Genomic DNA, 144,179 nt, shown 5'->3' on the forward strand with positions numbered 1-144,179 from the left:
AATGATATTATGGTAGTAAGGACTCCTTTTGCCTCTTATAACTCCTCTACCTCATGTGTACAGTAACAGTTAATCTCTTATGTATTTCAACACTAAATATTAATTCTTTTGAATGAGTCTAATTATGCAAAGGAGTTATAACATTTATGAATTTATGTACCTCTTATTGTTCATTCGTGTCTGCTCAAGGAATGCTTTTTCGAAATTCATAATTTTATTTACAAGATTTTTTTAAACTAAAGGGTGGTAATGATCATAGTAGAGTGTAGCATTAGTAGAACTTATAAATTGTCATTAAATATTTTGGCTTTATGTTTGAATAGAATTTAATTAGTGGATATTCATCAAATGATCATGATAGTACCCTCTCCCCTCTTCTTTCCTCTTATTTAATTTTGAGTTAGATTCTGAAGATAAATGGATTGTTCAGGTGAGATTATATCAAAGCTTATTATACTCATTCATTTTTTATTTAAATAAATTGTTAATAGGAAGAAGGAGATCAGATGACTACTCTATTCGATATTATCGACATGAGTACTGTCTGATCTCAAGGCGGGATTAGAAATATTATCATGTGCATTTGATATCAGATGATTACTTTGGCATCATCTGATTTCATTGGAGTCCCCGCATTGGGGTTTGTGGTTGGTTTTGAAGTGTTTGATATTGTTTTTCTTTTACTTTATTAGGCTATCCAGCGGCTGGTCTGGACTAATTAATATTATTTATCATTTTATGATTGCCATAGATTGTATATTCTTTTTATTGAAAATTCTTCTTTGCTTAGCACTTGATTTATTTTTATAAGAATAGAGTGGAATTTGCGATTATCTGGTAGCATTTTCTTCTCTCTTTGACAGACTAACACAGTCTTATAGATTGCGGTTAATTTTCTTTAGATACTAGAATCTCCTTTTCTTGTAGGGCAATGAAGGCGTTAGCCCAAGCCCATCATTAGGGGACTCACTCAGTCCAAGTAGCACTCCTCTCATTTATTTAAAGATTTGTCCAAGTCTTTATGGTGTATATCCCCTAGAAATTAGAAATCCATTCATTGCAAGGGCAATGAAAGAGTTCTCTAGAGCCCTCTCAGGGAGACAGGCTATGTCTCAGACAGAGAAAGTTGTATCCTTTAGAGACAAGCTTTGTCTCATTAGTGAGTCTATCCTTAGGAGACATGCCATGTCTCGTCAGCACCTCTCTTGGAGCTCATCTTTTTGTTTAGGAGTCTCACCCAATCTCATTTTTCTTCCTAAACCTCCTCTTTGTGCGTCTTTTGGTTTTGGGAGAACACCTTGCTCGGCTTGGCATCATACCCCGACCCTTATGGGTATTGGGTTGCACATTTGTTGCACCCTAGGGCTAGGTAGCTGTCCGGCCCGGCTATGTGTTTTACCTTTGCCAAATATGCATAAGGTCTCTCTTTCCTTGTTAGCATTTTTCTCTATCCTACCTATGTGTCTAAGAGACTTACCCAGTCTCATTCTCTTACTAAACCTCCTCTTTGTGCATCATTTGGTTTTGGGAGAACATCCTACTCGGCTTGGCAACATACCCCTTACCCTTATGGGTATTGGGTTGCACATTTGTTGCACCCTAGGGCTAGGTAGCTGTCCGGCCCGGCTGGGTGTTTTACCTTTGCCAAATATGCACAAGGTCTATTTTTCCTTATTACTTGTGAGCTTTATCTTAGTTTGATAGTCTACTAGCATAGGAATCCGTCCTTAGTCTAGAGAGTCAGTCCTCTTGTTCAAGAATCAAATTCTATCATCATAGGGGTTAGGATTCTATCCTACCTTTCGTCAAATCATGTGTTCTTCTATCCGCTCTTGCAAGGTATAGGATGCTGTCCAACCCTTGCAGAGTCGTGTTTCTGTCTTTTTCCCCCGCAAAGCATAGGATGCTGTCCAACCTTTGCGGGATTTCAGGAGTCTGTCCTTCCCTTATGATGATAGGATTCAGTCCTCTCGTGTCAAAAACATCAAAAACATCTAAAAAACCAAAAATCTCAAAAATTTTGAGTCATTAGGAGAGTAGTTAGGAATTCTGTTCCGAACTACGTTGGCTTGATCCTCTTCCACGAGGTACGTAGTGCAGCTTGGGATCCACATCCCAGGTCCAGCCAAACCTTTAAAAATAAACATTTCGAACCTTCAAAAATACAAAACTTCTTCAAAACCTTTTCAAAAAGATCTTCCCATAGAGTTAGGAGTCCGTCCTAGTTTGTTTGGGGTGTTTTAGAGTTAGGAGTCTGTCCTGATTTGTATTGATATGGTGCGTCCTGTCGTGTGAGTGTCCCTAGAGTTAGGAGGCCTCAAGTCGATCGATTAGACATTTAGTCGAACCGATGGCTAGACTAGGAAGCATATAGTTAGCCCATGGTTTTCCTTAGATTGCACAGCCTAGTTACACATAGGATGTAGGACCCACCTGCATTAGCTTAAGGCTAATCAACTTACATTAGTTAGGGCATATAGAGAGTCCTGAAAATTACAATTCACTTGAATCTAAGCAATCATAAAAAAAAGCTTTAAAAATCAGTTGAGTCTAATGGATCGAGTCTAGGATAGCGGTTCTAGATGGTTAGGCATAGTAGTTTGGAATAGGGCATCGAACTACGTTGACTCCGATTCTTCCCGAGGCCGGGATACGTAGAGCAGCTGGGATGGACGGCCATCTTGGTCCGAGTCAGGTCGCATTAGAGTTAGGACTCATTTTGTCCAGTCAGGTATAGAGATGATTTGTGTTGTATGTTTTTGCTGTGTCTTCTTACTTTCATGTACAGATCCTATACATTTAGCTGTGACATGCATGTGTTTGCACACCAGAACTTAGACACCCATTAGGCATGTCACTTATAACCTAGTTTTGCTTAGGTGACACATCTTTCATTTATTTTGTGTATGTGTTTAATTTTCATCTCTGAGACATGCATGATTAGGTAGACGTCTTCTCAGAGATATATGTTCCCATTTCATATGACTTTCGCTCAAAACTCTTCAAAATCAATAACAAATGGCATAAGAGACCAGGTGTTTACACTTGGGCGGATGAGGTGCTCTTTAGACCTTCCGAATTCGTAACCAGGCACGAACCTTCTTTTATATCTCTGGTTATCCGTTGCAACAGAGCATAGTATGGGATCCTTGGCCCACTTCCTTGGATGGCGACTCTTCTTTGTTTAAGGTACGCCTCGAATCTGGGCTAGTCCCCGAATCGAGAGGTATCTCACCTTTGTATCGCCACTCATGCTGTGAGAGGCACTTTCTTTCGAGAGTTCCTTGGTAGAGCTCTCCATTCACGTGGATGATCCTGAGACTGACTCGCGTGGGGCCACCACGTCCCCGCCGGCTCTCTCGGATCGTGGTCCACACTTACTAGGAAAGTTCAAGACATCCAGTCTCAAGACCAGGGTGGTTTCAACCCAAGTGGTCTTACACTGTTTCTCAAAATCCGTCTCCCTGCTAATTTTCAAATGCCAGATTTTGACAAATATGACGGTGTGGGTTATCCGATCACGCACTTGCAAATGTTCACTATCATGTGCCAGCCTCAAGGTCTATCCGCTGAACAAATGGCTCAATTGTTCCCGGTTTCTCTAACCAAGGTTGCTAGAAGGTGGTTCATGGTCCTAGACAAAACTCGTTATAGGACATGGAAGGATATCGGTGAACAGTTCATCAGGCAATTCAAATATGATGATGGGACGGAAATCACTAGAAAGGATTTAGAGAGAACCAAGCAAGATTCGAGGGAATCTTTTCTAATTTTCGTGAAAAGATGGAGGAGGCTAGCAGCCCAGATAATGGAGCGCCCTTCTGAGGAAGAACAGGTCCAGATAATCATGAAAATATTCCCCCCCCAACTCCAGTATCACATGTCACTACAATATTATCCAGACTTCAAATACTTCATTGTGGCAGGCACCTGGATAGAGGAGGCTATGGCTCAAGGTGTATTCAACCGTAGCAACCCAAACCCCAGAGATTTCAAAAAGTCCCCTCCAGCCCAGGTCAGTAGTATTTCCCGTTCCAATGCTCAGTCCTCTAAGTCCCAGGAACCTCTGGTGATGGACTATGCCCAACCCGCGGCCGTACCTCGGCAACTAACCCAGGTAGAATTTACCCCTCTTCCTATTCCATCTTCAGAAGTACTTAAGCAGTGTCTTGCCTCAGGTCGCATAACCCTACCTGCCATCCGGCCTCCCCCCCAATCCTCTACCTGCAAATTGGCGAGCTGACCAACACTGTGAGTATCACAGGGGTCCTGGTCATCTTACTGACAACTGCATTGCCTTGAAATTTAGAATCCAGAAACTCATTGATGAGAAAGTCATTGCATTCCAGCCAAGACCCAATGTTACCCAAAACCCGCTATCTGGTCATGCTAATCCTCCTGCTGCCGTTAATGCCATAACCATAGGAGATTCTGAGTTTGACCCTCTCACCCTTATATGTGCCTTAGAACCCATTTCTGAACCCCAAATCATCTTCTGTGATGAGTCATACCTAAGAGAGTCGATACCTCCCTTGGTGATCACCTATGAGCCACGAGTCCCTCAAGTTATTACTTATGATGAGCCGGAATTGGATGAAGTCAAACATGTTACAAGGGATGGAAGAATTTTCAAACCTGCTGAATTGAGAGTCGAAAATCCAGGGGCATTGGCTCGAGGAGAGGAGCCGCAATATGTGAAAGACCCAGATGATGAAGTTGTGCAACAGTTGAAGAAAACTCAGGCCCTTATATCTGTTTGGGGATTGTTGATAGCATCAAAGAAACACAGAGAAGCTGTGTTAAAAGAATTGAATACAACGCAGGTTTCCTCAGAGATATCTCCAGAGCAACTGGCTGAAGTTGTTGCTCTAACCCAGGCCGCCAGAGTCATTAGTTTCTCAGATCAGGAGCTGCTTCCTCAAGGTCGGAATCATGCTAGAGCTCTTCATGTCACTATTGTCTGTGAAGGCAAGAAAGTACCATCTATGTTGGTAGATAACGGATCCGCGTTGAATGTATGTCCATTGAGAACTGCCATTACCTTGGGTTTCGGTCCCATTGATTTCGCCGAATCAACCCTTGGAATCCTCGTATATGACAACACCCGCAGAAATGTGGTCGGGGTCCTTAACACCAAGATTGTTGTAGGCGGTCAAGAATTTGAGGTTGAGTTTCAAGTTATTGATATCAAGGCCTCATTTAATATGCTTCTGGGACGTCCCTGGTTGCATAAGGAAGGTGCTGTTGCTTCAACCCTTCATCAAAAATTGAAGTTCATCAAAGATGGGAAGTTGTTCACTGTCAGAGGTGACGAAGAGCTAGAAATAGGACAGATAACAGGAGAAACTCTGATCCTTCCAGTTGTAGAAGCAGAAGATTATAACTTGAATGGTTTCGCGTTCGACGTTGCTGCTATTTCCTATGAAGAGGCCTCTTGGGAGGAGTTGTGTTTACCTTTTGCTATCAGTCCTGTGGTTGCCAAAATAATGAGAAAAATGAATTACTTTCCTGGTATGAATTTGGGCCGTGATCCAAGCAAGGCATCTCACTGGCGCCCAATCAAAGCAATCCATGGAATTTTCGATCTTGGATATGTACCTACTGAGGAGGAGGCAGAAGCCATGGAAGAATTGTTGAAATTGAAGGAAGAAATCCGCACACCGGAAGGGTACTCCCAATGGCTCCATATTCCTTATCGATGAATGGTCACTTTATCAAAGAAGGCGAGACTTCTCCATACTATGGGTTCTTCGAACCATGGTATGACTCGGTGACAGAAATCATGATACTTGGTTTTGAAATATTTAGTGGCCTTGCTCTCCCAGAAACAGAACCGCCGGTATGTTATGTTGAGAAAACTGTTGAGGACTGGTTAGTCTACCTTGAGCCAGATGTGTTGGGGTCCTTGTTTGAAGAAGATGTGCCTGATGTTGCTTGGCAAGAGTTGCCAGTTTTAGACTATTCTGAAGAGCAAGAAGAAACAGACTGTGAAGATGTGCTAGTAGCAGTTATTCAGAGCGATGATACCTTTACTGAACCTCAGAGTCAGATTGCACCTGCAACAGAAAATCTTTCAAACTGGAGTTTTGATGTTTTTCCTGCTTATTTCATTGCTAAGTCGAGTCCAGTCAAGTCGGTTAAATCCGTGCCAGTGCTTAGTCCAAGCGAGTCATTTTCTGATTTTATTTATAATGTGAATCCTGAGCTTGTTCAGGATGAGTCCAATGATAATGATGTAATTTCTTTCCAGTCAATGAAATCTGATTCTCAGTATGTCTCTGTGTTTGCTTCTGACTTTAATAATGATAACACTCCCTCCTCAGACGAGGAAGAAGGGATCGACGAAACTCCCCTTGAATTGCAGCATATGCTCAAAAAAGAGGAGGAGCGCCGAGCCCAGCCTCTTAAAGATGAAATCGAAATTATAAACATCGGAACAGAAGATTTAATACAGGAAATACGAATTGGAAATACTCTATCTCCTGAAGAGCGTGATGAATTAATAAACCTACTTAAGGAATATAAAGAAGTTTTTGCCTGGTCCTACAAAGATATGCCCGGGGTTGAGTGAAGACATTGTTCAGCACAAGCTACCTTTGTTACCAGGAATTAAGCCTAAAAAGCAGAAGCTAAGGAGAATGAAGCCCGAATGGGTCTTGAAAGTAGAGGAAGAAGTTACTAAGCAGTTGAATGCTGGATTTCTGCAAGTAGTAGAATATTCAGAGTGGCTCGCAAATATAGTACCTGTACCAAAGAAAGATGGAAAGGTGAGAATGTGTGTAGATTTCAGGGATTTGAATAAGGCAAGTCCAAAAGATGATTTCCCCCTACCGCATATCGATATCTTGGTAGACAATACGGCCGGGCATTAATTACTATCTTTCATGGATGGTTTCTCGGGCTACAATCAAATTAAGATGTTACCCGAGGACATGGCTAAGACCTCGTTCATTACACAATGGGGGACCTATTGCTATCGGGTAATGCCATTTGGTCTCAAGAATGCCGGTGCGACATACCAAAGAGCAGCTACAGCCCTACTCCATGACATGATACATAGAGAAGTCGAAGTTTATGTCGATCATATGATTGTAAAAGCCAAAGAAAGGAGAGATCATATCCTGAACCTTAAGAAGTTCTTTGAAAGAATACTCAAATACCAGCTTCGCCTGAATCCTAGCAAGTGTGTATTCGGCGTTACCTCTGGTAAGTTACTAGGATTCATGGTGAGCCAAAGGGGCATAGAGGTAGATCCTCAGAAGATTAAGGCTATCTAGGAGATGCCGCCGCCTAAAACTAAGAAGGAAATTCGAGGATTCCTAGGAAGGATACAGTTCCTAAGATGATTCATCGCTCATCTGACGTCAACCTGCGAACCTATCTTTAAGCTCTTAAAGAAAAATACTTCCAAAGAATGGACAGAGGAATGTCAGCAGGCTTTTGAGAAGATAAAGCAAAGTTTGGCTGAACCACTGATAGTAGCACCAGTAATACCGGGACATCCATTGCTGCTTTACTTGTCAGTAACAGAAACAACCATGGGTTGTATGTTAGCACAGCAAGATCCAGAAACCAAGCATAAAAAGGCTGTATATTATCTTAGCAAGAAGATGTTGGAATATGAACAGAAGTACACTGTCCTAGAAAAAACCTGCTTAGCCTTGGTTTGGGCTACTCAGAGACTTAGAAATTACCTCTTATCACATAAGGTCCTGCTTTTGTCAAGAATGGATCATTTGAAGTATCTCTTTGAAAAACCAGCCCTGACAGGCAGGACTGCCAGATGGTTATTATTGTTGTCTGAGTTCGACATCACCCATGTAACCCAAAAATCAGTAAAGGGCCGAGCCATTGCTGAGCAATTGGCGGAAGCACCCCGAGAAGAAAATCAGCCTTTCAAGCCGATGTTCCCAGATGAAGAGATCATGATGATAGAAGATGAATATCCAGAAACTGGTTGGACCCTCTATTTTGATGGAGCAGCAAACCAAACAGGGCAAGGAGTAGGGGCATTGCTGGTGTCACCTCGAAATGAGCATGTTCCCCTTGCCGTTAAGTTGCAATCTAATTGCACCAACAATATGGCAGAGTATGAAGCATGCATTGTTGGGCTTGAGGCCGCATTGGCCTTAGGTATAGAGAATCTTGACGTATATGGAGATTCGAAGCTAATCATTTGCCAAACTCAAGGAGAGTGGAGAACCAAAGAAGAAAAGCTACAGCCATATCATGAATACTTGGATGTTCTTGCTCGACAATTTCGGTGCATCACTTTCAGTTATTTACCAAGGTTGAAAAATAGATTCGCCGATGCCTTAGCGACATTAGCTTCTATGATTGACATACCTCACAATATGAAGATGAGGCCTATCACGGTTCAGGAGCAATGGGCTCCTGCATATGTTGATGCTATAGAAATAACTGCAAGATGTCCCGATGGTAAGCCATGGTATACGGACATAAAGAACTACATCTCAGGCCAGGGGCATCCCAATGAGGCGTCGAATAAAGAAATAAGGACTTTGCAAAGATTGGCAGCTAATTTTGTCATTTGTGGAGGGGAGTTGTATCGACGGTCTTTCGACGAAATTCAACTCTTATGTGTCACTGAAGATCAGGCAGAAGAAATTCTCGCAGATATTCATGAAGGGGTGTGTGGGCCTCATATGAATGAGAAGATGTTGGCAAGGAAGATCCTACGTCTGGGGTACTATTGGCCAACATTGGAAGCAGATTGTCACACATTTGTGAAGAAATGCTATAAATGTCAGATACATGCGAATCTCATCCATGTACCACCCACCGAATTGCATTCTCTTACCTCTCCTTGGCCGTTTTCGATATGGGGAATTGACATCATTGGCAAGATTTCTCCTAGGTCGTCTAATGGTCACGAGTACATACTCGTTGCAATTGACTACTTCACTAAGTGGGTTGAGGCCGCTTCTTACGCAAAGCTTACATCCGCATCAGATGCTAAATTTATACGCACCAATATCATATGCAGATATGGAATTTCCCATGAACTTATCTCAGATAACGGATCTCATTTCAAGAAAGAAGTAATCACTCTTTGCCAAGAGTTCAAGATTAAGCATCATAAATCCTCACCTTATCGGCCGCAGACAAATGGAGCGGTAGAAGCTGCAAACAAAAATGTCAAGACTATCATTAGCAAAATGTCAGAAACTTATAAGGATTGGTCGAATAAGTTACCGTACGCCTTGTGGGCTTACAGAACATCAATTAGAGCTTCAACTGGAGCAACCCCTTACTCTCTTGTTTACGGGATGGAAGCAGTGCTACCTGTTGAGATCCGTGTACCTTCGCTTCGAGTATTGACTGAGGTTAAGTTGCCAGAAAATGAATGGGCAGATGCCAGATATAAAGAGTTGAACATGCTAGATGAGAAGAGGTTAAAAGTGCTTTACCATGTGCAGGGTTACCAGCGCAGAATAGCCCGGGCTTTTAATGAAAAGGTTAAGGTCAGAGATTTAGAAGAAGGCAATCTTGTTCTGAAAGAGAATCGAGCACCAGTGTTTGACCCAAGGGGCAAGTTCAAACCAAATTGGTCAGGACCATACATTGTGGACCAAATCTTACCCGGAAAGGCCGTCAAGCTCCGTAATTTAAATGGAGAAATATTACCGGAACCAACAAATCTTGATCAACTCAAGAGGTTCTATGCTTGAACACCGGAAGGCCGTCTTTTGGCCGAATAAATCCCAAATTCATAACCCAAAATTTAAAAAATATATAACCTTTTGCAAACCCTTTTGAGCCTAAATAAAATTTTCCTTCAAAACCCAATATACTAGGGGTATCCGCCCTGAACTACGCATGACCTGATCCCTACACCGGGGTACGTAGGCAGCTCGGTCAAACCGAGTTCGGTTGTTTCGAAAGAAGAAAATCAATTATTCAAAAAAGAAGTTAAAAAAAAGACGAAAAAAAATCCATGCAAAAAGAAAAGAAAAATTGAAATACCTTCGAACTAGGGGCATTCGCCCTGAACTACGCATGACCTGATTCCTACACTGGGATACGTAGGCAACCTGTTCACAGGTTCGGTCGAAATTCTTGCAAAACCTTAAGCCATTCTTTGAAAAGCCCTACCTCACCTATAAAGTCCTTTTGGTGTTCAAGTAAAAAAAAAGAGAAGAAAAAATGAAAAAGAGAAAAGAAAAAAAAAGAAATGGAGCTTGAAGTTCCGCTAGATTGAAAACCTGAAAAAGCGATCTAGGCAAAAGTTAGGATCATTCCCCTGCTAAGTTGAAAACCTGAAAGGGCGGCTTAGGCAAAAGTTAAGGGGGTGGCCTGCTGAGTCAAAAACCTGAAAAGGCGATTCAGGCAAAAGTTAAGGCCGAGCGGTTCGCCAAGTTGAAAATCCGAAAAGGGGAACTTGGTCGTGGTAAGATTGGGTTCTTCCCAGAAGAATTACAGCAATCTCTGAAATCACAGTAGGTCAGGCAAAAATAACAACGATTCCTGAAACTAGGGGCATTATTTTTTAGCAATCGGAAAGTTGATAGAAAGATATATGAAGTATCACTGTCTTAAAAATGAGTGAAGATGTTTATCAATGAAGAAACATTCTTTAAAAGAAGCCAGCCTAACCCAAATGAAAATACTGATAAGTCAGAAGCATCACGAGATCACTTGAGTAATCTTTCTTATTTTGTTTTTTTTATTATTACAAATGTCTGTGGTTCTATTTTTAGAAAAAAATTTACGAATTCTATTTTAAGAATTGTTGTAGGGTGCAATCACTCTGAAGACAGGTTCATTAACAGGTTCTGAGAAATTTGGAAAATGTGAGACTGTCATGAATGGGAAAAAATCTTTGAAGAATGATCTCTGGTCAATGAATAGAAGAAGGTTAGAATGCCTCAAACTGGGGCAGGTTGCTAATGAAGTGGCATATCATATTCAAGCCCTGAAAGTCCTTTGCTGCATGGTGTTATTAAATCCTTTGCTTCCAAAATTGCTAATTGGAGATTTCGATTTCCTTTTTCTAATAATCTCTGTCAAAACTCAAATTATCATATCTCTCTGAATCCATTTGAAAATGATATTTTCTCTTTGAACATCATACGGATATGATGTCTCATTTCCTTGGAATTCGTATAAATACGATATTCCATTGTCTCTGAGTTATCTTTGAGCATCATATGAATATGGTGTCTCATTTTCCTTGAAATCCGTATAAATACGCTATTTGAAAATGGTCTCCGCTCTTTGAACATCATACAACTGTGATGTCTCATTTTCTTGGAATCCGTAAAAATACGGTATTTCATGTTATCCGAGTCCATTCAAAAATGGTCTCTTAATTCTCCTTGAACATCATACAAATGTGATGTCTCATTTCGTATAGATACGGTATTTCATTCTCTCTAAATCATTCAAAAATGGTCTCTCTATTGCTTTTCGAACATCATACGAATATGATGTCTCGTTTCCTTGGAATTCGTATAAATACGATATTCCATTATCTCTTGTTCTCTTTGAGCATCATATAAATGTGATGTCTCATTTCCTTGAGCTCCGTATGAATATGGTATTTCACTCTCTTCGAGTCCATACAACTATGGTCTTTTATTCTCTTTGAGCATCGTATAAATGAGATGTCTCATTTCCGTAGAATTCGTATAAATACGTTGATTCATTCTCTCCAGGTCCATCCGAAAATGGTCTCTTACTCTCTTGAGAGTCGTATAAATACAGTATCTCATCCTTTTTCTGAGTCTATTAAAAAATGGTCTCTTATTCCTCTTTGGGATCCATACAAATATGGTTGCTCATTTTTTTGGGAAACTGTACAAAGACGGTGTCTCATTCTGATATCTCATTCCTTGAGGGCCCGTACAACTACGGTGTCTCATTCTTATTGAGTCCATACAGATACGATCTCTTAGCCCTTCGAACCAGTACAAATACGAGGTCTCATTCTTTTTGAATCCATTCGAAATGATATCTCGTGTCCTTTGAATCCATATAAATATATCTGAGCCCATTCAAAAATGATGCTTCGTTTTCTTTAAAGATCTTTCGAAAGTCATCTGTTATTCTCTCTAAGACCATTTGAAAATGACATCTCATTTCCTCTGAAACCGTTCCAAAAACGGTATTCCTTTCCCTACGAATATCCGGTTGAAAATGGTATCCCATTCCTTCATTGCCCGTTCGAAAACGGCGCCGTATCATAATCATCTTTTGTTCTGGATTGCAAGATTTTTGCACCCAGAGTAAATATGATTCTCCGTGATTCTAAATTGCCATCTCATGGTGTTTAGAATAAAAGATTTTTGATATATGTTCAAATTCTAGGATTTCATCTAGGGTCTTGCATTATGTTAGGTTGCATTTTGTCTAGAGAGTCCTTTGTTGGCAAAACGCTGCGCAAAATGGTGTTGTCACTTTTGCTTTAGTATTCAACGAATACGTCATCTCTACCAAAGAGGGGCATCTGTAGACACCCCAATTTTGCTCCGCTTTAATCAACAAAGAAGTTAGCGTTTTGCTATCGGTTTTTCAGTACTTTCCTTTCCGCGTCCGTCTCTTACATTTTTAAATCTTTTCGGTCATTCCCGTCATGCTTCGTGTTGTCTTGCTAAGTGTTGAGAGGGGTTATTAGCAAGAATCAAAATAAGAGAGAATTTGGACCCACTGGGTGGCCGCGCATTGAACATTTCGGTTAGATTTGGATCAAGCAAGTGTGAACTGCGTTGTTTTCATAACAGGCATAGTGTATTTCGGCCAATGGACATTGCAGCCCGGTTTGGATCATCCCATGGAAATAATTTTGGCGCACAAACCATTTAGGGCGAATCCTAACAAATGGACAGTTCAGACCATTCTATGGAAGTGATTTGGGGCGCGCAATCTATTTGGCCCGTGACCCATAAATTGGACGGTTGAGATCATCCAATGGAGGGGATTTGAATGCAAGTAGTGCAATGCAAGAGAGAATTTGGACCCGTTTGGTGGGCCCGCATTGAACATTTGTTTAGATTTGGATCAAACAGGGGGCCTGCATATTATTTTAATGAAAAATGAGTTTTGAACCTACTTCGATCTAATGCATAAAGATGCCCATCAAGAGAACGGTCAAGATCTCAGAAAAGTCATTTTAACAACCAATTTTTGTTGCGACCATCAAGTTGAGCTATTCAGATAACCCTTGGAAATGGTTTTGAGGCACAACTTTATAAATTAATGGTTTGGATCATCCTATGGGGGTGATATTTGGAAGATACAAGCTGTCCATGCCGTGGCCTGTCAAAGTGAACGGTTTAGATCATTCTATTGTAAATTATTGTGGGGGGACAGGCAATTGGATTTTTGCTTGTTAATCGGAGAATTCAGATCATTATATTTTGGAAATGATGAATTAAAAGCAGAGGATTTTGAGTCGATTTGGTGGGGCCTACTGAGGTTTAAGAAGATCAAATTTTAAAAGTAGTAGTGGTTCGGTCAATGTTAGTAGCCCATCGTTTGGACGGTTTTGATCAACCTAATATAATTTTGGACCCATGTTTAAAAAGAAAATCATACGGCTATTTCAAATGGGGGATTCTGCCAATTACAAATGTTACCCATTAGATGGAGGGTTCAAATCAACCTAAGGAAATGGTTTGGAGTGAACAACCATTCATTTGATGGCTCATCAAACTAGACCGTTTGGATCATCCTATGAGGATGGTTTGGATCATTCCAAATGGGTTCCATCCCAAATTCAGCCACCATGTGTGGGCCCTGCTTATTGTGCAACCTTCCATCCCAAATTCGGCCACCATGTGTGGGCCTTATTTGAGAATATTCCCGATGAAGAGCTAACTGTTTGGGATTAGGTTTCCCAAATAAAATTCTATCTTTAGAAGGAGGTAATGCTAGAATTGAAAGGGACACATTAGGAATTCTAAAAAAAAAAAAGACTAGTACAGTTGTGCCTTCTATAAGCCGGCAATTTTGAGATTGTTCTATTGTGGGAATTGCGCATGAAACAGGCAACTCCTTGACTGGTATTTGGCAAGCGAATTTGGCTCTCTCTATTCTTGGGGGGAAGCAGCTAGCGGTTTTCTTGGGAGGCAATTCTCTCTATGATCTCATTCGGAAACCTTTTATACGGGGCAGCTTTAATCAAAACAAGAGGTCCAAAAAGAAGAAAAAGAAACAAGCTCTGGTCTCTGTTGGCTGTAGGAAAAAGCTCTGATTCTGGTTTTTTTTTTTTTCACTCAGTTCTCTCCCATTCTCATCTACGCTCAATAGCTCTTTCCATCTCTCCCTCTCCATCTCACCCTCAACTTCTCACTATCTCAAGATCTCACTCCCATTCTCACCCACGCTCAACAGAGCATCTATATTTCCATCTCCATCTCACTTTCACCCACTCCAAACAGCCATCTCATCTCTCTCATCCTCTCTCAACAACCCCTCTCGATTTCACCCACTCCAAATAGCCCCTCTCTCTCTCACTCTCAACCTCTCTGTCTTTCTCACTCTCAACCTGTCTATCTCTCTCACTCTTTCTATATCCCTCTCTATCTCTCTCAATCTCTCTATCTCTATCATTCTTTCAAATCTCTCATCCTCAATAGCCATCTCCACCTCTCCCTCTCTCAAACAGCCATCTCTACCTTTCCCTCTCCATCTCTCGAAACAGGGCATCGAGATTTCCATTTTTAAAGTGAAAAAAAATAATAAACCAAAAAAAAACAGAGTGCCGTATCTCTGTCTCTCTCGTCTCTCGTTTTATATAAAAAAAGGACAGCAGCTCCTTTCAATCTATCTATCTCTCTCATCTCTCAAGTTATCCCTTCAATCTCTCCATCCTCTCTCCCACTCATCATCTCTCCCACTCTGTTTCCATCTCTCTGTCAATCTCTCACTCATCCTCTCTCCCACTCTGTTTTTCTCCCATTCTCTATTACTCTCACTCCCTCTATTATCCCTCTCATCTATCTCTCCCTATCTCACTCTCCCTATCCACAGTGAGAAGAAAAAAAAAAAACAAACAAAGAAAGAAAGAGTAGAAAGGGTATCGGATCGAGCGTCGGCGGGATTTTTCAGATTCTTCGGCTCTTGGATTCGGCGAGGATTTCAATCAAAGGTAGGTGCACTATTCTCAGATTTTTCCAGAATTGTTCTATATTTTTTTAATATTTTTTTGCATGGTTTTAACATTTAATTGTATTTAAGTCAATATTATATGTGTGTGCTAAAAATCGTATTTTACATGAGTGTTTCAAGTCCGATCCGTCTCAAAATTTAATACGCTGATCTATTTGAATAGACTAAAAGAACTGTCGGATCGGATCAGACATTGGACCAAAGGATTTCGAAAATTTGAGTGAAGAATGGAATTTCATTTAAAATAATGACTGAGAAATTAAAAAAAATAGCTATCTCAGGATGATTTATTTTTTGGAATATTAATTTTTTTTTATGTTCATCATATCAGAACAAGGTTAAAGGACATTTTCCGAAGTTGTAATTTTCTCAAAAAGCATGTTTTAAAAATAGAAAACTCTTCAAAAACATCTGTTTGAAGAAGAAAAATGGAAAATATACTAAATAGGTTCCAAAATTAATGAAATTTCGTGGAAGCATAATATGATGCTGGTACATTCTACCATGATTTTTTAAGGAGTTTTGGATTTTATTTGGTATATTATTTGATGCTTTCTTTGAAAACAACCAGATTTTGTGAGATTTTTTACTGACATCAAATCACAATTAAAATTCTCAAAATTTTTACAGTAGTCTTATATTCCATATTTCATGCTGCTATAAAATTTTCAATTGATTTGGAATTTCTTTCTTAGGGGATGTAGTGTAAATTAATAATCTGGTCTGACAATTCAAAAATCCGAAATTGATAGTAAATAGTATCTAAAATTCGTGAAACTCTCACAGGATACTATGTTTACTTATATCTTACTACTGTAGAAATTTCAATGAATTTGGATTTCTATTTCTAATGGTTCTGTGTTATTTTAACAATCTGGTTGTATTGTTATTAAATCAAGAATTAATAAGAGCTTAATATAAAAATCTGTAAATTTTTTCTAGTTAGCTACATTCCTTCATATCGTGTTGCTGTAAAAATTTCAATTTATTTAGATTTTTTTTGCAATGAGTTCACTTGTAAAATCACTCAGGCGGTCTGAAATTGATAAAATCCATTAAAAATTGAAATTAATCAAAAATCATTATGAAAATTTCTAAAGAACCTTAAATTTCTGTCACATGTTCACTCCTTAATCCATTGAAATAGAAATCTTAGGAGCCTTAGATTTTCCTTGTAAAATAGCCATTGCATCCATAATCGTATCCGAGTTGCAATCGATCCTTGACAATTCAAGTATTTAAGTTATAGCATGTTATTGGCTCCGAGGTTTACTGTCCACGGAAATCCTTAGAGATATGCCAGGCAATAAGGTGCTATAACTTAAGTATTAAATTGCACAAGGAAAGAGCGCACGATTCCCTTCCGTGGATGCTATTCGATGCCGAAATTTGTGAACCATAGAACCTTTGGTATTCCTTAAATGTTCAGAAATCGAAAATCCTTGAAATCTGAAATTTATTTACTTCAAGAGCTTGAATCGATTTACCTCATGTCCTTCGGAACCGTTGGATTACGGTTTCCGACATAAGAACCATTAGAGCCTTATTTAGGAACACTTACGTCATGTCGTGTCCTAGGTTTTAGGGAGTCCTAGAGTTAGGAGTCCAGCCTCATCACGGGCGTTTGCTATGTATAGCAACCGTGTCATAGGTCTAGTTACACTAGTCACCCAATATTTCCCTAGGACAAGCCTAGTTACCTAGGATGTAGGTTAACCTGCATTAGTCTAAGGGACAACTTGCACTTAGATAGGATCATATAGCATCTTAGATGGAGTCCTAGGATAATAAAATCTTCAACTTTAATTAAATAACTTCTCTTAAAATTGTTGAAACAGTCAATCCAGTCTAGATCGGTGTCTTAGTTGAGTTAGGCATAAGTAGCTTAGCTTAGGTGCACCGAACTACGTCGACTCTGATCCCAGTGAGGCTTGGGTACGTAGGCAGCTTGGATGCTTGATGGCCTACCAATCACGAGTCGGCTCCACAAGAAATTGTGGGGTTTTGTATATTAATTTTTTTGTAAATTCTTAATTAAATCACTTAGGACTTTCCATGAAATTAGAATTTTAGGAGAACTTTCACTTAGATTGAATCTAGATGAATTAATAAATCAAGATACACATTTAGGATTCACATTGAAATTAGATCATAGGATGCATGTCACATAGTTCGCACATTAACAAAGAGTTGAATGAGCCATTTAAAATAAATTTAAAAGAGTAACTTTTGGAATTGAAGACCGATTATCGGGCAGGAATGGTGCATGTGGTGGATAACTCCCCATACCTTCCATTCTTGTAACCAGGTAACGAGTCTAGATTTCTGGTTAATTATGGGTCCTAGATCCCACATCTAGGTGGCAACTCTGTCAGTCTCTTTTGTGTGGAATTCGGATTGCCTTAGTGATCCCAAGTTCACATAAAAGATGAATTAAAATCAATAATAAAGAGCACACGCCAATCGCGTGGGCACGAGAGACCAAGAGAGATCGTGGCGGCTCGCGCCCCACCCCTCTCGCGGGATCGGGTCCCACAATGTCTAGTGCTTATAATCTCTTATAAACTTTAAAAATGTGATATGTCAATGAAAAGTAGAAGATAGGCCTAGTATCCAATAGATAATCCCTATTTATACCTAATACGCCTTTCTTAGATGACGAAACCCTACTTGAAATTGCAATTTGTTTCAGTTATAGTTTTTATAATCCCCTATTGGCTTGACTTATTTGATATGACTTTGATAAATGGAATAAAGACCTAGTATCCAATATATAACCCCTATTTATACTTAATAACCCTTGGTTAGAGCTGCCTCTCCTTCTTGAAACTGTGATTGTTATATATGTCTAGTACTTATAATCTCTTATAGACTTTAAAATTTTGATATATCATTGATAAATAGAAGATAGGTCTATTATCCAATAGATAATCCCTATTTATACCGAATGCCCCTTTCTTAGATGACGAAATCCTACTTGAAATTGGAATTTCTTTTATTTATTGTTTTTATAGATAATTCCTATTGGCTTAACATAGTTGATATGACTTTGATAAATGAACTAAAGATTTAGTATCCAATATATAACCCCTATTTATACCTAGTAACCCTTGCTTAGATTTCCAAATTTTACTTGAAATTGTAATGTTTTACATATGTGTTTCAAAACTCCCTTATACATTATTCATACTTGCTATCTCAATGATATATACCAGATAGACCATGTATCTAATAGATAACCCATCTCTGTATTTCATAACTCCTTGGTTACAGCTGCTAATCTGTTTGCAATTGTGATATTTGTAATGTATAGTCTTTATAATTTCTTTTAGACTTGAAATTGTAGGTGGCAATCCTTCTTGAATGTGTGATCTTTACACATGAATGAAATTGTGTTCATTTGGTCTCATTGCAGGTATTCGTAAATGCCTGAATTTCTTTTACACTATGATGGAATTTGAAGGATGAAGTTTCTTGGGAATATGTCGGAAGGAGGAAGTCGTTGATTTTGGTGAGTCGTCGGATTAGCTTCCTAGATTTTGAAGATCTTATCCGCAAAACAATCGGGACTATAGGTAGGGAGGTGTTACTATCAATAAAATGTCGATACGTTGTTGATCCGTACATAACTACTTTAGTTTATGTTGGTAATGATGATATCCTTCAGTCTCTGATGAAGATTTTTGACAAAGATGCAATCAATTCTGTGATGCTATACATAACCCAAAGTAGAAGTGCCGAGGGTATTAATTCAATGAATACGTCTATGCTTCCCTTGAACAATGTTTGTATGCCCCCGTCTATGCTTCCCCCGAACAATGTGTGTAGTTTTGAACCCTCCCATGATGCAGCAGTACCTTCTGTTTCGATTCCACCTCGAAGGGATAGAGAACATCGAAATGTCAAACGCACATACTTTGAAGTGGATTTGCGAAAAGACTTTGAAGATGAATTTCTTAGTGTTACAGGAGGTGATTCAGCCCAACGTAATGACAATTAATGGTATTGTACTTCTTCAGGAATGTTTCAAGGCCTCTTAAACAAAGGATTTAACGATGATCCGTGTACGAACCACGTGGAGTTTGCTAAGGACCATGCGGGGGAATATTTCGATGATAGACAAAATGAAGCAGTTCCAAACCATGTGGAGTTTGTTGAGCACCATAAGAGGAATATTTCGATGATAGACAGAATGAGGCAGTTCTGAACCATGTGGAGTTTGTTGCGGACCATGCAGGAGAATATTTTGATGATACACAAAATGAGGCACTTCCAGTCCCGAAAGCAGACGTCAATGATGAGTTTCAAGATGATTTTTCTGTGAGGGATGGTCCGGTCGGATGTGATATTGAACAAGGCAAAGATGATGATGATCATGATGACGATGATCACGGCGACGACGACGATTATGATCTGGAAGAAGAAGATGATGATGATGCCGATGCCGAGGGCGTTGATGATAATCATCATGATGATGGTCAGAATGATGATGATGAGTTTCAAGATGAACCTATCGCAGTAGGTTCTCCTTGCTCTAGTCGGCTAATGGGAGCGGACGACATGTATGTTGGGGCCCATGATGGAGATAGAGATGTCGATAATGTTCAATTTGATCAGTTAAAAGTTGGGACAATCTTTCCGAATATTAAGCAGCTCAAGAAGGCGGTTCGAGAGTATGCAATCTGGCAAAGATTTATGTTCGTGAGAGTAAATTCCACCCTTAGGAAGTATGGCGTTCGATGTAAAGTACACGATTGCATATGGCGTATAACGGGCAACAATCATTTGAGTTATGTGGTAGTTAAGACTTTTGTACCCGACCATACGTGTACATCGACGATAAGTAGCAATCACCCTCATGCTACATCTGCTTGGGTCGCAAGGGAATGCCTACACTTATTCGCTCGTCTTGAAGACACGGCGACAAGGGTCATAATAAAATATACAAGATGCACTGGGGTGTGACTATAAGCTATCGGAAAGCGTATCACGCGATGAATATCATTAATGAAATTAAGTGCGGGAACGTAGAGGACTCTTACTTCATATTGCCTACACTCTCGGTTGAGCTGAAGAGAACAAATCCCGACAGCTTTATTCGTGTGTTTCGAGCGAGAGATTTGCGTCCAAAGGAAGACGATACGTTCCTTCGCATGTTTTGGACATTTGGCCCCTGTATACGTTCCTTCAATCAAACTCTCAGACGTCTAGTTTTGGTTGATGAACTCATCTGTGTGGAAAGTATCATGGAGTCTTATTGATTGCATGTGGGGTCGATGGCAACAATGTATTATTTCCCTTAGCATTTGCAATTGTCGAGAATGAAAACGAAGATAGTTGGAGCTGGTTTCTGATTTTGTTTAGGCAAAAAGTAATGCCTTCGGAGTCATACTTAATCACCATATGCTCTGATCGCCAGAAGGGGTTGATGCAGGCGGTATCTGCAGTCTTACCACAAGCTCATCATAGTTACTGCATGTGTCACCTCTCCGCCAATTTTTACTCCGAGTTCAAAGATGTCCTACTTAAGAGGTTATTTTGGAGAGCTACCTAGACTCTGTGAGAGAGTGTTTTTAATGATACCATAAAAAATATTAAGGCAAGGAATGAAAATGCTCACAAGTGGATAAGCGCAATTCGAAAGGAAAGCTGAGCTAGCTTATGTTTTAAGGGCGATAGATATGATGTTCTTACAACCAACAGATCAGAGTGTTTCAACGCAGTCTTGAAGAATGCAAAGAAATTGCCGATTGCATCATTGGTAGAGCACATTAGATGGAAGACTTCTGACTTCTTTCAGAAACATCGGGTATATGGTGATGAGTGGCAGACAGAGTCAACCAATTATGGAGAAAAACGTATCAGACTCGCATAGGAAGAAAGCCTGCAGTACGTGGCATATCGAGCTGGTTTACATGTTTTTGAAGTACGGTCTGTTGAAACTCAAGATTCTGTAAACTTGCAGCTTCAAACGTGTAGTTTTCGTGTGTTCCAAACGATCGGATTACAGTGCGATCATGGCATGGCAGCGATTGCCATTACAAAAGAAGAAAATCTGTATTCGTACAGTAAGCATTGGTTCGTAGTGGACCGATATCGGCAGACGTATGATGAGGTGCTGTACTCCACATTAGATCGCACCCAATGGCAGGCCCCTCCCGAACCTTTGATGCAAGTATTACCGCCACGTCCAGGACGACCACCTGGAAGGCTGCAAACGTGAAGAACGGATCGCGAATTGCAGAGTGGATTACATTACAAGTGCACCAAATGTGGACAGCTTGGTCACAACAAAAGAACTTGTAAGAAACTCCTACCGTAGCGCAGCTTGCTGACGAGAGTGCTATTGGGGCTTCTGCACCTATATTCAATAGGCCGGGTGTATCTTGTCAAGCTCCGTTCTTTTTGTAGGGGCTTGATGTAATCATTTCTTTTGTGGGTGAATTGAATATTTGTATACTCATTTTTTTTGTAATCATGTGGATGAATTGAATATATGTGTAGTCATTTTTTGATGTAATCATGTGGATGAATTGTGTCCATTTTTTGTAGGGACTTGATGTAATCTGGTTTTGTAGGGGCTTGATGTAATCATGTGGATGAATGGAATATAGTGTAGTCACTTTTTGATGTAATCATGTGGATGAATTGTGTCCATTTTTTAGATCCCTGCATTTGATGTGCAAATTCTCATCTTTAATTTACTAATGAAACAGAAGAAAGGATTCAAGATCTGTGCATCACCTTCAAATCTGTTTATGTACAACAACTCAAGTGCATGGGCAAAATCCCAATCAATTAATAACAACGGACAATATAAGAGAAGGATTCAAGATTCGTGCATTTCAAACCTGTTTCAAACCTGGATATGTAACAAAAACACAATTCAAGATCCATAGATCAATGTTTACAAAGACTCAATCCTTTACAAAAAAAATGTTTCCAACAACTCAAAACACAAGGTATACAACAACTCAACCTACAACATCTTTCTTCACAGGATCATCTTTGGTAACTTTACACTCTCCAAACTCCCCCTTAGAAATCTTTCACAAAGAGCCTGACGCATTTGGGGGATGTCTGCCTGGCCAAAATCCCAAGGGGCACCGTGATAAAGATGGTTGATGAATTGTAGAACAAACAATCCACAGTCAAACTTGTATAATAAATCATGGAAAAAGCAGTGAGACAATTATACAACTTTACAACAAGCTTTCTATTCTGACTAACCCATTATTTTGCTGTGGACAGTCACTCCTCTGTTCATATGAAAACTCATCTATATTCATACTACGAACCTTGAAATACTGCTTTATGCAGTCTCTTTGAAAAAGAAATTAAGTTGTGATACAGTGTTATAGAAATAAATTAGGGTGTCAATCAAACAGTGTTATACAAAAGGTGTTATCAAACGGTGTTATACAAAAGGTGTCTTACTTATGGTTGGTGCTGCCAGTTCCTCAAATTTCTTGCCTGTTTCTGAATTGAACTCGACAAAGGCTTTTTTTACCATGCCAACCCCGAGAAGAACCCAGTGCATGTTCTGACATAACGGGAATAAGATAATATCCAACTGGGTAAGATCTTCATACCCAAGAGCATCGGCCAACACCTTCTTCCCGTCCGCCCAGACCTCGAGCTTTCTTTTTATATCCATCCGCTCACGGCCAACCGTTAGATACCCATGAACAACCGTGTATGCAGATATTAAGTTGAAAAGAAATGAATAGTAATAAATAAAGGTATTATGTAACATACATATGTAGAGAAACCCTCCTACATGGAGTGACGAACCGACAATTGCAATTCGACTCTGACTGATTGAATGGTAGTTTGAGAGAATGGCCTTCGCTCATATGTTTACTATCTGTTCAAAAAAAGGATTCGAATTGAATTCAAAACTGCTATTGGTGCTAATGCGAACCAAATTCGAAGAGAGGAGTGCAATGTAACTTACACAGGTTGAGAGGTACCCTCTAAGGCTCCACAGTTCATACAAGTCCTCCGCCATTACCCTAGTGCCATCGTCGCAGGTAATGACTTCTAAGCTGCATAATCATAGAGCCGTTAAAATTGCAACACACTCGCATTACCGTGAGAAATAAATCTATGTGATACAACCTCGCATTTATGTACTTTTTATCATATGCTAGCAGCTTCACAATAGGTGGGCTTCACCTGCTCGTTCTATGTCCCTTCTTCTACTTAGGGGCTCCCTTCCTCCCCTTGGGGGGTCTCTTCTTCCCCTTTGACACTTCCTTCTCCTACTCAACGATTTGAGGTTCCACGTCGAAGGGTAATTGTTTGAACCTGCTGATTGCCGTGGGCCTTCCCCGTTTCACTTCTTTTTCAATACTACCCATAAGAGGAGCTTCGCCCCGCTTCCTCTTTAAAGGATGTCAGCAATGTTAATAAGAAATAGTGTGCTCTCAACCTCTAGAGGACTGTAATTAGTGGTGAAAGCCACTGTTTCCAAGACATGTCCAACCTCTAGAGGACTGTCTGTAATGGTGAGAGCCAATGCACCAACTGTCTCCTCATCCAATGCACCAATGGTCTCTCCTCTCTCTCCCGCAATGACAACAGGTCTCATATCTCCTTCCATTACTTCTCCACCCTCCTCCAACACACCTTGAACCTCCTTCCCCGCTACATCAACTCCCTCATTCTCCAATACACCAAATCCAACCTCCTCCAACACATCAACTCTCTCCTCATCCAATGCACCAACTCTCTCCTCCCCTCACTCCACATCAAACACATTCTCTCCCAAAGAAATTTTCCCTCCCTCCCTCTCTTTTAGGAAAGCTTCCTTCACTTTTCTAAATTCTTCAATCTCCTTCCTAAAGGAAGCCTTCTCTTCTTCAAAATCTTCCCTCTCTTTTCTCACCTCCTCCTCCTTCTTTTCTATTTCTTCCCTCTCCTTTCCTAATTCCTCCCTCTCCTTACTTATCTCCTCTCTCTCCTTTTCTATTTCCTCCCTCGCCTTCCTTATCTCCTCCCTCTCCTTTTTTAGCTCATCTCTCCTTTTCTATTTCCTCCTCTCTCTCATCAGGATCGTTAAAGTCACTCCCACCAAACGGCTCATCTTCTCTCATTTTCTGCTCTCTCGGGTGGGTTGGCTAATGCAGGGGTCGCATGGGGACACGTCAGTGATAGAAGCCCCACTATAGAACCCGATTCATCATCGTCCTGCCATACAAATAAGACGCCAAATAGTAAAGAATAAAAGGAGAGTAAGGAGATAAATAAGCGATGAAAGACCGTGCTTAAAATATAAAGTGCATTACCTGGTAGCTTAAGGGCAGGCACCATAATTCCTCTCCATCTGGAGTTAATGAGACGACCACCTGATGATTTCAATAACCTATTATCATTGTCTACCCTCGTTTAAAAACAACAATTAAGGAACAATCTATCTAGGTTATGTCTCACCTCATGTCCACCGATGCGTCTTCTTGCGATCGATTGATACTTCGGATACTCCTCCTCCGACCCCGACTTAGTATTCCACTCCCACTTTAGCAGACGTGGTCGGGCTTCAGGATTCTTCGAAACCCATAAATTGGTATGCTTGTAGAGCCAGACCTGCATAATACACCTTGTTAATCGTCATATAACTAGCGAAGATATAATAAACTACATATAATGAACTAAAGAGGCAGAAATGACACCATACCTGCATTACCAAAGAGCAGCCGCCGAGCTATTTTCCAGATGATGAGAGGTACTGAACTAACCAGTCATATACTGCATATCCCCAGACGTAGTCACCTATTTTCTGCAGATCCTCTATGTAGGGCAGAACATCTGGTCTGCCCGATGTGCGGTCTGCATGAAGAGGACCGTCGCAAGTAGGTGAAGGAGAACATACTTCACTGTTGCGTCCATTGAAACTTGGTCTTCCCTGTTGACTACCTTCATAATCTTCTTCTCAATCTCCGGTGCCATGACGGATGCTTTGGGAAACTCCCAACCCGGCACTTTCGGAGGGGGATTCCTCTTGTCGGTAGAGATTACCCTAGCTACGTTTACTCTTTCTACTCTCAGTGAGAGGCCTAGCACCAACGCAACATCGCACGCTCCAAAGGGAACTGCGATTGTCCCTAAAATGAATGATTTCGTATATGGATTCCAATTAGAATGCAGTGCTCTGATCAGGGGCTTGTGCATCACCTTATCTTCTAAATTCATCAAAACCTTGAAGGGAGTCTTCTTCAGAGCCTTATTATAGCATTCCCCCAGCTTTATCCTCCCCATAACAGATGTAAAACATGCAGGCGAATATCGTGCAGGGACATTTTTAACCTGCATGACAGATTAAGTCATCAATCAATAAAAATACATCAAATAGTAAACTACATTAGAGTACACTTACAGGTCTCTTCCCTCCCTTCTCCCCCCCCTTTTTAAATCCCTTAGCATAAAAAACTTGTTCTTCCATTGCTCCCTTAGCCATATAACAGATCAACTGAACTGAATTCATTGAAGAAACAAAGAAATGAAAAAAATCCACATTAGAGATTAAAGGAAGTCAACTGAATGTTGTGCAATCAAAGGATAATCTAATGGCAAGTGCAATCAAAGGATAGCTCTAGAATGTAAGTCAAACCTCTCAGGGTTATAGGTGTGTCCAAGGCTCATATAAGATCATGTGCATGCATAACACACCCTAAGAATCCATCAAGGATAAAAATTAGTCATGTAAATTTTCATGTTCGGACGCCCAAAGCTCAAGGATTAGGCGCCCTCATACAAAGAGTTTTTTAACCCGAGAGTCCTAAATGTTCAGAGACGCCCGAAGGAATTTTGGGGCGCCCGAAGCGGACGCCCGAAGGACAGGGATCGAGCACCCGCATCCAAAGAGTTTTGTAACCCGAGAGTCCAAAATGTACAGGGACGCCCGAAGGTTTTTCCGGGTGCCCGGAGCGGACGCCCAAAAAACCATCCGGACACCCGCACCCCTCGATTCTGGTTTTTTAAAGACCTGATTAAGGGGTTTTAAACCCCATTTCCCCCCTTTTTTCTCTTCTTCTCTCCCCTAGGGTTTCTTCTTCCACCCCATTTCGCCCCATCCTTTTCCTCCGAAACACCCTATTTCGCTCGGATTTGCTCCCTCCATCCTCTTCCTCTCCTTTCCAAACCCCTTTTCTCTCTCCCTTTTCTCAATTTCTCTCCAAAAACCTTCTTTTCCTTCTTTCTCTCTCAAACCCTAGTTCTTTCACCCCCCATCTCTCTCTCTCTCTCTCTCTCTCTCTCCAAATCCATCTTTTTTCTTATTTTTCCTCTTCTCATTTTTTTCTTTCTTTCTCTTTTCTCTTTTTCCTCAAAAACCCTATCTTTATCCCTTCCAAACCCTTTTCTTTTTCTCACCCTTACCTTCCCCTTCATTCTCCTTCCCCTCTCACCTCTCATGGCTTCAAGCGCCTCTGCTCGTCCTCGTAAGCGTCGCGCCGGATCTCGTCGTGCGGCACCCGTTCCCGAACTCGATCCCGTGCTTGAAGAAGAACTCGATGAAGAGGGTGCTGAAGATGTTGGTCCTACTGATCCTCGGGCGGAACAAGCCTTTCAACGGGTAAGTGATAAGCAAGTTATTCGTGGGCGTAAAATAGTTTTAGAAGATTTTGCAGACTTTGGGCTCCAACCTTTATTTGCTCGTTTTCATTTGGAGAAATTCGCCACCATTCACACGGACTCATATCTCTTATTGTCAAACAATTTTACGCAAATCTTCATTTTCCCACGGACTACTCTTTTCTTGAAACCGTTGTGAATGGCGCTTCTCTCCGTGTCACTCGTGCTGAATTTTACCGTATTCTTCAAATCCTTAACATCGGCTCCCAAACTTTCTTTTGGCCTGGCACCGTGCATGATCTTGACAAATTTTGTCCTTCCTCTAATGAGGTTTATAGTACCATTTGTAAGACCATGCCTCAGGGTGATCTTCGCGACATTCCCTACAATATTCTCAAATCCACGAGTAAAGTTCTTCACAAATTTCTCACTCACAATGTCACTCCCCGAAGTGGTAATAGTGACATGGTTCGTCACTATGAGATCTTTCTCATATATCACATTCTCACTGGCCACTCTCTGAATTACGTTCTATTTCGTGTTATGGCTGAGCAGTGTGCTAAACCCACTACCAGCCTTCCCTTTGGTAAGGTTCTTACCCTGATCTTTAAGGCCAAAAAACATCGCCCTTGCTCTTGCCGACCGCCTTAAGCCTCTGATTCCTCTGAATGCCAAGTCCATTACCCTCATGCAACTCGATCGTGATCAACCGGCCCGAGCTCCTCCTGCACCTTCCTCACCTCCCTCTGACCCAGAGGAGTGTGAGCATCCTGAGTACCAGGAAGGCCTGGACCTCTCCCATGAGGAGTTTCGTACCACGGGTGAACACATCACTCAGCGCTTTTGCGGACTTGAGGTTTCCCTGAATGACCAAACTCATCTTCTCCGTACTGACTATCAGGCTGTGGGCACTTGTCTTGACTCTCTCAAGCGGACTATGCACGATGGTTTTTAGGATAAGCGCGATCGCTTCCGGACTATGCAAGAGGGCTTTTCTACTCTTGGTCGTCGCCAGACATCGATTGCGGAGCAGGTCTCGACGCTTTGGGCTTACCAACAACAGCATCCTCCTCCAGCTCCTTAGATGCTGATGAGCTTTTCCTTGCCTTCATGCCATTTTGACACTGTCTACTTATTCTTATCCTTTATGGGCATGTATATCTTTCTATGTTTGGTGTTGCTATGTCAGACTTCAGTATGTTAGTCTCTCTTCCTAGTTTTAGACCTATATTTTGGCTATTATGGTTGAGCCCCGTGGGTTTTATATGGTCTGGGTTATGTACTATTATTCTAGCTTATGGTATGCATTCTGCTATGGATTATGTACTCTTATTCTACCTTCTGGTATGCATTGTGGTATGGATTCTATGGTTGGCAGTCTCACTCTTTATTTCTTATCCAGTTACTAACTTTATTTCTTATCTATGGTTGTGCTTGTCTTTCTCTTATCTAGTTATACATAGGGGATTCCAATTACAAAGATGGCCTTTCATCTGGTTACTAACTATAAGTAGGGCCTATCAACTGGTTATTAAGTATAAACAAGGGTGATACTATTATACAGAAGGGTTATCCTATTATAGATAAGGCTTATCCAATTATACATAAGTGATGCCAAGTTATACATATGGGATGCCAAATTTAAAGACTGTGTATCATCTAGTTATTAGGTATAAACAAGTGTTATCCTATTATACACAGAGGTTATTCCATTATACACAGGGGCTATCCAATTATACATAAGGGACACCAATTACAATGAGGGCATACCATCTGGTTATTAACTTTAAATAGGGCCTACCAACTGGTTATTAAGTATAAACAAGGGTCATCTTATTATACAGAGGCGTTATCTTATTATAGAGAAAGCTTATCTAATTATACTTAAGGGATGCAAAGTTATACATAGGGGATACCAATTACAAAGATGACCTATCATCTGGTTACTAACTTTAAGTAGGGCCTATCAACTGGTTATTAAGTACAAACAAGGGTTATCCTATTATAGACAAGGCTTATCCAATTATACATAAGGGATGCCAAGTTATACATATGGGATGCCAAGTTTAAAGAAGGCCTATCATCTGGTTATTAGGTATAAACAAGGGTTATTCTATTATACACAGAGGTTATTCCATTATACACAGGGGTTATCCAATTATACATAAGGGATACCAATTACAATGAGGGCATATCATCTGGTTATTAACTTTAAATAGGGCCTACCAACTGGTTATTAATTTTAAATAAGGGTTATCCAATTATAGACAAGGATTATCCAATTATACATAGGGGATACAAATTACAAAGATGGCCATACATAGGTCATTAAGTATAACTTAGGGTTATCCAATTCTATACTGAGGTTAACAATTTATACCATATCAACTTCTTCAGAACACACCAACAAAATGAAACTAAATAAAAGGAAATTAAATAAATTTTCAGAACACGCCTAAAAAGCAAGATTTTCTATGGTAAACTGGGGTTATCAATTATCTACACAGGCTATCAAGAGTTTATGAAGTTCCAAGAAGGCTAAAAGATTCAAATATCAGTTATTAGTTTTAAGATAAGTTTTAGATCATAAGGAAACAATGTTTCCAAATATCAAATGGGGGTTATCCAATATTTAGAGGGGGTATCTGTAGACACCCCATTTTGACCGAACCTTAAATCGTCATTTTAAATAAAATTTCCATTAAGAAAGTGATTTAGTGTCTCAATTTCATTTTAGTATAGTTTAGAATCCTAATAAGATGTCCATTGAAATTCTAAGAAAATCTGATGAAAAATGGCCAACAATACGAAGCAATCTTGTGTGGATATGAAACTGAATTTTGTTGGTATTATTCAAAAGGAGAGTGGGTTACCCTAAGTAGAGGTTGCCCAAGGACTGAAGAGTGAAGATGTTGTACTTATACAAGGTAACAAGGAGGGTGAGTTATTTGTTTGGATCTTGTTTCATAGACAAGAAGAAGAAGAAGAGAAAGACATTATTTTGTTGTTAAAACCGAATAGGGGATGAATTAGACATATGGGGGAGTGGCCATTCTGTAAAATTAGAAAAAACATTATCCTCTTACCTATAAAAGGCAGAGGGAAGGATTGAAACGAGGGGGGGGGGGATCTCATTTTTACCGAAAATTCAGAGAGTTGAGAGAAAACCCATTTGAGAAATATGGAGATAGAGAGAGGAGTGAAATTCACGATCGTCTTCTCCGGCGATCTCGCCGAAGATCCGACCGTTGTCCTTGCTATTGCCGCTCACTTGCATCTTCTATAACCTCCACATCACCTGTTTGCAGCCATCTCTACCATCTCTGAAACTCCTTTTGCCGTTTTTTTTTAATTTTGAAACCCTAAACTCAAATCCCATCTCCTTCGACCGATGCATTTCCTCAGTCCGATCACCACCTCTTGCTTCCATTGCAGCCACTCCAAGCCATCATTTTCATTTTTCTTTATATAAGATCTGTTGGGATTTCTATCCCTTTCTCTTTCAGATCTTCTAACCCTACCTATTTTCATCATCGTTACCTAGATCTAAAATTAGCAGAGAGAGAGAGAGAGAGAGAGAGAGAGAGAGAGAGAGAGAGAGAGAGAGAGAGAGAGAGAGAGAAAAGAGAAATTTTGGCTGAAACCCTAACCTAGCCTCCATTTTTTCCGACCAAATTCCGCCCGAGCTCCGGTCAAGTGATTGATCACCTAATTCTTATTCTTTCAAGCTTTGCAATCTGCTATTTCTCCTTTGTACTGTTATCAAATCTTAGATCTTTAGATGTCAAACCCTAACCCACTCCTCATTTTTCTCCGATCAAAATCTTCTTCTCGGGTTGATCTCCGGCGATTTCCAGTCACAATCTTTCCTCTTTGATCATCAGTAAACCCTATGTTAGATCTGAAAAGCTTGTTGAAAGAGAAGAAGGAGATAGTAGCTTATTTTTTTAGGGTTCTGATAAGAAGTTTGACTATGCCATAACATATCTAATCAATAGATCCCTTGATCACCGGATCTGCCATTAATGCCGATCATTTCTGCCTCTTCTGGTTACTGAGTTTTGCGAAATTTGAGATCCAATCCTTCGGTAAATTTTCCTGATTCAGGTAAGTTTTGCTATTTTAACCTCTATCTAATTAGATTATGTTAATGATGCAAAGGTTTTCTGGTTTTGATTTTGGTTATACAATTAAAAGTATTTGTATGAGTTTGGCTTTGATTATTTCAATATGATTTGTTATTTCCATAATTTAAATAGCTTGACTGGCTTGCTTTGTTCTTATTTTGAATAGTGAATATAACCTAGCTTTGATAGATTTTTGATTCTGTCATAGCATCTCCATAAGATCAAATGAGATGAATGAATTTACTGATATTCTTCTTACTGCTCGTTTTAATCATATTGAAAGTTATTTCAGAAAGTCAAGGTTAGGGTATATTGATTATTTGATTTTCTTTGTTTTATGTTGAGGCATTCTCTTTTTATCTAGTGTAATTTGTGGATGAGTGTTATTCTTGGTCAATAGTTATTAGCATTATCAAGTTTTGATTTATGCAAATATTTGTTTCATCTTGAAGGCTTTTAAGTTTGTGTTTGGGAATGGTTTTCCCTCGTAGTAAGATTTGTATTTGCATTATACGTTGAGCTTTCATTTATCACTTTTATGCTTGGATTCCTCCTAGAAGCTGCCATAAAAAAAGAGAGGAAGTGGACAGGCTAATTAGTATTCACACCTTTCTATCCAAAATCCAAAGACATAGTACTTGAAATAATTCTCTCTCTCTCTCTCTCTCTATTTCACTTACTCGTTTAGAAATTCCAAAGAGTAGTGAAAATTACACTGCTTTCAACTAATATTATACCATCTTGAAAATCCACATGGAAGGCTAGCCCAAAAGTGGGGTCCACACATGAGAAGGAGTGTTGAATTATAAGTGGCTAATTAATACTATCTCAACACCTCATGCTTCCCCATGCAAGAAAAGCAACATGTACTGCCAAGCCAAATGTGGGGCCCACATGTGAGATAAGTGTAAGCCCAATGGTTCTCACCTTGGCAATCTTCTATGTTTTGATGATTCCAAACACAAGTTGAATTGTGTTGTATTTCTAACGTGTTTGATGTTTAAAGTACATGTAATGAAGATTCTAGCAGTTCAAACACTTAGATCAAGGAAAACGGCATGGATCGAGGCTTGTACATCCTTGAACACCATTTGAAGCCAAAAGATGATGAAGGCTTGGAGCATTCAAGGAGAGATCTTGAAGAGCCAAAGAAATGGAGGTAATCCATGCAAGAGTTCAAGACTTGAAGATGTGCTTCAAAAGTAGAAGATTTGAAGGCTTAAGTCTTGTGTTAGACTGTAAATCTAATCCCTATTAGGTACCCCACTTAGAGGCATAATGGAGTCACCAAATAACTGACCTTAATTGGAATAAACAATCCCATCTCTATGTAATTTGGAAGCCCTTGAAGCCCAAAAAATATCAGCCAAAAAATATGGAATATATGCTGATTTAGGCTTCTCGGAGCTCCGAGATTTGGTCCAGTAGCAAACTTCCAAATTCTGTTTGTATTCCCGGAACTCTGAGAGAAATTCTCGGAACTCCGAGAAAATCTCTCGGAACTCTGAGACCACCATGTCGGGAACAATTTTGTGACCGTTGGGGATTTTGCCAGAATTATGACAATGCCCCTGTAACGGCCATATTTGGGTTTTCCCTATATATATGTGTTCTCTATGCCTTAGAACACATCTCTCTCATTACTAAACATGTTCTAAACACATTAGAGAGTGGTAATCACCCTTGTGCCTCAATTTGGGATATCTAGAGGGATTAGACCTAGGCTTGAATTTGTATATCATTTCAATGAGTGGAATTTGTGTGAGCTTGAGAGCTATCTACCCTTCAAGAGGGAAGTTGTATTTTCTATTTTCTTTGATTATTGGGCGAGTGTTCGGAGAAGCGTAGCCCACTCTCCGTGGTGAGGATTGCCACCAAGGTTAAAGCGATTGTAATCAGCACCGATCTTCGCCGAAGTTAAGAAGATCAAATAGTGAAGCCATCAACGGGTTTGGTTGATGGAGTGGAGTAGGCCTTGTGTGTTTGAGGACCGAACCACTTTAAATCTCGGGTGCACTCTTTCTTGTCTCTCTCTTTATATTTGCATTGCACTTTAGATTTATCTCACTTGCTTTAATTGTTTTATTCTTTGATCTCTTAATCATTCATTGGAGAGTTTAAATATTTTAGGTTAAATTTTTTTTTCAAAAGGTAAATATTATTTGTATCAACCTAATCTCCTTTTAGGTTGCTAATTGGGCCCACCCTTGGATTTTCACTTGGTATCAGAGCTACGGCTCTTGTTTTAATAGCCTTAACCGGTAAGAGTTAAAAGATCATTATTTGGCAAATCCCATGGATTTTAAAATTGGTGAGGACATCTCTATCCCTCCATCCTTTGATGGAACCAATTATGGGCAATGGAAAACCCGTATGAGGTTCTTTTTAGGATCTTTGGATTTAGAAATCTTAAATTTTGTAGAAAATGATATTTCTAAAAAGGGGAAAATTGGATCCAAGTTGCAAACATTAAATAGTAGAGCTTTGATTGCAATTTGTTGCTCGTTGTCTCCCCATGTTTTTGAGAAAATTTCATCATGTAAAGATGTACATGAGATTTGGATTAAACTTGAAGAAATCTTTAAAAATCATACTTGTCATCTTTCATTAGAAGATTCTAATGTTTCTCATTTACATGATTGTGTTGTGAATCCTTGTTTAAACACTTTTGATATTAAAAAGGATTTCAACTCCTCAATTTCCAAACTACAAAAAGAGATTGATTTCTTGCACTTGGAAATTTAATTTCTCACTCAAGAATGATGCTTTGAATCAAATAAACAATGATTTGATTAATGTAAACAAAGACTTGATTCAAAGATGTAAATCATTTGCAAAAGAAAATGAGATATTGGTTTTTGAAAACCAAAATTTGCAAGAAGAGAAGAAAAATGTTGACAATCTTAAATCTTCTTGCAGTGTTACTTGTCCATCTACTTGTTGCACAAAATGTCATTTTTGTGATAGATTAGGACATTTTAAAAATGAATGTGTGCTTAAATCTTTACCTAAGACTAAGATGATTTGGGTTGAAAAATATATTTTAGGAAAATCTAAGCCATTTGGAACCAAATGGATGTGGGTTCCAAAAGCCCCAACCTAGTTTTCTATGTTTTTGCATTAGATTAGGGGCATATGCTTAATTTGAATATCTTTATGAATTTTTGTTCTTAATGCCCAAGACTCTTACTTAGATTGTTATATCTTTATCTTGGGAAATCGATTTGGATGATCCCCATGTGTTGTTGATTGTTTAAAGGGGACATTTGATTTAGGGGGAGCTAGAAAAAGAATTATCTGTCAAAACCCCATATGAGTTTTCAAAACCCTCCTTATTTTGAATTTTGCTTTTATTAAGGGGGAGTTTTCAATTGATTTATTCCTTGACAAAGGGGGAGCTACTTATTGCATATTTTTCCCTTATGTTTAAAACTTTCATCCCTTCTTTTTGTGATGACAAAGGGGGAGAAGTTTTATGTTTAGTGTGCTTAAATGTAGCAATCACCTTGTGTGTTGTCATCCTCAAAAAGGGGGAGATTGTAAGCCCAATGGTTCTCACCTTGGCAATCTTCTATGTTTTGATGATTCCAAACACAAGTTGAATTGTGTTGTATTTCTAACGTGTTTGATGTTTAAAGTACATGTAATGAAGATTCTAGCAGTTCAAACACTTAGATCAAGGAAAACGGCATGGATCGAGGCTTGTACATCATTGAACACCATTTGAAGCCAAAAGATGATGAAGGCTTGGAGCATTCAAGGAGAGATCTTGAAGAGCCAAAGAAATGGAGGTAATCCATGCAAGAGTTCAAGACTTGAAGATGTGCTTCAAAAGTAGAAGATTTGAAGGCTTAAGTCTTGTGTTAGACTGTAAATCTAATCCCTATTAGGTACCCCACTTAGAGGCATAATGGAGTCACTAAATAACTGACCTTAATTGGAATAAACAATCCCATCTCTATGTAATTTGGAAGCCCTTGAAGCCCAAAAAATATCAGCCAAAAAATATGGAATATATGCTGATTTAGGCTTCTCGGAACTCCGAGAAACTTCTCGGAGCTCCGAGATTTGGTCCAGTAGCATACTTCCAAATTCTGTTTGTATTCCCGGAACTCCGAGAGAAATTCTCGGAACTCCGAGACCACTATGTCGGGAACAATTTTGTGACCGTTGGGGATTTTGCCAGAATTACGACAATGCCCCTGTAACGGCCATATTTGGGTTTTCCCTATATATATGTGTTCTCTATGCCTTAGAACACATCTCTCTCATTACTAAACATGTTCTAAACACATTAGAGAGTGGTAATCACCCTTGTGCCTCAATTTGGGATATCTAGAGGGATTAGACCTAGGCTTGAATTTGTATATCATTTCAAAGAATGGAATTTGTGTGAGCTTGAGAGCTATCTACCCTTCAAGAGGGAAGTTGTATTTTCTATTTTCTTTGATTATTGGGCGAGTGTTCGGAGAAGCGTAGCCCACTCTCCGTGGTGAGGATTGCCACCAAGGTTAAAGCAATTGTAATCGGCACCGATCTTCGTCGAAGTTAAGAAGATCAAATAGTGAAGCCATCAACGGGTTTGGTTGATGGAGTGGAGTAGGCCTTGTGTGTTTGAGGACCGAACCACTTTAAATCTCGGGTGCACTCTTTCTTGTCTCTCTCTTTATATTTGCATTGCACTTTAGATTTAACTCACTTGCTTTAATTGTTTTATTCTTTGATCTCTTAATCATTCATTGGAGAGTTTAAATATTTTAGGTTAAAATTTTTTTTTAAAAGGTAAATATTATTTGTATCAACCTAATCTCCTTTTAGGTTGCTAATTGGGCCCACCCTTGGATTTTCAATAAGGGTCCCCTAGATGTGTGTCCCCTAGACATTTGATCCCCTCTTTCATTATAAGAGCAATAAAAGAGTCATCTTGAGCCCACCCTTTTAAAGAGACAAGCTATGTCTCATGCAGAAAGTCGTACCCTTTTAAGACAGCCTTGTCTCATTGGTGAGTCTGCCCATAGGAGATTGTCTAAGTCTCAAATAGAACATCTTCTATTAGTTAAAAGCCAGCTTGGTTTATTAGTAGCCTATTCCCTTTTTATCATTGCAAGGGCAATGATAAGGTTACTTGGAGCCCACCTCGATGTTTAGGAGACTTGCCTAGTCTCACTGGTACCCTTCTTTATCTCTTCTTCTTTTAGGAGACTTGCCTAGTCTCACTAGCACCCTTCTTTATCTCCTTTTCTTTTAGGAGACTAGCCTAGTCTCTTTAGCACTCCCTTCTTAGGGTTGTGTACTAGGAGTCAGTCCTTAGTATAGGAGTCTGTCCTTAGCTAGAGAGCCAGTCATTCTTTCAGGAGTTTGTCCTATCATCATAGGGGTTAGGATTCTGTCAAACTTCTCATCAAGTCATGTGATTTTATCCAGTTCCTTGCAAGGTATAGGATGCTGTCCAACCCTTGCAGAGCTGTGGTTCTGTTCATTCCCCCGCAAAACATAGGATGCTGTCCAACCTTTGCGGGATATCAGGAATCTGTCCTACCCTTATGATGATAGGATTCTGTCATCTTGTGTCAAAAACAACAAAAACACTTAAAAAACATCTGAAAAATAAAAAATCTCAAGTCTTAGGAGCGTACTAGGAAGTCTGTCCCGAACTACATTGGCTTGATCCCTTTCCACAGGGTACGTAGTGCAGCTTGGGATCCACATCCCACGTCCAGCCAAACCTTTAAAAATAAACATTTCAAATCTTCCAAAAATACAAAAAATCTTCAAAACCTTTTCAAAAAGATCTTCCTCTAGAGTTAGGAGTCTGTCTTAGATGTTTGGGGTGTTTTAGAGTTAGGAGGCTGTCCTGTTTGTGTTAATATGCTGTGTCTTGTCGTGTGAGTCTCCCTAGAGTTAGGAGGCCTCGAGTCCTGCTCGGTTAGACATTTAGTCTAACCGATGGCTAGACTATGAAGCATATAGTCAACCCATGGTTTTCTTTAGGATGCACAGCCTAGTTACACATAGGAGGGCCCACCTGCATTAGTTAAGGCTAATCAACTTGGATTAGTTAGGGCATATAGAGAGTCCTAAAAATTACAATTCACATGAACTTAAGCAATTGTACAAAAAGCTTTAAAAATTAGTCGAGTCTAGTGGATCGAGTCTAGGATAGCGGTTCTAGATGGTTAGGCATCGTAGTTTAGAATAGGTCATCAAACTACGTTGATTGTGATTCTTCCCGAGGCCGGGATACGTAGAGCAGCCAGGGTGGATGGCCATTATGGTCCGAGTCAAGTATTGCATTAGAGTTTTAGGATTCGTCTTGTCGAGTCGTGTATAGAATTGAATTGTGTTGTGTGTTTTGCTGTATTTTCTTATTTTCATGTACAGACCCTATATCTTTAGCTGTAGCATGCATGTGTTTGCACACCAGAACTTAGACATCATTTAGACAATTCACTTAAAATCTAGCTATTCTTAGGTGACACTTCTTTCACTTCTTTATGGGTGCTTATTATTCATCTGCGAGACATGCATGATTAGATAGACGTCTTCTCGGAGATATTCGTTCCCATTTCATATGACTTTCGCCCAAAACTCTTCAAAATCAATAAGTAAATGGCATAAGAGACTAGGTGTTTGCACTTGGGCGGATGAGGTGCTCTTTGGACCTTCCAAATTCGTAACCAGGCACGAACCTTCTTTTTATATCTCTGGTTATCCGTTGCAACAGAGCATAGTATGGGATCCAGGGCCCACTTCCTCGGATGGCGATTCTTCTTTGTTTAAGGTACGTCTAGAATCCGGGCTAGTCCCCGAATCGAGAGGTATCTCACCTTTTATCGCCACTCATGCTGTGCGAGGCACTTTTTTGGAGAGTTCCTTGGTAGAGATTTCCATTCACGTGGATGATTCTAGAGAGAAAACTTCTCTTAAGGGCTCGTCCCCTGCCTCTCTCGGATCGGGGTCCACAGGCTGGCGACTCTGCTGGGGAATTCTTTCGAGATATTACCTAACTCTGTTAAAATGCCATTTTTTACTAATTTTGAAGAAATTTGGGCCAAAATCATGTGAAATGAGAATTTAATCGCTTAGAATCCAGGGGCACCAAATAGGTGTTTAAAACAAGGGATTCACACATTGCACAGCATACATCATTTTGTTTTTATTTTCTTGTATTGATTTTATTATTATTGGCTCCGTGGGATAGATACAGTACATGCCAGATGGGATGTCATTACCGTGATAGGATTGTTGTATCTATTTCCAAGCTATGCGCCTAGGGGTGTAAACGAGCTGAGCTGAGCCGAGCTTGGCCAGGCTCGGCTCGGGCTCGGCTCAGGCTCGGCTAAGCTCGCGAGCCTTATCGAGCTTTTGGGTTATATTAAATTCAGTACAATTATGTGAACTATCAAATGGACGGTTTGGATTATCATTTCCTTCTTCTTCTTTTTTTATAAGAATTTGCTAGTAAACTTCTCCTATGCCACTTCTCGGCATGTGACCATCCAGAGTGCAAAGATTCGCACATGGCAAAGGTGGCTAGCAAAAGAGAAAAAAGTAATCATTACAAAAAAAGTAAAATATTCTGAAGGTATAAAGTTTTAAATGAAAAATTACCAACAAAAGGTAGAAAGTTATGAAAATTACCAAAAAAATACCAACAAAAGGTAGAAAGTTATGACAATTACGGAAAAAATTAATTTCTCACGAGAATTAAGCGTTTGATACGCACTGCATTCCGAGAAAGACAAAACCTCATGATGTTGACAAAATATCTGATATTGACAACACCAACCTCATGATGATGATTATGCCTCAAGCTGTTTCCTACTGTATTATATTTAAGAATATTCTTTTATACAGGTTTTCTTAACGAGCCTTAACGAGCCGAGCCGAGCCGAGCCTGGCCTAACTCGGGCTCGGCTCGTTAAGGATTCGAGCCGAGCTCGAGCCTTTCGAGTCGAGCTTCCGAGCTCGAGCCAAAATTGACACCCTTATATGCGCCGGTGCTGCAGCCGTAAACACTAGGCGTACTTGTGTTTACAGCAGCCGATGAGCAATGAAGCATACTATGTATAACACTAGGCGTACTTGTGTGATACATTTTAAGTATGGATCATAAGCATAGTACCCGATATATTGAGTCCGGAGCCCTACTTTCATTTTACATATATTATGTACATGAATATATTTGTTGATTTAGTAAAACCCAATTAGGAGTCGCATGTGCTTATATAGGTATTGCATTCATATAGAGACGAACATTTGTTGCTTACACATGTGGAGCCTAGATTTCTCCTATCTATAGATTATTGTAGTTCACCTTATGTGGAGTATACTCACATGTTTGTCTTGAGTTAAGTGTCCTGACTCTGCGGGATTATATTTAGGGCTGGTGCCCCTGGTTAGGATATATATGTATATATATCTATATCTATTGATTATTAGATTTAGGCCTTCTTATTTAGTGAAGTTTCCCTATCTAATCCAATCAATTGTATAAGTCCATCTTTCAAATTTAGATCTGGTCAGTGGTTTCTATTTGCCATTCTTATGGCTATGATCTATTCCTTGATCTTTTGATCATAGATCTGATTCATACATTGTATTATTGATCCATGTTCTGCATATTTAGATTAGGGCTTATTTTCTTAGTTAGGTTTTTCTTCCTAATCTAATTAATTCTTTCTATCTATCAATTCTGTGGATTATTATTAGATTATTGGTTCTTTATCCATAATCCATCCCTTGATTTGTTGTACATAGAATTGATCCGATATTTTCTATCATGGATTTACTTTTCTTATATCGTGATCATTAGCGGATTGGTTATATCTTGCCCATCTATCTCACGAGTGCATGATCATTGTTGAGATCAAAACCTATTTAGATTAGGGGTGTTTATTGTTCCAACTTTTTCATATCCAAAAGAGAAAAGTCATATCCAAAGAAGACTTAAAGGAGTAGATTGAAAATTCCTCCACACCCTCTAGATGTAGGTCATGTCGTCATTACCTATTTTCTTTTGACCCTCATAGACAGTCTCTTTCTGATACTCCAACTTTCAAAGTACCAATAGATATGCTCAAGACTGCTCTTATCTTGATCTGTTTAGAATTTTTACCCCATGATTATTGATCTAGTGTGTGTGCTTCCAATTCAAAAAGTTTGAGTTCAGCAAATGACCATCCTTCCATAAAACTAATCATTTCCAAATTCATTTGATTCAGGTAGCCTTTGCTTCACTCACTTTGCCGATACAACCCTCACCTGTTCCACGCGGTTCTTACTAAATAGCTGAATTTGAGGAAACACAAATAGAGATAATAGACATGATGAAGACCCTCATCCTGCAGGTAGCAAATATGAAAGAAGAGTTGACCCGTTTGAAGGCTCAAGAAAAGGGGAAGGCACCCATGATTTCTGAGAATCCGCCTATTTTAAACTCTCATCTGATTACAAGCTTGGACCAGTCTGAGAAGTCATTAGTGCATAATGTTGATAATGGACCACATATCAAGGAGAAATTTTGTGAACATAAGACCAAGTTAGACAAAGGAAAATCATTACTAGAAGAGCTTGGGATATCGGATTGCGATGGTGAAAATAAGGGGGTTCAGAACAAAAAGAAGTTTGACCTTAATGACTATGTCCTTTTTTCAGATGTTATCCTCCCTCCTGAATTTGAAGTTCCTAAGTTTGACATGTATGACGGGATGGGATGCCCGAGGAGTCATTTGAGGTCATATATTCCTGTATTAGAAATGAAGGGCCTATCTCCAAAGCAGATAGCCAAGTTGTTCTCACTCTCTTTAACTGGTGAAGCTAAGAAATGGTTCTTCACTTTGAACCTGAGGGATATCACAAGTTTGAAAGATTTAGTTGACAGGTTTCTTGACCGGTTCTCTTATGGAAATGTAGAGGAAATCATCCATTATGAGCAAAGGTCATCCAAGTGAAAACCAGATGGAATGAAATCCTTTATTGCTGAAAAGGAAATGAATTATAGTGGAACCTCCCTTCAACCTTTAAAGAGACCTTTTGTTCAAAGAGAAAAACCAGCCAAGGAGTTGGAAAGAAAATTTTCCAGATTACCTTGTACGCAAGCATCAGCTCTTAAGAAGTTGGTCAGAATGGGAAAGTTAACCTTACCGCCGTGTTCAAATCTGTTGAAAAACTCAGAGAAGCAGAGTGATGGTTAATGCTATTGTTTGTACCACCAATGTCTTGGCCATAGTACCAATTATTGTGTCGCACTGAAGCACAAGATCCGGAGCTTAATTGATAAGGATTCCCGTATTCTTCATGAACTCGGTACTACTCAGAAATATGTGCCAACACCCTTGCCAAAATCTGCAGTAAAACCTGTTCAGAAGTACAAAAGAGAATTCATTGAATTCCCATGTTCAATTGAAAGTACCTTAGAGAAGCTAACTGGAGAGGGAAAATTAATTTTACCTCAATTTTCAAATTCTCCAGAAAAGGATGGTGACATATATTGTTTATACCATCAAGGTCATGGTCATAAGACTTATTGTTGTACAGAACTGAGACATAAAGTCCAAGACTTGATAGATGAGGACCCCCATATTCTACATGAGCTCAGTACTTATCAGAGACCTCTGAGACGTGATGCGTATGTTTTGAAGTTGGATGAGGATGATGGATTCATTCAGCCTCTCGCAAAACCAGTTATTTCTACCTCCCACTTTCCAGGGTCAAGTGAACCGAAGCATGTTCCATATATTCTGAGAATCGAAGATGATGATCCTGTTCAGCTGTTTGCAAAGCCAACTGTTATTGCTCATACCCCGATAACGAGAGGCAAACTAGCTGTGAAAGGAAAAGAGTTAGTGTTTGAGATTCGGAAAAGTTCTGTCATGACCAAGGAGACTTTGATTAGGTCAAAGAGTGGAGATCAATGCAAGCCAGGTCATCCAGACTTTGTAGGGTTACCCTTTCCGAGATTCTTACTCCGGGATCGGACTCAGTAGTTGTCATTATCATGGAGGAAGGCGTGCTCCTCATGAACGTCAGTGCCAATTCCATATCTCGGTTCAAGTGTCATGTTTCAATTGTCATGTATCAAGTGTCATGTTTCAAGATTTATTTTCCGTCAAGTGTATACTAGCTCTTGTGTTGAAAGTTGGTGAGTCTTATAGTGTCAATAAAAAAAAATGTGTGTCGTGTTTGTCAGTCTTTCCCATTCAGAAGTAAGGTTTTATTTTCTGTCAAGTTTGATGAAGAGAGCCCACAGAGGCGCTTCGAGAATTATTGATGTAGTTGAAAGTTTTCAATTCAATAAAAGTTTGATTTCAATGTTATCAGTATTCTTATGATTCACTCTTGGATCTAATGTTTAAAATTACTAAAGACACCCTCTTCGGATGAGGATGCAGACGAAATTCCCCTCGAGATCTGAAAGATGATCAAACGAGAGGAAGAGCGTCGAGCATAGCCACTCAAAGAAGAAATCAAAACTGTTGATAGTGATATCGAAATCCGAAACTCAGGAAAGATGGATTGGCAAAACTTTATCTCCCAAGGAGCGTGAAGAATTGATAAACCTATTTAGAGGGGTTTGAAGTTATCTTGCTTAATCCTATAAGGATAAACTGGGTGAATGCCTTGGTGTGGTGCAAAGCAAGACTCCATCAGCTTTAGACATCTAGTTGAAAAGCGAAAGTTCAAGAGAGTGAACATCAGACATCAAGTGAAACTGATGAGAATATTGAAAGATAACTTTCAGAAAATGAAGTCATAGACTTGATCCCCAAGAAGAGCATTTGGGTTGTACATCTTCGTGGGATTTCCAGTCATTGTACCCAAAGAATAGGAACAGTTCTCATGTCCAAAGGAAAGAGTGCATCCAAAAGAAAAGAAGTGTGAGAGTAAAACAAAGAGGAGAAGGGAATGTGTCCCTAAGACAACTCCTTAAGAATACCAAAGACCCAAATGATGAAGTCAACGAGATAGATGGAATATGAGAATCGTATTCACCATTTGGAGACAAATGAGAGCTGTAGAGTCTTGAACATAATGTCAAGATCTCCGAGACAAATGAAAATTCAAGTGAAGCATTGTGGTTGAAGTTTTGCCCAAGAATACCGCCAGACTCCTCGACAAAAATATTCAAAGCCTTTAGACCTTATTCCTCAAGAAGCTTGTACGTCAAAACACCAGAAGGCTATCCTTGGTCATTTGAGCCTTTATCGCCAAAATCCTAACGTTAGAAAAACTGCTTGCAAATTTTTGAGCCAAAAAAGTTAAGCCAAATATTTCTTCCAACCATATTATAAACCAGGGGCATTATGCACCCAAACTAAGCGGACCTAATCCCCACCTCTTCAGGGGTACGTAGGCAGTCTGATTAATTCAGATTCGGTCAACCTTTGGGATAAATGCTAAATTATCCTCCTTCTAAAATTTTGAAGCTAAAAAGCTAAACCATTCTTTGTTAAACCCCAAAACGAACTGCGCAGACCTGATCCTCCATTTTTGGGGTACGTAGGTAGTCTGGCAAGACCAGATTCAGTCCAGATCGTTTGAACTTTTGATATCTAACCCTTTTGAACCCGAGCCCACCTAGAAAGTCCTTCTGGTGAAATAAGCAAAGGTTCAAGGCAATTGAAAACAAAAACAGAAAGAAATGAAAAGAACGAGAGTCTGAAGACCCACTAGGTTGAAAACCCGAAAGGGCGGCCTAGATAAAGTCATGTACTTGCTAAGTCGATAACTGTAGACACCCCCATTTTGCTATGCTTTAAAAAGCGAAAGATTCGGTAGTATCATCGAGTCTTGAGTCCATATTCAGTATTATATTAGGCATCCATGCATTTTAGGGTAGATTTCACCTCATTATGGGAGTTTTGAAGTTGATTCGCGATCCTGAAGGTCTCTAGAGGGTTCCTTTGGCCTCTGGAAGATGTAAAATCAAGTTTCCAAGCAAGTGAAAAAACCTGCTATTTTTAGAATTTTCAGGGTTTCCCTCATTTTTTTCCCATTTTGCACTACAGGGGTATTTTGGTCATTCCTAATGTGTCCCGTTTGAACCCCGAGCTGTGTCCGAGAGATCTTGAGCGATTACATGAATTTGAAAAAGCTGCTATTTTTAGAAACTCATGGGGCTTCCACATTTTCATCATCTTATGGATGTTTCAATCATTTCTCATATATCCAAAACTATCTCGAGGGTATGGCTGATGGATTAGGAGTAATTTCGTAAGATTTGGGAAACCTGCTAAATTTAGATCTCGTAAGATTTTCTCTTAGTCTTGCACTTCGGGGGTATTTTAGACATTTCTAATATATCATATTTGGTCCCTAAGTTGTGTCTAAGAAATCTTGAGTCCGTTCATAAATTTTCAAAAATCTACTATTTTTGAAATTTCTCAGGGTTTTCCCTAGTCTCGCCAAATTCTAGCACCTTGGGGTAATTTGGTATTTTCCTGTGTAATTCTTTTGATCCCCGAAATATGTCTAAGAGATTATGAATGATTTCCTTAATTTTGAAAAACATGCTAAATTTAGAATTTCACAGGGGTTTCTCTTAATTTGAAAATTCTAAGTGTTGAGGCATTTTGGGTATTTTCAGGGGATACCAAATGATCCTGTTTAATATTGCTCACCGAAAGGAACAAATTTTGAAAGTTTCTATTTTTGAAGTTTGACCACAAAGACTTTTAATTTTTAATTTTTCCCTTTAGGGGTGAACCAATCTGAGGGTATTTTGGTCGCATTTGGATGTCTAATAGTCAAATAGGGCCATTTTGGTCTGAAAAGTTATTTTTCAAAAAAAGATGGTCCGATCATGTGTGAGGGATGCATCAGAAATGTCAAATGGGTTGGGTCCATATATAGAATGTTGAATTTAGAAAGATTTTATTAAATTTTTACGGAAAAACCCAAAACCCGTGTGAAATGACCCATTAGGCTAAAGCCCGCAAAGATGGAGCTCATGTGGGTTCACCCATATGGGTCGACCACCATGGTGGGCACCCCACATGGCTGACCCACATGAGTTGAGCACCCATCCTTGATGATGTCACAATGGTGACATCATATTTGTTAAAAGAAAAATAAAAAGAATAAAAAAAAGAAAAGAAGGAAAAAGGAAAAGAGGAATGATTGCTTAAAAATGTTTTCTTCCAAATAAGCAATGTGGAATGAGAATAGCATCTCTTGATTGACAAGAAATTAAGATTGGAATCAAATCAAATTTGGAAACAAGGAAGAAAGAAAGCAAGAGGGGAAAATTGGAAACAAGCCAAAAAGGGAGCTCTCACATTGAAAACTTCTATTTCTCTCTTAACCCTAGCTTTTTTTGTATAAAAATCAAAGCAAACAATCCTAGGAAGGATCCAAAAAAAATCCAAATTCGTCATTTTTCTCTCTCCTCCCAAGGAGAAAAAAAAGAGAAAAAAACCTCCTCTCTCTTGAAGTGTGTTCATCTCTCTCAAGTGTTCTTCACAAAAGGAATTCTTGAATTCATTCTTCATCTCGAAGGCATCACACAATCAAAGAATATTGGAGTGTTCTTTGGATTTTTTTTAGCTTATAAAAGGGTTGGACAAAGCGTATATCTTGGATCACCAACCCTAGAGACAAGGATCGCGATCAACGGTAAGGATTCCTCATCTTTGTGAAGTCGAAAAAGCATGCTAGGGTTTTAATTTTGATGGATCAAATCAACGAGTTTTTCTTTGAAATTCCGGTATGTTATAATATAGATTATGAGTTTTTAAAATCCAAAATTTGATCCAAAAATTAATTTTTCTTCATTTAAAAATGGTTTTCTTTTGTTTTTATTCAATATTGATTTAAATTAGATTATCAAAGCCAGTGTTTCAAAACATGGTTCTTTTTAAAAAATGATATTTTTTAGGTTTTATATAAAATATAAAACTACTGGAAACTTAATTTCCAGCTGCGGTTCGGCCGTTTTATTTTTCATTCTATTTTTCAAAGAATAACCCCGAAAAAGGTTATTTCTTGATGAATGGAGCCAAAAGTATATCAAATCATGTCCAAATTTAGTGAAAGTTTGTTTCTAGTAGTTTTACAAGGTTTTTAAAACACCCAAAAATTTTCATATGTTTTGGAGTTTATTTAATCGGATTATTAATTATTTTAAATTTCGGCTATTTTTAATAAATACCAAATAATTTTAAAAATTGATGAAACTTTTCAGAATTAAATCTTAATAATAAATGAAAGTTTCCAATGAAAAATATTTTTTAAAAAATATGGTTATTACTGTTTTCTAATCGCTTCCCTGTTTTACGTGCCCTAATTCTTTTTCTTATTAAATTAATAAATTTTCAAAATTTTTCTTTACAAACCAGTAACTTAGGTTACTGGAATGTTAGAAAAATATTTTCAATTGATTTTGCAAAGATTTGATAAGGTTTTACAATTTATTTTAATAAACGGGTTTTAACGCCTAGGAAACAAATTGATGTCTTATATTTAAAAACCAATTTTATGGAGGAGATTTAAAGTTTAAGTTTTGAAATTTTAATAAAAAAATTTATAATCTATTATATATCTACTGGAATTTTGTATTTGATTTTAGGATACCATTAGGTTTGCTTTTTAAGTAATTCTTTGGTTTCATCTGATTTTTGTATGAATTTAAATGGGCATCAAATCGTAATAAAAATCCATAAAAGTCATACAGTAGTCTAAGATCATGATTATCTTTATACTGTAAGAGTGTAAGTTGATTTGAAATTGATATGCTATGGTTGCAGTGTTAATCTATAATCTGATTTTAATTTTGACAAATCAGAAATTGATATCTAATCTTAATGATAATTCATGCAAATTTGTCAGTAAGCTTTAATCATCTATATCATTATTCTGTGAAAGTTTGGAGTAATTGAAAATTGATATTATATAGGTTGATGCGTTAATCTATAATTTGATTTGAATTTTGAAAAATCGAAAATTGATATAAAATCTTAATCATAATTCATGAAAATTTTCCAGTAAGCCATAATCATCCATATCTTCTTACGAGAAAAGTTTCAACTGATTTGGAGTTTGATTGCTTAGGGTTACTGTGTAATCCTAGAAATCTGGTCTTAATGATATTAAATCACAATTTAATAGCAAATCAATACAAAAGTCAGTAAAAATCTACAAAAAACCTTATCTTTTCATCATAAATTCAATCCCTAACTTTTTTGAAACAGAAACCTTAGGGTTCATAGATTCCCTTTGTAAATTGGCTATGCTGTGACAATTTAACTGTCGAGATCGTAACCATAATCGCATACTAATTGCGATCGATCCAGTATAATTGGAGTACGTAAATTATAGTATGTTATTGGCTCCAAGGTCCACTGTCCACGAAAATCCTGAGAAACATGCCAGGCAATAAGATACTATAACTTACGTGCTAAATTATACAAGGGTTGAGAGCACAATTCCCTTCCATGGTTGTGATTCAAGGCCGAATGTTTGGTATTCCTTAGATGTTTGGTATTCCTTACGTGCTATATTTTAGTATGTTTGGTATTCCTTAGATGTTTAGGAATAAAAAATCATCAAAAATTAAAAATCATTAAGTTCAACAAATCGAATTAACTCGATCCGTGTCTTAGGAGCCGTTGGATTACGGTCTCCTATCGTATGAACCTTTAGGGCCCCTTAGGAACACTTACGTCACGTTGTGTCCTAAGTTTTAGGGAGTCCTAGAGTTAAGAGTCCAGCCTCATCACGGGCATTTGCTATGGATAGCAACCGTGCCATAGATCTAGTTACACTAGTCACCCAATTTTCCCCTAAGACAAACCCAGTTACTTAGGATGTAGGTTAACCTGCATTAGTCTAAGGGACGTCTTGCACTTAGATAGGACCATATAGCATCTTAGATGAAGTCCTAAGATAATAAAATCTTCAACTTGAATTAAATAATTTCTCTTAAACTGTTAAAACAGTCAATCCAGTCTAGGTCGGTGTCCTAGATGAGTTAGGCATAAGTAGCTTAGTTCAGGTGCACCGAACTACGATCGACTCTGATTCCAGTGAGGCTGGGATACGTAGGCAACTTGGATACTTGAGTGGTATACTAAGCCCGAGTCGGCTCCATACATAAGTGGTGGGGTTTTGTACATTAATCCTTAAATTAAAAGTAATTAAATCACTTAGGACTTTACATGAAATTAGAATTTTAGGAGAACTTTCACTTAGATTGAATTCAAACAAATTAAGGAAATCAAGATACATATTTAGGAATTACATTGAAATTAGATCTTAGGATGCATGTCATGTAGTTCGCACATTAATATAGAGTTAAATAAACCATTTAAAAGAAATTCAAAAGAGTTAACTTTTGGAATTGAAGACCGATTATCGGGCAGGAATGGTGCATGTGGTGGTAACTCCCCATACCTTCCATTCTCGTAACCAGGTAACGAGTCTAGATTTCTGGTCAATTATGGGTCCTAGATCCCTCATCTAGGTGACGACTCTGTCACTCTCTTTTGCGTGGAATTCGGATTGCCTTAGTGATCCCAAGTTCACGAAAAAGATGAATTAAATCACACCTTGCTAGGCTCGGCGGCTTACCCCTGCCCTTATGGGTACTGGGTTGCACGTTTGTTTGCACCCTATGGCTTGGTTGCTGCCTGCTTGGTTGGGTAATTAAAATCAATAATAAAAAGTACACGTCATTCGCGTGGGTACGAAGACCAAGAGAGAGTGTACGCGCTCGCGACCCTCTCGCGGGATCGAGTCCCACAATAACCAAAGGAGCCGGCTTATGCAAAATGAGGGTAGCGGTCTACTGGATTGAAAGCTTGAAGAGGCAATCTAGTCAGGGGCAAAGACTTCCCAAAAAGTGAGCTAATAAGACATGGAAGGAGTTCCTCAGTTATGAAGAACTTTGAAGTTTGAGTAGTATGAGAATTCCAGACAAAAGCTGAGGCAAATGGTTTGCTAGACCAGAAACCTGAAATGCGATAATCATGAGTTCCCACCAGAGGAGATTTGAAGAGATGAAGAAGCAGTCTTAAAACAAGGTAGGATCCCGGAATCCAAGTAGTGTTGGCAAGACCTACTTTGATACCTTTCTAAACTAGCGGCAAATAAACTAAGTAATCCAAAGGGGGTAATAACCATGACGGAATTCCTGATGGAAGAAATTATAACCTCTTGACATGGTATTCGAGATTACTCTGAGAGCGGCTGGCCATACCATAAAAAAATAATAAAACATTAGATCTGAGAGTGAATCAAAAGTTAGTTGAGTTCTTGAAATAAATGCTGAGTCTCTTCAAAGTGAGTCAAGATCCTCCTTGATCGAGTCCTTGGAAGTCTGGTCCTCATTCTTATTCGTTTTCTTTCAAGGTCCAAAATTTTCTGGCACTGGAAAGAATGGGTGTGCACCTTTCGAAATGAAAAGAAAAAAACAAGAGTGGATCCTGGCTTAGGAATCACATAAAGGCAAAAGATAAATTGTTCAGACCTACTAAAGACATCAGAGCCTCAAACAATGAATAGCAAAATAAAAAATTTCCAGATTCAGTCATTGTGGAAACTGTCCTACCACAAAACCAAAGAAAGAACCCATGCAAACACAAAATTTCTTTACCTATCCTGGTTCTGCTTTCTTAAGAGTTTTGCCATCGAAGTACATCACACTAGGGGCATTTTTTATGACCTATTAGGTCATAAAAGATACTAAGTACACAAAGATAATTGGGATAGTTATTCTCAGCAGATAGAGATAAGAGAAGCTTGAGTACATTACTTTGAGCCAAATTCCTCAATTGAGATCATCCTTAGCAAAGTCAATGTTCAGAAAATTAATTTTTTCAAAGGAGCCTAGAATTAGCTCCGCCGTCTCCAAAGCTTAAGCAGAATGCTGTTCATCTTTGGAAAAGAGTCAATACCTGAAAAATCCGTCAAGTTACATGAATTCTGTTCTCAACACATATCATGCATTCCCAATTTTTCTCGGCAAGAGATAACTATTCCAGCGAGAGTCTGTCTTGTCCTTCAATAGAGAGTCTGTCTCATCATCCCATTGAGAGTCTGTCTCACTATCCCTTTGAGAGTCTGTCTCACCATCTCATTGAGAGTCTGTCTCACCAAAAAATAAAAAAAACCATTTTCTCTCTGAGAGCATTCGCCCTGAGTGTAAAACCAAATTCTCCCTGAGAGCATTCGCCCTGAGTGTAAAACCAAATTTTCCCTAAGAGCATTCGCTCTGAGTGTAAAACCAAATTCTCCCTGAGAGCATTCACCCTGAGTGTAAAACCAAATTCTCCCTGATAGCATTCGCCCTGAGTGTAAAACTAAATTCTTCCTGAGAACATTCGCCCCGAGTGTAAAACCAAATTCTCCCTGAGAGCATTCGCCCTGAGTATAAAACCAAATTCTCCCTGAGAGCATCCACCCCAAGTGAAGAAACCAAATTTCTCCTTAAAGTTTTCACTCCAAGCGTAGAACCCAAATTCTTCCTGAAAGCATACGCTCCAAGCAAAGAACCCAATTTCTCCTGAGAGCTTTCGCCCCGAGCGTAGAAAGAACCAAAGACCCCTGAGGCAACCATTTCATCTGAAGACCCCTGAGGCAACCCTTCCATTTCAAGACCCCTGAGGCAACCTTTCCAAATGAAGACCCCTGAGGCATCCCTTCCATTTAAGACCCCTGAGGCATCTCTTCCGTATAAAGACCCCTGAGACATCAAATTCGAGTGAGATCCCTGAGGCATCTGTTCCCTCCAAGAGTTCGATCTTCGTAAAATCATTTTCTTCTTTCTTCTTTCTTTTCAATTAATTTTGGGCCAGTCAAAATGTGTTGTCTGTTCAGCTTTGATATTCGCGCGACAAGCACGCTCTGCCAAAGATGGGCATCTATAGACACCCCATTTTGACCGAACCTTAAATCGTCATTTTAAATAAAATTTCCAATAAGCAAGTGATTTTGTGTCTCAATTTCATTTTAGTATAGTTTAGAATCCTAATAAGATGTCCACTGAAATTCTAAGAAAATCTGATGAAAAATGGCCAACAATACGAAGCAATCTTGTGTGGATATGAAACTGAGTTTTGTTGGTATTATTCAAAAGGAGAGTGGGTTATCCTAAGTAGAGGTTGCCCAAGGACTGAAGCGTGAAGATGTTGTACTTATACAAGGTAACAAGGAGGGTGAGTTATTTGTTTGGATCTTGTTTCATAGACAAGAAGAAGAAGAAGAGAAAGACATTATTTTGTTGTTAAAACCGAATAGGGAGATGAATTAGACATATGGGGGAGTGGCCATTCTTTAAAATTAGAAAAAACATTATCCTCCTACCTATAAAAGGGAGAGGGAAGGATTGAAACGAGGAGGGGAGGTCTCATTTTTACCGAAAATTCAGAGAGTTGAGAGAAAACCAATTTGAGAAATATGGAGATAGAGAGAGGAATAAAATTCACGATCGTCTTCTCCGGCGATCCGACCGTTGTCCTTGCCATTGCCGCTCACTTGCATCTTCTATAACCTCCACATCATCTGTTTGCAGCCATCTCTACCATCTCTGTAACTCCTTTTGCCGTTTTTTTTTTAATTTTGAAACCCTAAACTCAAATCCCATCTCCTCCGACCGGTGCATTTCCTCGGTCCGATCACCACCTCTTGCTTCCATTGCAGCCACTCCAAGCCATCATTTTTATCCTCATTTTTTTAATATAAGATCAGTTGGGATTTCTATCCCTTTCTCTATCAGATCTGCTAGCCCTACCTATTTTCATCATTGTTACCTAGATCTAAAATCAGCAGAGAGAGAGAGAGAGAGAGAGAGAGAGAGTGAGAGAGAGAAAAGAGAAATTTTGGCTGAAACCCTAACCTAGCCTCCATTTTTTCCGACCAAATTCGGGCTGAGCTCCGGTCAAGTGATTGATCACCTAATTCTTATTCTTTCAAGCTTTGCAATCTGCTATTTCTCCTTTGTACTGTTTTCAAATCTTAGATCTTTAGACGTCAAACCCTAACCCACTCGTCATTTTTCTCCGATCAAAATCTTCTTCTCCGGTTGATCTCCGGCGATTTCTAGTCACAATCTTTCCTCTTTGATCATCACTAAACCCTAGGTTAGATCTGAAAAGCTTGTTGAAAGAGAAGGAGATAGTAGCTTATTTTTTTAGGATTCTGATAAGAAGTTTGACTATGCCATAACAGATCTAATCAATAGATCCCTTGATCACCGGATCTGCCATTAATGCCGATCATTTTTGCCTCTTCTAGTTACTGAGTTTCGCAAAATTTGAGATCCAATCCTAAAATAAATTTTTCTGATTCAGGTAAGTTTTGCTATTTTAACCTCTATCTAATTAGATTATGTTAATGATGCAAAGGTTTTCTAGTTTTGATTTTGGTTATACAATTAAAAGTATTTGTATGAGTTTGGCTTTGATTATTTCAATATGATTTGTTATTTTCATAATTTAAATAGCTTGACTGGCTTGCTTTGTTCTTATTTTGAATAGTGAATATAACCTAGATTTGATAGATCCTTTTGATTGTGTCATAGCATCTCCATAAGATCAAATGAGATGAATGAATTTTCTGATATTCTTCTTACTGCTCGTTTTAATCTTATTGAAAGTTATTTCAGAAAGTCAGGGTTAGGGTATATTGATTATTTGATTTTCTTTGTTTTATGTTGAGGCATTCTCTTTTTATCTAGTGTAATTTGTGGATGAGTGTTATTCTTGGTCAATAGTTATTAGCATCATCAAGTTTTGATTTATGCAAATATTTGTTTCATCTTGAAGGCTTTTAAGTTTGTGTTTGCGAATGGCTTTCCCTCGTAGTAAGATTAGTATTTGCATTTTACGTTGAACTTTCATTTATCACTTTTAAGATTGGATTCCTCCTAGAAGCTGCCATAAAAAAAGAGAGGATGTAGACAGGCTAGTTAGTATTCACACCTTTCGATCCAAAATCCAAAGACATAGTGCTTGAAATAATTCTCTCTCTCTCTATTTCACTTACTCATTTAGAAATTCCAAAGAGTAGTGAAAATTACACTCCTTTCAACTAATATTATACCATCTTGAAAATCCACATGGAAGGCTAGCCCAAAAGTGGGGTCCACACATGAGAAGGAGTGTTGAATTATAAGTGGCTAATTAATACTATCTTAACACCTCATGCTTCCCCATGTAAGATGTAAGCCCAAGGGTCTACTCTCCTATCTTGTTTTGATGATTCTAAACACAATTGATTATGTTCTTGAATACTAATCAATTTGCCTTGAAGTGTTGTGATAAGGTAGGGTGATCATAGAAGGAACCATCACATCACTTGGTCATGCTTGAAGATGTATCACACAAGAGTCAAAGGAGCTAGAGACCACATGAGACAACTCACCTTGGAAGAACAATCAATGTGGAGCTCACCTCAACACACTCAAGCAATGCAAGCACACCATAGAAGATCTATGAAGACCAAGACCAAAGAGGAGCGTAACCATATTTAGATTTGTTGTACATCATCTCTCTTTGATTTCTAAGTCAAGGCAAAATCTTTCAAATATATTTTTCAAAACTAACCACACTCCCCGTTGTAGACACCCTCATTTTGCTGCACATTAACCAACAATAGTCTAAAATATTGATCCGTGGAATTTTCTCTCTAAATCTCTCAATCTCCCTCCTAATGTCCGAAATGTCCGAAATGTCCAAAATGTGGCCCGAAAAATTGGAAAAATACCTTGTTTAGTGGCCCGAGTATAGTGAATATTGTAAGAGACCCTCTCTTATGTATTTATATACTTGAAGTTGCCGAAACCCTAATCCAACCCAATGGATCGTCAATCGGGGTTAAATTAGGTAGGGTCGCTTCACAGGCCGAACCCTAATTCTGCTCCGAGATCCGATTTTTATCGAGTCATCAAATCAAGGGTTGAGATTAATTTGGGTGTTTTCTCAATAAATTAAGATCATTTGGTCAAAATTAAATTAATCGGGGTCAGCCCCAATCCCGATCGGACATTAAGTAGCTCAATTGAGGAAAAACATACGAAAACCCACGGATCAATACGAAAAAGTGAGAGCCGTAGAAATTATTCAATCCTATGATCAACAACAGATTTTAAACTCATTAATTGGTGGTTTAACGGCTGGGATCATCGATCCAAAGCTGATCGAGTTGGTTGGTCCAATCGAATCAACAATTTGATCAAACGGTGGAAAAATGGTCCGCCGTTAAAAACCGACGGCTCTCATTGGATGAAAATTTTAAATTTGTAATTTGTATGGCAATATTGGGCTTAAACGAAAGAGTAAAAATCAAGGATTCAAAAGGTGAAAAAATTATCGAAATCGGATGCCAAAATCTCCGGAAAACGATATTTTTCTGTTTCCGCGAGTGTTCTCTCTCCTCACATTCTCTCTCCTCTCACCACACGTTTTGGGAAAACGTATATTATTTTCCTCTCCCCTATTTTTGAATATTGTGTGGATACCTTAAGATTTGGTGAAAATCTTTGCAAATTAGGAATAAAACAAGTGTCATAATATTACTAGTTCAAGTAATTGCCCAAAATTGAGAAGGGGACATGTCCACACTTTATTGGAAACCAAATATTCTAAAATTTGGACGTTTCTTTTCTCATTCTAAATTTGCAATGACACATGGCATGCAATGAATTGTTTCTTTAATAATACAATCAATCTTCACTATTTAAAACTCTTTCTATTCTTCACAAGCCCACCAAAATTGGACGTTCTTTCCTTCATATATGGGTGTTTCCAAAAGATTGGGTTGGAATATTCTAGGAGCTTTTCATCCATACCATCAAATTGTCTCTCACCTTCAAGTTCTAATCTCCACCCTACCTTTCCCTCTCCTCCTAACTTAGTAACCTTGGTCACCCATTCACCTATAAATACCCCTCCATTGCTCCATCTCAAGACAACTCAAGACTCCCTCTCTCTTTCTCCCTAAGAAATTCGCCCTCCTCTCCCTCAACTCAATACCCCCTCTCTCTTAAAATTCATCCAAACCTCCGCCCCCATCTCTCCATTTCTTCATTTTCGGAACAGTACTTCGAAAGCAAGGAATCATCGTCTTCAAAGGAATCCAATAAAGAAACGATCGCCATCAAACTTCGGAAGAGGTAGGCCAAATTTAGTTTTTTTGTCTCGTCCCTAAAAAAAGAAGAAAAGATAATCATGCCCTTCTCTTAGATTTCAATATTGGAATTTTCGATATTGGATTATAAAACCAAAATCGAAACTTTCATAATTGAAAAATTGAAAAGACTTGCTAGATTTGATTGGAAAAGAAGAGATTAGCATAAGTAATTAAAAGGTGAACTTGGAGCATTTATCAAAGTGTCATTCTTTTTTTATCCTCACTCTCAGCTAAAAACCGAAAGATCTAAACCCCTGATGCATGGTTATGAGTCACCCAAATCTATTTCAAAATGCATACCATGCTGCTGCACATATCAATTCGGTTCCCTGTGTGTATCCCTCCAAAGGCCCCATGTGCTATGTAGCACATCTAGACTTGTCTGGTCAAACCCCGGCCAGCCACACCCGGCTCAACCGAATCAACTCAACCCAACCCAACCCCACCCAACCTAATCAAACCCAACCCAACTTGTACTCCTAGCTATCCCAACCCAAATCGGCACCCATATCTCAAAGCCGCACCCCAATTTACAACCCAAGTTGGACCCTTACCCATGCAGCCCAACCCTTACCCCCACCTATACCCTCACACCTACAGCCCTTTCACCCTCTCCCACCCATACGAACAGCGCTCTACCCCTCCCTCACCGCCCAACAGCCCCACTCCCAAACACAACTTGGGTTCACCCCTAACCAATCCAACCCGAACCCAACTCACCCACGCGCAACTTGAGTCGAACCCAAAACCCACAACCCGACCCCACCACCATCCCATAGCTAATCGGATCAATAGCCTAATTTCCGATTCTGCCTCCAACCATCCTATGGCCCATTCGATTCCCAGGACCCGCTCGGCCTTATGTGCTCTTCCCTAACTCATGGCTCATTCAGCCATGTCAATCAATCCCAGCCTATCCCACCGAAACAGCCATGTCCAAACCATAAATGCTTAAACCCATGTTGCCCAACCCATATCGGCACCCATATCTCAAAGCCGCACCCCAATTTATAACCCAAGTTGGACCCTTACCCACGCAGCCCAACCCTTACCCCTACCTATACCCTCACACCTACAGCCCTCGCACCCTCTCCCACCCACACAAACAGCGCTCTACCCCTCCCTCATCGCCCAACAGCCCCACTCCCAAGCACAACTTGGGTTCACCCCTAACCAATCCAACCCGAACCGTACCACCCGAACCCCAACCCGGACCAGCCCGGTCCAACCCAACTCAACCCGACCCAAACTCATGACCTTAACCCATACGGTTCATTCAACCCAAACCGGATTCCACTCCAACCGGCCCAACCTGGATCTAACCCAAACCTAATCCGACTCATTCTGGTTCAGCCCGGACCCCACCCGACTCAACCAGGGTCAGCTCCGACCCACCCGGATCAGCCTTTACCCGGTTCGACTCAACCCAATCCGGTTCAGCCCCAACTCACCCGGTTCAACCCAACCCGACCAGGTTCAGCCCTTACCCGGACCCAACTCAATCCAACCCGGATCCGGTAACCCAAGGTCGCATCCCCACCCGTAGCCTAAAGCCACACCCCTAAAGCCGCATCCAAGCCGCACCCCAAGCTGCCCAGCTCTAGCCCAATCCTTAACCCAAACCCACGGACAAATCGGCCTTGATCCAAACCCATGGCCTACTTGGCCCTGACCCAAAGCCTTAATAGTCCACTCAGCTAGCTAAACCCAATCCCTTCCCCATCCATTACATCATCACATCTCACCCCATTTCTACATGCATCAGACCCCATATACCATCCTCTCACATCTCATATACTTTTAACACACAGTCACTACCCTTGTTATCATGCCCATAGCCGCTAACCATGTGCCATGCCCATTCACATGATTCCATCCCCAATAGACTATAATATACCTCTTCCCTCATCCATGTTATTTACTCCATCTCACGTCTCATAGCTATCATACCCTTAGCCTACATAGAAAAGCATTCATCTAATCCATCCTCCTAACAATCCATTCGGTTACCACATTTGACTTCACATTCACATTCCCGCCCATACAGCACATACCCCATCCCATCTCCACTTAATTTTTTTATCCAACAGAACCCAAACCCATTTCAACCGCAAACCCAACCCTCAAACTCAACTGAGTCAACTTAAGTGAGTCAATCCTCTATCCAATCAAGTTGCAGCTCTTTAACCAAGTTGACACGCCCAATCTAGTTCGCCTCACCCAAGCCTCAACCCGCACCCCAATCCGCACTCAACCCGAACTACCCGATTCAGCCTAATCCAAGCTTACCCAAACCCAACCCGGTTCGGCCCCAACTCGGACCCGCAACCCGACCCCAACCCAGTTCAGCCACGAATCGGTTCAACCCAGCCCAACCCGGTTCAGCCTTAAACCCCTAAACCTGTTCAACCCCAACTCACTTGAGCCTAACCATTAATCCAATCAACCCTTCCTAACTGAGTTACCTCTTCTTTAACCCAACCGAGTTGCATCCTTATGTCCAAACCCATTAGCCAAAACTTCATCCCTTTTTATTGACTCATTGATGATTCCTCTGCGATTAGCTCCTTCGAGGCTCGTTCCCAATTCAAAAATCTCTTTCAAAAATCTCATTCCTGAACCTGATTCCCAATTCCCAATCCCAGTCATGATCCAAACTCCATCGGAACTACGTGTGGCTTGATCCTCACCATGGGGTACGTAGGCAACTTGGCACTCCCAAGTTCAGTCGCACCTTTCCGCACCTTTCCGCACCTTTCCGTACCTTTCCGCACCTTTCTGTACCTTTCCTCTCCTTTCTTCTGTCTCTTTCATTTTCAACACCCTTCTTCATCTCTTCCATTCTCTTCTCACCCTTTCCTTTTCCTTAAACCGTTTTGCATGTTAGATGTTTCCTTCTGTTTAGTCGCATGATTAATTGCATGTTTAGATTTCTTTATTTATTATTTGTCCTCATCATATGCTTAGAAATCACATGTTTAGCCATCTTGCTAGTTGTGTTGCTTTGGTTTTTGCATGCTTAATTACTTTGTTAAATTTGGAACTCTTTGGAATAAAAAAAAGAATCTTAAAAGAATCTAAGAACTTATATCAAATTGGAAAACTTCAATTCAAAATCTAAACCTCCAAATTCTTAAGTTTTAGGTTCTAGGCTTGAAAAACTTAAAAATGGCACTCTAGGTTCCCCAATAGAATTCTTGGATCCAAATTCTCACAGAAATACTAAGATGCAACTTAGGTCCATTGCATTAGATCTAGGTTCATATAGCATAGGTCACTTCACCTCAAATCAACCAATCTAATTCAACTCAAACCGAATCTCACCAATCTCATAAAATGTCAAAAACATTCACATAGGCACATAGGCATGTAGTTGCATGTAGGATGCACTCCTGGCCCGCATGAGTCTAAACTGTGAACGGCTAAATCATTAGTAATGTTTAGATTTCTAAAATAAAATTCACATTCACCCCCTTAGTTAAACCTGAATAATTAAAGCTTTCAAAAGTTAGGCAAGGTCGGTGCTGTACACCTCGTGCGGTACACCTTCCGACTTCGTAACCAGGTAACTTACCCAGAACTCAAAACGTAGACCAAATTAACAGAGTTAATCATGGGTCCTAGATCCCTAATCTAGGTGGCGACTCTGGTCAGTTGCTTCTTTCGTGAAGTTAGGACTTTTATCTTAAATTTATGAAAAAAGCAATCATATTCAAATCCAATGGACAAAGGCGCTATCATCATAAAAACACACACCCTAGTGGGACCACCCCCCTCGGGAAGGGATCCACAGATTGGCGACTCTGCTGGGGATAAATTACCTAACTTCATAACTTTTAAAAAGCTTTGGTCATTTAGGTTATCATTAAAGGGGGAAAATGTGAACCAAAACACACAAAAAAAATTCAAAAACTCAAAAATTCAAAAAACAAAAAGAACAAAAAAATGGTTGTTTGCTTACTTAAATAATCCATCACCTAAACTTTCAAAAATTAATTAAAGGACTTAAGGGCATTAGATGCGAATCCCCAAATTGCACACACTTACATCACTTACATCTACACCCTTGCATATCACATTCACACACGTCCTATTTAGGAACCCGGAGTGTTATCTAGCATGGTTGACTGGGAGGTCATGACCCGGTGCCTCTGTGTTAGAGAAGCATTCCACCCTTAGCCTAGTACCTTTATGGTGCGTAAACGGATCTGTTGGTTCACGTACTACTACTCTGGACACCGGTAGAGTATATCGAACACGGATTCGCGCTAAGGGAACTCTTGGCCTTACCCCTAGATTACCCCACACATGCATATAGCACGAACATGCGTACCTCACGTGTGTGTGAGCCTAGATTAGGATATCCTACCCTTCTGTATCTAGATTAGGCCGTAGTCCATCTTCCAATGGCTACGATCGGTCTCAGGAACACGAACAAAGTCATGAACCAAACCACTTGGTTCCGCTAGATTAAGGGTTAGGAATTGTGCCCTCCAAGTAAAGCACAAAAAGAAAATGCCTTTGAGGTTGGGATAATAATCTCATTGCTCTTAGATCTAGGAAGTCCCATCTCTCACTGATCAATGATGCATTGATCATAGATTGATATCCTTTAGACCAGGATTCCATTTCAAGGACTCATCTCATAACTCTGGCTTAGGATTTTTATCTCCCCTGAACTAGGGGCATCTTCTTCAAGTACATCCTTAAAACCCCTAAAATGCCATTACCTTCAAGGGGCATCCCCTTTGAAGATCATGCCTCACCAATCTATTGGTCACATTCTTTCAATGTTCAAATAAATAAGACCATCTTTTCAATGGAAAATTTCTCAACCTCAAATGTGTGTGTAAAAATTAGTCCTTCTAGCCGATGCATGTTTTAGTAAGGAATACTATCGTGTCTAAACTTCCAACATTTTCTTTGTCAGGAGTTCTTACATTCACCATTGATCATCCAAAAGTAACTTGGACCCGAGTTTCCGCTCGTCTCTTGAGAATTTCACCACCATCTTCTCCCACTCTTGTCTCAATGTCTGAACCTACTGGAAACCTTCCGACTCCTCGTGTTGAGGAATTGCTGATCGAACTCACCCGTCAGATGAGCTTACTTCGTGAAGAGAATAAGATCATGAAAGACCAATGGAAGGAAAAATTTGGTACTCCCACAACAAAAGGAAAGTCTACAGCAACCGCATCTGAGGTCTCCCCTCAACCCAATCTGTCTCCTCTGATTATCGAAGATCAAGAACAATATGATGAGGGAGATCGCACTCAAGTCCCTACCCCAGAAGACAAGTCCCTTGCTGAGAAATTTGAGTTGCTACTTCAAGAAGTCAAAGGGATCAAGAGCCGAGAATTAAGCACTTTCAACCCAGATGATCTTACATTGTTCCCTCATGTCCGTCTACCTCCGAATTTCCAAATTCCAGATTTTGACAAATACAATGGTACTAGTTCTCCTACTGCTCATGTGCAAATGTTCATCATACGATCGCAGTCCCAAGGTTTGAATTCAGAACAGATGGCCCAGCTCTTTCCTATCTCGCTAACCGATGTTGCACGTAAATGGTATTTGGGTTTAGACAAGATGAAAGTTAAGAGCTGGAATGAGATCACCGAGCAATTCATTAAGCACTTTTCATATGATGATGGGTCTGAGGTGACTATCCGGGATCTGGAAGCAACTAAGCAGGAGCCTAAGGAAACATTTATCGCCTTTGTGAAAAGATGGAGGAAGTTGGCAGTCTCAATGATGGACCGCCCTACCGAAAAGGAGCAGTGCAAGATCATGCTGAATAACCTCCTCCCCTCAATGCTTCAACACATGACACTGCAGTATTGCCCTACTTTTGATCTCTTCATCAATGCTGGGACCCAGATTGACGATGCTATGAACAAAGGAATTCTGGCCAGGACTGTTCAAGCAAAAAGTGACTTCAAGAAGCCCTTCCCTCCCAATAAAGAAGTCAATAATGTTTCCTCATCCAACCAAACCCAGAAAGCGATGGTTTTCGATTACAGCCAGGATCCTCCTAAACCTCCTATTCGGCAAAAAAGAGAATTTACTCCCTTACCTGCCCCCCCCTCCGCGGTTCTAAAACAATGCCTGGCCGCGAAAAAAATCACATTACCCGCCCCTCGCCCTCCCCCCGACCCTTTGCCAAAAAACTACAATCCCCGTGAACATTGCGAGTACCACCAAGGTCCCGGACACACTACAGATCGTTGTATAGCCCTTAAACATGTTATTCAAGACTTGCTTGAAAATGATCTTCTAGTTTTTCCTCCTAAACCCAATATCACCAACAACCCTCTCCCAAACCATGCATTACCCCCACCCGCGCAAGTGGGAATGATCACCCTTGATGTTCCTAAATTTGATCCATCAACTCTAATATGTGCCATTGATACCAATCCTGAGCCTTACTACTTTCGTTGGGAAGAGGTCGATGAACCAGAAGTCGCACCCATAGTCCTAACCCATAAAACTGAACCTCCATCCCCTCTGATCTTTCAATATGATAACCTTGATCCTTTTGAGCTTCAATGTGATGAGGTCCAGCATTTTACGAGGGGAGGTAGGGTATTCAAGCCGCCTGAGCTCCGAGATGAAAACCCAGCAGCCTTGGCCAGGGAGGTAGTAGAGGATCACGTTCAAAAGAGAATTGCTGAAGAGAATGATGAGATTGTCAAACAATTGAAGAAAACTCAGGCCCACATCACAGTGTGGGGCCTACTGACGGTTTCCCGTCAGCATAGAGAGGCAGTGCTCAAAGAATTGAATGCGGTACAAGTATCAACTGAAACATCTCCGGATCAATTGGCTGACCTAGTGGCCATGGTTAGTGCCGCCAAGTCTATAACCTTCACCGATCAGGATTTGCCGCCTCAAGGTCGTGATCACATTCATGCCCTCCATGTTACCATTGTCTGCCAGGGCATGAGAATTCCCTCTGTTCTAGTTGATAATGGATCAGCCTTAAATGTTTGCCCTCTCCAGACAGCTACCATGTTGGGTTTTGGACCCGAGAATTTCACTCCTTCCCAACAAGGAATCCTAGCTTATGATAACACCCGAAGAAATGTCATTGGGATTCTTACCGCAGAAATCCTTGTTGGGGTGAGAATTTCGAAGTGGACTTCATGGTCCTTGATATAAAAACCTCATTCAATCTGCTGTTAGGCCGCCCTTGGTTGCACAAAGAGGGGGTCATTGCTTCAAGCCTTCACCAGAAGCTAAAATTCATCAAGAACAACAAGATAATCACCGTCAGAGGTGATGAAGATTTGGAAGTCACCCAAATTTCAAAAGAAAAGTCACTCCTTATCACCGGAAAAGATGTCATGCTGAATGGTTTTTCCTTGGAAATTGCACAGATCACTTGTGAAGAAGCAGCAAAAGAAATTTTTCCCATGATCATTTGCACCCTCAACCCCTCAGTCGCCAAAATGATGAAGAGGCAGGGATTTTTCCCTGGAATGGGATTGGGATGGCACCAACAGGGCATGGTGTCGTGGCCTGATGTTGAGCCTATGGAAGGAACTTTTGGCTTGGGATATAAACCTACAAACAAAGAGAAGAACCAGATGAAAGCTAAAATGATGAGAAGAAATGAAATTCGCAGAAATGGGGGTGTGATCTCGATACCTTCGTACTCATTGTCTCTAAACGGGTACTTTACCAGAAAAGGAGAAACCACTCCATACCACGGGTTTGCAGAGCCGTGGTTTGAGCCAGACACGGGAAGGATTCTTTGTGGGATCGAAATCTTCTATGACTTGGAAATACCAAAAGAGCCTCTCATCAGTACCATTGCAGAACCCCCTATCGATTGGCAGGACTACCTTACTCCAGGACTCTTGGGGTCCCTCTTTGCAGAACCAACTAAGACCACAGATACACAGGAAGATTGGCAGGATTGCTTGGCTCCAAACCTTCTGAACTCTCTCTTCCCAGGAGATTGTCTTATTATTGCAGCAATTGGAGAAGATTCTGCATATGCTAATCCTCAAAGCTTCATTGCCGCAGCTAATTGTGTCCTTTCCAACTGGAGTGCAGATCCTCTCCCTTATCCATTTGTCATTTCTGAAAATTCTGATGTTTCTATTTCTGCTTTTACTTCCATTGTGAATCCTGAGCCTGTTCAGGATAATTTCAGTAAGAATGTACTTGCTTTCGCTTCAATGAAATCTATTTCTCAGTATCCTCTTGTGTCCTCTTCTGATATTTGTGCTTCTGATAATGATAATAATCAAAGTGAACAACCTTCCTCGGATGAGGAGACCGACGAACCTCCCCTTGAGTTACAGCAACTGCTTAAACAAGAGGAGGAACGCCGAGCCCAGCCTTTAAAAGAAGAAACTGAAGTGATAAATATTGGTACCGAAACACTAGTTAAGGAAATACGAATCGGGAAAACACTAACTTCCATGGAGCGTGAGGAACTAGTGAACCTTCTGCAAGAGTTCAAAGAAGTCTTTGCTTGGTCCTATGAGGACATGCCAGGAATAAGCGAGGAAATCGTCCAACATAAGCTTCCATTGGTACCAGGGGTAAAACCAAAAAAGCAGAAACTAAGGAGAATGAAGCCAGAATGGGTTCTAAAAATTAAGGAAGAAGTAACAAAACAGCTCGACGCAGGATTCTTACAAGTGGTGGAGTACCCTGAATGGTTAGCAAACATTGTACCAGTCCCTAAGAAAGATGGCCGAGTGCGAATGTGTGTGGACTTCAGGGATTTGAACAAAGCAAGTCCTAAAGATGACTTTCCCTTACCCCATATCGACGTCTTGATCGACAATACTGCTGGCCATGCCTTACTCTCCTTCATGGATGGTTTTTCCGGCTATAATCAAATCAAGATGGCACCCGAAGACATGATCAAAACCTCGTTCATCACACAATGGGGCACTTACTGCTATAAGGTGATGCCATTTGGCTTGAAAAATGCAGGAGCTACTTACCAAAGAGCCGCCACCACTCTGTTGCATGATATGATTCATAAAGAGGTGGAAGTATATGTGGATGACATGATTGTCAAAGCAAAAGAAAGGGAAGATCACCTCGGGAATTTGAGAAAATTCTTCCAAAGAATCTTGAAATACCGGCTTCGCCTCAACCCAAGTAAATGTGTTTTTGGTGTTACGTCCGGCAAATTGTTGGGGTTCCTAGTCAGCCAGAGGGGGATAGAAGTTGATCCTCAAAAGATTAAGGCAATCCAAGAAATGGCTCCTCCAAGGACAGAAAAGGAAATTAGAGGTTTTCTGGGAAGGATCCAATTTCTGAGCCGATTTGTAGCTCACCTAACCTCCACCTGTGAACCCATATTCAAGTTGCTGAAGAAGAATGCATCTAAGGAATGGACAGAAGAATGTCAAGAGGCCTTTAACAAAATTAAACAATGCCTATCTGAACCACCTGTGCTTGCACCAGTAATTTCAGGGCAACCTTTGCTACTATATCTGTCAATCACTGATACAGCTATGGGTTGTATGCTTGCTCAACAAGATCCTGAAACCAAGCATGAAAGAGCCGTCTATTATTTGAGCAAGAAAATGTTGGAATACGAGCAAAAGTACACTTCTTTAGAAAAAACATGTCTAGCACTTGTCTGGGCCACCCAAAGGCTTAGGCATTACCTGCTCTCTCAGAGAGTGATACTTTTGTCTCGAATGGATCCTTTGAAATACCTTTTTGAAAAGCCTGCTCTAACAGGGAGAACCGCTAGATGGTTATTGTTGCTCTCGGAATTCGATATTACCTATGTCACTCAGAAATCTATTAAAGGCAGGGCTGTGGCTGAACAATTAGCAGAGATCCCAATAAAGGAAACTGGTATCTTGAGAACAGACTTCCCAGATGAGCAAATTATGACAATGGAGGAGGAGAGCTATGAACCTAGGTGGACCTTATACTTTGATGGTGCTTCCAACCAAAAGGGGCAAGGAGTAGGGGCATTGCTCATTTCACCCCGGAATGAACATATCCCTCTCGCTGTCAAGCTGCAATTCGAATGCACCAACAACATGGCAGAGTATGAGGCATGTATCGTGGGATTGGAAGCAGCGTTAGCCCTTGGCATTGATGAGCTTGATGCATATGGTGATTCGATGCTGATCATTTGTCAAACCAAAGGGAAGTGGAAAACCAGAGAGGATAGGCTCATCCCATACCATGAATACCTAGATGTTCTTGTGGATCAATTCAAAAACATCACATTTACTTTCTTACCAAGAACAAAGAATCGATTTGCAGATGCTTTGGCCACATTAGCCTCCATGATAGACATACCCGATGGAAAGAAGATGAGGCCGATAACAATCCAAGAACAGTGGGTTCCTGCTCATTGTGATGTTATAGAAATAGCGGCGAGATGTCCGGATGGCCAACCCTGGTTTACGGATATCAAAAACTTTATCTCAGGCCAGGGGCATCCCGCCGAAGCCTCCAGCAAAGAACGGAGAACCCTACAGAAATTAGCCTCCAATTTTGTCATATGCGGAAATGAATTGTATCGTCGGTCTTTTGATGGCATTCAACTCTTGTGTATCACAGAAGATCAAGCTGCTAAGATCCTTGAGGAAACCCATGAAGGTGTTTGTGGCCCGCACATGAATGGAAAAATGCTTGCTAGAAAAATCTTGCGCCTTGGATACTATTGGCCCACAATGGAATCAGATTGTTTTGCATTTGTTAAGAAATGCTATAAATGTCAAGTACATGCCAATCTTATCCATGTACCACCCTCAGAATTACATTCTCTCACATCACCTTGGCCATTCTCGATGTGGGGCATTGATATTATTGGAAAAATTTCACCGAAATCCTCAAATGGGCACGAGTACATTCTTGTAGCCATCGATTACTTTACTAAATGGGTCGAGGCATCCTCATATGCTTCACTGTCATCAGCATCGATTGCCAAATTCATCAGAACCAATATTATTTGCAGATATGGGGTTCCACACGAGCTGATCTCAGATAACGGCTCCCATTTTAAGAAAGAAGTGATTACTCTCTGCCAGGAGTTCAAAATCAAGCACCACAAATCCTCACCCTATAGGCCACAAACCAATGGAGCTGTCGAAGCCGCAAATAAAAATATTAAGGCCATCATCAGCAAGATGTCAGAAACTTACAAGGATTGGTCTAACAAGCTTCCATATGCTCTGTGGGCCTACAGAACATCAATTCGAACCTCTACTGGAGTTACTCCTTATTCCCTGGTCTATGGGATGGAAGCTGTGTTGCCAGTTGAAATCCACATACCATCGTTGCGAGTACTAATGGAAAGTCAATTACCCGAGACAGAATGGGTAAATGCCAGATATCAAGAGCTAAACATGTTGGATGAAAAGCGACTCAAAGCCTTATACCACACCCAAGGCTACCAGCGCAGAATAGCAAGAGCCTTTAACAAGAAAGTTAAAATCAGAGAATTAGAGGAAGGGGATTTGGTGTTGAAAGCAAACCGGGCACCTACCTCTGACCCTAGGGGCAAGTTCAAACCGAATTGGTCAGGACCATACATTGTGGATCAAATCTTACCTGGAAAAGCCGTCAGACTCCGAGATAAGAATGGTGATATAATGGTAGAACCAACAAACCTTGATCAATTAAAAAGGTTTTACGTTTGAACACCGGAAGGCCTCCTTTGGCCGAACAAAAACCCAGAAATTATGACCCCAAAAAACAAAAGAAAAACCCCATTTTGCAAACTATTTGAGCCTAAAAAAATTCCTTTCACACCCTGAAACTAGGGGGGCATCTGCCCTGAACTACGCGCGACCTGATTCCTACACTAGGATACGTAGGCAACCTGCTCGTTCGGGTTCGGTCGAAATTTGCAAACCTCAAGCCATTTCTTTGTTAAACCTCATCCAACCCATAAAGTCCTTCCGGTGAACAGCTTAAGGTTCTTAAAAAAAAAAAAAAAAAAAGAAAAAAAAAAGAAAAAGAAAAAGAAAAGAGAGTCCGCAGACCTGCAAGATTGAAAACCCGCAAGGGCAGTCTAGGCAAAAATTAAGGTCATTCACCTGCTAAGTTGAAAACCCGAAAGGGCAGCTTAGGCAAAAATTAAGGTGCAAGCCCGCTGAATCGAAAACCCGAAAGGGCGGTTCAGGCAAAAGCTAGGGCATGCGGTCCGCCGAATCGAAAACCCAGAAGGGCGATTTGGTCATGGTAAGATAAGATCGAAGAAGACAAAACCTCAAAACAGCTCTCCAATCCAAATAGGTCAAACAAGCCAACTCTGCATTCTTGTAACTAGGGGAAACAAAACCAAACAATCCAAAAGGAGTTAGTAATAATCCGAGGGGTATTACTGAACTAGCAAATTAAGTACACATATTTATCTATGGATAAATTCTTCTTTGAAAGGCTTGACCTGCCAAATAAAAAGATATAAATTATTCTCAGAAGCACGAATCATCTCCCCATTTTTGTTGCACTCCAGTGAAAAATTTCTAAAAATCATCTTCAGTGCACTTGCACATGTATTTCTTTATTCTTCTTCCCCCAAAACTGCGACAAAAGAAAGAAAGAACCAATTTTCTCCAATTGATGCAATAAAACCCAAGAGAAAGAGTCTCAGAAGCAATCAAAATAGCCGATCAAGTAAATCCCAATCCAGACAGGGTAGATACATGAAAGGACAATCAGTAGAATCAACAAAGCCATCAAAGCCCAATCCAGACAGGGCAGTTCACAGTCAAGCAATTCAGCAGAACAAAAAATGATACCGGTTCACTTAATGAACTCCAGATGTAGTTTCCTTGGAAATAATGTACCCCTGCATCAACAGAGAATTCAATAAAATCCAAGTTTGTTTCGAAAATTTTTGTAAAATCCGTTTGTGCATTTTTCCGCAGTAATAAGAAACAATCAGTCATTGCAAGAACTCTCAGGATTTAGTACATCCAAGCTATTTTCACCAGGCCATTTAAGCCAATCCTCTTTGGTTCCCGTTTCGTTGACCCCCAGTCCCGCTGGCCCTCGTCTCATTAACAGACAGGCCTTTTCCGCAGACAGGTCGATTTCACAGGAAAATCAAATTTTCGTTAACTCCCATCTCACTAATTCAGCTGCACCTCAAAATCTGACCTGAGTTGCACCCGCACCCGCCTGCACCTCAAAATCTGACCTGAGTTGCACCCGCACCCAGCTGCACCTCAGAATCTGACCTGAGTTGCACTTGCATCTACCTGCACCTCAAAATCTGACCTGAGTTGCACTTGCATCTACCTGCACCTCAAAATCTGACCTGAGTTGCACCCACACCTACCTGCACCTCAAAATCTGACCTGAGTTGCACTTGCATCTACCTGCACCTCAAAATCTGACCTGAGTTGCACTTGCATCTACCTGCACCTCAAAATCTGACCTGAGTTGCACCCACACCTACCTGCACCTCAAAATCTGACCTGAGTTGTACTTGCATCTACCTGCACCTCAAAATCTGACCTGAGTTGCACTTGCATCTACCTGCACCTCAAAATCTGACCTGAGTTGCACCCACACCTACCTGCACCTCAAAATCTGACCTGAGTTGCACTTGCATCTACCTGCACCTCAAAATCTGACCTGAGTTGCGCCCGCACCCACCTGCACCTCATAATCTGACCTGAGTTGTACCCACACCCACCAACACCTATCATCATCTCTTCGATCATCCGTAATCTTCAGCCACGCTTTTTGCATCATTAGGATAGAAAAACATGTTGCATTAAAAAAGAAAAAAAAAATCACAAAATTCTGCATTAGTCTGCATTTAGGATTGCATTACATTGGGGGGGTATCGGGTTGTTTTGTTTGGAATGTTTCATTAAAATTGCCATAGAAATACAAATTGCTGCATCACATCGTCCATCTGAATGTGACTATTGTCAGTTAAAGTTTCGCAAAATAAGAATGTCTCCTTAGCTTTGGCAGGCGGTTACTAATTAACCTTTGCCAAAGAGGGGCATCTGTAGACACCCTCATTTTGCTGCACATTAACCAACAATAGTCTAAAATATTGATCCGTGGAATTTTCTCTCTAAATCTCTCAATCTCCCTCCTAATGTCCGAAATGTCCGAAATGTCCAAAATGTGGCCCGAAAAATTGGAAAAATACCTTGTTTAGTGGCCCGAGTATAGTGAATATTGTAAGAGACCCTCTCTTATGTATTTATATACTTGAAGTTGCCGAAACCCTAATCCAACCCAATGGATCGTCAATCGGGGTTAAATTAGGTAGGGTCGCTTCACAGGCCGAACCCTAATTCTGCTCCGAGATCCGATTTTTATCGAGTCATCAAATCAAGGGTTGAGATTAATTTGGGTGTTTTCTCAATAAATTAAGATCATTTGGTCAAAATTAAATTAATCGGGGTCAGCCCCAATCCCGATCGGACATTAAGTAGCTCAATTGAGGAAAAACATACGAAAACCCACGGATCAATACGAAAAAATGAGAGCCGTAGAAATTATTCAATCCTATGATCAACAACAGATTTTAAACTCATTAATTGGTGGTTTAACGGCTGGGATCATCGATCCAAAGCTGATCGAGTTGGTTGGTCCAATCGAATCGACAATTTGATCAAACGGTGGAAAAATGGTCCGCCGTTAAAAACCGACGGCTCTCATTGGATGAAAATTTTAAATTTGTAATTTGTATGGCAATATTGGGCTTAAACGAAAGAGTAAAAATCAAGGATTCAAAAGGTGAAAAAATTATCGAAATCGGATGCCAAAATCTCCGGAAAACGATATTTTTCTGTTTCCGCGAGTGTTCTCTCTCCTCACATTCTCTCTCCTCTCACCACACGTTTTCCCAAGCTTGGGAAAACGTATATTATTTTCCTCTCCCCTATTTTTGAATATTGTGTGGATACCTTAAGATTTGGTGAAAATCTTTGCAAATTAGGAATAGAACAAGTGTCATAATATTACTAGTTCAAGTAATTGCCCAAAATTGAGAAGGGGACATGTCCACACTTTATTGGAAACCAAATATTCTAAAATTTGGACGTTTCTTTTCTCATTCTAAATTTGCAATGACACATGGCATGCAATGAATTGTTTCTTTAATAATGCAATCAATCTTCACTATTTAAAACTCTTTCTATTCTTCACAAGCCCACCAAAATTGGACGTTCTTTCCTTCATATATGGGTGTTTCCAAAAGATTGGGTTGGAATATTCTAGGAGCTTTTCATCCATACCATCAAATTGTCTCTCACCTTCAAGTTCTAATCTCCACCCTACCTTTCCCTCTCCTCCTAACTTAGTAACCTTGGTCACCCATTCACCTATAAATACCCCTCCATTGCTCCATCTCAAGACAACTCAAGACTCCCTCTCTCTTTCTCCCTAAGAAATTCGCCCTCCTCTCCCTCAACTCAATACCCCCTCTCTCTTAAAATTCATCCAAACCTCCGCCCCCATCTCTCCATTTCTTCATTTTCGGAACAGTACTTCGAAAGCAAGGAATCATCGTCTTCAAAGGAATCCAATAAAGAAACGATCGCCATCAAACTTCGGAAGAGGTAGGCCAAATTTAGTTTTTTGTCTCGTCCCTAAAAAAAGAAGAAAAGATAATCATGCCCTTCTCTTAGATTTCAATATTGGAATTTTCGATATTGGATTATAAAACCAAAATCGAAACTTTCATAATTGAAAAATTGAAAAGACTTGCTAGATTTGATTGGAAAAGAAGAGATTAGCATAAGTAATTAAAAGGTGAACTTGGAGCATTTATCAAAGTGTCATTCTTTTTTTATCCTCACTCTCAGCTAAAAACCGAAAGATCTAAACCCCTGATGCATATGATTAATTGAAATATGTGCTTGGCATGGTTATGAGTCACCCAAATCTATTTCAAAATGCATACCATGCTGCTGCACATATCAATTCGGTTCCCTGTGTGTATCCCTCCAAAGGCCCCATGTGCTATGTAGCACATCTAGACTTGTCTGGTCAAACCCCGGCCAGCCACACCCGGCTCAACCGAATCAACTCAACCCAACCCAACCCCACCCAACCTAATCAAACCCAACCCAACTTGTACTCCTAGCTATCCCAACCCAAATCGGCACCCATATCTCAAAGCCGCACCCCAATTTACAACCCAAGTTGGACCCTTACCCATGCAGCCCAACCCTTACCCCCACCTATACCCTCACACCTACAGCCCTTTCACCCTCTCCCACCCATACGAACAGCGCTCTACCCCTCCCTCACCGCCCAACAGCCCCACTCCCAAACACAACTTGGGTTCACCCCTAACCAATCCAACCCGAACCCAACTCACCCACGCGCAACTTGAGTCGAACCCAAAACCCACAACCCGACCCCACCACCATCCCATAGCTAATCGGATCAATAGCCTAATTTCCGATTCTGCCTCCAACCATCCTATGGCCCATTCGATTCCCAGGACCCGCTCGGCCTTATGTGCTCTTCCCTAACTCATGGCTCATTCAGCCATGTCAATCAATCCCAGCCTATCCCACCGAAACAGCCATGTCCAAACCATAAATGCTTAAACCCATGTTGCCCAACCCATATCGGCACCCATATCTCAAAGCCGCACCCCAATTTATAACCCAAGTTGGACCCTTACCCACGCAGCCCAACCCTTACCCCTACCTATACCCTCACACCTACAGCCCTCGCACCCTCTCCCACCCACACAAACAGCGCTCTACCCCTCCCTCATCGCCCAACAGCCCCACTCCCAAGCACAACTTGGGTTCACCCCTAACCAATCCAACCCGAACCGTACCACCCGAACCCCAACCCGGACCAGCCCGGTCCAACCCAACTCAACCCGACCCAAACTCATGACCTTAACCCATACGGTTCATTCAACCCAAACCGGATTCCACTCCAACCGGCCCAACCTGGATCTAACCCAAACCTAATCCGACTCATTCTGGTTCAGCCCGGACCCCACCCGACTCAACCAGGGTCAGCTCCGACCCACCCGGATCAGCCTTTACCCGGTTCGACTCAACCCAATCCGGTTCAGCCCCAACTCACCCGGTTCAACCCAACCCGACCAGGTTCAGCCCTTACCCGGACCCAACTCAATCCAACCCGGATCCGGTAACCCAAGGTCGCATCCCCACCCGTAGCCTAAAGCCACACCCCTAAAGCCGCATCCAAGCCGCACCCCAAGCTGCCCAGCTCTAGCCCAATCCTTAACCCAAACCCACGGACAAATCGGCCTTGATCCAAACCCATGGCCTACTTGGCCCTGACCCAAAGCCTTAATAGTCCACTCAGCTAGCTAAACCCAATCCCTTCCCCATCCATTACATCATCACATCTCACCCCATTTCTACATGCATCAGACCCCATATACCATCCTCTCACATCTCATATACTTTTAACACACAGTCACTACCCTTGTTATCATGCCCATAGCCGCTAACCATGTGCCATGCCCATTCACATGATTCCATCCCCAATAGACTATAATATACCTCTTCCCTCATCCATGTTATTTACTCCATCTCACGTCTCATAGCTATCATACCCTTAGCCTACATAGAAAAGCATTCATCTAATCCATCCTCCTAACAATCCATTCGGTTACCACATTTGACTTCACATTCACATTCCCGCCCATACAGCACATACCCCATCCCATCTCCACTTAATTTTTTTATCCAACAGAACCCAAACCCATTTCAACCGCAAACCCAACCCTCAAACTCAACTGAGTCAACTTAAGTGAGTCAATCCTCTATCCAATCAAGGTGCAGCTCTTTAACCAAGTTGACACGCCCAATCTAGTTCGCCTCACCCAAGCCTCAACCCGCACCCCAATCCGCACTCAACCCGAACTACCCGATTCAGCCTAATCCAAGCTTACCCAAACCCAACCCGGTTCGGCCCCAACTCGGACCCGCAACCCGACCCCAACCCAGTTCAGCCACGAATCGGTTCAACCCAGCCCAACCCGGTTCAGCCTTAAACCCCTAAACCTGTTCAACCCCAACTCACTTGAGCCTAACCATTAATCCAATCAACCCTTCCTAACTGAGTTACCTCTTCTTTAACCCAACCGAGTTGCATCCTTATGTCCAAACCCATTAGCCAAAACTTCATCCCTTTTTATTGACTCATTGATGATTCCTCTGCGATTAGCTCCTTCGAGGCTCGTTCCCAATTCAAAAATCTCTTTCAAAAATCTCATTCCTGAACCTGATTCCCAATTCCCAATCCCAATCATGATCCAAACTCCATCGGAACTACGTGTGGCTTGATCCTCACCATGGGGTACGTAGGCAACTTGGCACTCCCAAGTTCAGTCGCACCTTTCCGCACCTTTCCGCACCTTTCCGTACCTTTCCGCACCTTTCTGTACCTTTCCTCTCCTTTCTTCTGTCTCTTTCATTTTCAACACCCTTCTTCATCTCTTCCATTCTCTTCTCACCCTTTCCTTTTCCTTAAACCGTTTTGCATGTTAGATGTTTCCTTCTGTTTAGTCGCATGATTAATTGCATGTTTAGATTTCTTTATTTATTATTTGTCCTCATCATATGCTTAGAAATCACATGTTTAGCCATCTTGCTAGTTGTGTTGATTTGGTTTTTGCATGCTTAATTACTTTGTTAAATTTGGAACTCTTTGGAATAAAAAAAAGAATCTTAAAAGAATCTAAGAACTTATATCAAATTGGAAAACTTCAATTCAAAATCTAAACCTCCAAATTCTTAAATTTTAGGTTCTAGGCTTGAAAAACTTAGAAATGGCACTCTAGGTTCCCCAATAGAATTCTTGGATCCAAATTCTCACAGAAATACTAAGATGCAACTTAGGTCCATTGCATTAGATCTAGGTTCATATAGCATAGGTCACTTCACCTCAAATCAACCAATCTAATTCAACTCAAACCGAATCTCACCAATCTCATAAAATGTCAAAAACATTCACATAGGCACATAGGCATGTAGTTGCATGTAGGATGCACTCCTGGCCCGCATGAGTCTAAACTGTGAACGGCTAAATCATTAGTAATGTTTAGATTTCTAAAATAAAATTCACATTCACCCCCTTAGTTAAACCTGAATAATTAAAGCTTTCAAAAGTTAGGCAAGGTCGGTGCTGTACACCTCGTGCGGTACACCTTCCGACTTCGTAACCAGGTAACTTACCCAGAACTCAAAACGTAGACCAAATTAACAGAGTTAATCATGGGTCCTAGATCCCTAATCTAGGTGGCGACTCTGGTCAGTTGCTTCTTTCGTGAAGTTAGGACTTTTATCTTAAATTTATGAAAAAAGCAATCATATTCAAATCCAATGGACAAAGGCGCTATCATCATAAAAACACACACCCTAGTGGGACCACCCCCCTCGGGAAGGGATCCACACCCGTATTAAAATTAATTGGTTAAGTGAATGGTTATGTAGTGGACCAACATGTTGGGAACCTCATAACATTCCAAATTATCATAAGAATTGAGTTCCAAAAGCCCAAAGTCAAATAGCAACAAAAACAGAAAAATCTGCTTATTTTGGGCTTCTCGGAACTCCGAGAAATGGTCTAGTAGTATTTTTCAACTTCTGGCTATTCTCTCGGAACTCTGAGAATTTTTATCAGAACTCCGAGAAATGGTCCAGTAGTATTTTCCATCTTCTGGTCGTTCTCTCGGAACTCCGAGAATTTGTCTTGGAACTCCGGGAATTTCTCGGAGCTCCGAGAATGGTTCTCAAAACTCCGAGAACGTCGCGACAGCACAGAAAAGAGCCGTTGGGTTTAAAATTAAAAATTGATTTTTGGTGTCTTTTGATACTCACACCCCCAAACGGTCATATCTTTTCTGAGGGCTATAAATACTCATTCAAGAGGATTATCTACCTCTCTTGAACAATTTGAAAAACATCCATAAGCATTCAAATAACTTGCAAAACCCATTAGCTTGAGACTTTGTTTTTATTCTCCACGAAACTTGCCTTGCAGTTGCAAATCATTTGAGTTTGGATTTAGGGCTTTCATTTGCACCCTATTGTGGAGAGCACTCAAGGGGACTACATCGTGCATCAAGCTTTCAAGAGAAGCCAAGCAATCTTCATTTTCTATTCTTGTAAAGGTTGCTAGGGCATCCTATTTTTAATACTGAAATTCCAAGGGTGGTCCCGAGTACGGCAACTATGAGGAGTGAGAATTAATTAGATTTCTAACAAGTTTTAATCTTTTGAAAACTCAAACCAAAATTGGAAATTAAGAGATCAAAATGAAATTCAAGCACACAAGTTAAATCTAGAGGTGCAATGCAAAGTAAAGAGCTAGAGTTCAAGAGAGAGTGCACCCGAGAGAGTGCACCCGAGATTTAAAGTGGTTCGGTCCTCAAAACGCGAGGCCTACTCCACTCCACCAACAAAGACCCGTTGATGGCTTCACTAAGAGATCTTCTTAACTTCGGCGAAGATCGGTGCCGATTACAAATTCCGATCACCTTTAACCTTAGTGGCAATCTTCACCACGGAGAGTGGGCTACGCTTCTCTGAACACTCGCCCGAATACAATTTCTTGAATACGAAAGAAAGAACAAAAATCCCTCACAAGGGTTTACAACTTTGCAGAAGATGTACAAATATAGCCTATAGATCCGAATCCTAATCTTAGATGATGAGAGGCATAAACAAGTTTGATTCACTCTAAGGATGTTCAAGTAGGTTTTTAGAGTGTTAGGATTGATGGTCTTGAAGTTTAGAATGCCCATATATATAGGAAAACCAAAATATGAACGTTCAATGGCATTGTGGTAATTCCAGCAAAATTCCCAACGGCTCAAAATATGACCGTTACAGTGTTCTCGGAGTTCCGAGAAAAAATCTCGGAGTTCCGAGAATACAAACAGAAGATGAAAAAAAGTCTACTGGACCATTTCTCGGAGTTCTGAGAATATTTCTCGGAGTTCCGAGAATTTCTCTCGGATTTCCGAGAAGCCTATGAAGAGCAGATTTTCACTTCATGTTTTTGGGCTTCCAACTTAACACCAAGTTGGGATTGCTATGAGGGTTCAAAGGTGTTGGAACACCACAAAGACAATCACATATAAATTTTGGGTGTGTGTTTATTTCCTTAGTTATGCCTCTTAAAATCTAAAATTAAGATTGGATTTTATACAATCTAAATTGACTTCGATCTTCAATGCGATTCTTCAAGTCTTCATTTGTCTTGGATCTTCGATGTCTTTGGCCTTCATAAGCGGTCCAATGCGAGCTTATTTGGCCTTAATCCAAGCAATGATGTCTTTAAGCAATTATGATCTACAACTTAGACAATCAAACGCATTAGTGATCATAAATCACTTGTGTATTGGAATCATCAAAATAAGATGGGAATGCCAAGGTGGAAACCATTGGGCTTACAAATACCCTAATGAGTAGCGCTTAGAACTCGGCGGAGAAGGAGAGTCATTGTAAAGGTGTCAAGGGCATCCTCATTTAATACCCCTTGGGAGTGTAATCGCCTCGGAGCCGGGAATCGTGGAGGTCTCACATAGTGGAAATCCTTGAGGACGATCTCAAGAAGAGTGGAGTAGGGCTTTGCCCGAACCACTATACATCGGTGTGTTCCTTCCTTGTCTTGCACTTTCATTTTTGTTTGGTTTGGCATTTCCTTTTGATTTGATATTATTTGAACTATCCAAAATCTAATCAAGAGAAGAAAAAATCAAATTAGGTTTAATACTTCAATTTAAAAAGGTATAAATTGTTGATAAAACCAATTCACCCCCTTCTTGGTTCTATAGACCTTTATTTCAATTGGTATCAGAGCCTCGTCTCTACTTTGTTTAAAACCCTAACCGGTCTAGAGAAAAGATTCTAAAAATGGCAAACTACCCTCAACACCATGAAGGATACTCAAACACTAGGCCACCTTATTTTGATGGAACAAATTATGGATTTTGGAAAACCAAAATGAAGATATTTTTAACCCAAGATTACCAAATGTGGAAAGCCATTCATAATGGATATACCTTGCCCACTAGAAATCTAAATGAATGGACCGAAGCCGAACAACAAGCCTCAAACTACAATGCCAAAGCCATGAATTCTTTAATTTGTGCTTTGTCACCCGGAGAATTCAATAGTGTTTCAAACTTGAATTCGGCTAAGGAAATTTGGGACATCTTAGAAGTTACCCATGAGGGAACTAACCAAGTTAAGGAATCTAAAATGAATCATCTATTTAGGCAATATGAACTTTTTCAAATGACACCCAATGAAACTATTGCCGACATGTACACTAGATTCACTAACCTAGTAAATGGACTAAGGGGACTTGGAAAATAATTTTCAAATAGAGATTTAGTGACCAAAATCCTTAGATCCCTACCTTTATCATGGGAATCCGAAACCTCTGCAATCACCGAAGCCAAGGACATGAACACATTAAACAGGGTCCTTGATAACCCATGAGATGATTTTCAAAACAAAAGCACCCAAAATTGAAAAAGGAAAATGTGTTGCTTTTGCTTGCAATTTAGGTGATGATGAAGAGGCAAAGGGAGACATGGAAGATGAGGTAGCCCTCCTAACAAGAAGGATCAAGTTCTTGCAAAGGAATATGGGAGGCATGAGAAATAGAAGGGCCAATCCTCCATTCATGAAGAAAGAAGAGCTCGGTGACGGATCATCTCAACCCCGATGCTACGGATGCAAGAAACTTGGACACATTCGCCCGGATTGTCCACTCAACAATGAGCCTACTTCAAACAATCGTTTCAAGAGAAGAGAAGGCAAGAAAGGAATGACCGCCACATGGGATGAGGACAATGAAAGTGAAGGTGAACCAAATGATGGAGAAGATTGCTTGATAGCAAAAAATGTATGCTTCATGGCTTCAACAAATGACAATCAAGAGGTAAGTACTTTAAATGATGTCATTATTTTAAAAGAAGTTCTTGATTCCTTGCAAAGTGCACATGATGAACTTGAAATTGAACTTGATAAAAATGCATCACTTGAAAATTCTCTTTCTAGCATGACAAAAGAATTTGGTTGGTTAAAGAAAGATCATGAGTTTTTAGATGATGAAAATGAAAAATGTAAAGTTGAAATTCATGATTTAAATGCTACCATCAAGATTTTAAATAAAAATCGACAAGAACTATCTATTGAAAACAACAAACTAAAGCATGAAAATAGTAAATTATCTCATGAGTATGATGAGTTAAAGAAACTTTTTGAAAGATTTGAATATGGTTCATTAAAATTGGATAGGCTTGTTAATATTCAAAGATTGTCACATGATAAGAGTGGACTTTGACATAAATGGGATACTACAATGTCAAACTATAAAAATAAATTTGTGAAAGCTTTTTCTAGTGGTACTAAAACTTATTTTTAATGTGGTCTAGAAGGACATTATAAGGTTGCTTGCATGTATGCTAAACAAGATAAAATCAAATTGAACACTAAAGGAAAAATAAATGAACTTAGCAAGATTATGAAGATTTGGGTACCTAAGGGATCTCACTTGCCTATTCATATGTAGGTATGCCTTAAAAGCCATAACTAGAAGAACACATGGTACCTTGATAGTGGATGCTCTAGACACATGACCGGAGACCTCACTCAATTTGCATCCCTATCACTCAAGGATGATGGAGATGTTACCTTTGGAGGTGATAAGAAAGGAAAAGTTAAAGGAGAAGGCACCATAGGTAACTCTACCTCTCACATACATCATGCACTTTATGTTGATGGCTTATCTCATAATCTCATTAGCATTAGTAAATTGTGTGACAATGGTTTTGAAGTAGTCTTCAACCCCGACAAATGCATTGTTAAGAATAAGATAGATGGAAAAGTGCAATTCATAGGTTCTAGAGACAATAACATTTACACTATTGGGCTAGATGATCTTAGACTCCAAAATGTAACTTGTCTTAATGCCATTAGTGAAGATTCTTGGTTATGGCATAGGAGGTTGGGTCATGCCGGAATGGATCTCATTTCAACCCTCTCCTCAAAAGACATTGTTAGAGGGTTGCCTAAGTTCAAGTACACCAAAGATCACATTTGTAGAACTAGTCAATTAGGCAAACAATTGAAGAGCTCATTTGCCCCTAAAAATATGATCTCAACCACTTACCCCTTGCAACTACTTAATATGGATCTTTTTGGACCAATGAAGACAAGTAGCCTAGGTGGAAAGAGGTACGTGTTTGTCGTTGTGGATGACTACTCACGATTTGCATGGGTCATATTTTTACCACATAAAGATGAAACCTATGAAAATCTTCTTAAGTTGTGTAATCAAGTCCAAAATGAGAAAGGTATTGCCATATCTTACATTAGGAGTGACCATGGAACGGAATTTGAAAATGTATACTTTGACACTTACTGTAATGAACATGGCATCAAACACAACTTTTCGGCAGCTAGGACACCTCAACAAAATGGGGTTGTAGAAAGAAAGAACCGAAGCCTCCAAGAAATAGCTAGAACCATGTTACATGCAAATGATCTCCCTAGATACTTTTGGGCGGAGGCGGTTAGCACCGCTTGCTATATCATAAATAGGGTATATATGAGGCCAATTTCTAAGAAAACACCTTATGAGCTTTGAAAAAACTTGAAACCAAATATAAGCTACTTTAGAGTGTTTGGTTGTAGATCCTACATCTTGAACATTAAATATAACTTACACAAATTTGATAAGAAGTCAGATGATGGCATATTCTTAGGGTACTCTACACATAGCAAGGCATATAGAGTATTTAATAGAAGAACCCTAGTTGTAGAAGAATCCATGCATGTTACATTTGATGAGAGAGAGCCAACTCCTCAAGAAATGCCACATGATGAGAATGAACCTATTGAACACCTCTTACCTAAGACAAATGCTTCTCCCCATGCATCTACAAATAATACATTACCTAGTGAGGAAGTTGAGAATGTAGATGATGACTCATTACCTAGGGATATGAGAATATTGGTAGATCATCCTGAATCCCAAATCTTAGGTGATGCCACATCGCCGGTAAGAACTAGATCATACTATCGAAGTGTGAGTAACAACTTAGCGTTCCTATCCGAATTAGAACCTAAGTCCATCAAGGAAGCCGAAAAGGATGAATAATGGTTGATGGCTATGCAAGAAGAGTTGAGTCAATTGAAAGGAGCAAGGTGTGGAGGCTAGTGCCTAGGCCTAGTGATCATCCAGTCATTGGCACAAGATGGGTGTATAGAAAAAAATGGATGAAAATGAAATTATCACTAGAAATAAAGCTAGGCTCGTAGCCCAATGGTACAATCAGGAGGAAGGAATAGACTATGATGAGACATTTGCTCCTGTTGCCCGTATGGAAGCTATTAGGATACTCTTGGCATATGCATCTCATAAAGGAGTTAAATTATATCAAATGGATGTCAAAAGTGCCTTCCTAAATGGCTATATCCAAGAGGAAGTGTATGTTGAGCAACCTCCAAGTTTTGAAGACTACAAACATCCAAATCATGTCTTGAAGCTTGATAAGGCTTTATATGGGTTGAAGCAAGCTCCTAGAGCTTAGTATGAGAGGCTTTGCACCTTCCTAGTAGAAAAAGGTTTTGAGATGAGCAAGGTGGATAAAACATTATTTATCAAAAGAGAAAATCAAGATATCCTCCTTGTCCAGATTTATGTGGATGACACCATCTGTGGCTCGACTAATCAAAAAATGTATGATGAATTCGCAACTCTAATGAAAAATAAATTTGAAATGAGCATGATGGGTGAGTTAACCTACTTCTTAGGACTCCAAATCAAACAATACCAAAATGGGATATTTATAAATCAAGAAAAATATACAAAGGAGTTATTAAAGAAGTATGGTATGGATAGCAGTAAGACATCAAGAATTCCCATGAGTACAACTACTAAGTTAGAAAAGGATGAATTTGGCAAATCTGTGAACCAAAAGATGTATAGGGGTATGATAGGTAGCCTACTCTATTTGACAGCCAGCAGACCAAATATTATGTTTACTGTCTGTCTCTGTGCTCGATTTCAATCGGATCCAAAGGAGTCTCACCTATCTGCAGTCAAGAAGATTTTCAAGTACTTAAGAGGAACCCAAAGTCTGGGACTATGGTATGAAAAATCTACTGCCTTCACTCTCATTGGATATTCAGATGCAGACTTTGCTGGATGTAGAGTGGATAGGAAAAGCACTAGTGAGACTTGCCAATTCTTGGGCAAATCACTTGTTTCATGGTTTAGCAAGAAATAGAATTCAGTAGCTCTGTCCACAACAGAAGCAGAATATGTGGCAGCTGGAGCTTACTGTGCACAAGTCCTATGGATGAAAAGCACATTGATGGACTATAGAATTAAAATGAAAAATATTCTCATCCAATGTGACAATACTAGTGCTATAAACCTGACAAAGAACCCCATACAACACTCTAGAATCAAACATATTGAGATTAGGCATCACTTCATTAGAGATCACTCACAAAAAGGAGATATTTGCTTAAAATATATCAACATTGAGGAACAATTGGCTGATATCTTTACAAAACCCCTTAGTGATGATAGAATATGTTATATCCGAAGTGCCTTGAACATTTGGAGTACGGATCAAGTCAAAGAAATTGCCAGATAAATACTTTGTGCCTTTCACCAGCTTATCTATATAGTATATATATATATATATATATATATATATATATATATATCATCCTTGTTTGGTAGTATCTGCATGAATGAGATGTCAAACATTAATCTTAAAAATCACTCAATTGATACTCTTAGCCTTCTTAGTTCTCTAAGATGGAGAGGTACCTTCACCTTAATTAAAATACCTAACAATTTGACAATATGTCAACATCTAGATCATGAACAGGTATATGTGCATTACTTGGCTACATATTTTATACCATAAGCATTGATTTAGGGGGAGTACCGAACTCAAATCATCATTCACTCCTATTTGCTATACATCTTAGTTTGCCTCATTTGAAAGATTAAGGGGAAATTTTATAACTAATCAACATGAACTACTTCTCGAATATCACTTTATTCATGTATGAGCTTAAACCTTGATTAAGTTCGCCCTTTTTGTCGATGACAAAAGGGGGAGAAGTTTAGAAATTGATTATCTATTCACTTGCCTATATACACTATATGCTTTTACTTGTTATCGTTTATCATTGTGCATATATTGAGGGGGAGTTCCAGCATTCACTTGCCTATTATGTCACTCCACACACACCTCATAATCAATTTTGTTTGTCATCATCAAAAAGGGAGAGATTGTAAGCCCAAGGGTCTACTCTCCTATCTTGTTTTGATGATTCTAAACATAATTGATTATGTTCTTGAATACTAATCAATTTGCCTTGAAGTGTTGTGATAAGGTAGGGTGATCATAGAAGAAACCATCACATTACTTGGTCATGCTTGAAGATGTATCACACAAGAGTCAAAGGAGCTAGAGACCACATGAGACAACTCACCTTGGAAGAACAATTAATGTGGAGCTCACCTCAACACACTCAAGCAATGCAAGCACACCATAGAAGATCTATGAAGACCAAGACCAAAGAGGAGCGTAACCATATTTAGATTTGTTGTACATCCTCTTTCTTTGATTTCTAAGTCAAGGCAAAATCTTTCAAATATATTTTTCAAAACTAACCACACTCCCCGTATTAAAATTAATTGGTTAAGTGAATGGTTATGTGGTGGACCAACATGTTGGGACCCTCATAACATTCCAAATTATCATAAGAATTGAGTTCCAAAAGCCCAAAGTCAAATAACAACAAAAACAGAAAAATCTGCTTATTTTAGGCTTCTCGGAACTCCGAGATTTTTCTCGGAGCTCCGAGCTCGGAACTCCGAGAAATGGTCTAGTAGTATTTTCCAACTTCTGGCAATTCTCTCGGAACTCTGAGAATTTTTCTCGGAACTCCGAGAAATGGTCCAGTAGTATTTTCCATCTTCTGGCCGTTCTCTCGGAACTCCGAGAATTTGTCTCGGAACTCCGGGAATTTCTCGGAGCTCCGAGAATAGTTCTCGGAGCTCCGAGAATGGTTCTTGAAACTCCGAGAACGTCGCGACAGCACAGAAAAGAGCCGTTGGGTTTAAAATTAAAAATTGATTCTTGGTGTCTTTTGATACTCACACCCCCAAACGGTCATATCTTTTCTAAGGGCTATAAATACTCATTCAAAAGGATTATGTACCTCTCTTGAACAATTTGAAAAACATCCTTAAGCATTCAAAGAACTTGCAAATCCCATTAGCTTGAGACTTTATTTTTCTTCTTCACCAAACTTGCCTTACACTTGCAAATCATTTGAGGTTGGATTTAGGGCTTTCATTTGCACCCTATTGTGGAGAGCACTCAAGGGGACTACATCGTGCATCAAGCTTTCAAGAGAAGCTAAGCAATCTTCATCTTCTATTCTTGTAAAGGTGGCTAGGGCATCCTATTTTTAATACCCTAAGCAGTAGCGCTTAGAACTCGGCGGAGAAGGAGAGTCATTGTAAAGGTGTCAAGGGCATCCTCATTTAATACCCCTTGGGAGTGTAATCGCCTCGGAGCCGGGCATCGTGGAGGTCTCACATAGTGGAAATCCTTGAGGACGATCTCAAGAAGAGTGGAGTAGGGCTTTGCCCGAACCACTATACATCGGTGTGTTCCTTCCTTGTCTTGCACTTTCATTTTTGTTTGGTTTGGCATTTCCTTTTGATTTGATGTTATTTGAACTAACCAAAATCTAATCAAGAGAAGAAAAAATCAAATTAGGTCTAATACTTCAATTTAAAAAGGTATAAATTGTTGATAAAACCAATTCACCCCCCTCTTGGTTCTATAGACCTTTATTTCACAAGAAAAGCAACATGTACTGCCAAGCCAAATGTGGGGCCCACATGTGAGATAAGTGTTGGAGTGTATAAAATGATAAAATAACACCCACTCCACATCAAAATTATACTGTGGGACCCACGTTTGGGACTGATCTTGAAGTATAAATGATTTAATGGCACCACTTTTAACAGCAAAGCTTTTGGATAATTTGGTCATTTGACATATGTAAGGCCAACCCAAAAGTGGGGCCCACTTATGATGAGAATGTTGAAGTATACATGAATAAGCGCTACCGATTCTAGCAAATTCAACTTTTGGGTGAGACATACATGTGAGGGAAGTGTGGGAGTGTATAAATGATTAAACCAATTCAACTTTTGGGCCATATGGTGAGACATACATGTGAGGGAAGTGTGGGAGTGTATAAATGATTAAATAATACCAACTCTACAGCTTTTAAGTTTTGAATAATATGGTGGGACCTACTAGTGAAGTCAGTTCACCATCTTGATGTTAAAATCCACATGTAAGGTCAATCCAAACATGAAGTCATATTTACCATGCTCTGAGGGTCCGAGTCGGGGGCGTGACAGTGCTTGTTTCATTTCTGAAGCTTGGTTATCCTTATTGTGCCGAGTCTGTTCTGTTTGGAATTCAAATATATATATATATATATATATATATATATATATATATATATATATATATATGGGGAAAGTGATTGTGAGCGGCCCCTCATATAAGCTTATATGAGGTGACCGCTAAAAACATGGTGGGACCCACATTTTTTGGGTGATCCGAACCGGTCATTTGATAGGCCCTGACATAGATAGGGGGTGCCCAAAAACTCAGCTCCATAGGATCATCCCAACCCTTCGTACTATGGAGGTGAAAGAGGGGAAATTGGACGGGTAAGTGGGCAAATTTATACCCACCGATTTTCCCCTCTTTCACCTCCATAGTTCTAAGGGTTGGGATGATCCTGTGGAGCTGATTTTTTGGGCACGCCTTATCTATGTCAGGGCCTATCAAATGATCGGTTCGGATCACCCCAGAAATGTGGGCCCGCCATGTTTTTAGCGGTCACCTCATATAAGCTTATATGAGGGGCCGCTCACAATCACTTTCCCCTATATATATATATATATATATATATATATATATATATATATATATATATATATATATATATATATATGAGGAAAATGAATGTGAACTTCAAGCTCATATAGCTTATATGAACTTGAGGGCCCAAACACATGGGTCCCACATTTTTTGTGATGATCCAAACCATTCATTTGCAAGGCCCCATCATAGATAGGGTGTGTACCAAAAATCAAATCCATTGGATAATCCTAACCCTTCCAAAAGCGGAGGGAAAAAATGGGCAGATTTGTGGCAAACGGTGTCTGTCCATTTTGCCCTCCACATTTGGATGGGTTAGGATGATCCTATGAAGCTGATTTTTTGTACACATGCTATCTATGTAAGGGCCTTTCAAATGAATGCTTTGGATCATCCTAACAATGTGGGCCCACATGTGTTTGGGCCCTCAAGCTCATATAAGCTATATGAGCTTCAAGCTCACAATCATTTTCCTCTCTCTCTCTCTCTCTATATATATATATATATATATAATATGGTCATGTGAGATCTGTTTATCTATGGTAAAATCATTTTAAGAAAAAAACAATTCATTCTTACTTCTTCTTAGAGAACTAAGTAGTAAGGTGGTAGGTGACAAATTAATCCTATTCAGCTTGAATACCTGACATTTAATCTCTAGTTCAATTGCGATTCAACTTATAGGTATTGTATTAGCGTTGAGGTACATGTTTTAGTGTTTGTACTTAAAAGGAATTTTTTTTTTTAGAAATAAATGAATTTAGTTTAGTCATTGCAAGGGCGATGAAGGCACTAGCCCAAGCCCATCATTAGGAGATTTGCCCAGTTCAAATAACACTCCTCTCTTTTATTTAAAAGACTTGCCTAGTCTTTTATATGTGTGTCCCCTAGACATTTGATCCCCTCTTTCATTATAAGAGCAATAAAAGAGTCATCTTGAGCCCACCCTTTTAAAGAGACAAGCTATGTTTCATGCAGAAAGTCGTACCCTTTTAAGACACACCTTATCTCATTGGTGAGTCTGCCCATAGGAGATTGTCTAAGTCTCAAATAGAATATCTTCTATTAGTTAAAAACCAGCTTGGTTTATTAGTAGCCTATTCCCTTTTTATCATTGCAAGGGCAATGATAAGGTTACTTGGAGCCCACCTCGATGTTTAGGAGACTTGCCTAGTCTCACTGGTACCCTTCTTTATCTCTTCTTCTTTTAGGAGAGACTTGCCTAGTCTCACTAGCACCCTTCTTTATCTCTTTTTCTTTTAGGAGACTAGCCTAGTCTCATTAGCACTCTCTTTTTAGGGTTGTGCACTAGGAGTCAGTCCTTAGTATAGGAGTCTGTCCTTAGCTAGAGAGTCAGTCATTCTTTTAGGAGTTTGTCCTATCATCATAGGGGTTAGGATTCTGTCCAACCTCTCATCAAGTCATGTGATTTTATCCAGTTCCTTGCAAGGTATAGGATGCTGTCCAACCCTTGCAGAGCTGTGATTCTGTTCATTGCCCGCAAAACATAGGATGCTGTCCAACCTTTGCGGGATATCAAGAATCTGTCCTACCCTTACGATGATAGGATTCTGTCATCTTGTGTCAAAAACAACAAAAACACTTAAAAAAACATCTGAAAAATAAAAAAATCTCAAGTCTTAGGAGCGTACTAGGAAGTCTGTTCCGAACTACGTTGTCTTGATCCCTTTCCACAGGGTACGTAGTGCAGCTTGGGATCCACATCCCAGGTCCAGCCAAACCTTTAAAAATAAACATTTCAAATCTTCCAAAAATACAAAAATTCTTCAAAACATTTTCAAAAAGATCTTCCTCTAGAGTTAGGAGTCTGTCTTAGATGTTTGGGGTATTTTAGAGTTAGGAGGCTGTCCTGTTTGTGTTAATATGTTGTGTCTTGTCGTGTGAGTGTCTTTAGAGTTAGGAGGCCTCGAGTCCTGGTCGGTTAGACATTTAGTCGAACCGATGGCTAGACTAGGAAGCATATAGTCAACCCATGGTTTTCTTTAAGATGCACAGCCTAGTTACACATTGGATGTAGGGCCCACCTGCATTAGCTTAAGGCTAATCAACTTGCATTAGTTAGGGCATATAGAGAGTCCTAAAAACTACAATTCACATGAACTTAAGCAATTGTACAAAAAGCTTTAAAAATCAGTCGAGTCTAGTGGATCGAGTCTAGGATAACAGTTCTAGATGGTTAGGCATCGTAGTTTAGAATAGGTCATCGAACTACGTTGATTATGTTTCTTCCAGAGGCCGGGATACGTAGAGCAGCCAGGGTGGATGGCCATTCTTGTCCGAGTCAAGTATTGCATTAGAGTTTTAGGATTCGTCTTGTCGAGTCGTGTATAGAATTGAATTGTGTTGTGTGTTTTACTGTGTTTTCTTACTTTCATGTACAAACCCTATACCTTTAGCTGTAGCCTGCATGTGTTTGTACACCAGAACTTAGACATCATTTAGACAATTCACTTAAAATCTAGCTATTCTTAGGTGACACTTCTTTCACTTCTTCATGTGTGCTTATTATTTATCTCCGAGACATGAATGATTAGCTAGACGTCTTCTCGGAGATATTCATTCCCATTTCATATGACTTTCGCCCAAAACTCTTCAAAATCAATAAGTAAATGGCATAAGAGACCAGGTGTTTGCACTTGGGCAGATGATGTGCTCTTTGTACCTTCCAAATTCGTAACCCGGCACGAACCTTCTTTTTATATCTCTGGTTATCCGTTGCAACAGAGCATAGTATGGGATCGAGGGCCCACTTCCTAGGATGACGACTCTTCTTTGTTTAAGGTACGTCTTGAATCCGGGCTAGTCCCCGAATCGAGAGGTATCTCACCTTTTATCGCCACTCATGTTGTGAGAAGCACTTTTTCGAGAGTTCCTTGGTAGAGCTCTCCATTCACATGGATGATTCTACAGAGAAAACTTCTCTCGGGGGCTCGTCCCCCACCTCTCGGATCGGGGTCCACAGTATCAAATATAAACAGGGGATTATCAATGGTACCCACTGTCTTCCCGGAAAAGTAAGCCGGAAAAACCAGTGATACAAAAAAAAAACTAAAAAAAATAACGTTCACTTACCTATTTACGCCGGGAAACTAAACGTCGGAAGGAATAAGATGGTGACGGTGACGGCGACGACGAAGGTAGATGAAAGGGCAAGGGTTTTAGAGGAATAACAAACTGAGATGCACGGCGACGGCGGCCACCATGATTCTCCGGCCACTCTAGGGTTTCGGAGGAAGAAGAAAACGTGGGGGGGGGGGTTTCCAAACGGTGAAAAAAAAAAGGTGAAGTAAAAAGTAAATCTCGCTTGTTTTGATTTTTGGGGGGTTTTCAAACGTACGAGGGCATTTCTGTCTTTTTTCCAGGCGGGAATTAAATGTCGACCCAACTTCAACATGTTGGAATTGGGTGACGCCAAACCAACATTTCCCTATTTTTCCGACGTCATTTGGAAATTCTTCCTATGGAAAATAAGGTACTATAAGGGCTTACACCATATAAAATCTGGGTCTTTCAAGTGAAACAACATTGTATAAACGCCGTGAGTTACTTGCAAAGGTCGTTTTCAAATACCTCGCCCTACTTCTCTTTATCAATTTCTAACGAGAAAGCAAAAAAGAAAGCAAGAATCAGTTCTTCTTTGTATCTTATCTTGTAAGATGATAATCTTCTCTTAAGCTGTTTTTGTTCTTTTCTTCTCTCCCACTACGAATCAATCAAACTGGAGAAGATTAACGAAGAGCGAAAGAGCAAAAGATCGAGTTCTTGTAGAATGATTTCCGTCACAGGTTCGCATTCTTCCATCTTCCTCTTGAAATGCCCTAACCCTAACCCTAACCCTAGTGCGTGTTAGAAAATTGATGTGCAAATCTGTAATTTAGGATTTGAGAATACCTTATAACAAATTAACCATTTAACCTCACAACTTGAAGACAAAGATCAATAATACTATTTTCTGCAATAATAATCTGTAAAGAAAAAGAGAAATTGTTAGATCACTTATCGAGTTGAGGCACGAAGAATCTTCGCTGTCCTTAAGGCAAATCTCGCCCCCACTATGACGAATCAACGGTGCAGATGGGCGTCTCGGCGTATGCCTCCAGGATACAACAACTCCCGCTCCAGGGGTGTACAATCACGCAGCCCAGATGCCTAAGAACTCGCTTATATTTGCCAAAAGCCTTGAGCAAAAAACCAGAGAAGAGAAAGAGCAGAAGAAGAATCCGTCAAGGATATCTTTCTGTTTTCTCTAAAACCGATTTTATAGAAAGGTAATCGACACGTTAGGGTGAAATGCCGCACTCTTTTAGTGCGTGAGAGATGTTTTCCAAACGGTCACTAAACCACAATTAAGGAATCTCAAACGGTAAAAAAGAGTTAAAACAAAATAAATAAATTCTTGACCGTTAAAAGGAAAAAATAAATAATAGAAAAAGAAAAGCATTAGGTCCACGCGCGCGGCCGGCTGAGCCGAGCCGGGCCGGGTGGTGCGCGTGTGTGGTAAGATCAAAAGCCCACCGGACCCAAGTGGGCGATCCGTGCGCGTAGGATCCCCATGACCTCTTGCTCATTCACAAGGCTAAGAGAGTGAAAGTATATATATATATATATATATATATATATATATATATATATATATATATATATATATGGCCACTCTCATCCTCTCACACTTCCCATCTAGGACTAAAGTTTTCTCATGACTTTAGTCTTTTTGGAGGGAAGCCCAAGTAATTTGACTGAGAAGTCCAAAAGCATACATATGTGCTCTGTTTGGTTGCTTGTAGATGGGTGGGAGATCTAGAAAAGAAGTCAAAGGGGAAATTAAAAGCAAATCAGTCAACGGGGAGATTGGAAGCAAATCTAAGAAACGTTGTTTGGTTGCGTAGAGAGATGTGAAGGAGATTGTTGGTAAAAGGCGAAAAAGCGTTTGGTTGCAAGAAAAATAGCAGAAAATTAGCAGGGCTTTTGCAAAAAGCGCATTTAGTTGCAGGAAGATTGTTGGGATTACTTCAGAGAAAGGAGACAAAATTTGTTTTTTATAAAAAAAAAGTAGGTTTTTTATAAAGAAAAAAATGGACATTTACATTGACCCTAGAATAGAGAATGTATATTGATCAAGGGTGGGACCCATACTATTTTTGGACGGTTCATTCATACCGAATGAGGGTGGGACCCACTATTTTGGCTGGGATAAACATTTCTCATGGAAAAGTTTTTCCTAACAAACTAGAAAAAGAGTTTCTTCTTTAATCTATCCACGATTTAATGAGGAATAATATAGTTATGGGTTGCCTAGAGGTATATCATTATAAAAGGGAAGTCCTTGTAAATAAAACTGGAATTCCTATGGTTCTAACTTTTTTTCCTTTCAAGCATTTTACTCATACAGCCACAGAAAAGGCATTCGTGGCAGGGGAAATTGAGGGAACCTATGTCTGCAATGCCCCAAGAAGGAAAAACTGAAGATTGGGGAAAAAATAAATAGAAACCTGCATAACATTAGCATGAGAAGAATTAAAAAAATTCTCTTTCTTGAATTGAGCTGGAAACATGAAATTCTTTGTTAACAATCAAAGCTTTAATAGAGTGGGGCAATCAGTCCCCACAATATTAGTTAGGCCCTATTTTATTTACATTTTGAGTCCAGAACTATTTATTAGGCTCAAAATTGTGTTTAATTTTGAGGCTAATGATCAGTTTTGGACTCAATATCAATTCTAAAAAAATCGAAATGAATAGGGCCTTGGGAGCAGGATAAGGCACGATTTTTTCCTGTTTTTACAATAGTACATTGAAATGTTACAGAACTGGGACCTTGTAACTGTATCGCAGAAGAAAATGTTAAAGAGCAATGTACTTCACACAACATATACCTTTATGGTCAAATTCAAATTTTCCTCTGAAAGACTCATTGCATACATTCCTGTTTCTTCACTTCTCTATACAAGTTACAAGCATGCAACAATAAAAGCAAAATACAACAGCAAGTATAATCCACACATCACAAATACTACATAGTGATGTGAAGATGCAAAATAACATTCCAGCAATGCCTACCATCCGATATTACACCTTCGAAAACCAAACAATCACAGCTGCCATAATCAGAATGAAGCCCAAGAGGCAGCAATGCAGGTACAGCCGCATGCTGCGAAGGCGATACTTTTCCACTTGCTACGCTCCTTCAGTATTCTTTGATACTCTGCATCACAAGTGGTCCCAGCACTGTGCTCTGCCTACCACCTGCCGCAAGCGCATCTTGGAGCTTTCCCCGCCATATCTTGCCAACAAAGTATTAAGACCAAACACAGCATATATGAGGAAAATATAAATAATCAGAATATGAGAAAACTGTACAGGTAGGCTAGAAGCCTACCACCTGCAATGGAACTTCATAATTCAACAGAAGGCAACTAAATTAAGCATAATCGAATATAAAATTTGCAGATTGCAACTTAGTACAATGATTCACCTAGCAAAAGGCAACAAAAGGCAACTTAGTACATCTAACAAAAGGCAACAAAATTTTGCAGATTGCAACTTAGTACAGTCCATAGCCCGAAAATAAAACAAATTAACAATCCAAGTTTCTCTAGAAACTAGAGAGTACTGAAACAACTGAAAGCATTAAAACAACACCAGAAAACTACTAATATAGCTGATATGATGGGGATGTTGATGGTGTCCAACATAAGTTCGCCCTCAAAGGCCGTAGTACGACGAGTTGTGCGCAGTAGACCGACGGTGAAGGAACTTTGAAACATACAACATACGCATGTCCTTTGGCCGATTTAAAAAAGCTCGCCCCTCTTTCTCATTGATGGCCAAATAATCGTATATATCAGATACGTCAGAACAAGTAAGGCCATCCATGTCTTGCAACGCCTCCATGATTTTGCGGCATTGAATATCCCCTCTCTCAGTCCTAGCTTGAATGGCCCCATTTCTAGATCTAATGGCAGATCCGATATCCGTCAGACTCTTGGTGAATTGTACAAGATGCTCCTTCATTTCAGGCGTAGCCCGCTTCTGACGTCGCGTAGAAGCAATAGATGGGCTACCCTCTTCCCCTACACTAGTTTGCATCGGTGTTGTAGAGCGGGGGGGTTGCAACCTCTCACCCCCCTCAACATCGAAAGTGGTAGGTGGAGAGGGCATACGGGGCAGACTCGGTCCATCCGTAGACATATCATATTGGAATGTTGTTTCTTGAATGCCATCGTAATCGTCATTCCCCATGTGGGGGGGTGTACGTCTCTTCTTCAACTGTGTGCGACACATTCCTATTTGTTTTTTTGTAAGTACCATGGGCGTACTCATCTCCAAATATTTGCACCATCTCGTCATAAAACTGATGTCGAGATCTGAAAAACCTCTTCCGTTAGGGGTAGGACTGGGCAATAAACAAGGAAATATCAATTACAGAAAATCACCATTGATATAAGAAGAAACCGATAAATAAAATTCTTGATGAGTGGCTACCTTCAAGTAATCTTTTCTAACTTCCTCTGAGACTGAAATTTTCTTCTTCACATCGTCCCAGCCAAACCCACTAGCGCAAAGCATTTCAGCCAAGATCTTGTAATTTGCTTTCATAGTTTTCACACGGTTCTTAACTTGAGTTATCGTTAATTGTGTCTGGCATGCTCTATTCACTTCATCCTGCGCGAACTTATAAGCAGGTTCCTGAAAGCCAGTGGGAATCTTAAAACATTCAATGGCATCTTGAAGTAGGGAATGCACTAGTACAACGTCCATGTCAGTAGACCACCATGTATTTTTCCCCTTCTCCACTACGCCTGATGATTCCATTCCCTGCTTCGAGTAATAATTGAATGATATAGTTCAACACATTAATTTTTACTCTATCACAAACAAATGAAAAAAATAATTGTGCTAATCAACTGTCAAGTTTACTGCTTTCATCCATAATCATGAATAGCACTGGACTAGCACTACAAGTAGAGAGAGTTCCTTCTAGAACAACAGTACAAGCCATTATCACTAGAACAAAAATAACAGCCAGTTCCACTAGAGCAAAAATAACAAAAGCAGGCAATATTAAGTTTACTGCTTTCATCCATAATCATGAATGATACCCAAATGGTTTGTACCAAAATTATACATCCAAATTAGTGTCAGATGTCAAAGTTATGACCGATAGTCATTCCACATATGGGTGGAGATTTGTGTTCGAATTATTTTTCCTTCCCTCCCATCTTCACTTCTACTCAAACGTGCTTCTCTCGGCCTGCTTGTGGATCCAACAGTCGCTTGCTCCACCTCCGCTTCAGCCGCTACCATAGCAGCTCTTTGTATATCGCTATCCACCTTGACAACATATGGATCTTCGGGCATTACACCTCTTATGAAGTTATGAATACAACAACATGCTATAACAATATCGACTTGCTTTTCTAGAGAGTACATGGGTTAGGTGGTAAGGATGGGGAAGCGCTTCTTCAGAACACCGAACGCACGCTCGATCATATTTCCTGCTGATGAATGCCTATGGTTAAACAACTGTTTTGTAGTCTGTGGTGCACGTCCTCTAGTTTCACTCAGATGGTATTTAGTCTTCCTGAACGGAGTGATGAAATTTTCCAATAATGGGAATCCTGCATCAGCTAGGTAAAACTTCCCAGGATGGCATATAATTCTAGCATCATTTGATAGGGTATCACCTAACATTCTGGAGTCCGACACCGTTCCCTCCCATCCAGCTAAGACGAAGGTAAACTTCAAGTCAAAATCACAGGCAGCGAGTACATTCTGGGTAGGTGACCCCTTACGACCTATAAAACACAGTTTAATATCAGCCGGTACTTTGGCAGGGATGTGTGTTCCATCTATTGCACCAATGCAATCCTAAAGAATGAAAAGTGAATGTATTAGTGGTATAAACATGACTAAATTTCACCAAAAGCTAACGAGAGTAAGATGATACCTTGAAGTATGGGTACCATCTATCATTCTCCCGAATTTGCCTTGGTGTGTTCGATGACGATGGCTTGATAAAGCGGTCAACCAACTTCAATATGGCACGAAGGACCTTATTGAAATACCGACTTATGGTCTCCCCTGATCGTTTACAATATACTACCATGCAACGATTCTGCTGATTGTGAGATATTGTGTGCAGGAAAATCGCCAACTGCTCTTCAACAGTGCAGTGGATTGTACCGGTTAGTAGTCCGCTACTCTTAAAAATATCAACTAACCTTCCGAAGCATTCTGTGTTCATCCTAAGAAGGTTATGACAGTGCACATCACTATTCATCAAAATGTTCACAAAGGTACGATCTGTTTGATAATTGTTCTCATAAAGAGCTCTTTCTATGAAAAGTCCTTCTCCCTCCATCACCGTTGTTAAAACTAAAGTTGTTCCAACTACAGCCATCGATGCCACTTCTGCAATCATGTCATCGTCATCGTCATCATCATCATCAACATCACTGCCATAAGTTCCATCAACATAGTCCCCACCATATATGTCATCATCATTGTTGTCCATTCCCGACGTTTGTTCTTACAGGTTCTAGTCTAATAATAGGTTCGCCTTGATGTATGAAAAGAAGTAACGACTTAGAAAAACAAACAATTGACAAACAAAGATATCTAATAACTTCATTCGTAATGCAAATATAGGATATAGAGAGGGGTGCGTAGGTTCCCCATTAATCTTAAGCATACTTTCAAAGTTGGTCTTACTGGGTCATCTGTAAAATACAGTTTACCAAAATTTAACACACACCAACTCAACACTCAACAACTGAACAAAACCTTTGTCCCAAAATTTGACACACACCCCTTAACAAAATTTCTGCTACTACTAACAATCCATCAAATTATAGGCTTTACCATGTACTTATTCACTGATAGGTACATAATGCTGTGACAAATAAATATGAATAGAAAGAGATAAACTCTTGAGAATTGTCAAAAAAAAAAAAAACCTTATCAAATTGTACACAAAAAAAAAAAAACCCACATCACTGATAAGCTCTAGAATGTTATAAATGCTCCATCTCATGCAAAAACCCACATCAGAAATCTAGATTTGTTTTTTATTATCGGGTCTATTAGTTTTAACAGGAAGAGAAAATCTAGTTCTAAAACCCAAAACTAAAAACCCTTTCGTTAAACCCACATCAAGCATCCAGATCTGTTTTAGTAAACCATGCAGCTTGAAAAACCCGAAATTCAGATTTCTTTTTGTAAATCATAGTTTGTAAACCTCAAAATTTGTAAACCCAGTAAACCATGTACATCCGGATTTCCTCTTCCCATGCAAAAACACAATTGTAGAAACCCTATTATACAAAATTGCACATCCAAAACCAAGATCAACCAAAACCCTCATCACATCACATGGAATAACAAATCGAATAAAACCCTCATAAAACCATGTTCTCACAAAACCCATTTTACAACTCCCAAAAACATCAGAGATCTAAAAACCAACATCTTAAACCCATATCACAAGATAATGTGGAAAAAACTAGGGAACAAGAAGGGGACAAAAGGATAGATCTACTACATGCTGAAGGTAGGAACGAAATTACCTGCTTTCGCAACCTTTTCCAACTTTTTTTTGGGTTTGGGGAAGGGACCGACGAAGAAGAAGCAGATTCAACTCGTTGTTGAGGGCTTGTTGCCATATAAAAGAGATAGAACTGACGACGAGAGAGAGAGAGAGAGCTTGCCCAAAAACAGAGACGATGTCGCTTCGCTCAGATTTTTCAAAGATTTCCCAGCGATTTTCACAGTCGAATTAAAAACGAAAAGTACGATTGCCCGAGAATTTCTCCCCTTTTTTCTTCGATTTGAAGAAAATCATCGAGCGAATTTTCATCCTTCCATGTCGGCTGACAAGCGTCCGACATCTCCGGCGGTCAAACTCCCCAGTTTCGCTGATTTCTCTACCAAACACCCTTCAGCAAATCAGGAGAATTACAATCCCCCCTATTTTTCTCAAAAAAACACAACCAAACAAAGCAATAATGACTAAAAACACCCCATTGTAAGTTTGAATTACAAAAAGACTTTTTTCACATAAAAAGTCAACAATCCCCACTAATTCAAAATTACAAGAAATAAATAAATCATAAATGTAAAATAGATTTGATCAAGGCAAGATGTGTTATGCATCAGTAGAGGTGTCTTTTGGACTTGAACCTTTACTTAGTGTAGGTATATCGAGTTTATCAAGTACTCGGTGAACATACGGCTTGAACCAAGCACTTTTAGTAATAAACTGAGACAACGTACCACACACACAACACAGAAGGCATAAGCAAGTTCATACGGTGTCGCACTTTTTGGCCATGTTCTATGTCTTGTTTTCATGAGCGCTCTAGAGAAATTAGCCCATTCTCATAGGAAGCGGCCACACTTCCACACTCATATAGGTGTATCTATCAGGAGTGCCCTGTAACTACGTACCCCACTGACAATCAGCTAGTCAGCTAGTCAGCTATAGATAACATTAAGAGTCTTACAACTCATCCTCTTTTTGTTACAGGTTGCACCCACACCATAGGGATAGGCTTAGTGAACTTAATTCACATACAACTTGGTGCAAAATAGATCACTCAAATAACTTATTTTTCCCATTGAACCTACTTCTTGGGATCTCCAGTCAGATAGGTTGGGTTCCTGTTATAGGTGATCTAAACAGTGGGCTTCAGCCCCATCCCCCTCGATGTGCTCATGACTAAATTTTTATTTAGTCCTTTTGTAAGACAATCTGATATATTATCACTTGATCTTACATAATCAATGGTTATCACTCCATTCTTCAACAACTGTCTTATGGAGTTATGCCTCCGACAAATGTGTTGGGATTTACCATTATATACATTATTACCTGCTCTTCCAATAGCAGCTTGACAATCACAGTGGATTGTAATACTCGGTACTGGCTTATTCCAAAATGGAATATCAGTCAGAAGGTTTCCAAGCCATTCAGTTTCCTCACTTGCTTTCTCTAAAGCAATAAACTCAGACTCCATAGTCGACCTGGCTATACACGTTTGCTTGGTTGATTTCCAAGAAACTGCTGCACTTCCCAGAGTGAAAACATATCCACTCCTTGATTTGGTCTCAAATCTAGATACCCAATTTGCATTGCTATACCCTTCTAGTACAACAAGATATTTAGTGAAATGCAAACCATAGTCTATGGTTCCTTTAAGATATTTCAATACTCTAATTAGAGCTTCCCAGTGATCACTACTAGGATTACTGGTATAGCTACTAAGTCTACCCACTGCATAGGCTATGTCTGGCCCAGTGCAGTTCATCAAATACATTAGACTCCCTATAACTCTAGAGTATTCAAATGGATTTACTCCACTTCCTTTATTCTTACAAATCTTATACTAGAATCATATGGGTAGCCACAGGTTTACAATCAAATTGATTAAACCTTCTAAGAATTTTTTTCTACATAATGAGATTGAGATAGAATTATTTCTTCTGGGTTTCTTTTAATTTTGATACCCAGGATTACATCTGCCTTTCCCAGATCTTTCATATCAAAATTATTTGATAAAAAAATTTTAGTGCCTTTAATTACACTAATGTCTGTTCCGATGATTAACATATCATCTACATACAGACAAACAATAACACCACTATCCTCACTAAATTTGCTGTATACACACTTATCTGATTCATTTATTATAAATCCATTTGATAGCATCACACTATCAACGTTCTCATGCCATTGTTTTGGGGCTTGTTTCAAACCATATAGAGATTTTATAAGTTTACACACCTTTTGCTCTTGGCCTTGGATTACAAAGCCTTCAGGTTGATCCATATAGATCTCCTCATCTAATTCACCATTCAGAAATGCAATTTTGACATCCATTTGATGGATTTCCAGGTTATAGATTGTAGCTACGGCAATTAAGATTCTTATTGTAGTTATTCTGGTTACAAGTGAATAGGTGTCAAAGAAGTCCATTTCTTCTTTTTGCTTGAACCCTTTAGCTACTAATCTAGCTTTATATTTATCTATAGTTCCATCAATTTTTAATTCTTCCTAAAGATCCACTTGCAACCAATAGATTTGCAACCAGGAGGCAGATCTGTCAAGATCCATGTCCCATTACTCAAAATGGAGTCTATTTCACTCTTGACAGCTTCTTTCCAGAATGAAGAATCTGGAAGGGACATTGCCTCTTTATATGTCTTTTGATCTCCTTCTAAAAGATAGGCAATGAACTCTAGACCAAAGTTTTTCTCTACTCTTACCATTTTACTTCTTCTAGGCTCTGCTGATTCTTCAGACACTAGATGGTCTTTATCTATAGATTCAATGGGTCTTTTAAGTGTGCTCTCACTTAGACTAGTCTTACAAGGGAATAAGATTTCAAAGAATTCAGCATCTCTGGATTCTATTATGGTATTAGGTTGCATATCAACATGATCTGACCTATAAATCAAGAACCTACATGCACTACTGTTTTGTGCATATCCAATGAATGCACAATCAACAGTCTTAGGACCTAACTTAGTACTCTTAGAATCTGGAATCCTAACTTTAGCTAAGTACCCCCACACTTTAAGGTATTTAAAATGTGGTTTTCTATTCTTCCATAACTCGTAAGGAGTTTTGTCAGAATCTTTAAAAGTTAACTTGTTCAGAATATAACAAGCATAGAGAAGAGCCTCTCCCCATAAATTTTGAGGTAATCCTGAATTTCCTAACATAGAATTTACCATGTTCATTAGAGTTCTGTTTTTACGTTCAGCAACTCCATTTTGCTGTGGAGAGTATGGTGCAGTAACTTGATGTATTATGCATTGGTTTTCACAAAATTCACTAAAAGTATTAGAAGTGTATTCACCGCCTCTATCAGATCTTAAAATTTTGATCTTCTTTTCTAACTGATTTTCTACTTCAGTTTTATATGTAATGAATTTATCAAGAGATTCATTTTTATTTCTAATAAGATAAACAGTACAATATCTAGAGAAATCATCTATAAATGTAATAAAATACATTTTACCTCCTCTAGTTAAAACATTGTTTAAGTCACATATATCACTGTGAATTAAATTTAATAGTTCTGTTTTTCTTTCTTCTACTTTGTGAAAAGGCTTCTTAGAGTACTTTGATTGCACACATACTTTACATTTTTCTACTACTTGATCACTTTTAGGAATTAAACCTATGGTCATCATTTTCTTTAAAGATGCATAGTTAACATGACCTAGTCTACCATGCCATAAACAAGAAGAATCTGTAATATAAGTAGAAGAAGATGAAGCTTTATTCATAATGTTCTCAGTTACATTCAGTTTGAATAAACCCTCACTAGAGTAACCCTTTCCCACAAATTCACCACTTTTAGTGATTACAAATTTATCAGCCTCAAAAACCAGTTTAAAACCTTTCTTGATCAGAAGTGACTCAGACACCAGATTCTTTCTTATATCTGGTACATGAAGAACATCACAGAGCTTCAGAACTTTTCTAGATGTAAGCTTCAACAGCACTGTTCCTTTACCCGTCACAACAGATGATGACGAGTTTCCCATGAAAAGCTGCTCTCCATCCCCTACAAGCTCGTAGGAAGAAAATACACTTCTGTCACTACAGATGTGTCTGGTGGCACCAGTGTCCACCCACCAGTCCTTCACGTTACTAACCAGGATCACTTCAGATACTACGGGCGACAAATATTGATCTTCAGCCACATTAGCCTGAGGCGCATTGTTTCCTTGAGGGTTTTTCTTCTTATCATTTTTCCGACAGTTTTTAGCATAGTGACCTGCTTTCCCACACACAAAGCAGTTACCCTTCTTTTTCTTGAAATCCTTATTATTTTTCTTGAAATGACATTTTCCTGATCCAGATGCAGGTTTAGAAGAAGTTTTCTTTCCAGATGAAGATTCAGTGAGATTTGCCTTAGAGTTAAACTCATAGGCCTTAGATTTCTGTTTTCTGAAACTATTCTCATCTTCAGTTCTAAGATAAACAAACAAGTCTTGAAGAGAAAAATCATTTCTGTCATGCAATAATGTGTCTTGGAATTTCTCCCATGAAGGTGGTAGTTTTTCAATAATTGCACCAATTTGGATTTGTTCTTCTATTTTGATCCCTCTAACAAGAATGTCAGAAACAATCAACTGGATCTCATTCACTTGATCCATAATGGATTTTCCATCTACCATCTGATATCGAAAATATTTTCCAATTAGATGTTTCTTAGAACCCGCTGCTCCGACTAGGTATTTCTGCTCTAGAGTTTCCCACAACACTTTTGCAGACTCAATTCTAAAAAATACATCAAACAATTGATTACTGAGACAACTCGGTATATGACCTTTACAGAGATAGTTACCTCATTTTCTTTTCTCAGTGAGATGAGTTCTAGCAGGTTCATCCTCATTAGGTAATGAGTCAGGATCATTCAAGATATAGTTTAGGTTTAGAAAAGTCAGAAAGAATCGCATTTTTTCCTGCCATCTACCGAAATCCGATCCGTCAAATTTCTCCGGTCTTTCGTTTTGGGAAGCCATGATGATTAATTTCCAATAATCGAAATCCCAAAAATTACAGATCGTAGATTTGCCTTAAGATTGTTAGAAAATTGATGTGCAAATCTGTAATTTAGGATTCGAGAATACCTTATAACAAATTAACCTCACAACTTGAAGACAGAGATCAATAATTCTATTTTCTGCAATAATAATTTGTAAAGAAAAAGAGAAATCGTTAGATCACTTATCGAGTTGAGGCATGAAGAATCTTCACCGTCCTTAAGGCAAATCTCGCCCCCACTATGACGAATCAATGGTGCAGATGGGCGTATCGGCGTATGCCTCCAGGATACAACAACTCCCGCTCCAGGGGTGTGCACTCACGCAGCCCGGATGCCTAAGAACTCGCTTATATTTGCCAAAAGCCTTAAGCAGAAAACCAGAGAAGAGAAAGAGCAGAAGAAGAATCCGTCAAGGATATTTTTCAGTTTTCTCTAAAACCGATTTTATAGAAAGGTAATCGACACGTTAGGGTGAACCGTCGCACTTTTTAGTGCGTGAGAGACGTTTTCCAAACGGTCACTAAACCACGATTAAGGAATCTCAAACGGTAAAAAAGAGTTAAAACAAAATAAATAAATTCTTGACCGTTAAAAGGAAAAAATAAATAATAGAAAAAGAAAAGCCTCAGGTCCATGCGCGCGGCCGGCCGAGCCAAGACGGACCCAAGTGGGCGATCCGTGCGCGTACGATCCCATGACCTCTCGTTCATTCACAAGGCGAAGAGAGTGAAAGTCAGCGAACTTTCACGCATTCTCATCCTTCTCTTCTCTGAATTTCATTGTTCCAGGGGGGAGGCAACGAGAGCTCGGAGCTTCTTCTCATATTCTCTTCGACAAGAACCCTAACCCTAGTACGAACAAGGGCAGGAGAGTGGTGTTGAGTAGGCGGAGGAGGGTTTGGGAGGCAGACGAGGATGCAGGATTGGACGAGAACTTCAATTTGGAGGCTGAGATTCTTGATTTCATGCGGAATTCATCAAAGCTTCAAGATTTCCCCACTAAGGAGGAATTGATTGCTACAGGGAGGATGGATTTGGTCTTGACGATTGCTACCCAGGGTGGTTGGCTTCCTTTTGGCTGGGATTTGGAAGAAGAACAAGAAAAAGAAGAGATCACCACAACCGTTGGACAAGAAAATGAAGCGATCACCACCGATCATCAAGATAATGAGGCGGTTGATCTTGCGGGTTCTTTGGGTAGATCAATATGAGGTTTGTGTTTATGTTTCTGTTTCTGATCAAATTTCCTTTGTTTGTCTCTTTTTTTTTATGCGAGTTGTTTGGTTTGAATGCTGATTAGCCTGTTCTTTGGCCAGAGAAATGGAAATGGAGGGAAAGAAGAATGGGGGATTGTGGGTATATTGAGTCTACTGGAGAATGAAAGAATGCTTTCTTATACTGTTGAGTCTAGAGAAAAAGAAAGCATCAGTTGGATATTGGGAAAGGATGGTGAGGATGACTGGCGAGGAGATGCGGGTTACTTGGCTAAACTGATGCAAAATGGTTGTTCTACTATAGTTATGTTTTCCAATGCCATAAGGGGTACTGTACGTTTTAGAATTGCAAAATGGTTGTTATACTAGTTATGTTTTCCAATGCCATAAGGATTAAATTATCTTTTTCAAATCCAGTCCTTTTTGGCTAATTAATCTTGATTTGATTATATTGTCAAACACGAGATTGTTCAAAACTGGACACTGATTGGTAACTCCTTTGGACCTAGGCCCTGAGGCTCATTCTCTATTTCTCTTTACTCTGACTATGAATCTTGGAGGTTGTTGCACTGTTGTTAGAGGGCAACATATGTACCAGCCTCACCATCCCTTTGTTAATGTAGTTTAGTTGTTATTCTAGTATAGTGTTTGGCACATGCATTGCCTATTATTTCCAGGAATTTCCGTTGCTCCAGTTGTTAATTTAGATGCTAGAAATAAGAGATGACTTCCAGACCCATATGTTAGATTTTAGCGGGCACATTTGTAAGATTTTCTTTGCTAGCTTTGGCCATTATTCCTGTAACTTAATATTTTCATTAGGTGGACTTCTTTTAACTGTATCACCTTGACACCAAACCTAACATGATGTGTTTATATTGGGCTTATTCTGTCAATGGATTAGTTTTTCTTCTTTTGTTTTTTTTTTCCGGTGGTGGTTATTGGGGGAGGGGGGGGGGAGGCTTACACCTACTGTAATATGCCATGTTGAACATAGGCTGCTGGGTCGCTTCTAGAAGTAAGGTATTACCAGCATTCGTTTTCCTCAATTTTATAGTAATTAGTGGCAGCTCATGTTTGCCATGGGCTGCAATGTTATATGCTGTCATGCTTTTTTTTTTGTAGGCAAGCTGGGGATAGGCAGACCCCTACCAGATATATTAAAGAAAAAGACAGATATAACATGAAAGCCAAAAGGCAACCCCATAGCATAAAGGGGAAACAAAAAGATCTCCCAAAGGAGAGACAAAAGGAACACAAAAGATGGCAAGAGGACCCCCAACCAAAAATAGCACAATACAACCCAAAAAAAAGGGAAGGAAAGGAAAACAAACTAACCCCCCAAGACAAACCCCAAAGATCCAAACTTATCCCAATCTTAGCTGGGATCTTGAAATGGAGGGAAGCACACAAGTAGGAGATGGCCGAAGGAGCGAAACTGGGGATTTCCCTTTCTTATCCTTCTTTTTCTAGACTGTTTGCCATGAACCATCAGTGATGTGAGAGTCCGAAGAGGAAGGAGCTGCTACATTTGAGATTTCCGCAGGAGAATCAGAACTAAGGTCTTCAAGTTAACTTCAAAAGTTACAAGTTACATCCTTGACAATTTGTATGTGCGAAGGTACACCACATATAAATAAAAAAACTCTTAAAACCCTAGAACGTGCTTGCTTTTACAATGACAGTACACATATGAAATCAGTCTCCTACTTCGCTACGGAAACAACCCAGGAAAAGAAAGAAAACTTAAATAAAACATGCTAAAATAATATCCGGGGTTGTTTTGCGCTTGTCATCGATCAATGTTTGGACCTCTTGATTGATGGTCGGAGTTTTTGATCGATGTTTCGGGTTGTCAATTGACGAATCATGCCTCAGCTATGGTAAATTCATCAGAGATGTCTCTTCATGTCTTGATTTGGATCTTTTATGTTGTCTTTGCCTGCATCACATCTGTCCTCATAGACCTCAAGATGTTTGGGTGGTTCCTCAAAAGCGCTGGCTCTAACCCAATTTTGACGGCAGCAGCATGACCATTTCATATTCTCACATAAGAATAATTTTGGATTTTGAAGGATCACGTGACATTGATTAGGCGATTGACGCTGAAGTGAAAGCTACCTAGTTTGGAATAAAGTGCTTGGTGGACATTGGCTCTGATATAGCTTGGGTAGAAGGCTATTCTTCTACTACCACCAATTGGCTCAAGAAAAATTCTAGACCTCTTACGAATTTTCGTGGTTTTTCTGAGACTTAAAAGTACTATGCTAGCGGTTCTTTTGGTTCTCCTCCTCCCATATTCATAAGGAAATTACAATGTCGATAAATTGGTTAAATTCGGTACCAACTACTGAGATGTAGTAGCTATATGGCATTAGATACCTGTTTTTATCTCTGTTTTTTCTCTCGTCTTTCTCTCTTTCTCTCCTTTCCTTCTTATGTTTTTTTTTTCTCTTTTGTTGGTTACTTGGTTGTATGCCTTTCTAGCTTTTCCTTTTTTAACGAATCGCTTTCTCTAAAGGAAGAGAGCTTTAGGTCTATGATACACATATACAGATACATAGGCATTGAAACAAAGACGCAATTCCACTTTCTCCAAATTCTAGGACACAAATATCACGCAAATGCTATTGAAAGTGAGGTTCAGTAGCCTGAGGAGTCTCTTCGAATCTTTTTTAGCCAAGAGCTTGACCGGGTGAACTAGCATATAGTGCAAAGCACCTTTTCGGAAAAGTCCAGTTCAAGCAAAGGGAGGACAGAGAGAACTCCATGGATCGTTCCTAGGTCAACGGTCAACCAACGGGCTTTCACTTCGTTGAGCTTCAAAGCATTCCCGCTCCCTTTGCAATCCAATCCCGTCACTATGGCTCCAAAGGATCGTGCAGTGGATGTGTCGGGTTCGCACCTGATCTACGACCACCCTGCTGCTGCCGTTGGAATTGTGTGTTCGTCTCTGCCATATGAGATGCAAGACATGTATAAATAGAGCATTATAAAACTTGACTAGATTTAACGTAGAAGATGGCATTAATCATATGTTGATTATACTATTTTAAAAAAGGGCGGCCCAGACCATTGCGGGGTCTGTGGAGGACTAGACGTACGCAGCCTTACTCATGCTTTGCAGAGAGGCTGTTTCCGTGACTCGAACCCGTGACCACCAGGTCACAATGGAACAACCTGTGATTATACTATTTTAAACTCACTCAAAATTATAATTGCAAATATGTGACAAACAAGTAAAAAGTATGGTAGTTAATTCAAAGAGTGACATATGTTTGGAACATGATAGTTATTTTGATGACTAGAAGTATCTATGTAGTATATGGTATGAGTACTATTGGTACGGTGTCACGACTGACACGATATATTCGGCCCTACTTAAGTATCTGAGTGCCATTGCTTTCAAGTTTGGAACTTTTGTAAGCAAATTTGGATAGTGGATGGCCATAGTTAAGGCATTTGTCTAACGAAAAAGAAAGAAGAAGAATCATAACCATTCTGAAATCTAATTGCCTTTCTAATGATCTATTAGTTACCAAGAATTTCCATATAGGAGAACCCTCAGGGATCCATCCTTAAGGACGGATCTCCCTTGCTTTTGAATTTTTGATTTGACAGTTATTTAGCCCAAAGGTCTCCATTGTTGTAGTGAAATCTGGCCACCATTTATCTTTGAGGGCCGCATATTAATTAGGGGTGCAACTCGGGTTGGGTTAACCCAACCCAAACCCATCGGGTTCAACCCGGAAAAAGGTCAGGTTGGGTTCGGGTTGAGTTCAGGTCCGGTTCGGGTTGAGGTTTGGCCAACCCGACAGAGTGAAAACATTTTTTATCAATTTTTTTTTGTAAGCTTAAACACTCGGGTTGGGTTGGGGTGAACTCAGGCTGGGTCGGGTTCGGGTTGGAAATCGGGTCGGGCGGGTTTGGGTTGGAAAAATGGGTTACTCGGGTCAGGTCGGGTTGGCTTCAACCCGACCCGACCCGACCCGAGTTGCACACCTAACCTACCTTTGTGTTTTGGGATTAAACTTATTTTTGGTTTACCAGATGTGTCTTACTGAGTGATGGGTTGTCGCTCCACAAGAAATTTCTTTGGAGCTTCTCCAATTTATCAGCCATCAAGGCCGGCATTCTAAACAAATATAAATAATAGGACTAATTATTGGCATATGTAGCCTTGATGAGCATGATTCTGCTGAGAGAAGACACACATTTTTCTCCTAGGCTTCTAACCAGTACTCAGTCACCTCCACCACATGGTTCAAATCTTGCTTAGTAAGTGCATCTTCTTTTAAAAGCCAAGTACCTTATAAGGAGGGCAGAGACCACACAAGAAAGAAGGGCTGCCAACTTGGAAGATTCTTCATCATTTATGGCACTTTCTTTTAAAGGAAAGCCAAGTACCCTATGGGGAGGGTAGAGACCACACAAGCAAGAATGGCTGCCAGCTCGGAAGCTTCTTCTTCCTTTATGTTGATACCAGAGTGGGTAGGTGATCAAACAGTTAGTGCATCTGCACGACATTTGGAGTTGCCATTTTAGTGTTGAAAGTTGATTTATATTTCATGGTTAACTTTATTTTTTATAATTCTTTTAATTAAGAGAAAATGACCAAGAAAAAGGGCTTTGATATGATAATGACGTGTCAAGGGGGAGAGTTGTAAATGACCAATGTAGAGTGATAGTAACTGGTTTGAGATTTTTAAGACAAATCTACCCTCAGGTAAAAATCGTTTATTTTACCGTCATAAACTTTACTTTTTTTTTTCATCTCTCTCTCTCTCTCTCTCTCTCTCTCTCTCCGGCCGTCGGTGTTGTCTCTCCGGCACTCTCTCGACGGCGTTTCTCTCTCTCGACGGTACCCTCTCTGTCGACGGAACCCCCTCTCTCTCTCCCTCTCTCCGGCCCTCTTTCTCAATGGCACCCTCTCTGTGGACGGCACCCTCTCTCTCGACGCCATCCTCTCTCTCGACGGCATCCTCTCTCTCCGGTAGCCTCTGATTCTGAGCGAACCTCCTCTCCCGGGTTGGTAGTCTCTCCCTCTCAGTTAGTTTTTGACATATTAAGTTAGGGTTTTGAGAAAATCAGTTTAGAAACAAAAAATTAGGGGTTTTGAGAAAATCAGTTTAGGGGTTTTGGAAAAATCAGTACTCTCTCTCTCTCTCTCTCTCTCTCTCAAAACCCCTATTTTTTATAAATCTATGGTTTAAAGCCCTAAAGTGGTTTAAAACCCTATTTTTTATAGAAATCTATGGTTTAAAGACCTAAAGTTTGGTTTAAAACCTTATTTTGTTAACAAATATATGGTTTAAAGACCTAAAGTTTTGTTTGAACCATTAATTTGTTAGAAATGCATGGTTTATAGCCCTAAAGTCTGGTTTAAACTCGTAATTGTTTGAACCCATATTTTGGAAATCCCCTAAGTTTTGAAATATAATGGTTTCAACCAAAATTTGATAGAAATATTTTGTTAAAACTCCTATTCAGTTTACAGAACCTCTAATTTTTTAGAACTATATGGTTTAAACCAATAATTGTCACACATTATTGGTTTAAACCCTTAAATGTTGAATAATAAATGGTTTAAACCAATAATGTTGAAAAGTCATACGTTTGAATTCCTTCTATTTCGGAAAACAGGTTCTATCCCTTGTATTTCGGAAAACAGTTGTTAAGTTTTGAAAAATGATGGTTTAAACTAATATTTCTTGTAAATAATTGGTTAAAACCTCTCTTTTTTCGAAAATTAGTTGAGAAAACCATTAATATTTTGACAATATATGGTTTAAACCAATAATTTCTCCCACCTTATTTGTTTACACCCCTAAATCTTGAATAATAAATGGTTTAAATCAATAATTTTTGACAAATCATTTGTTTAAAGCCCTTCTATTTCGGAAATCAGCCCCTAAGTTTTCAAAAATAATTGTTTAAACCAATATTTGATATAAAGCATTAGTTTAAACCCCTAATTCTTGAAAAATCAATAGTTTAAACCCCTAATTTCTGAGCAATCATTGGTTTAAACCCCTAAATCTTGAATAATAAATGGTTTAAATCAATAATTTTTGACAAATCATTTCTTTAGACCCCTTCTATTTCGGAAATCAGCCCCTAAGTTTTGAACAATAATGGTTTAAACCAATATTTGATATAAAGCATTGGTTTAAACCCCTAATTTCTGAGCAATCATTGGTTTAAACCCCTAAATCTTGAATAATAAATGGTTTAAATCAATATTGTTTGACAAATCATTTGTTTAGACCCCTTCTATTTCGGAAATCAGCCCCTAAGTTTTGAACAATAATGGTTTAAACCAATATTTGATATAAAGCATTGGTTTAAACCCCTAATTTCTGAGCAATCATTGGTTTAAACCCCTAAATCTTGAATAATAAATGGTTTAAATCAATATTGTTTGACAAATCATTTGTTTAGACCCCAACTATTTCGGAAATCAGCCCCTAAGTTTTGAACAATAATGGTTTAAACCAATATTTGATATAAAGCATTGGTTTAAACCCCTAATTTCTGAGCAATCATTGGTTTAAACCCCTAAATCTTGAATAATAAATGGTTTAAATCAATAATGTTTGACAAATTATTTTTTTAGACCCCTTCTATTTCGGAAATCAGCCCCTAAGTTTTGAACAATAATGGTTTAAACCAAAATTTGATATAAAGCATTAGTTTAAACCCCTAATTTCTGAGCAATCATTGGTTTAAACCCCTAAATCTTGAATAATAAATTGTTTAAATCAATATTGTTTGACAAATCATTTGTTTAGACCCCTTCTATTTCGGAAATCAGCCCCTAAGTTTTGAACAATAATGGTTTAAACCAATATTTGATATAAAGCATTGGTTTAAACCCCTAATTTCTGAGCAATCATTGGTTTAAACCCCTAAATCTTGAATAATAAATGGTTTAAATCAATAATGTTTGACAAATCATTTGTTTAGACCCCTTCTATCTCGGAAATCAGCTCCTAAGTTTTGAACAATAATGGTTTAAACCAATATTTGATATAAAGCATTGGTTTAAACCTCTAAGTTCTGAGCAATCATTGGTTTAAACCCCTAAATCTTGAATAATAAATGGTTTAAATCAATAATGGTTGACAAATCATTTGTTTAGACCCCTACTATTTCGGAAATCAGCCCCTAAGTTTTGAACAATAATGGTTTAAACCAATATTTGATATAAAGCATTGGTTTAAACCCGTAATTTCTGAGCAATCATTGGTTTAAACCCCTTAAATCAATATTTTTTGACAAATCATTTGTTTAAACCCTTTATATTTTTGAAATCAGGTCCTAAGATTTGAAAAATAATTTTTTAAACCAATATTTGATATATAGCATTTGTTTAAACTCCTAATTCTTGAAAAATCAATAGTTTAAACCAATAATTGATCGGAAATCATTATTTTAAACCCGAAATATTTGAGAAATTAGTTGGTTTAAATCAGTTGTTAACTTTTTTTTATCACATTATGTTTGAACAGGTCGAAATCTGATTTAGTGGATTTGATTCCATCTTTTCCCCCTAGTGATCATCTCATCAAACCATGGTAATGCCTCCGTTATTCTTTTAAGCCTTGTATTTTTTAAAATGTTGTATATATCTACTAATGGTTTGTTTCGCAGGCGTCTTATCCTACGTCGAGATGCTGCCCCTCTAAGTTTGACGAATTCTTCAGGTCCCTTGAGTTGAGGAAAGCACATACCGATATGCTAGAGCGCGGCCCATTTGGGGCCTTGCTTAATTTGGAAGGTCTGAAATTGCACAAGGCAATTTTGACCGTCCTCGTGCGATCTTGGATACCCAAGTCTAGGGCATTTCAAATAGGTGGCATATTACTCCCCTTTGAGGTAAGGGATTTAGCATTGGCATTGAACCTAAGCCTTGTAGGAGATAGAATACGAATAGACTGGGATTCGACAGAGGAGGTCGAAGGTTGGAGGTTTTCCGGTGCTTGGGCGAGATTTGGTGAGATTGCAGATGTTATAAGGGCGGAGTCCAGATCGGATGAGATTGCATCGGTCCACGCAACAGTGAGACATGTGTTGCTGCTTCTGTGCTGCTGTGTGCTTTTTGCCCGAGCTGACCCTGTGGATCACAGGACGAAATCCTGCCTCTTCCCCTACTTAGGAGCAGAGACGGTGGGAAGAATTGCTTGGGCATACCCTGTCTACGACTTCCTGGTAGAGTCATTGGATTCATATTCGAAAAACGGAAAGACAGGATATATCACCGGATGCGCTATTATGCTACAGGTGAAGAGTACATATATTATATACATGATTACTCTTTTGTAAGTTTGGTTTTTTGTTCTCTAAAGGCTGACTGTCTGTCTTCATTCCAGGTGTGGCTCTTTGAGCATACTACCTTGTGGGCACCTTCAGCTCCAGATGCACATCCACGCCTATTAAAGTGGATCACAGGGATCGATACACGGAGGAGTGACCATGCAGCCCTTATCAGACAGATCCGTGATGGGAGGCTAAAGAAGACCCAGGTTAGACCTACAGCTTCTGTACTCCCCTAGTACTCACTTTTTCTAACCGAGATTAACTATTCGATTTCAGGTTGTGAGGTGCCTACTACCTCTTCCTTGAGAAGAGGGCCTGCTATCTTTCACGGCAAATGAGGCTGATACTGTGATGGGAGAGGTAACGAAAATCACTCTCTTTCTTGCATAGGGTCGTTATATTCAAGTTATCTAAATTTTCTCTATTGTTGATACATTTATAAGAAAGAAGCTTCTGCGACCGCCCCAACAGTTGAGGAATGCCTCCAAGACATTCGGATTTTAGAGAAAGAAATGATAGCGTCTCTGAGTGATATGTTACTTAAGGTACTGAATTTTAAGTCTATATTCAATTACTATATAGTACATTCTCTTAGTGATATGTTACTAATTTTCCATTTCCACTTTTCAGAGGAGCATACCTTTTAAGGGGAGGACAGGGAGAAAAAGAGATGTTGATAGGGAAGTGAAGGAAGACCATGTGTCTATAAGCAAGGCTGATTTTGATTTGTTAGTGAAGAGGGTTAGAGAACTAGAAAAGAGGTCAGTACGACATGAAAATGAAATAGCCGAGCTTAAGAGGATCATTGCCTCGGGTGGAATGGAGGCCGAATCACAGGATGAAGGAAAGGGGGAGATGATGGGAGGGGATGACGGAGGGGTGGTAGTCATCCTGAGCCAGGATTCCTTGGAAGAGGAAATAAAACGGACTGTGATTTCCATCCCCGACAGTCTACTGAAACCTGGGGCAAAAGTGATTTGGAGTATTGAGAGAGGAGTGAAGCTGCGTTTGAGGAAAAGTAAACCTTCTCAATACATTAGTTCGCCGTATACGGCTTTCGGGACTAAGAAGGTCAATGATAAAGCATTGCTGGTGGCAGACCCGCAATGCCATCGGTTGCTCCCCAAGGTTCTTGCGCTTCCCCCAAGGTAAATTGGATTGAAGCCCTTTTCCAATATAGTTATCTAGCCTTTGTAAATCCTAAACTATCAGGTGTTTTGCAGCGAACGAGTTATACAGGTCAACGGCGAGTTCCTGTGTGCCGAGGACTTGCTTATCCTTAACAACCCCATTGAGTGGTTAAGTTCTCCGGTAAATAATTTGGTTATTTATTCTAGAGCTGAATTCTTTCACCATCGATATTTGTCTCAAATCTCTATATGTTATTTTACGTAGATTATGAATGTATACGCCGAATATCTAAACGTTCGATACGAAAATAAAAGAAAGCCTAGAGAAAGAGCCTGTGTGGCCATTACTACCTTCCTCTATGTAAGAATAGATAGTTTTCATTCCCAATCACAAGTTATTTTTTATAGGTGGTTGTTCACAAGGTTCGAATTTGTTTTGCTCACTCCGTTAACTTCTCTTGTATTATTTTTTTAGGATTGTCTAACTAGCAAAGACTACACTGGCTCCGATAGTCTTATGAAGTTTGTGAAACGATTAAACGAGTACCCGCCGGATACCCTAAAAAGAGTCTTATTCCCGCTGCATGTCCCTCAGCATTGGATTCTCCTGGTCCTCGATATGGTGGATGAGAAGTTCTACATCTTCAACTCCTTGCGAGAGCAGATCTACTATAGAGATGTTGTACCATTGGTGAGTTCGGGTCCCACTTTCCTTGGTTATATTTCAATGTATATAAAATCCTTAGCTTGTATGGATTGTTTTATAGATACGATACCTTGAACGGCTATACATAAGTATGTGGGACTTCGATGTAAGCAAGTTTAGTGTGGTGGAAGTCGAGAAGAGGGCCTTACAACTCAACAGGTAATAAATTTCACTTAAAATCAGTTTGGAAGTTTAAATTAATTGTGGAAGAGCGTGGTCGATGATGTGTTGTTGTTTTGCAGCAATGATTGCGGGCTGTTTGTGCTTAAGGAGATGGACTGCCTGGCACGTGACGTTCCGCCAGAGTTCAGTCAGGCAGATATAGAGCTGATGAGAGGACAATTGTTGGAGGATTTCTTAGAAGGGCGGTGTGGCACGGTTCTGAACTTGTAGGAGTTGACGAACAGGCAGGCTTGCCGAGGTTGAATTCCATTTCAAATGTAGGCTTGTAAGAAACAATATCCTTGTAATGTTTATATGTGGGTAAAGGCTGCGAAGATGCCAAAAATCGTTTTTCATATCAACATTGTATTTGGTTTGTCTTTTTGTACCAACCACCAGAAAATGCTATTGTAAATAAGATAGGCTTTACACGGATATGTAAGTGGTACACATTCCAACACGAAAACATCTCTGTTGTTCTATATGTGGATCTTATCAAATACATGGATGATGGTTTGTACTCTATAAATTTGTTTTAGATTTTGAGATCCAATGTAAGCCGAAAGTTGATTACTTCAGTAGAACTTATAAAAGTAAATTTGTGGCCAATAATCAGTTTTGAACCCAAAAAAAAAATAAAAATAAATCGTAGAAACTCTACTGTGGAATTCCGAAATAAATGTCGGAATTCCGAGAAAAGTTTCGGAATTCCGTAGTAGCCATATACGAAACCCCAAAGACGAAATTGTTACTGCGGAATTCCGCTAATTTTGTCAGAATTCCGCAGTAACCCAAATAGTCGAAAAAAAAGGTCTCAGAATTTCGAATGTTTTTACGGAATTCCGAGACTCGTCCCAGGCGCGCATAATGAGTGGACAGACTCGTTTTTTCTCATTTATATTTTTTTTCCCTTTTGCTCCTCTATCTCAAAAACCTCCTTTGTTTTTCTTTTTTTTTCCCTAAATCCACCATCCATCCTCCCTCCATCCTCGATCCTCTTCTTCCTTATGAAACCCTACATTTCTCTCCTAAACCCTACCCACACCATTTTTCTTGAAACCCTTTCCTCGCATTTTTCCATCTTTTAGGTGTCCCTTCCTCTTCTTTTCCTCAATCTCTCCTCTCCATCCTACATCCAACCCGTTTTTCTTCCTTCTCTCCCCTTCGTTCATCATATTCTTCCATTTACGGCTTCAAATCCCTCTTTTTCTCTTTTTTTTTCCTTCTCTTCAAACCCTAATTTTCCAACCATGCCTAGAACGAAAAATCCAAACCTTGGCGGTTCCTCCGGCGGGCGAGACGATGAAGGACCATCAAGAAAGAAAGCCAAGGCTAAAGCTCCGGTTCCGGAAACTAAGGTTATTTCCGATTCATACTTCTCCTCCGCCCAAGCGAAGAAGACATGGCCAAAACTAGCTAATCGGGGCATCCTCACCGGCCGATTCATTGAGCCCGACGTTCTCCACCATTTCGACCTTCAAGCGCGATTTGATGCCGTTGGGTGGACCCAATTTTTTCATCTCAACGAGCTTGTCTACCCTCGGTTAGTTCCTCTTTTCTATACCAATCTCACTATCACTCCCTCATACTTCCGAATTGAATCTCGTGTCAAGAACACCCCCATCAAACTCAATATTCATCAACTTGCTGAGATTCTCGCAATTAGTTCCGACGGCTTTGACCATTACTTTTGGCCAAGCAATGGGATCCATTCCCTCCCAGATCTTGATCACGACACTGTGTTTGGCCGAATTACCAAGCACTATCGGCCCAACATGCTTGTGCAAACTTCTGACCTCATACCCGTGGCGAAAATGCTTCATAACTTCATGTTCAACAACTTCACCCCACGCGGTGGCATGACCGATGCCATTCGACCCCTTGAGGCATACCTCATATATTGCATCCTTGAGGGTCGCCGCCTTTGTCTACCATACATCATCTTTCGCTTCATGTTCCAGACTCTTTCTCGACACCGCGCCTCACTGCCGTATGGCATGCTCCTTACCTGTGTATTTCGCCACTTCGGTATCACTCTAGAGAGTGAGGCAACCGACACTCCCACCGCTCCTTTTGATGATCGGACCTTCCGGCGCTTGGCACTTGCGAATGAAGTTGTTGCCGTAGACCCTGATGAAGAAGAAGACGAGGACGCTCCGGACACTGAGGCCCCTGCGGCGCCCTATGCCTCTTCGGATTTCTCTCAGGGTTTCGCAGCCATGCAGGAGGCCCTTGAACGATCTATGACCACGCAGTTTGAGCGGCTCACTACCCATGTTGACACAGATATGGCTACGCGTTTCCAGTCGCTCTCCACTCAAGTTGACGCCCAGTTCTCTACCCTTTATCAGTTCCTCTCCGGTGGTCCGTCGAGTCAGCACCCGGGCAGTACCTCTTCTTATCCGCCACCACCTCCTCCAGAGCAGTAGATGGATGCAGTTATTTGCTGATGGCTCAATTTTTTGGGTCCGACTCCTTTTCTATATTCGGAGTCTCTTTGTGGATGTTTTGGGCTGTATTAGCTTTATATTTCTACAGCTGCTATATGATGGTTGGATATTTTTGGAGCTTTATATTTATATAGCTTTATACTTTTTGACAGTGAGTGTGGTTGATCAAGGATACCCATTTTAGGCAGAACAAAACTGGGCTTCATAATTGCCCCCAGTGCAATAAAGATCAAGGATACCCCATTTGCAAATGGCATGAAAGTAGCATCTAAAATGAAACCTCTGTTGCAAACTTATTGATGGAGAGAAATATAGAGAGTAAACAATTTTCTTACGCGCAAATCCAACGCCGGAGCTGTTATATAATCAACCATTTTCTAGGTACAAATTGAAGGCTGTACATTATAGGGTATAAAACAGTAAAATTTCTCAAAAAATATATCTACACATAATGCTAGGCCATTCCCATATAACTTCATAATCTTCAGATGAATCCTCACTCGTTGGATTGCGCAGTGGTTCATTGGTCCTTAGACTAAAAATTTCGAGCTGCGTCTAGATGACGACCCTCGAAACAGTTTCTATCAACGAAATCCAAGTCCATTCTATTCAAATGATCCCAAAAATACAACAAAAGAATCGTACTTAAAAGAACGGAGGCGGCCGGGATAGGACGGGCCTGCAATAAAATTTAGAAGAATAGTTTAAAGCTGGGGCACGGATTGTATTGAGGATCATAATATAAGGGAAAACACAAGTTAAAAAATTACATACCGGTTTCCCATTGGTGCGGAAGGCCCGATTGGGACCGCGTTTGGCTGAGGACTTACGATGGGTGGATTCTTGCACGATCTCTTATTATGTCCAAGTTGACCGCAAGTACCGCACTTATGGTGCACTCCTCTTTGCATCCCTCTCTCCGTTCTCACTTTTTTCGGTCGGCCTGGCTGTCGTCTTGATTTTGGCGGCAATACCAACGGCAAAGGATGGGTACGTTCCGGCCATTGCGATCGGTCTAACGTGGGGTAAATTGCTCCATCGTAACTCCTCCGATACGTATCGGCATGATACCATTCCTTGCAGTAACTGTATGGGTCTCGTTGGTCCAGTCCCATGGCTGCTATCTGTAGACACCCCATTTTGCTCTGCTTTGATTAAAAAAGAAATTAGGGTTTCGCTGTCAATTTTTCAATGTTTTCTATTCCGGTGTTCGTCCCTTACGCTTTCTCAAATCTTTCTGGTCATTTCTGCATTGTTCTGATTTTTTCCGCTAAAGTGCGGAGAAGGGTTATTCGTGAGAATCCGAGCAAGGGAGAATTTGTACCCGTTTGGTGGGCCCGCATTGAACATTTGTTTAAAATTGAATCAACCGGGGGCCCACATTGTGGGGCCCACGTTGTGGGGCCCACGTTGTGGGGCCCGCGTTGTGGGGCCCGCGTTGTGGGGCCTCAATGGGGCCTCTTGTGAGGCCTCTTATGAAGAGCAATGATGGTAGCTCTCCACTAAGACAACATGATGGGCCCTTCACTAAGAACAATAATGATGGATTCTCCACTAAGAAACATGATGGGCCCTCCACTAAGAACAATAATGATGGATTCTCCACTAAGAAACATGATGGGCCCTCCACTAAGAACAATAATGGTGGATTCTCCACTAAGAAACATGATGGGCCCTCCACTAAGAACAATAATGATGGATTCTCCACTAAGAAACATGATGGGCCCTCCACTAAGAACAATAATGATGGATTCTCCACTAAGAGGGACAACATGATGAGCTCTCCACCAACATATCTCTCTCTCTCTCTTTCTCTCCCTATATATATCTTCCTTCCCATCCATAAAAAAAGAAAAGAGAAATTTATCTTCCATTATCTCTTTCTCTTCCATTATCTCTTCTAATCACTCCCTCCAATCCCTTTCCTCAATATATTCTTCCATCCCTCTCCCTAATATTCTTCTTCCATTATCTCTTCACTCCCTCAATCACTCCCTCTAAACACTCCAGAGAAAGCGAAAGACGGCGGAGCGGATCGGCGGCGGCAGGATTTTTTATATTTTTTTGGATTGGGCGGAGATCTTCACCACAGGTAGGTGCATTGTTCTCAAAATATTTCTGTATTTTTCCGAATTTTTCTGATTTTTTCCGCAAATTGTGTTTTAAAAATGGAAAACTCTTCAAAAAACATCTTTTGACGAAGAAAAATTAAATTATATACCAAACAGATTCTAAAATTAATGAAATTTCGTGGAAAATTAATATGTTACTGATTCATTTTACCATGAATTTATAAAGATTTTTGGAGTTTATTTGGTATATTATTTAATATTTTCTTTGAAACTTATCAGATTTTAGGAGACTTTTTACTAACATCAGATCATCATTAAAATTCATAAAATTTTTACAGTAGTCTTATCTTCCATATTACTTGTTACTGTAAAATTTTCGTGTTATTTGGATCTGTTTTAATATGGGATGTAGTGTTAATTTATAATCTGGTCTGGAAATTGTAAAATCCGAAATTGGTAGTAAATAATTTCTAAAATTCATGAAAATCTCACTGCATGCTATTTTGATTCATATAGTATTTCTGTAGAAATTTCATAGAATTTAGAGTTGTATTTCTACTAGTTTATGTGTTAATTGTGCAATCTGGACATTTAATGGATTAATCAAGATTAAATGTGAATTTAATGTAAAAATATGCAAAACTCATCCTGTAAGCTACATACATTTTCATCTTGCTGCTGTAGAAATTTCAAATCATTTCGAATTTATTTGCAACAATTTCACTTGTAAAACCGCTCATATGCTTAAAATTGATAAAATCCATGGAAAATTCGAAATTAATTGAAAATCATATAAAAATTCCTAAAGAACTTTAAAATTCTGTCACATGTTGACTCCTTAATCCATTAAAACAGAAATTTTAGGATCTTTAGATTTTCCTGGAAAAATGGCCAGTGCATCCATAATCGTATCCCAATTGCAACTTGATCTTTGACAATTTGAATATTTAAGTTATAGCATGTTGTTGGCTCTGAGGTCATTGTCCACGGAAATCCTGAGATTCTGCCAGGCAATAAGATGCTATAACCTAAGTATTAAATTGCACAAGGAAAGAGCGCACGATTCCCTCCTTTGGATGCCATTCAAGGCCGAAATTGGTGAACCCTAGAACCATTGGTAATCCTTAAATGTCTAGAAACTGAAAATCTTCAAAATCTGAAACTCATTAACCTCGAGAACTTAAATCGATTTGTCTCGAGTCTTCCGGAACCATTGGATTATGGTTTCCAATCTAAGAACCATTAGAGCCCAATTTAGGAACACTAGTGTTGTGTCGTGTCCTAAGTTTTAGGGAGTCCTAGAGTTAGGAGTCCAGCCTCATCACGGACGTTTGTTATGTATAACAACCGTGCCATAGGTCTAGTTACACTAGTCACCCAATCTTTCCTTAAGACAAGCCTAGTAAACTAGGATGTAGGCAAACCTGCATTAGTCTAAGGAACAACTTGCATTTAGATAAGAATCATACAGTATCTTAGATGAAATCCTAAGATAATAAAATCCTCAACTTGAATTAAATAACTACTTTTAAAACTGTTGAAACAGTCAAATCCGTTTAAGTCGGTGTCCTAGTTGAGTTAGGCATAAGTAGCTTAGCTTAGGTGCACCGAACTACGTCGACTCTGATCCCAGTGAGGCTTGGGTACGTAGGCAGCTTGGATGTCTGATGGCATACCACCCGCGAGTCGGCACCACAACAAATTGTGGTGTTTTGTATATTAATTTTCTTGTAAATACTTAATCAAATCAGTTAGGGTTTTCCATGAAATTAGAATTCTAGGAGAACTTTCACTTAGAATGAATCCAGACAAATTAATAAATCAAGATACACATCTAGGATTCACATTGAAATTAGATTCTATGATGCATGTCACTTAGTTCGCACATTAACATAGAGTTGAATGAGCCATTTAAAATAAATTTAAAAGAGTTAGCTTTTGGAATCGAAGACCGATTATCGGGCAGGAATGGTGCATGTGGTGGATAACTCCCCATACCTTCCATTCTTGTAACCAGGTAGCGAGTCTAGATTTCTGGTTAATTATGGGTCCTAGATCCCACATCTAGGTGGCGACTCTGTCAGTCTCTTTCGTGTGGAATTCGGATTGCCTTAGTGATCCCAAGTCCACAGGAAAGACGAATTCAAATCAATATTAAAATGCACACGCCAATCGCGTGGGAACGAGAGACCAAAGGAGAGCGCGCGGCGGCTCGCGCCCCACGCCCCTCTCGCGGGATCATGTCCCACAGTCTGGCGACTCTGCTGGGGACCACCTAACTTCATTACAATTCCAAAGGATAACTCATTTGAATCTATTTTAACTGGCTCATGAAAACTCTATCTCTTTTATGCTTGTTAGATTAGTTTGTATGCTTTATTTTCTCATCACATATACTCAAACTTAATCTAACAAAACCTGAAGGCATCATAGATTGCGCGAACTTATTGCACACACTTACATCACTTTCATCTAAACCCCTGCATCTCACATGCACACACGTCCTATTTTAGGAACCCGGAGTGTTATCTAGCATGGTTGACTGGGATTTCATCACCTGGTGCCTCTGTGCTAGAGAAGCATTCCACTCTTAGCCTAGTACCTTTATGGTACGTAAACGGATCTCTTGTTCACGTACTGATACGCCGGACACTGGTACAGTATATCGAACAGGGATTCGCGCTAAGGGAACTCTTGGCCTTACCCCTAGATTAACCCACACATGCATGTAGTATACGAACACATGTGCATCACGTGTGTGAGCCTAGTTTAGGATATCCTACCTATTTGTGTCTAGATTAGGCCGTAGACCATCTTCTAATGGCTACGATCGGTCCTAGGTACACAAACAAAGTCATGAGTCGAGATCCTCTCTCCACTCCGCTAGATTAGGATTAGGGTTGATGCCTTCAGGTAACACTGATAAAATGTGCAAAGATTAAAAAATTTTCCCTTTGGGGTTAGGATTTAAATCCCATTCATTTCCAAAGATCTCATAGGATTAGTCATTCATGATCCATCCGTTGAAAGCAATCTTATGCTATCTCATCTCATCTCGATCGTACGATTTTTAATCTTATATTATCTGATTCGATCGAGTATCCATACTTCCTTTATATTGGTAGGAACTCATCCTAATCTCATGTTCATGTAATCCTGATTATCCCTGTATCCTTTCTCCTGGCTTACAGACACCATGTCTACTCGTACAATTCTTGATTGGATCCGTGGTACATTAAGAGAATCCCATATCTATGCCATAAGTGAGCAAGAGAAAAATCTCTTCGGTTACGTGGCCACCATCAAGCTCGATTGGGGATTACTCTATGCTGCATCAGAGTGTTGGGATCCCGATCATCATGTCTTCCGTTTTGGCAACCAAGAAATGTGTCCCACCTTTGAAGAATGGTGTGCCTTATTGGAATATCCTGTAGATGGCCCTCTGGTGAAGCCATCTTACGTGTCGGATTATCGTCCTTTGTTCCTTCGCTTGATGAATAATCCAGATGAATCCATGAACTCTTTCATCAAAGACCAGGAAGTGTCCATGCAACAACTGATTGACATTTACCCTCCTGTTGGGCATATTGGTGCTGTTGATATTCAAAAAGCCCGAGGTCGCGCTCTGAGATTCTGCTCCTTTGCTAGGTTCCTCACTGTCCAGCCTTCTCGCTGTGCGTCAGCTGTTCTCTTGGACCTCGTTGATCAGATGGATCGTGGCGCCAATCCAATTCCTACTATGCTTGCAGAAACCTTCAATGGATTGGATGAGATGGCTCATCTTCGTGCCAGCTCAGGTCCAGGCTCTTATGTTCGATCTTTTGTTGGGTCCTTCTCAGGATGTCCTGCATTACTTCACGTGTGGTTATGCCACAAGCTAAAAATTGCAGCTCCTGTGCATTTTGATCATACGTTATACACCTTCAGTGAATGGCGTCATGATGTTTCTTTCAATCATAAAGGCGATTGGGCTGAGTGGTTGAGTTCTCGCCATGAAGATCAGATTTATTGGCAAATCCCTGGAATCCAAGAAGCTGTCTTCAATACTGGAGAAGCTAACTACGTTCGCCTTCTTGGCCTCAAAAAGACTTCCTTTTATATTCCTGCCAGGATTCAGCGTCAGTATGGAAGGGAGCAATCCATTGTGCCTCCCCTTCGTCATTTCTATCCGCCTGAGGATCTCAAGCCCAAGATTGTCAAAGCCGTTTCATCTGCTTGGGATGTTCGAGTCATCAAATCTTTCAAGGAGTCAGTTGAGGAAGATAGTCGTCCAAAGAAGAAGTCTAGAAAGAGTGCTTAATGTCATGTTTTCTCTTATCAGTCTATCTTTGAAAGATCGAACCATGTACTCAAGCTTTAATGATCTATCAATAAAAGTTCACCTTTTTCTTTCAGTATCTTCGTCTATGCATACATCAGTGTCTACTTCTTTCTGATTTTAAATATGTCTTTCAAATATTACAGGGCCGTAGACACCATAGCTAACCCTAATACTCCTTGGGTTCGGGTCTCTTCTCGATTACAGAGGAAATCTGTATCCCCGCCACCTTCTCTGAGAACCCCAGCATCTCATTCTTTCCCGTCCTCATCCTCACCAATGGCAGAAAACCAGGACAGTCCTCCACTCGCTGCTATCACCGATACTCTTACCTTGATTCTCCGGCAGCTTCAAGAACTCAAGGAAGAGAACCAAGTTATCAAGGCTCAACTTTCTGAGAAGTTCGGACAATCGTTGTCCAAGGATAAAGGGCCTGTGCACCAAGCAGCTACTTCAGCAGCACCTGTCCAGCCAGTGTTCATCAATATCCATGATAAAACCGAAGAAGATTTGGAAAAAGAGCAGTATAGCGAGAATCGCAGTAGACCTTCTCAGTCCATGGTTGATAAGTCTGTTATGGAGAAATTAGAGACTCTTACCAGAAAAGTTCAAGACATTCAGTTTCAAGACCAGGGTAGTTTCAATCCCAGTGATCTTACTCTATTTCCCGAAATCCGCCTTCCTGCTAATTTTCAAATGCCCGATTTCGACAAATATGATGGTGTGGGTTGTCCAATCACACATTTACAAATGTTCACCATCATGTGTCAGCCTCAAGGCTTATCTCCTGAGCAAATGGCTCAATTGTTCCCAGTTTCCCTAACCAAGGTTGCTAGGAGATGGTTCATGGTCTTGGACAAGACTCGTTACAGGACATGGAAGGATATCGGCGAGCAATTCATCAGGCAGTTCAAATATGATGATGGGACAGAAATCACCAGAAAGGATTTAGAGAGAACAAAACAAGACTCGAGAGAATCCTTTCTGATTTTTGTGAAAAGATGGAGGAGAATAGCAGCTCAGATGATGGAGCGCCCGTCTGAGGAGGAGCAAGTCCAGATAATCATGAAAAATATTTCCCCCCAGCTCCAGTATCACATGTCATTGCAATACTATCCAGACTTCAAACACTTCATTGTGGCTGGCACCCAGATAGAGGAGGCTATGGCTCAAGGTGTATTCAACCGTAGCAACCCAAATCCTAGAGATTTCAAAAAATCCCCACCAGCCCAAGTCAGTAGTATCTCCCATTCCAATGCTCAATCCTCTAAATCCCAGGAACCTCTAGTAATGGACTATGCTCAACCTGCGACCGCACCTCGGCAACAAGCCCGGGTAGAATTTACTCCTCTTCCCATTCCATCTTCGGAGGTGCTTAAGCAGTGTCTGGCTTCAGGTCGCATAACCCTACCTGCCACCCGGCCTCCCCCCAATCCTTTACCTGCCAATTGGCGAGCCGACCTACACTGTGAGTATCACAGGGGTCCTGGTCATCTTACAGACAATTGCATCGCCTTGAAATTCAGAATCCAGAAACTTATTGATGAGAAAGTCATTGCATTCCAACCAAGACCCAATGTTACCCAAAACCCGCTACCTGGTCATGCTAATCCTCCCGCTGCCGTTAATGCCATAACCATAGGAGATCCTGAGTTTGACCCTCTCACCCTCATATGTGCTTTAGAACCCATTTCTGAACCCGAAATCATCTTCTGTGATGAATCATACCTAAGGGAGTCTGTACCTCCCTTGGTAATCACCTATGAGCCACAAGTCCCTCAAATTATCACCTATGGTGAGCCAGAATTGGATGAAGTCAGACATGTGACAAGGGGTGGAAGAATTTTCAAACCTGCTGAATTAAGAGTCGAAAATCCAGGGGCATTGGCTCGAGGAGAGGAGCCGCAATACGTGAAGGACCCAGATGATGAAGTTGTTCAGCAGTTGAAGAAAACTCAGGCTGTCATATCTGTTTGGGGGTTGTTGATAGCATCGAAGAAACACAGAGAGGCTGTGTTGAAAGAACTGAATACCACACAGGTGTCCTCAGAAATATCTCCAGAGCAACTAGCTGAAGTTGTCGCTCTGACACACGCCACCAGGGCCATTAGTTTCTCAGACCAGGAGCTGCCTCCTCAAGGTCGGAATCATGCTAGAGCTCTTCATGTCACTGTTGTTTGCGAAGGCAAGAAAGTACCGTCTGTGCTGGTAGATAATGGATCCGCGTTGAATGTATGTCCATTAAGAACTGCCATTACCTTGGGTTTCGGTCCCACTGATTTTGCCGAATCAACCCTTGGTATCCTCGCATATGACAATACCCGCAGAAATGTGGTCGGAGTCCTTACCACCAGGATCGTTATAGGCGGTCAAGAATTTGAGGTGGAATTTCAAGTTATTGATATCAAGGCCTCGTTCAATATACTTCTGGGACGACCCTGGTTGCATAAGGAAGGTGTTGTTGCCTCAACCCTTCATCAAAAACTGAAGTTCATTAAAGAAGGAAAATTGATCACTGTCAGAGGCGACGAAGAGCCAGAAATAGGGCAGATAACAGGAGAAACTCGGATTCTTCCAGTTACAAAAGCAGATGATTACAACTTGAATGGTTTCGCATTCGATGTTACTGCTATTTCCTATGAAGATGCCTCTCGGGAGGAGTTGTATTTGCCTTTTGCCATCAGTCCTGTGGTTGCCAAGATGATGAGAAAAATGAACTACTTTCCGGGTATGAATTTAGGCCGTGATCCAAGCAAAGCGTCTCACTGGCGCCCAATCAAAGCAAACTCTGGAGCTTTCGGTCTTGGGTATATACCTACTGAGGAGGAGGAGGAATCCATGAAAGAATTGTTGAAATTGAAGGAAGAAATCCGCCGCACTGGAAGGATACTCCCGATGACTCCATATTCCTTATCAATGAATGGTCACTTTATCAAAGAAGGTGAGACTTCTCCATACTATGGGTTTTCTGAACCATGGTATGACTCAGTAACAGGGATCATGATACCAGGTTTTGAAATATTCAGTGGCCTTGCTCTCCCAGAAACAGAACCGCCGGTATATTGTGTTGAAAAAACTGTTGAGGATTGGATAGTCTGCCTTGAGCCAGATATGTTGGGGTCTTTGTTCGAAGAAGATGTGCCTGATGTTGTTTGTCAGGAGTTGCCCGTTTTAGATCATTCTAAAAAGCAAGAAGAGACTGACTGTGAAGATGTGCTGGTGGCAGTTATTCAGAGTAATGATACCTTTACTGAACCTCAGAGTCAGATTGCACCTGCAACAGAAAATCTTTCAAACTGGAGTTCTGATGTTTTTCCACCTTATTATATTGCTAAGTCAAGTCTAGTCAAGTCGAGTGAATCGGCGTCAGTGCCTAGTCCAGGCGAGTCATTTTCTGAGTTTATTTACTATGTGAATCCTGAGCCTGTTCAGGATGAGTCCAATGATAATGATGTAACTTCTTTCAATTCAATGAAATCTGATTCTCAGTATGTCTCTGTGTTTGCTTCTGACTTTAATAATAATGATAACACTCCCTCCTCAGACGAGGAAGAGGGGATCGACGAAACTCCCTTTGAATTACAGCATATGCTCAAACAAGAGGAGGAGCGCCGAGCCCAGCCTCTTAAAGATGAAATCGAAATTATAAACATCGGAACAGAAGATTTAATACAGGAAATACGAATTGGAAATACTCTATCATCTGAAGAGCGCGATGAATTAATAAACCTACTTAAGGAATATAAAGAAGTTTTTGCCTGGTCCTACAAAGATATGCCCGGGTTGAGCGAAGACATTGTTCAACACAAGCTACCTTTGTTGCCTGGGATTAAACCTAAAAAGCAGAAGCTAAGGAGAATGAAGCCTGAGTGGGTCCTGAAAGTAGAAGAAGAGGTTACTAAGCAGTTGAATGCTGGATTTCTGCAAGTGGTGGAATATCCAGAATGGCTCGCAAATATAGTACCTGTACCAAAGAAAGATGGAAAGGTGAGAATGTGTGTAGATTTTAGGGATTTGAACAAGGCAAGTCCAAAAGATGATTTCCCTCTACCACATATCGATATCTTGGTGGACAATACGGCCGGGCATGAATTACTATCTTTCATGGATGGTTTCTCGGGCTACAATCAAATTAAGATGGCACCCGAGGACATGGCTAAGACCTCGTTCATTACACAATGGGGGACATATTGCTATCGGGTAATGCCATTTGGTCTTAAGAATGCTGGTGCGACGTATCAAAGAGCAGCTACAGCCTTACTCCATGACATGATACATAGAGAAGTCGAAGTTTATGTCGATGATATGATTGTAAAAGCTAGGGAAAGGAGGGATCACATCCCGAACCTCAAGAAGTTCTTTGAAAGAATACTCAAATACCAGCTTCGCCTGAATCCTAGCAAGTGTGTATTCGGGGTTACCTCTGGTAAGTTGTTAGGATTCATGGTGAGTCAAAGGGGTATAGAGGTAGATCCTCAGAAGATTAAGGCTATCCAGGAGATGCCGCCGCCTAGAACCGAGAAGGAAATTCGGGGATTCCTAGGAAGGATACAGTTCCTAAGGCGATTCATCGCTCATCTGACATCAACTTGTGAACCTATCTTTAAGCTCTTAAAGAAGAACTCTTCCAAAGAATGGACAGAGGAATGTCAGCAGGCCTTTGAAAAGATAAAGCAAAGTTTGTCTGAACCACCGATAGTAGCACCAGTGATACCGGGACATCCATTGCTGCTTTATTTGTCAGTAACAGAAACCACAATGGGTTGTATGTTAGCGCAGCAAGATCCAGAAACCAAGCATGAAAAGGCTGTGTATTATCTTAGCAAGAAGATGTTGGAGTATGAACAGAAGTATACTGTCCTAGAAAAAACCTGCTTAGCCTTGGTTTGGGCTACTCAGCGACTCAGGCATTACATTTTATCACATAAGGTCTTGCTCCTGTCAAGGATGGATCCTCTGAAATATCTCTTTGAAAAACCAGCCTTGACAGGCAGGACTGCCAGATGGTTATTGTTGTTGTCTGAGTTTGACATCACCCATGTAACCCAAAAATCAGTAAAGGGCCGAGTCATTGCTGAACAATTGGCAGAAGCACCCCGAGAAGAAAATCAGCCTTTCAAGACGATGTTCCCAGATGAAGAGATCATGATGGTAGAAGATGAATATCCAGAAACTGGTTGGACCCTCTATTTTGATGGAGCAGCAAACCAAACAGGGCAAGGAGTAGGGGCATTGCTTGTGTCACCCCGAAATGAGCATGTTCCCCTTGCAGTTAAGTTACAATTCAATTGCACCAACAATATGGCAGAGTATGAAGCATGCATTGTTGGGCTTGAGGCAGCATTGGCCTTAGGCATAGAGAATCTTGACGTATATGGAGATTCAATGTTAATCATTTGCCAAACCCAAGGAGAATGGAGAACCAAAGAAGAAAAGTTGCTGCCATATCATGAATACTTGGATATTCTCGCTAAGCAATTCCAGCACATCACTTTCAGTTATTTGCCAAGGTTGAAGAATAGATTCGCCGATGCCTTAGCGACGTTAGCTTCTATGATTGACATACCTCACAATATGAAAATGAGGCCCATCACGGTTCAAGAGCAATGGGCTCCTGCATATGTTGATGCTATAGAGATAGCTGCAAGATGTCCCGATGGTAAACCATGGTATACGGACATAAAGAACTACATCTCGGGCCAGGGGCATCCCAGTGAGGCGTCGAATAAGGAGATAAGGACTTTGCAGAGATTGGCGGCTAACTTTGTCATTTGTGGAGGAGAGCTGTATCGACGGTCCTTCGACGGAATTCAACTCTTATGTGTCACTGAAGATCAGGCAGAAGAAATTCTCGCAGATGTTCATGAAGGGGTGTGTGGACCTCATATGAATGGGAAGATGTTGTCAAAGAAGATCCTACGTCTGGGGTACTATTGGCCAACATTGGAAGCAGATTGTCACACATTTGTGAAGAAATGCTATAAATGTCAGATACATGCGAATCTCATCCATGTACCACCTACCGAATTGCATTCTCTTACTTCTCCTTGGCCGTTTTCGGTTTGGGGAATTGACATTATTGGCAAAATTTCCCCTAAGTCATCTAGTGGTCACGAGTACATACTCGTTGCAATTGACTACTTCACTAAGTGGGTTGAGGCCGCTTCTTATGCAAAGCTTACATCCGCATCAGTTGCTAAATTCATACGAACCAACATCATATGCAGATATGGAATTCCCCATGAACTTATCTCAGATAACGGATCTCATTTCAAGAAAGAAGTTATCACTCTTTGCGAAGAGTTCAAGATTAAGCATCATAAATCTTCACCTTATCGGCCGCAGACAAATGGAGCGGTGGAAGCTGCAAACAAAAATGTCAAGGCTATCATTAGCAAGATGTCAGAAACTTATAAGGATTGGTCGAATAAGTTGCCGTACGCATTGTGGGCTTACAGAACATCAATTAGAGCTTCAACTGGGGCAACCCCTTACTCTCTTGTTTATGGTATGGAAGCAGTGCTACCTGTGGAGATCCGTGTACCTTCGCTCCGAGTATTGACTGAAGTCAAGTTGCCAGAAAATGAATGGGCAGACGCCAGATATAAAGAGCTGAACATGCTAGATGAAAAGAGGTTAAAAGCACTTTACCATGTGCAGGGTTATCAGCGCAGAATAGCCCGGGCTTTTAATAAAAAGGTTAAAATCAGAGATCTCGAAGAAGGCAATCTTGTTCTAAAAGAAAATCGAGCACCAGTGCTTGACCCAAGAGGCAAATTCAAGCCTAATTGGTCAGGGCCATACATCGTGGACCAAATCTTACCCGGAAAAGCCGTCAAGCTCCGTAATTTAAATGGAGAAATATTGCCGGAACCAACAAATCTTGATCAACTCAAGAGGTTCTATGCTTGAACACCAGAAGGCCGTCTTTTGGCCGAATAAAACCCAAATTCATAACCCAAAATCAAAAAATATATAACCTTTTGCAAACCCTTTCGAGCCTACATAAAATTTTCCTTCAAAACCCAATGTACTAGGGGCATTCCCCTGAACTACGCATGACCTGATTCCTACATTGGGATACGTAGGCAACCTGTTTACAGGTTCGGTCGAAATCTTTGTAAAACCTTAAGCCATTCTTTGAAAAGCCCTACCCCACCTATAAAGGTCTTTTCGGTGTTCAAGTAAAAAAAAAAAAATGAAATGAAAAAAAAAAAAAAAAAATGGAGCTTGAAGATCCGCTAGATTGAAAACCTAAAAAGGCGATCTAGGCAAAATTTAGGATCATTCCCCTGCTAAGTTGAAAACCTGAAAAGGCGGCTTAGGCAAAAATTGAGGGGGTGGCCTGCTGAGTCGAAAACCTGAAAAGGCGATTCAGGCAAAAGTTAAGGCCGAACGGTCCGCCAAGTTGAAAATCCAAAAGGGAAGACTTGGTCGTGGTAAGATTAGGTTCGCGCCAGAAGAATTGCAACAATCTCTGAAATCGCGGTAGGTCAGGTAAAGCTAATAACAATGATTCCCGAAACTAGGGGCATTAATTTCAAAGCAATCCGAAAGTTGATAGAAAGATATATGAAGTATTACTGTCTTAAAAAATAAGTGAAGATGTTTATCAGTGGAGAAACATTCTTTAAAAGAGGCTAACCTAACCCAAAAGAAAATACTGATAAGTCAGAAGCATCACGAGATCACTTGAGTAATCTTTCTTATTTTGTCTTTTTATTACCAATGTCTGTGGTTCTATTTTTAGAAAAATTTACAAATGCTATTTTAAAGAATTGTTGTAGGGTGCAATCACTCTGAAGGCAGGTTCATTAACGGATTCCGAGAAACTTGGAAAAGGTGCGACTGTCACGAATGGTGAAAAATCGTTGCAAGAATGATCTCTGGTCAATGAATAGAAGAAGGTTAGAAGGCCTTAAACTGGGGCAGGTTGCTAATAAAGTGGCATCTCATATTCAAGCCTTGAAAGACCTTTGCTGCATGGTGGTATTGAATCATTTGCTTCCAAAATTGTTAATTGGAGATTCCAGTTCCCCCTTTCCTGATAATCTCTGTTATCATATACTCTCTGAGTCCATTTGAAAGTGGTCTTCTTTCTTTGAACATCATACAAATATGATATCTCATTTCCTTGGAACTCCGTAAAAATACGGTATTCCATTTTCTTCTAAGTCCATTCAAAAATGTTCTCTTATTCTCTTTGAGCATCATACAAATATGATACCTCATTTCCTTGGAATTCCGTAATTCATCAAATCCAATTCTACGTTAAATTCAAATTCCCAAAATTCATCAAGTCCAATTCTACGTCAAAATTCAAAATCCCAAAATTCATCAACTCCAATCCTACGTCAAATTCAAATTCCCCAAATTCATCAAATCCAATTCTACGTCAAATTCAAATTCATAAAAAAACCTCCAAATTCATTAATCTCAACCGAAGATTGAAGCCGTAAAAATACGGTATTTCATTCTGAGTCCATTAAAAAATGTTCTCTTATTCCCTTTGAGCATCATACAAATATGATACCTCATTTCCTTGGAACTCCGTAAAAATACGGTATTCCATTCTCTTCTAAGTCCATTCAAAAATGTTCTCTTATTCTCTTTGAGCATCATACAAATATGATACCTCATTTCCTTGGAACTCCGTAAAAAATACGGTATTCCATTCTCTTCTGAGTCCATTCAAAAATGTTCTCTTATTCTCTTTGAGCATCATACAAATATGATACCTCATTTCCTTGGAACTCCGTAAAAAATACGGTATTCCATTCTCTTCTGAGTCCATTCAAAAATGTTCTCTTATTCTCTTTGAGCATCATACAAATATGATACCTCATTTCTTTGGAACTCCGTAAAAATACGGTATTCCATTCTCTTCTGAGTCCATTCAAAAATGTTCTCTTATTCTCTTTGAGCATCATACAAATATGATACCTCATTTCCTTGGAACTCCGTAAAAAATACGGTGTTCCATTCTCTTCGAGTCCATACAACTACGTTCTCTTATTCTCTTTGAGCATCATACAAATATGATACCTCATTTCTTTGGAACTCCGTAAAAATACGGTATTCCATTCTCTTCAGGTCCACACAACTATGGTCTCTTACTCTCTTTGAGCATCATACAAATGTGATGTCTCATTTCCTTGGAAGCCGTAAAAATATGGTATTTCATTCTGAGTCCATTCAAAAATGGTCTTTTCTCTTTGAACATCATATAAATGTGATGTCGAGCGGCACCGCAGCGGGATTTTTTTACTACATTCCAATTCTAGGACTTCGTTTTGGGTTTTACATTAGGTAGTAAATGCTTGCGTCTAGGTTCCGTAGAGTCTTTTGTCGATTAAAGCTACGCAAAATGGTTCTGTCATTTTGACTTTGGTATTCGATGACTACGTCATCTCTACCAAAGAGGGGCATCTGTAGACACCCCATTTTGCTCTGCTTTGATTAAAAAAGAAATTAGGGTTTCGCTGTCAATTTTTCAATGTTTTCTATTCCGGTGTTCGTCCCTTACGCTTTCTCAAATCTTTCTGGTCATTTCTGCATTGTTCTGATTTTTTCCGCTAAAGTGCGGAGAAGGGTTATTCGTGAGAATCCGAGCAAGGGAGAATTTGTACCCGTTTGGTGGGCCCGCATTGAACATTTGTTTAAAATTGAATCAACCGGGGGCCCACATTGTGGGGCCCACGTTGTGGGGCCCGCGTTGTGGGGCCCGCGTTGTGGGGCCTCAATGGGGCCTCTTGTGAGGCCTCTTATGAAGAGCAATGATGGTAGCTCTCCACTAAGACAACATGATGGGCCCTTCACTAAGAACAATAATGATGGATTCTCCACTAAGAAACATGATGGGCCCTCCACTAAGAACAATAATGATGGATTCTCCACTAAGAAACATGATGGGCCCTCCACTAAGAACAATAATGGTGGATTCTCCACTAAGAAACATGATGGGCCCTCCACTAAGAACAATAATGATGGATTCTCCACTAAGAAACATGATGGGCCCTCCACTAAGAACAATAATGATGGATTCTCCACTAAGAGGGACAACATGATGAGCTCTCCACCAACATATCTCTCTCTCTCTCTTTCTCTCCCTATATATATCTTCCTTCCCATCCATAAAAAAAGAAAAGAGAAATTTATCTTCCATTATCTCTTTCTCTTCCATTATCTCTTCTAATCACTCCCTCCAATCCCTTTCCTCAATATATTCTTCCATCCCTCTCCCTAATATTCTTCTTCCATTATCTCTTCACTCCCTCAATCACTCCCTCTAAACACTCCAGAGAAAGCGAAAGACGGCGGAGCGGATCGGCGGCGGCAGGATTTTTTATATTTTTTTGGATTGGGCGGAGATCTTCACCACAGGTAGGTGCATTGTTCTCAAAATATTTCTGTATTTTTCCGAATTTTTCTGATTTTTTCCGCAAATTGTGTTTTAAAAATGGAAAACTCTTCAAAAAACATCTTTTGACGAAGAAAAATTAAATTATATACCAAACAGATTCTAAAATTAATGAAATTTCGTGGAAAATTAATATGTTACTGATTCATTTTACCATGAATTTATAAAGATTTTTGGAGTTTATTTGGTATATTATTTAATATTTTCTTTGAAACTTATCAGATTTTAGGAGACTTTTTACTAACATCAGATCATCATTAAAATTCATAAAATTTTTACAGTAGTCTTATCTTCCATATTACTTGTTACTGTAAAATTTTCGTGTTATTTGGATCTGTTTTAATATGGGATGTAGTGTTAATTTATAATCTGGTCTGGAAATTGTAAAATCCGAAATTGGTAGTAAATAATTTCTAAAATTCATGAAAATCTCACTGCATGCTATTTTGATTCATATAGTATTTCTGTAGAAATTTCATAGAATTTAGAGTTGTATTTCTACTAGTTTATGTGTTAATTGTGCAATCTGGACATTTAATGGATTAATCAAGATTAAATGTGAATTTAATGTAAAAATATGCAAAACTCATCCTGTAAGCTACATACATTTTCATCTTGCTGCTGTAGAAATTTCAAATCATTTCGAATTTATTTGCAACAATTTCACTTGTAAAACCGCTCATATGCTTAAAATTGATAAAATCCATGGAAAATTCGAAATTAATTGAAAATCATATAAAAATTCCTAAAGAACTTTAAAATTCTGTCACATGTTGACTCCTTAATCCATTAAAACAGAAATTTTAGGATCTTTAGATTTTCCTGGAAAAATGGCCAGTGCATCCATAATCGTATCCCAATTGCAACTTGATCTTTGACAATTTGAATATTTAAGTTATAGCATGTTGTTGGCTCTGAGGTTATTGTCCACGGAAATCCTGAGATTCTGCCAGGCAATAAGATGCTATAACCTAAGTATTAAATTGCACAAGGAAAGAGCGCACGATTCCCTCCTTTGGATGCCATTCAAGGCCGAAATTGGTGAACCCTAGAACCATTGGTAATCCTTAAATGTCTAGAAACTGAAAATCTTCAAAATCTGAAACTCATTAACCTCGAGAACTTAAATCGATTTGTCTCGAGTCTTCCGGAACCATTGGATTATGGTTTCCAATCTAAGAACCATTAGAGCCCAATTTAGGAACACTAGTGTTGTGTCGTGTCCTAAGTTTTAGGGAGTCCTAGAGTTAGGAGTCCAGCCTCATCACGGACGTTTGTTATGTATAACAACCGTGCCATAGGTCTAGTTACACTAGTCACCCAATCTTTCCTTAAGACAAGCCTAGTAAACTAGGATGTAGGCAAACCTGCATTAGTCTAAGGAACAACTTGCATTTAGATAAGAATCATACAGTATCTTAGATGAAATCCTAAGATAATAAAATCCTCAACTTGAATTAAATAACTACTTTTAAAACTGTTGAAACAGTCAAATCCGTTTAAGTCGGTGTCCTAGTTGAGTTAGGCATAAGTAGCTTAGCTTAGGTGCACCGAACTACGTCGACTCTGATCCCAGTGAGGCTTGGGTACGTAGTCAGCTTGGATGTCTGATGGCATACCACCCGCGAGTCGGCACCACAACAAATTGTGGTGTTTTGTATATTAATTTTCTTGTAAATACTTAATCAAATCAGTTAGGGTTTTCCATGAAATTAGAATTCTAGGAGAACTTTCACTTAGAATGAATCCAGACAAATTAATAAATCAAGATACACATCTAGGATTCACATTGAAATTAGATTCTATGATGCATGTCACTTAGTTCGCACATTAACATAGAGTTGAATGAGCCATTTAAAATAAATTTAAAAGAGTTAGCTTTTGGAATCGAAGACCGATTATCGGGCAGGAATGGTGCATGTGGTGGATAACTCCCCATACCTTCCATTCTTGTAACCAGGTAGCGAGTCTAGATTTCTGGTTAATTATGGGTCCTAGATCCCACATCTAGGTGGCGACTCTGTCAGTCTCTTTCGTGTGGAATTCGGATTGCCTTAGTGATCCCAAGTCCACAGGAAAGACGAATTCAAATCAATATTAAAATGCACACGCCAATCGCGTGGGAACGAGAGACCAAAGGAGAGCGCGCGGCGGCTCGCGCCCCACGCCCCTCTCGCGGGATCATGTCCCACACTATCGCATGGGAGCATGGCATTCCCATCGTTTGGAACAAACGACACGTACATGTTTGCTTTTCTAAGTCCACCTCATCAACGTGGTACTTGGACTTGACCTCATATACGGTCCAACCACACTGGTGCGCCATATAAGCACCTACTAGAATACATTGTTCGGCCTACCAGTCTTCCGCGTTTGGGGTCAAACGAGTCGTCCACTTCTGACTTGCCATCTGACGGTACTGAAAGAAGTCAGATAGTTTCCATTTTGTCTATTCGACAAGTGCTGCAATAGGCAACTCCCTTGCGCCCTTTAAAAGTGCATTGAAGCTCTCAGCCGCGTTAGTTGTCAGCACGTTATATCTAGAACCTTCAAAATAAGCGCTGGCCCAATTTTGTTTAGGAATCTCCGATATCCATTTCTCTGCGCTTTTACTCATGGTTTTAATACTCTCCATCGCATCCTTAAAAGCACCCTCCCTTAGGAATATGCAGCATTCATAAAAAGTTTTCGCAGGTCTTCACTCTTAAATTTTCCATGGAAGTTGGCACTGAGGTGGTGGATGCAATAGAAATGGTGCGACCCTGGGAGACCTTCCGCTAAAGCTCTAGGCAACCCCTTCATCCGGTCGGACCCAATCGTGATGACATCTCGTCCTGTCGAAATGAAATTCTGACGGAACAAATGCAGGAACCATACCCAGCTATCATACGTCTCGGCCTCCACTACTGCAAGTGCCAGCGGGAATAACCCATTGTTGCCATCTATCGCAGTTGCGGCTAGTAGAGTCCCCATGTACTTCCCCCGCAGATGGGTCCCATCAATTAGGGCGAGGGGCCTAACACTTCGGTTGAACGCACTAATGCTAGGGCCAAATGACCAAAAGAAATGCCCAAATGTATCATCCCCTCTTGGCCGCAGCTCTCGAGTTCGGCACAACCGCACTACTGTGCCAGGATTCCTTCTTACCAACTCATCAGCATATGCAGGCAGGATGCGATATGACGCCTCGGCATTCCCACACATAATTTCCTGTATGATCATCTTTGCCATGTGGGCTTTTCGATACGACATTGTTATTCTCCAGTGGGCCTTGATGTACCGTCTTATCATAGGAGCCCTAACATCTTCTGGGCTTTCGAATAAGGCTAGAGAGCACTCAGCAGCCCACTTTGCAGTGGCCATGGGATGATCGTTCCCTTTCATTGTGCTTGAGCATGTGTGCTGAGGGATAAATGTTTTTACCTTAACATAATATGTATAAGTGGTCCCTGTGATACGCCATGGGCATGTACGATCCTTGCATCTAACGCCGTACTTTGTGGGATTTGTCTCTTGTGGGACAAACACAAACCGATGCCGGATTGCGTACTCTGTGACTTTCTTCTGAAAGACTTTAAGATTTGGGAAGATTGCCCCGACCGTGAAATCCTCAGGTCCCACGATCACATTTACTTCATCACCCCCTACAACCATTTCATCTGCTTCCATCGGCTGCCTTATATTGGTATTTCCCAAAGCATCGCCTAGATAATTACTAGGTTCATCCTCCTCCTCATCACCCATCTCATCATCGTCACGGAAGTCCTCTTCATCATAACCGAAGTCCTCTTCATCGTCGTTATTACTGCCATCGTTCGGTGGAACCAAATCAATAGCATGAATATCACCTCCAAAATCCCTACAGAAGTCCCAATCGTTTCTACCTGGTCTAATTTTCTCAAACTCGGTCTCACTCGCGTCGGTCTCATTCAAAGTGGGATCTTCAAAATCCTGATTCAAGTCCACTTCATACCTGCAGATCGGTAGCCAATTAAAGTTAAAGTAATTGATTTACAAATGAAAGGAATGAATATTAATCGCACCCAACGTTCAATACTATAATTTACCGATGTATGGTATGAATACGGCCGTTACAATCGGTGATGCAGGAACCACGGGGACAGTACTAATATTCGGCCTCGAAGCCTTAGCAAATGAGGAAGGAATCATAGGCTCCGGAGAATTATTTCCTCCGAATCTGAAATCTTTAGTTACATATAGGCTCATAGTGTTAATGACCTTACTATCAAAGAGCATCATTACTAGATCAAGGTCGTCGTCATCTCGAATATCATATAAGATGATATGAGATGAATCGAAAACATATCGACACTTTATAGATAGAGAAACGTCACTTCGATTGGTCCCAATTTTGCTATGAATTAGATTCTCAAAATCTCTATATTTTGCTCTCCGACCAACAATAAGAGGCAACATCTTCCCGCCCATGTATTCAAATGATACCACATCCTTTAGAGTGCCGTCGATGTGTAAGACAAAAGAAGCCCTTCGTTCCTCTCTCCTGTAAAGACAAAATTAAACACTTATTAGAAGTTGTTTAAAGCAATTTAAATGTGCTAAAAATGGAAAGAGAGGAGAATGGAAAGGTATGAAGTACATACCTTTCCATGGAAGGGAGGTTAGTATTGGTGCAATGCAATAGAATGGTACTTTGGACTGAACCAATCGAATGGTGGTTTATGCCCCTACAAAGGAAGCAATGGAATGGGGTGTAAACAAATAATGTGTGAGTGTAGACACCCCATTTTGACCGAACCCTAATAGAGTCGTTAGGATAGAAACCCTGTCAAACTAGTGTTCTAAGGTCCCAAATTGTGCCATAGGTTAGCTTAGGGGTCCCACCAAGGTCTATGTGAAATTTCGTCAAGATCTGAGCTGATTCGCCTAGTGAGCAAGCCTCGATAGTGTCGCTGTGCAAATTTAGATAGGGGGTTAAGTCATCCAAGAGGGAGTGCCCTGTAAGTGAATTAAAGAAGAGAGGATACATTAGAGAAGGTTGTCCAAGGAATAAATGGGGTCAAATATATCATTTCTCTTAGGGGTCTGTTCTACCCAGGCACCCCCCTCTGAGATTAATAGAGTAATTATAAATACAGGAGGGCTGTCTATAGGAAATTAAAGGGGGTGTCAATTTATCATTTCCCTTTAAAAGGCAACTAGGATTAGGGTTTTAAGGGAGGTCCCCATTTTTCAGAAAAAAAAGAAAAAAAACCCTAGCCGCAAGCTACGCTCGCAACGAGAGAGAGAGTTGCAGGGAGAGGCCACCTCCGGCCATCCATAGCCGCAACCCATTTTCTTCTTCTTTTCTACCTCCACCGCCATCACCATCACCACCTCTACCACCATCAACCTGTATTTCTTCCATTTCCCAGCTTCTTCTCCACCACCTCGTTCCCCCAACCCAAACCCTCTCTTCTTCTCCACCAACCCATTCCCGCCGGCCAACCCAATCAAACCCCATCTTCATCTCCTCTTTGATCTCTATCATTTTCCTTGCTAGCCCTCATTTACATCGAACCTCTTCTCAGAAACCACCATTCGCCCACCCACCACCACCTTCTCCGACCATTCTTGATCCGAATCCGATGATTCCTAACCCGATTCCGCCCTTGCCACCGCACCCCTCCAAAATCCATCGAAACCCCTTTCATCTCCTTACCCCATCCCTTCAAGCCACCACCTCCACCACCTTGATTCCAAGTTGCTCCACCACTATTACCCAAACCCAGTTTAACCTCCATCTCTATTTGATCCCAGGCCCTTTAACCCTTCTCTGTTAAAAAAAGAGAGAGAAAAACAGAGAGGGAGAGAAACAGAGAGAGAGAGAGAGAGAGAGAGAGAGGGGGAGAGGAGAATCCAATCCCCTCTACCCATCTTCTCCGGTGGGTACTTCACCGGAATCCGGCCGATCTTCAACTACCTCCACCCTCAGCCACCTCTGCTACCACCCCATTCCCATTTCCCTAAACCCATTCCATTTCCATCATTTTCCTCTTCACAGCCCCTTAAAACCCAACTCCTTCTTCTCAGATCCATTAGCCGGAGCTCCGGCGAATCTCACCTCGAAGTTTACCATTTCCTCCGGCCTCTCCGTCACCCAAACCCATTTTATTCCACATCTCCATCTCAGATCCAACCAAAACCCTCTTCTTCTCCTTTATTTCATAACAGCTACCTTCTCTTCCCCAACAACCAACACTTTAAACCTCTTTGAAACCCATTTCAAATTCCCCATCATCAGCCCATTTGATTTCAACCATCAGCACAAGCCTCTTTCATTTTGCTAAGCCTCTCGCTCTTTCTGTCTCCCTCTGGGCAGATTTTAAGAGGAAGAAGACTAGAAGAAGAGGGTTGGGGACATAGAGTTTGGAAGAAGTAGAGAATAAAAGAGAGGGTTGTGCTGCATCTCTTGAAAAGGGGTCTTTCTTCTGTTTTGGGGTTGGGAGTGTCGGTTGAGAGAAGCCATCACCACCAGTTCTGGCGATCAACAAAGGTGAGCTCCTCCGCTGTCCCGAAACCCAGATCTGACCGCCATCCAACCAACAATTTTCCGATCTCTGTTGCCGGCAAGCTGAATTTATTCAACTCCAGTAACATTTCTAACTTCTCTGTTATTATTGAAGCGCATGGTTGTTCACTGTCTCTTAGATATTGCAATATTAGTCAATGGATTTGATTTTAACTTGGTTTTCGGATCTAAGCTGGGGTTTAATTTCTATTGTAAGTGGATTGTGAAGTTATGGATGCTCAATTGTGTAGGAAATCGGATGTTTACTTTGCTCCATGTACTGGACGCGGGTAGCATCTGATTTCACAGGAGACCCTGTGTCGAGGGTTTGATTGTGTGCTTTATTTGATCTCGTTTCTTTACCCCATGTCGAGGGTGCGGGAGTAGGAATTATTTGATCCCATTGTTTTTTTTTTTCCTTTAGAACATTCTTGGGTTTATTCAAGTTTGATATTGTTACAGTTAGATTGGTCATTTCCTTGTAAAATTCTTAGATCTGATTGATAAATCTTTTTAAAATTACATCTGTGATTGCATGATAGCTGATTTGTTGAGTGATATGCCTGTGATTTCGGTCCTCTGATGGAGTTGATTTTCAAATCATACTTTAGTAATTGTTATGTCTGAGAATGCTATGCTCAGGAATGAATCAATTGTACTTGGTCTATGCAACTTTATGATTAGTTTCCAAACATTTTAGCCCCCAGGATTTTGAGCTTAGATATATTATCTTGATATAGTCTTTGAGTGTCTTAACGTTCTCAGAGTCTGGTGCATGTATGCTTGAGGATATGTTCATTCAAAGTTTTAAGATCATCTTCTCCGTTCGCGTTCTGTTCCTTTTATTCGGGATCACCCCTGTCGTCCATGATTTACTTCCTTTCTTTGGGTCTACTCTTTGTACGTTTCTCGGGATCCTTTTTGAGTTTCGGGATTCTCTCGATTTTGGGAACACTTTGTCGCCAGGCGATGACGGAATGTTTCTTGAGCCAGCCCCTTGCCCTTCTCATCATTTTTCCTATCGTAGGGTCTTCACAGGGTTTGAGGGGTTTCTTTTCTTTCCGGGACAATTCTTTGCACGTTCCTCCGGATCCTTTTCGAGTTTCGGGATTCTATCGATTTAGTAGTTCTTTTTATAGGGTTTTGTCGGTCCCCTTTTGTTTAGAAGTTTACCCTTAGGGTTAGAAGCTTTTCATCTATCGTTTGTTTAGGGTTTTCCCTCGCGGGTTAGATATCGTCTCCTTTGGAGATTGATTAGGGCTCGTTAGTTTTGTTTTCGTCTCTTCGAGATTGTTCTTTTCTTTGGGATTTTAGTCCCCCCCCCTGTTTTGGTTTCTTCCCCCTTAGGCTTTAGAGATCCCGTTTCCCTCTGTAATACTCTACCGCGATATGGTGGGTATAGAGGCTCTTCTATCGGATCCCCTTTAGCTGAAAGGGTGTTAACGCACTTTTAAAACACCAAAAATATAAAAGCACTTCAAAAAACATTTGAAAACATCAAAAACCCTTAAAAAAATCTAAAGTGTTGAGTGTTTCTTTTAGAAGCGTAGTTGGAAAGTTCGTTTCGAACTACGTTGGCTTGATCCTCTTCCACGGGGTACGTAGTGCAGCTTGGGATCTATATCCCAAGTCCAGCCAAACTTTTGTAAATAATACTTTAAACATTCTTCAAAAACCTTCAAAACCTTGTTTTCAACAAGATCTTCCTCTAGAGTTAGGACTTTGTCTTAGATAGAGGCTTTTAGAGTTAGAGTTTGTCTTTGATTTGTTGTGTACTTGTTGTGTGTTTGTATTAGAGTTAGGAGTTTGTCCTAGCTAGGAGCGCCTCCGTCCGGTCAGTTGGCGATTCACATCGCCGATTGATGACTAGGTCTAAGATGCGTTAGTGATCCCATGGTTTTCCTTAGGAAATACAACCTAGTTACACATAGGTTGTAGGAACCACCTGCATTAGCTTATGGCTAATAACCTGCATTTAGTTAGGGCATATAGGGTGTCCTAAAATTTACAATTCATTAGAATTTAAATAATCGTTCAAGAAGCGTTAATAACTAGTCCGGTCTTTTAGATCGAGTCTAAGATAGAGGTCTAGGTGTCTTAGGCATCCTAGCTTAGAATAGGCGCGAAGAACTACGTTGCCTTGATTCTCGTGGAGGCGGGGATACGTAGGCTTCTTTGGATGAATACCAGATCATCCGAGGACTCGGGCTAAATCGTTTAGAGTCTTAGGATTTGTTGTGTTATTATATTGTATATTTTATTGTGTTTTCTTACTTTCTTGTGCAGACCTTATACCTTTAGCCGTAGCATGCATGCGTTTGTCCACCAGAACTTAGACACCAGTTAGGCATGTCACTCATAACCTAGTTATCTTTAGGTGGCACATCTTTTATTTTATTTTGTATGTGCTTATTATTTGTATTCTCAGGAAATGCATGCTTAGGTAGACGACTCCTGATGATTGTTCCCATTTCACATGATTTTCGCCTAAAAACTCTTCAAGGTTAATAATAAATGGCATAATAGACCAAGTGTTCGCACTCGGGCGAATTGGGGGCGCTCTTCGGACCTTCTCCATTCGTCATCAGGCACGGACCTTCTGTTTCTCTGGTTATCTGTTGCAAGCAGAGCATTTGTTTTGGTTCCATGGCGTGTCCATGGATGGGGACTCTGAGTTTATTTTAGGTATGTCTCGGTTCCGGATCAAGACATATCTCTTTCTTTTTATATCGCCACTCATGCTATGCTATGAGGGTGGCATCCGTTTCGAGAGTTCCTTGGTAGAGCTCTCCTTCACGTTGTGGATGATCCAGAGGATGTCAGGGACTCGTTCCCTCACCGTCCTCCTCGGATCGGGGTCCACAGGCTGGCGACTCTGCTGGGGAGTTCTTGAAACATTGCCTAACTCTATAAAAATGCCATTTTTACTAACTTTGGAAAATTTTGAGCTAAAATCATTTTAAATGGGAATTATATCATTAGAATCCAAGGGCACCAGATAAGTGCGTAATTAAAACAAGGGATTCACACACTGCACATCATGCATTGTCATATTCTTTATTTCTTTCATTGTATTCATTATTGGCCCTAGGGAATAGATATGACGCGTACCAGACGGGTAATTATGACCTTGAGGGAACCGTTGTATCTATTTCCAAGCTATGCGCCGGAGCTGCAGCCGTAGACACTGGGTGTGCTGGTGTTCTACAGCAGCCGATGAGTGATGAACATACTCTGTATAATGCTGGGTGTGCTGGCGTTATACATCAAGGGTATGGTCATATGCATAGTACCCTGCAGATATGCCTGGTCCCTACTTTTATTTCATTATATTATGTATATATATATTAGTTGCTCCATTTAGAACCAAAATTAGGGAACCCTTGCTAGGACACTATGTATATGTACTCATATAGGGTCGAACATGTGTTGCTCACACATGTGGAGCCTAGAGTTAGGAGCTTTGTACCATTTGTAGACTAGGGTAGCTCATTTTATACGGCTACAACACGGTCATAGTGCACTCACAAGTCTGTCTTGAGTCGAGACTTCCTTGACTCCGTTAGATTAGATTAGGGCTGGTGCCCCTGGTTAGGATATATGTGTATGTATATATACCTATATATACTGATTATGTATATTAGGGTTCTCTTCTGAGTTACAGTTCCTTATTCATTTCAATTGGTTATATCCATTCTTTATTCAGATCTAGATCTAGTCAGTGGCTTCTGCTTGCCATTACCTTGGCCATGATCTGTCCTTCGATCTGTTGTTTATAGGATTTGACCCGTTGTCATATGTTCTCACCTTTGGTCAGTCCTTCATTTGATTACCTTTCTTTGGTAACCATATTTTGTTTACCGATTATGAGCTTATCTTGCCACCATTATTCATATACATTTGGTTGAGTTGTGGGAATCATTTCTAGTCGTTATGCTGCCGAATTTTTCGCAGAATATTTTGAGCATGACGGCTATCCTTTAGAGTTAGTTAAATCATGAGTTTACCTTACCTTGGCTTTCTTGTCTAATCGTTATGCTGCCAAATTTTTCGTAGAATATTTTGAGCATGACGGCTATCCTTTAGAGTTAGTTAAACCATGAGTTTACCTTATCTTGACTTTCTTGTCTAGCGTCGTTATGCTGCCGGATTTTATCCAGAATATTTTTGAGCATGACCGCTATCCTTTAGAGTTAGTTAAACCATGAGTTTACCTTACTTCGACCTTCTTGTATAGCTGTTATGCTGCTGGATTTTACCTGGAACATTTTGAGCATGGCTGCTATTATTCAAAGTCAGGGATAAACCATGAGTTTGTTGTATCGTGATTCTTTTGTTTATTCTTATTTATTCATTTGTAGATTATCATCAGATTCTTGACTTTAGTCGTAATCTATTTTTTGATCTTTTGTACATATAATTGATTCATATTTTTCATTATAGATTTACCTTTCTTATATCATGATCATTGATGGGTTAGCTAAATCTTGCCTATCTGTCACGAGTGCATAATTGTTGTTGAGGTCCAAACTCATTTAGATTAGGGGTGTTTATCATTCTTAACTTTTTCATACCTCAAAAGAGAGCAGCCATATCTCAAAAAGACTTAAAGGGATAAATTGAAGATTCCTTGAGATCCTGTTGGCGTAGGTCATGTTATCAGTGCCTACCTTTCTTTGACCTTCATAGATTGATCTCCCTGTTTTGTAATTCAAACATGTTCAGGACTGTTTTTGTCTCTATCTGTACAAGATATTTTATCTCCGTTATCATCCATTTAACCTAGTGTTTTAACCTCAATTTCAGGATTCTAAAGAGTGCAAATCACTGTTCCTAAAAAGACAATCCTAGCCAAACCTGCTTGGTCTAGATCATCTTCGATATCTAGACTCAGTTGATCCTCTCATTACATCGAGAATACGTTTACTCTCTTTGTCTTAACTGTTTGAATTACCAGAGGTTCATCCAATGGCTGACCCAGTTGATCCTATGATAGTCATTCAGGAGATGCTGAAAAATCTCACTCGCGACATGGCGAGCATGAAGGAGGAGATTACCCATTTAAAAGTTCAAAGTACTGACAAGGCCCCCAATTCTAGAGGGCCAATCCCCCAATTTCCTCAAGTTGCGTCTCCAGATTCGAACAGACCAACCGTTTCACCATTTGAAATCAATTTAGAGGATGGGCAGTATGCTGAGGAATATTGTGTACCTATGGTCAGTAAAGAAAAAGGGATGTATGACAAGTTAGAGAAGGAGATGTACAACAAGTTCAGAAAGTTGGCTCAAGATGTAGAGAATATGAAATTTCAGGGGCCAAAGAAGTTCGACATTTCTAAGTTTATGATTCCTCCTGAGGCTATTCTGCCACCCAAATTCAAAACCCCTGACTATGATAAATATGATGGGACTGGGTGTCCTCGGGGTCATGTAGGATGGTTCATAAAGCTTTCCCAACAACATGGACTCAACCCCGAGCAGATGGCACAACTATTCCCTGTGTCCCTAGTGGGAATCGAAAAAACAATGGTTCTTACGCTTGAAACCCGAAGAAGTCAGAACTATGGAGGCCATAGCAAACAAACTTGTCAAACAATTTTCGATGCAGGACGGAATAGAGGTTACGAGGAGGGATTTGAAGCAGTTGAAACAAGGTCTGCAGGAGACCTTTACCTCTTTCATCCGGCGATGGAAAAGAAAATTAGCGCAATTGAGTCAAGCACTCTCAGAGGCAGATCAAATCAAGCTGGTAGTAAAGAGCCTATCCTCCGAATATTTTCATTTCATGGCACCTCAGCACGACCCAAGTTTTGACCATCTGATAAAGACGGGAACTCAAACTGAAGATGCTTTGGTAAAAGGCATGAGGTCCAAGACTTTATTTGACATCAAAGAAGGGAAAAGACCTATGGTCGAGCCAAAAGAGGTACATAACGTCAATTTTGTTAGGATTCAAGTCAAAACAGTATTGGAAGGGGAAGAATCAGCAGAAAAGAAAATAAGAAAATTTACTCCGCTTCCTTGCTCGTTATCCTACATTCTCAGGAGATTGATCAAGGACAACAAGATTGAATTGCCTGAACAAAGGGTCCTACCTAATCCTCTGCCTAAGAATTGGAGAAAGTATTTATTTTGTGCATATCATCGTGGCTCGGGTCATACGACTGATAAATGTTATACTCTGAAGCATAAAATGCAAGATATGATCGATGAAGATGAGCTCGATATTGAAGAATCTAATGATCCTCAAAAGCCTTTTGATACTCATGCTATCCCGCCACCAGCTTCGATAAATGTCATTTCTACTGAAGGAGCAATCTTGGATCCTGCATCTCTCATTCACCCTATTTCTGAGACCCAACTTGTCCCATCAAGCACC

The 144,179-nt window shown here is 40.1% G+C and overlaps 4 protein-coding genes and 1 pseudogene across 4 annotated transcripts; 3 read left to right on the forward strand and 2 right to left on the reverse strand.

Moving 5' to 3' along the window:
* Positions 1 to 40,159: 40,159 nt before the first annotated feature.
* Positions 40,160 to 91,252, forward strand: LOC143888594 (uncharacterized). The gene is made up of 5 exons (XM_077393036.1): positions 40,160 to 40,773; positions 41,065 to 41,759; positions 59,890 to 62,081; positions 62,339 to 66,458; positions 90,969 to 91,252. Exons 1-5 carry the CDS (start codon positions 40,160 to 40,162, stop codon positions 91,250 to 91,252), a joined length of 7,905 nt encoding a protein of 2,634 aa, XP_077249151.1.
* A 2,102-nt stretch (positions 91,253 to 93,354) lies between these two features.
* On the reverse strand, positions 93,355 to 94,435 carry LOC143888595 (uncharacterized). The gene is made up of 2 exons (XM_077393037.1): positions 93,869 to 94,435; positions 93,355 to 93,789 (listed from the first exon to the last, which is right to left on the reverse strand). The coding sequence occupies exons 1-2, from the start codon at positions 94,433 to 94,435 to the stop codon at positions 93,355 to 93,357; spliced, it is 1,002 nt and encodes a 333-aa protein (XP_077249152.1).
* A 1,337-nt stretch (positions 94,436 to 95,772) lies between these two features.
* Positions 95,773 to 97,235, reverse strand: LOC143888596 (secreted RxLR effector protein 161 pseudogene; annotated as a pseudogene).
* Positions 97,236 to 100,257: 3,022 nt separating this feature from the next.
* On the forward strand, positions 100,258 to 110,249 carry LOC143888597 (uncharacterized). The gene is made up of 5 exons (XM_077393038.1): positions 100,258 to 100,297; positions 101,270 to 101,655; positions 101,797 to 102,027; positions 109,348 to 109,977; positions 110,067 to 110,249. The coding sequence occupies exons 1-5, from the start codon at positions 100,258 to 100,260 to the stop codon at positions 110,247 to 110,249; spliced, it is 1,470 nt and encodes a 489-aa protein (XP_077249153.1).
* Positions 110,250 to 111,411: 1,162 nt separating this feature from the next.
* LOC143888598 (putative ubiquitin-like-specific protease 1B) lies at positions 111,412 to 112,327 on the forward strand. Its single transcript, XM_077393039.1, has 4 exons — positions 111,412 to 111,504; positions 111,619 to 111,834; positions 111,911 to 112,008; positions 112,092 to 112,327. The coding sequence occupies exons 1-4, from the start codon at positions 111,412 to 111,414 to the stop codon at positions 112,240 to 112,242; spliced, it is 558 nt and encodes a 185-aa protein (XP_077249154.1). The 3' UTR covers positions 112,243 to 112,327.
* The last annotated feature ends 31,852 nt before the right edge of the window (positions 112,328 to 144,179 follow it).

This window comes from Tasmannia lanceolata, unplaced genomic scaffold, assembly GCF_043159265.1.
Source record: "Tasmannia lanceolata isolate RefF3 unplaced genomic scaffold, GAP_Taslan_0.1 ptg000012l, whole genome shotgun sequence".
Lineage (NCBI taxonomy): Eukaryota > Viridiplantae > Streptophyta > Magnoliopsida > Canellales > Winteraceae > Tasmannia > Tasmannia lanceolata.

Bases quoted from the DNA above. Each gene is read 5' to 3' on its own strand.
- LOC143888597 (XM_077393038.1), top strand. From the start codon at position 100,258: ATGACCTTTACAGAGATAGTTACCTCATTTTCTTTTCTCA. The intron at 100,298-101,269 runs GTGAGATGAGTT...TCATTGTTCCAG, and splicing joins TACCTCATTTTCTTTTCTCA to GGGGGAGGCAACGAGAGCTC. The intron at 102,028-109,347 runs GTACGTTTTAGA...TTTGTTTCGCAG, and splicing joins CCAATGCCATAAGGGGTACT to GCGTCTTATCCTACGTCGAG.
- LOC143888595 (XM_077393037.1), bottom strand. From the start codon at position 94,435: ATGGACAACAATGATGATGACATATATGGTGGGGACTATGTTGATGGA. The intron at 93,790-93,868 runs GTATCATCTTAC...TTCATTCTTTAG, and splicing joins GATGGTACCCATACTTCAAG to GATTGCATTGGTGCAATAGA.
- LOC143888594 (XM_077393036.1), top strand. From the start codon at position 40,160: ATGATGAAGACCCTCATCCTGCAGGTAGCAAATATGAAAGAAGAGTTG. The intron at 40,774-41,064 runs GTCATCCAAGTG...TCTTGGCCATAG, and splicing joins ATCATCCATTATGAGCAAAG to TACCAATTATTGTGTCGCAC. The intron at 62,082-62,338 runs GTGAGAATTTCG...GAAATTGCACAG, and splicing joins CCGCAGAAATCCTTGTTGGG to ATCACTTGTGAAGAAGCAGC.
- LOC143888598 (XM_077393039.1), top strand. From the start codon at position 111,412: ATGAATGTATACGCCGAATATCTAAACGTTCGATACGAAAATAAAAGA. The intron at 111,505-111,618 runs GTAAGAATAGAT...TTATTTTTTTAG, and splicing joins CCATTACTACCTTCCTCTAT to GATTGTCTAACTAGCAAAGA. The intron at 111,835-111,910 runs GTGAGTTCGGGT...ATTGTTTTATAG, and splicing joins ATAGAGATGTTGTACCATTG to ATACGATACCTTGAACGGCT.